At 43.4% G+C, this 121,896-nt stretch overlaps 6 protein-coding genes across 19 annotated transcripts; 2 read left to right on the top strand and 4 right to left on the bottom strand.

Moving 5' to 3' along the window:
- Nucleotides 1–5,996: 5,996 nt before the first annotated feature.
- cfap221 (cilia and flagella associated protein 221) lies at nt 5,997–27,029 on the bottom strand. The gene is made up of 25 exons (XM_045698885.1): nt 26,753–27,029; nt 26,190–26,344; nt 25,696–25,796; nt 25,448–25,534; nt 25,242–25,337; nt 24,795–24,895; nt 23,737–23,840; nt 22,794–22,953; nt 20,495–20,627; nt 20,139–20,271; nt 19,751–19,862; nt 17,697–17,784; nt 16,814–16,903; nt 16,570–16,665; nt 15,880–15,967; nt 15,593–15,690; nt 15,355–15,435; nt 15,068–15,175; nt 14,069–14,230; nt 11,738–11,896; nt 11,420–11,520; nt 7,486–7,581; nt 7,277–7,396; nt 6,717–6,776; nt 5,997–6,437 (listed from the first exon to the last, which is right to left on the bottom strand). The coding sequence occupies exons 2-25, from the start codon at nt 26,320–26,322 to the stop codon at nt 6,302–6,304; spliced, it is 2,643 nt and encodes an 880-aa protein (XP_045554841.1). The 5' UTR covers nt 26,323–26,344; nt 26,753–27,029; the 3' UTR covers nt 5,997–6,301.
- A 139-nt stretch (nt 27,030–27,168) lies between these two features.
- LOC106575268 (secretin receptor) lies at nt 27,169–40,997 on the top strand. Of its 3 annotated transcripts, none has more exons than XM_045698889.1 (13): nt 27,169–27,477; nt 28,499–28,598; nt 29,379–29,474; nt 31,498–31,595; nt 31,790–31,899; nt 32,095–32,227; nt 33,518–33,671; nt 33,846–33,906; nt 34,007–34,076; nt 39,695–39,786; nt 40,043–40,181; nt 40,268–40,309; nt 40,451–40,997. In XM_045698889.1, the coding sequence occupies exons 1-13, from the start codon at nt 27,412–27,414 to the stop codon at nt 40,601–40,603; spliced, it is 1,314 nt and encodes a 437-aa protein (XP_045554845.1). In that variant the 5' UTR covers nt 27,169–27,411; the 3' UTR covers nt 40,604–40,997. The 3 variants fall into 3 exon arrangements, with proteins under 3 accessions (XP_045554845.1, XP_045554844.1, XP_045554843.1); XM_045698888.1 differs by having other exon boundaries at nt 31,772–31,899; nt 40,043–40,083; nt 40,226–40,309; XM_045698887.1 differs by having other exon boundaries at nt 31,772–31,899.
- On the bottom strand, nt 40,882–63,307 carry LOC106575269 (acyl-CoA-binding protein). Its single transcript, XM_014151689.2, has 4 exons — nt 63,207–63,307; nt 62,440–62,557; nt 41,586–41,648; nt 40,882–41,483 (listed from the first exon to the last, which is right to left on the bottom strand). Exons 1-4 carry the CDS (start codon nt 63,249–63,251, stop codon nt 41,410–41,412), a joined length of 300 nt encoding a protein of 99 aa, XP_014007164.1. The 5' UTR covers nt 63,252–63,307; the 3' UTR covers nt 40,882–41,409.
- A 369-nt stretch (nt 63,308–63,676) lies between these two features.
- LOC106575265 (metalloreductase STEAP3) lies at nt 63,677–72,083 on the bottom strand. Of its 5 annotated transcripts, XM_014151684.2 has the most exons (6): nt 71,976–72,083; nt 70,964–71,458; nt 67,158–67,685; nt 66,782–66,946; nt 65,590–65,640; nt 64,700–64,983 (listed from the first exon to the last, which is right to left on the bottom strand). In XM_014151684.2, the coding sequence occupies exons 2-5, from the start codon at nt 71,450–71,452 to the stop codon at nt 65,635–65,637; spliced, it is 1,188 nt and encodes a 395-aa protein (XP_014007159.2). In that variant the 5' UTR covers nt 71,453–71,458; nt 71,976–72,083; the 3' UTR covers nt 64,700–64,983; nt 65,590–65,634. The 5 variants fall into 5 exon arrangements, with proteins under 5 accessions (XP_014007156.2, XP_014007157.2, XP_014007158.2 ...); XM_014151681.2 differs by lacking the exon at nt 65,590–65,640 and having other exon boundaries at nt 63,677–64,983; XM_014151682.2 differs by lacking the exon at nt 65,590–65,640 and having other exon boundaries at nt 63,677–64,983; nt 70,964–71,453; nt 71,976–72,080.
- A 3,272-nt stretch (nt 72,084–75,355) lies between these two features.
- On the bottom strand, nt 75,356–95,761 carry LOC106575330 (mucin-2). Of its 8 annotated transcripts, none has more exons than XM_045698877.1 (27): nt 95,595–95,761; nt 94,330–94,402; nt 93,985–94,228; nt 93,606–93,720; nt 92,290–93,423; nt 91,506–92,009; nt 90,245–91,216; nt 89,452–89,946; nt 88,542–89,162; nt 86,410–87,381; nt 85,500–86,111; nt 84,824–85,201; nt 83,764–84,540; nt 82,708–83,465; nt 82,329–82,443; nt 81,481–82,146; nt 80,697–81,200; nt 79,670–80,407; nt 78,458–79,371; nt 78,079–78,193; nt 77,659–77,895; nt 77,075–77,410; nt 76,474–76,809; nt 76,141–76,363; nt 75,920–76,045; nt 75,625–75,724; nt 75,356–75,461 (listed from the first exon to the last, which is right to left on the bottom strand). In XM_045698877.1, exons 1-26 carry the CDS (start codon nt 95,622–95,624, stop codon nt 75,657–75,659), a joined length of 12,063 nt encoding a protein of 4,020 aa, XP_045554833.1. In that variant the 5' UTR covers nt 95,625–95,761; the 3' UTR covers nt 75,356–75,461; nt 75,625–75,656. The 8 variants fall into 8 exon arrangements, with proteins under 8 accessions (XP_045554833.1, XP_045554834.1, XP_045554835.1 ...); XM_045698878.1 differs by having other exon boundaries at nt 75,920–76,039; XM_045698879.1 differs by having other exon boundaries at nt 82,708–83,459.
- Nucleotides 95,762–96,947: 1,186 nt separating this feature from the next.
- Nucleotides 96,948–98,959, top strand: LOC106575339 (complement C1q-like protein 2). The gene is made up of 2 exons (XM_014151822.2): nt 96,948–97,811; nt 98,379–98,959. The coding sequence occupies exons 1-2, from the start codon at nt 97,221–97,223 to the stop codon at nt 98,565–98,567; spliced, it is 780 nt and encodes a 259-aa protein (XP_014007297.2). The 5' UTR covers nt 96,948–97,220; the 3' UTR covers nt 98,568–98,959.
- The last annotated feature ends 22,937 nt before the right edge of the window (nt 98,960–121,896 follow it).

The following is a 121,896-nucleotide window of genomic DNA, read 5'->3' as shown; positions in this document are numbered from 1 at the left end:
AACGTAAGGATTGTGGGTTCAATTCCCGCTGGGGCCCCTCCATACAAAAATGTATGCATGAATTGCTTAGGATGAAAGTGTCTGTGAAATGGCATATATTATTAATATATATATATATATATATATCATATTGTTGATTTTAGTGGGAGAGGTGAGACATCATGGAAAATACAGTCTAAAAAAAGATAAGTGATATTGACCCTCCCCCAGAGTTAATTATGATTTTGGCCCTCCTCCAGTGTTAAATCATATGATATTGGCCCTCCTCCAGAGTTAAATGATATGATTTTGGCCCTCCTCCAGAGTTAAATGATATGATATTGGCCCTCCTCCAGAATAAAATCATATGATATTGGCCCTCCTCCAGAGTTAAATGATATGATATCGGCCCTCCTCCAGAGTTAAATGATATGATATCGGCCCTCCTCCAGAATAAAATGATATGATATTGGCCCTCCTCCAGAATAAAATCATATGATATTGGCCCTCCTCCAGAGTTAAATGATATGATATCGGCCGTCCTCCAGAGTTAAATGACATGATATTGGCCCTCCTCCAGAATAAAATCATATGATATTGGCCCCCTCCAGTGTTAAATGATATGATATTGGCCCTCCTCCAGAGTTAAATGATATGATATCGGCCCTCCTCCAGAGTTAAATGATATGATATCGGCCCTCCTCCATAATTAAATGATATGATATTGGCCCTCCTCCAGAATTAAATGACATGATAGTGGCCCTCCTCCAGAGTTAAATAACATGATATTGGCCCTCCTCCAGAGTTAAATGAGTGAGGGACTTTGAGACTCATAAAAGCCTAAACGTTTTTAACTGCACTGCAACAAGAAGTACAAATAGACGAGTGGTGCTGACAACAGCACTGCTAGTCATAACATGCCGTATACCGGAATTTAGACATTCCTGACAATTTAATGACTGATTCTACCATCAAAATTAACAAGATTAGATGACTCTACTATTTGGAAGAAAGCGGGAGTGCAACAAAATGTGTGAACATGACTGTGACAATAGTAAGCCTGCATTCTAATCAAAGTTTGTTTGGGTTGCATAATGTGTAGGCCTACAACATAGTAGACCTAATGTCACATTAATGGTGTTAATAGTCATATTTGGCAGGGTAGATACCGTACAGTATATGGCTTTTTCTTGCCAATAAGAAAATGTGATTTTTCAGATGTATGTACTGCATGTTAGCTGAAGGTAAAGTATGCCTGGGCCTGTATTCATAAAGCCTCTCAGAGTGCTGATCTAGGATCAGTTTAGACTTTTAGATCATAATGAATAATATCACATGGACAGGGGAGGAACTTATCCTAGATCTGTTCTACAGTCAGGAATCAAGGTAGTCTCTCAGAGCTGAGGATTGACCTCCTGGGGAGCCGCCACTCTGGGAAGAGATCAACAGGAAACACCATCCTAGGCCAAGAGGAGTTCGCTGTCAGAGCCCAAACTGAGGAGTGTGTGAGGCGAGAAGCGGAAGTATTCGGGAGAAGGGTCACTGTGATGGACATCCCCGCCTAGAGGGGGCACTATTTCCCCCTGGACTCCCTGGAGAGCGCCTAGCAAAGGTTGGCGTACAACGTGTTCATGAGTCCTCCAGGGGACCACACATTTTCCTGCTAGTCATGGACACACGTTCAGGGGGAAGGAGTGGATGGTGGAAGAGCAGCTGGAGTTTCCCATCGAAAGTTTCTGGCGATACACCATCGTGCTGTTCACTGGGGGTGACGCTCTGAGGGAGGACTTGAGGATAGAGCAGCTCTTGGAGAGAGAAGTCAGCTGGAAGCAGCTGGTGGAGAAATGCAATAACAGGTACCGTGTATTTGACAATGTGAGCGGGGACGATGATGGCACACAGGTCAGAAGACTGCTGGAGAGGATCGAGGTGGTGTCGGGAAACAACGGCAGAGGCTTTGAAATCAATGACAGTCTGTGAAAATATTGAACACGAGGAGGGAGATTGAAAAAAAGGCAGATGACAGACTGAAGAGGGCCTAAAGAGAGACATTGAGCTCTTCTTCACTCAGGTGAGAAACTGTCATTTCAACCAAACATACAGTACAGCACATATTCATATTTGATCCATAACAAACCACTGTATTTTGGTTCGTTTTGGATGAGATCTTGTGTCTCTCTGTCTCACTCATAGAAGCAACCCACAGACTGACAGAGGTAAGGATTTTGCTACGTCGGTTCCAGCGATGTTAGGATGAAACAGTCAGAGGTCACCAAGCGCAACATAACTTCAGCGTGTAACTTAGCTAGAAAGATGTGTTGGCATCGAGTAATTGTCTCTGACCCCTCCCAGTTAGGGTGAGTGATGAGCTCTACAGCAGACTCACACAACTCAATCGCTGGTTGAAAACTGTTTTCTGCCCTCCCAAAAGATAGAATTTGTAGATAACTGGCGCTCTTTCTGGGACTCACCCACAAACAGGGCCAAGCCTGGCCTGCTGAGGAGTGATGGACTCCATCCAAGCTGGAGGGGTGCTCTCATTTTATCTATCAACATAGACAGGGTTCCTCTAGCTCCCCAATGAGATAGCCAGCCAGCCAGCTTAGTGGAGTCTGCCACTAGCACAGTCAGTGTAGTCAGCTCAGCTTTCCCGATTGAGACTCGATCTAGGTCGGGAAAAACAAAACATGGCGGTGTTCTCTTTAGCGATCTCACTGGAATAAAGACCTCCTCCATTCCTGTCATTATTGAAAGAGATTGTGATATCTCACATCTCAAAACAGGACTACTTAATGTTTGATCCCTCACTTCCATGGCAGTCATAGTCAATGAACTAATCACTGATCATAATTCATAACCTTAATGTGATTGGCCTGACTGAAACATAGCTCAAGCCTGATGAATGTACTGTGTTAAATGAGGCCTCTTCTCCTGGTTACACTAGTGACCATATCCCCCATGCATCCCACAAAGGTGGAGGTGTTGCTAACATTTACGAAAGCAAATTTCAATTTACAAAGAAACAAAATGACTGAGATGCTAGTCATGAAATATATGCAGCCTACTCAATCATTTTTTAAAGCTACTGTTTACAGGCCTCCTGGGCCGTATATGGCGTTCCTCACTGAGTTCACTGAATTCTTATCGGACCTCGTAGTCATGGCAGATAATATTCACATTTTTTGGTGACTTGAATATTCACGTGGATAAATCCACAGAGCCAGTCCAAAAAGCTTTCAGAGCCATCATCAACTCAGTGGGTTTTGTCCAACATGTCTCTGGACCTACGCATTGCCACAGTCATACCCTGGATCTAGTTTTGTCCCGTGGAATAAATATTGTGGATCTAAATGTTTTTCCTCATAATCCTGGAATATCGGACCACCATTTTAGTACATTTGAAATCACAACAAATAATCTGCTCAGACTCCAACCAAGGATTATCAAAAGATGCGCTATAAATTCTCAGACAACCCAAAGATTCCTAGATGCCCTTCACCTACCAAAGGACATTGGAGTACAAAAATCAGTTAACCACCTAAACGAGGATCTAAATTTAACCTTGCATAATACCCTAGACGCAGTCACACCTCTAAAAACAAAAAACATTTATCTCAAGAAAGTAGCTCCCTGGTATACAGAAAATACCTGAGCCCTGAAGCAAGCTTCCAGAAAATTGGAACGGAAATGTCACTCCATCAAACTGGAAGTCTTCCAACTAGCTTGGAAAGGCAGTACCGTGCAATATCAAAGAGCCCTCACTGCTGCTCGATCAGCCTACTTTTCCAACCTGATTGAGGAGAATAAGAATAATCCAACATTTATTTTTTATACTGTCGAAAAGAAGCATTCCCCAAGTGAGGATGAACAAATACATTAACTTCTTCGACAAAAAGATAATGATCATTAGAAAGCAAATTACAGTCTCCTCTTGAATCTGCTTATTTTTCAAAAACTCAGTTTTCCTGAGTCTGCACAGAACTGCCAGGACCTAGGATCAATGGAGACACTAATGTTTTTTTTATCCTGTATCCCTCGACACATTCACGAAAATGGTCATCATGGCCTCTAAACCTTCCACCTGCCTACTGGACCCTATTCCAACTAAACGACTAAAAGAGCAACTTCCTGTGTTTGGCCCTCTTATGTTGAACATAATAAACAGCTCCCATATCCTCTGAATGTGTTCCAAACTCACTACAAGTGGCGGTAATAAAGCCTCTACTGAAAAAGCCAAACCTTGACCCAGAAAATGTAAAAAAAAACTATTGGCCTATATCAAATCTCCCATTCCTCTCAACAAAATGTTTTTAAAAGCTTCTGAAGGTGGTACCTTTTAATGGCATCAGACCTTAGTGCCGCTTTTGACACCATCGATCACTATATTCTTTTGGAGAGATTGGAAACCCTAATTTGGTCTACACAGAAAGGTTCTTACCTGGTTTAGATCTTATCTGTCGGAAAGATATCAATTTGCCTATGGATGGTTTTTCCTCTGACAAATTAATGGTAAGTTTCGGTGTTCCTCAAGGTTCTGTTTTAGGACCACTATTGTTTTCTCTACAGTATATATTCTACCTGTTGGTGATGTCAGCCTCCAGTTTCTATGCTGCAATAGTCTATGTGCTGGGGGGCTAGGGCCAGTCTGTCCTATCTGGTAAAATTCTCATGTCTTATCTGGTGTCAAATCAAATGTTATGAGTTACATGCGCCGAATACAACAGGTGTAGACCTTACAGTGAAATGCTTACTTACAAGCCCCTAACCAACAGTGCAGTTTCAAAAAATACGGATAAGAATAAGAGATAAAAGTAACAAGTAATTAAAGAGCAGCAGTAAAAAAATAACATATACAGGGGGGTGCCAGTACAGAGTCAATGTGCGGGGGCACCGGTTAGTTGAGGTAGTATGTACATGTAGGTAGAGTTAATTAAAGTGACTATGCAGAGATGACAACAGAGAGTGGCAGTGGTGGGGCAATGCAAATAGTCTGGGAAGCCATTTGACTAGATGTTCAGGAGTCTTATGGCTTGGGGGTAGAAGCTGTTTAGAAGCCTCTTGGACCGAGACTTGGCGCTCTGGTACCGCTTGCCATGTGGTAGCAGAGAGAACATTCTATGACTAGAGTGGCTGGAGTCTTTGACAATTTTTAGGGCCTTCCTCTGACACCGCCTGGTATAGAGGTTCTGGATGGCAGGAAGCTTGGCCCCAGTGATGTACCCTCTGTAAGCACCTTACAAGTCAGATGCCAAGCAGTTGCCATAATAAGCGGTGATGCAGCTAGTCAAGATGCTCTCAACGGTGCAACTGTATAACTTTGTGCCAAATCTTTTCAGCCTCCTGAGGGGGAAGGGGAGTAGTTGTGCCCTCTTCACGACTGTGTTGGTGTGTTTGGACTATGATGTGTGAACACCAAGGAACTTGAATCGCTCGACCCGCTCCACTACAGCCCCGTCGATGTGAATAGGGGCGTGCTCAGCCCTCCATTTCCTGTAGTTCACGATCAGCTCCTTTGTCTTACTGACATTGAAGGAGAGGTTATGGTCCTGGCACCACACTGCCAGGTCTCTGACCTCCTCCCTGTAGGCTGTCTCATCGTCATCAGTGATCAGGCCTACCACGGTCCGTTGTGTCATCGGCTAACTTAATGAAGATGTTTGAGTCGTGCGTGGCCACGCAGTTCTGGGTGAACAGGGAGTGCAGGAGACTCAGCAGGCACGCCTGATGGGCCCGTGTTGAGGATCAGCTTGGCGTTTGTGTTGTTGCCTACCCTCACCACCTGGGGGCGGCCCATCAGAAAGTCCAGGGTCCAGTTGCAGAGGGAGGTGTTTAATCACAGGGTCCTTAGCTTAGTGATGAGCTGGGAGTGCACTATGGTGTTGAACACTGAGCTGTAGTCAATGAATAGCATCCTCACGTCGGTATTCCTTTTGGCCAGGTGAGAAAGAGCAGTGTGGAGTGCAATAGAGATTGCTTTAACTGTGGATCCATGACATACAGGTATTCATTTGGAATCATTCCTTTATCAATTATTTTATTTGCCAGAAAGGCCTGTCATTAATTAAATAAAACAAGAAGCCAAACTTTAAAGTACATAAAGACTGTTTTAAATGAAAATGTCCTTGGATGAATTGGCCAGTGTAAATGCAAGACAATGGGCACAGCATCAGTGGTGTGGTAACTATACAATAGCACTTAGCAACTACAGTAATTATATATTTTACAGTGAAATGTATTATATGACATATATCAGTCAATGTATGTTGGTACTGTAATCTAATATTTCCTGCATCAACCTTAGTGCCTCATAACAAATATAGCACTATTTATTCTCTGGTGTAGAGGGTGAATTAGCTTTGCCCACATTATTCAGGTGGTTGAGTCGCGCCATCACCTTGGCACCAAGTCTATTGGTCTGAGACTTCAGAAACATCTCCAGCTGCTGCTCTCTTGATTCCCTGTAGAAGTTATGAGTAAAAGTTATACAAATATGAATAATCATACCTATTGTACTTGTACTTGAAATCTTCCATTACATAAAACAGAGATATGTCTTAGATTAGAAAGAAAGAGTGTGAAAGAGAGAGAGAGAGAGAGAGAAATAAATGTGTGTGTGTGTGTGTGTGTGTGTGTGTGTGTGTGTGTGTGTGTTTGTGTGTGTGTGTGTTTGTGTGTGTTAGTAGTTGATGCTGACACCAGATGCTGAGTGGAAGGGATAGGAACAGTGTTGTGTTCACCTGGAGATGTTTGCTGTACTGAGAGGCATCATCTGGGGAGTTTTACAGGGACTCAGGGAACTAGTGGAGGAGAAGCACAATGAGCTGTTGTTATCTCCGCCTTTATCTTACCTTTATCTAACATCCTCTTTTACAATCCCAACCTGGCCACAAGGGAACAGTAGTACAGCAACAGCATTCTAATTCTGTGTCTCTTGACTATCTCTGCGTCCTGCTGATGTAACGTCATTACTTTAGCCAAATAAAAAGAGATCATTTGAATATATGATTTTTGACAAATCGAATTACAAACAATTAGCGTGCCACACTGTCAATAGATGTACAGAGATAATGACAAACCAAACATGAAGGAAGAAACAGGAAATGGAGTGCGTGACAAAAATGCTAATTCAAGTTATTGATTGATGACAATTGGCAAGGACTCAAGGGAAGACACAATAATTGAGTTGTAGGCTAATTGAAATGCCAGTATTCCTCATAGGGATTAGAGGTTAATTTAGTGGAAACACAGATGCATGATGCTCCTAGTTCTGCAGTGTGTGTGTGTGTGAACAGTATACCTGTTGTCATCTTTAAAGCTGTCGTCTTTCAGCTGTCTGGGTGTGGAAGGTACATTCTCTGGCAGGGGAAACTCAGCTCGGATAATCTCAGGTGTGAGAAATACTCCCGTGCTTTCAGATCTGGTAAAACACATCAGTCACACAAACCCTCTGAAATGGATTCCTGTTACTTTCAGTCCGTCTGTCTGTCGGCGTGTGTTAGTGCTTACTGTCCATCCAGTAGCTCCACTGTCATATCTTCTGGAAGGCCATTCAGAGCTGTGGGCGCCATGGAGGGCAGAATGTCACTGTTGAAGGGGTCAGACCTGGTGGAACACACGGTCAGGTGATAGAGACTCAGAGACCATTAAAGGACTGGTACACAGAGTTGAGTCATTGAGTCAGTCAATTATCTCAACTTTATGTATACAGGTAACACAATTTCAGCCCATGTTGTACAGCTGAGTATAAACATACAGGCTAACATTCTGTTGATGTTTGCAATATCTTCACGTCAGATGACGAGGCAGCCCTATGGTTTGTTGTAGAGGACTACCTTAACTGTATAGGCAACATTTCACTTGGACTTGTTTGGACACTACTTCAACAAAGCAGAGGATAGAGCGCTGGCTCTTAGTAACCCTGGTGTTGGAATGAATTCCAGAAAGGAGTCTGCACCATGATCATAGATCTTCCACAAGGGAACAGAGTACCGGTCCCCCCTCACCCTGTAAATATTAAGTAAATCACTGTGTTTCCATTCATAAGTCTGTCTGTGAGACTTGCACTGGTCTGGATCTGTAGTTAATTTGCTACAGTTTAGGATTAGCCATTCAAATGATCTGGAGGCAGAGATGAAGCCAGCAAGAACATCATTGGAAGAAGTGGACACACACAAACACACTGAGCCAGCTGGAGGAAGTTAGTGGATGACCTTAACTCAGCAAAAAAAGAAATGTCCCTTTTTACAGATCTTCATTGTAAAGGGTTTAAACACTGTTTCCTATGCTTGTTCAATGACCCATATACAATTAATGAACATGCACCTGTGGAACGATCGTTAAGACACGAACAGCTTACAGACGGTAGGCAATTAAGGTCACAGTTATGAAAACTTAGGACGCTAAAGAGGCCTTTCTACTGACTCTGAAAAACACCAAAAGAAAGATGCCCAGGGTCCCTGCTCATCTGCGTGAACGTGCCTTAGGCATGCTGCAAGGAGGCATGAGGACTGCAGATGTGGCCAGGGCAATAAATTGCAATGTCTGTACTGTGAGAAGCCTAAGACAGCACTACAGGGAGAGGACAGACAGCTGATCGTCCTCGCAGTGGCAAACCACAATCGGTACATCCGAACATCACACCTGTGGGAAATGTACAGGATGGCAACAACAACAGCCCGAGTTACACTAGGAATGCACAATCCCTCCATCAGTGCTCAGACTGTCTGCAATAGGCTGAGAGAGGCTGGACTGAGGGCTTGTAGGCCTGCTGTAAGGCAGATCCTCACCAGACATCACTGGCAACAACGTTCCTATGGGCACAAACCCACCGTCGCTGGACCAGACAGGACTGGCAAAAAGTGCTCTTCACTGACGAGTCGCGGTTTTGTCTCACCAGGGGTGATGGTTGGATTTGCATTTATCGTCAAAGGAATGAGCGTTACACCGAGGCCGGTACTCTGGAGTGGGATCGATTTGGAGGTGGAGGGTCTGTCATGGTCTGGGGCGGTGTGTCACAGCATCATCGGACTGAGCTTGTTGTAATTGCAGGCAATCTCAACGCTGTGCATTATAGGGAAGACATCCTCCTCCCTCATGTGGTACCCTTCCTGCAGGCTCATCCTGACATGACCCTCCAGCATGACAATGTCACCAGCCATACTGCTCGTTCTGTGCATGATTTCCTGCAAGACAGGAATGTCAGTGTTCTGCCATGGCCAGCGAAGAGCCCGGATCTCAATCCCATTGAGCATGTCTGGGACCTGTTGAATCGGAGGGTGAGGGCTAGGGCCATTCACCCCAGAAATGTCAGGGAACTTGCAGGTGCCTTGGTGGAAGAGTGCGGTAACATCTCACAGAAAGAACTGGCAAATCTGGTGCAGTCCATGAGGAGGAGATGCACTGCAGTACTTAAAACCTCTTACATCTAGACGTTTCGCTAGCGGAACACCTGCTCCAATATCCAATGATAGGCGTGGCGCGAATTACAAATTCCTCAAAAATCCAAAAACTTCCATTTTTCAAACATATGACTATTTTACACCATTTTAAAAGACAAGACTCTCCTTTATCTAACCACACTGTCCGATTTCAAAAAGGCTTTACAGCGAAAGCAAAACATTAGATTATGTCAGCAGAGTACCCAGCCAGTAATAATCAGACACCCATTTTTCAAGCTAGCATATAATGTCACAAAAAACAAAACCACAGCTAAATGCAGCACTAACCTTTGATGATCTTCATCAGATGACACTCCTAGGACATTATGTTATACAATACATGCATGTTTTGTTCAATCAAGTTCATATTTATATCAAAAACCAGCTTTTTACATTAGCATGTGACGTTCAGAACTAGCATTCCCACCGAACACTTCCGGTGAATTTACTAAATTACTCACGATAAACGTTCACAAAAAACAGAATTATTTTAAGAATTATAGATACAGAACTCCTTTATGCAATCGCGGTGTCCGAAACGCCCGGCGCGTTTCGTGACAAAAAATGTCAAAATATTCCATTACCGTACTTCGAAGCATGTCAAACGCTGTTTAAAATCAATTTTTATGCGATTTTTCTCGTAAAAAAGCGATAATATTCCGTCCGGGAAACCCTGTTTTCGTTCAAAGACGAAAAAATTAAAACATGGAGTCGTCTCATGCACGCGCCCCCAGTCTCATTGTTCTCAGATCGACCACTATCCAAATGCGCTACTGTTTTTCAGCCATGGCCTGCAAAGTCATCATTCAACGTTCTGGCGCCTTCTGAGAGCCTATGGGAGCGTTAGAAAATGTCACGTTACAGCAGAGATCCCCTGTTTTGGATAGAGATGATCAAGAAGGCGAAGAAATAGTCAGAGAGGGCGCTTCCTGTTTGGAATCTTCTCAGGTTTTGGCCTGCCAAATGAGTTCTGTTATACTCACAGACACCATTCAAACAGTTTTAGGAACTTTGGAGTGTTTTCTATCCAAAGCTAATAATTATATGCATATTCCAGTTTCTGGGCAGGAGTAATAATCAGATTAAATCGGGTATGTTTTTTATCCAGCCGTGAAAATACTGCCCCCTATCCATAACAAGTTAATGCAGCTGGTGGCCGTTACTTTTGATTTTGACCCCCCTTTGTTCAGGGACACATTATTCCATTTCTGTTAGTCACATGTCTGTGGAACTTGTTCAGTTTATGTCTCAGTTGTTGAATCTTGTTATTTTCATACAAATATTTACACATGTCAAGTTTGCTTAAAATAAACACAGTTGACAGTGAGAGGACGTTTCTTTTTTTGCTGAGTTTATAACCTACAGTGTACTTCCTAAGGAGCAAAAGCGTTTTCCATGTTTGTCAAGTCAAATGCTCTGAGGAAGGGTAAGAGGTTTTTTAAGTGCTATGTTGCTACAAGAACTTACTGGTTGCGTGCGGCGCCTTCATTGAAGTTATCTGCAATCAATGGTCAATCTGAATACAATAGCAAAACAATCCTAACTAACTATCTCCCCCAGAAGGCTGCTGAGGGGAGAACGGCTCATAATAATGGCAGGAACGGAGCAAATGAAATGGCATCAAACGCCTGGAAACCATTTGTTTGATGTATTTGATACCATTCCACTTACTCTGCTCCAGTCATTACCACGAGCCCGTTCTCCCCAATTAAGGTGCCACCAACCTCCTGTGCTATCTACCTAACCGTAGCATCCCAGTACCATGACACCTCGGCTGTGAGCTGGTCAAACAAGATGATCAAACAAGATAAGCTAATAAGAAAAGTGTTCAGTTGTGTGTGAAGAACAACAGCCTGTACTGTGTACTGTTTGCTCAAGAACACAGAGTATAGATGAGTTAGTACATCATGCTCCGTTAAGTCACTTTAGCGGTCGCTCTACACAGCTGTATGTGTGGTGTGAATGGTAGACAGCCCTGTAAAGCTGTGTTACTGGATCCTTACATGCGCGGGGCCCAGCTACTGGTGAGTGTGGGAGTGTTGGACAGAGCGGCCAGGGCAGCCGATGGGAACTTCTTCCAGGTCATCACACCTCGGATCACATCCTGCAATTTGATCAGGATAAAGAACACAGTGTAATTGTCGTAAAAACGGCTTTGGCTTTAGTTTCAATCACTACAAATGTCCATATTGTGGGAACATTCAAGGTATTCTATTCTATTAATTTTTATTATATTTAAATTATATGAAAATGCAATGCTAGTACACAAAAATGTATGATTTTTTTTATTAATAACTCCTGTTGATATGAAAGAGACTTACCGTTCGGTCCAAAAATTTCTTCTGAGTGCTGGGGGTGTGCATTCCAAACACAGAGGGCTTTGGGATGGTGTACCGGGGCAGTGGACACAGGTGGAACTCCAGGTCACACTCTAGGTAGAGGGGGTCTGCTTTGAAGGCATGGAGACCGGGGGCTGGGTTCTACAGAGCAGAACAAAGTCCAACATGGAACATGAACAGTGTAAAATGATTCACAATTATCGATATTCTCAGGCCCAGTGAATGATTCCACTATTGAGAAGAGGAACAGCTGTTGTGGGAATCATCAGGACAGAGATTCCAACAAAACATTTCCAACACTATGCATAATAGTAACACCAATCATTACCACTACATCTACTGTATACAGCCTTATAATGGACAGCCTGGAGATATTTACTAGAGACATGACATAGATGTGGTCCATACTGTAGATATGTAAAATAGAAGACCTTTATATATATATATATATATATAAGCAGTGGAGGCTGGTGGGAGGAGCTATAGGAGAACTGTTTTGTTGTAATGGCTGGAATGGAATAAAATAATTGGAACGGACTCAAACATGTGGTTTCCATATGTTTGATGTGTTTCATACCATTCCATATACAGTGGGGGGGGGAGTATTTGATCCCCTGCTGATTTTGTACGTTTGCCCACTGACAAAGAAATGATCAGTCTATAATTTTAATGGTAGGTTTATTTGAACAGTGAGAGACAGAATAACAACAAAAATATCCAGAAAAACACATGTCAAAAATGTTATAAATTGATTTGCATTTTAATGAGGGAAATAAGTATTTGACCCCCTCTCAATCAGAAAGATTTCTGGCTCCCAGGTGTCTTTTATATGGGTAACGAGCTGAGATTAGGAGCACACTCTTAAAGGGAGTGCTCCTAACCACAGCTTGTTACCTGTATAAAAGACACCTGTCCACAGAAGCAATCAATCAGATTCCAAACTCTCCACCATGGCCAAGACCAAAGAGCTCTCCAAGGATGCCAGGGACAAGATTGTAGACCTACACAAGGCTGGAATGGGCTACAAGACCATCGCCAAGCAGCTTGGTGAGAAGGTGACAACATTTGGTGCGATTATTCGCAAATGGAAGAAACACAAAAGAACTGTCAATATCCCTTCGGCCTGGGGCTCCATGCAAGATCTCACCTCGTGGAGTTGCAATGATCATGAGAACGGTGAGGAATCAGCCCAGAACTACACGTGAGGATCTTGTCAATGATCTCAAGGCAGCTGGGACCATAGTCACCAAGAAAACAATTGGTAACACACTATGCCGTGAAGGACTGAAATCCTGCAGCGCCCGCAAGGTCCCCCTGCTCAAAAGTACATATACATGCCCATCTGAAGTTTGCCAATGAACATCTGAATGATTCAGAGGACAACTGGTGAAAGTGTTGTGGTCAGATGAGACCAAAATGGAGCTATTTGGCATCAACTCAACTCGCCGTGTTTGGAGGAGGAGGAATGCTGCCTATGACCCCAAGAACACCATCTCCACCGTCAAACATGGAGGTGGAAACATTAGGTTTTGGGGGTGTTTTTCTGCTAAGGGGACAGGACAACTTCACCGCATCAAAGGGACGATGGACGGGGCCATGTACCGTCAAATCTTGGGTGAAAACCTCCTTCCCTCAGCCAGGGCATTGAAAATGGGTCGTGGATGGGTATTCCAGCATGACAATGACCCAAAACACACGGCCAAGGCAACAAAGGAGTGGCTCAAGAAGAAGCACATTAAGGTCCTGGAGTGGCCTAGCCAGTCTCCAGACCTTAATCCCATACAAAATCTGTGGAGGGAGCTGAAGGTTCGAGTTGCCAAACGTCAGCCTCAAAACCTTAATGACTTGGAGAAGATCTGCAAAGAGTGGGACAAAATCCCTCCTGAGATGTGTACAAATCCCTCCTGAAATGTGTGCCAACTACAAGAAACGTCTGACCTCTGTGATTGCCAACAAGGGTTTTGCCACCAAGTACTAAGTCATGTTTTGCAGAGGGGTCAAATACTTATTTCCCTCATTAAAATGCAAATCATTTTATAACATTTTTGACATGCGTTTTTCTGGATTTGTTGTTGTTGTTATTCTGTCTCTCACTGTTCAAATAAACCTCCCATTAAAACTGATCATTTCTTTGTAAGTGGGCAAACGTACAAAATCAGCAGGGGATCAAATACTTTTTCCCCCCACTGTATTCCATTCCAGGCATTACAATGAGCCTGTCCTCCTATAGTGCCTCCCACCAGCCTCCACTGATATACTGTAAATAAATAAATAAATAAATGTGTTCTATCATATTCGGTGATATTGCCTTACAAAGATTCTGAGGGGGTGTGCGTAGGGAGGCTTCAGCAGGGCGGTGGGGGCCGTGAAGCTCAGACTGGGACACACGTCCTCCTGCTCCACATCCTCCTCGCCCTCTGGCTTGGCCACTGCACACCCCGAGGGAGAACCGATCACTCTGGGCAACAATTCATCCTGAAAGACAGGGACACAACCATACAAGCAACCAGTGCATTAGGAAACCAAACGAAAGACTGAACCAGGAGAGACGACCTGAACTTGTTCAATACCAAACACACATTTTTGTTTTCCGTTACAAAATGTTTTCCTACAGTGTTTCCTAATGAATATGACCCAGCAGAGAATTACAAAAAAGGATGTATCAGTCTTGCATAACAGCCATGCTGGCAAGAGCAGAGATATACTATCAAAATCATATCAATGAGATGGGGCCAATCAGTTAGAAGCTCTAGTTATGCAATTGCAAAAATCCTACTTGATCAATCCTAAAAATCAGATCTGACAGTTGTAGGATGTTTCTATAATAAGTAATGTTGTGGTAAAGAGTTTGTTATGGAGAGCTGCCCATAAATGACTAAGTGCTTGTATGATGGGAGCTAAGTGGGGAACATGAGCTCTGGAGAAGGGTGGTCAATGTTCGTCCTGTCACAGTCTTGTCAACCATGGGAAACTATAGGAACATTTAAAAAAAGAATGGTTTGATTACATAAACAATGAGGTTATTGCTGTATCAGTTTGAGCAAATACAAACACGCTATTGGATGTCAGAGAAGCAGAGTAGATCCTAGTCTCTGACAGTGACACCATTAAGTAATCAATCAAACCATTCAGAATTCTCAGGGTTATTGCTGTTCTATTACATTGTTTATGTTATATCACTTGTATATCATCTCATAAAAGGCTTAAAAGATTGACTTTGATTTATTTGCTTTTGTATAAATGGATCTGTGTATTACACACCACCTATGTAAGTGTCCCACAGTGTTGCTGGTGAGTTGTCTCTTGGCTCACCTGTGCCCCAGTCAATAGCTTCCTGGGCTGGGTTGGGGGAATGTAGCTAGCTGCAGCCTCAAAGGCCGAAACAGGCTGGTACCCCATTAACTTGTAGTGCTGGGGAACCTTGAAAAACAACACAAGTAATGGGACAGAAGTGAGCATGTTACTGTACAATTTCCAAGCAGAATCCCTGTCATCATCAGCAGTGACAGAAAGGCAAAAATAGCTAGTTGTTAGTGCTACAATGTACAAGCAACATCAATGATTCTTTATTCAGGCAAAGACCTCTCATGTAAACGTACCTTCAGATTGAAGAATGGAGTGTGTCGTTTGACCAGGACCTCAATAGGCCTAACAGGGACGGCACCCAATGCATTGGGAGCCTGGGCATACAGTACAAGGCCAACACTACGTTATGGTCATTTTCACTAAATCATTTCAATGAATACAAGTTACTGGGCAAATCAAATCAGTGTTCCTTCTTTGCAAGTAGTCCACGCAAGAATAAGATTGCTTTTTATCAAAGTACACTGCACTTACCAGTTCATCAGACTGGTTAGGAAGAGAGAAGATAGGGAATGTGAACGGAATCACGTTGTCTGGTGATATCGTCGGGCGATGAAAGGTCTCCTCCTCAACTGAAAACAGAAAAATGCATGCATCTTGCTTGCTTCCAACACCACAATGACTTGGGGGTAAAATAACTTTAAGCTAGATTTTTATTTTGGCACAACAAATGTGTGGGCTGCATCGTTCAGATATGTATTTTCATCATATGCCCGTGTCAAATAGAGAACACGCCCTTTGGGGTCTCAACAGTGCAATACCTCTTACTCCTTTGGAAAGGCGCTTCAAGCTTTGAGTCAGCTGCCTCAACGAGACAAGTCTGTTGTTCATACGACATTGAATCACCACCTGAAACACATGGTGCACTCACTTAGAAGTCGTGCTGTTTCGAAAGGTTACGCATGTTTATAAGTAAACCCTCTTCGCGCTGTATGAAATCTGTTACAGCACATCTTTCTTGCTCAAATAGAGAATGATATCAATACAAAAAAATTAAAAATATTTTCAAGTATGCACTGGGAGAAGTACGATATTAAAGAGAACCAGGACTTGGACATTGTCAGCTTTCCAACTGCCTGTGAGGTATTGTATAACATACTGGTTTTACAGTTTGGCATTTGGTTGAATCTATTCAAATGTACGCTACATCATTAAATATAACTGACCTTAGGAATTCCCATCCCAGACATACTACAGGGAATGTCAATTCTTAGCTTCTTACTACTTTCATTAGACTGGACTGTGCCCCACTACAGAACTACTACTACACCATCTTATGACATGGCTTAAGATCGTTATCATAGAGAGTATGCACACTGTCTCACAGAGTTTTGGCTTGTGGTTTGTGAGTGAAAAACCATTGTGTTGAGTGGGCTGGGATGAGGCACTCTATGCCTACAGGGCCTAACCTAAGGCCAATAGAGTGAAAGAGAGAGGGCTAAGTACTGTACCTTGCGGGCTGCCTGCTGGAAGAGCCTCAGAGCTCTCTGCCTGATCGCCAGATGACTGCTGGAGTACATGCGAAAGGAAGGCGTGCCCACCGGTGCCTGGAAGGTACAAACAGAACAGACGTTTTGATTGTGAAAAAGAAAATGGATACAAGCAGCTCTCATACCTGGGGGGAAAAAGCTATATGCATTCCATTTGATGCCATTTTAAAGGCAAACAGGTCCATTTTGACTTCGACATGCTTACCTGGCCTGTATTACGCAGGACTCGTCTGGTAGAGAGCTTAGATTGGCCACTAGCAAAGTCCCTCTCCTTCCTCACCTCTCCTTTTCTAACCTAGAATTAAGACGGACGTTCAATTAAGACGGGGGTTCGTTATGTTTAGAATACGAGCAAGTGTGACTAACAGGGATCAATCCCGGGAGAATGCATTAGCCCACTAAGCCAAAGCCTAGACATTTGCTCTGGGAGCCAATGCAACTCTTCAAGTCTCAGGTAAGGTTATTGATCATCACACTAGAAAGGTCACTAAACTACCTCTGTTACACAAACGTATGAAACACAGATCAGCAGAAGGCATAGGGAAGAGGTGTAAAGGCTATTTTGGTTTCTGGCCTGAGCTCCAGATTCCAGAGAAAACACATGAAAGGAGTTTATCCAATCCTCCCAAGTGGATTGGTTGGCCTCTCTAAAAACAATGGTGGCCTGTAAAGAACACACTAAATACAGCCAATAAACAGAGAGAGGGGGGAGGAAGTGCTGTTAAGTGTCCTGAGAGAGATCTGTCATCTGTTCCCCTTTAGAAGAAACAGCAATAGCAGCAGCTCTCTCTGACATTACAGCGTCATGTTGTATATCTAAGGAAAAGTTACTACTTATACATTTACTGGCTGTTCTCAATAAAACTCAAATATAGTTTGTGTCCACATACTTTTGGTAATGTTGTGTATATAAAACATAGTAACAATATGGTATGCAAACCAGAGAAAAACTGGTTGCCCAGATAGCTGCACAAGTGATGAGAAAACATAGCCAGAGCAGAGGAAAACATGAAACATGTTGGATATACAACATATAGCAACAGTGTTTTATGATTATTATGACTATCATGATAAGTTACAAATCTTACCATATATTGATAATCTGCAACATCTCTCTCCTCCAAAACCTGCATTTTGGTCTGTGTCGAGACAGGGTCCTTCCCAAGGTGAACTTGCCTTAATCAAAAATACATTTATCTACAGTACAGTTTGAGTGACCTATGACATTTAGTACATAATCATAGATATGGTCATCTGAAGTGCATTCGGAAAGTATTCAGACCCCTTGACTTTTTCCACATTTTGTTACGTTACAGCCTTATTCTAAAATTGATTAATGCATTTTCCCTCATCAATCTACACACAATACATGATAATGACAAATCGAAAACAGGTTTTTAGAAAAGTTTGCAAATTTATGATTAAAAAATACCGTATTTACATAAGTATTCAGACCCTTTGCTATGAGACTCGAAATTGAGCTCAGGTGCATCCTGTTTCCATTGATCATCCTTGATATGTTTCTTGATTGGACTGGAGTCCACCTGTGGCAAATTCAATTGATTGGACATGATTTGGAAAGGCACACACCTGTCTATATAAGGCCCCACAGTTGACAGTGCATGTCAGAGCAAAAACCAAGCTATGAGGTCGAAGGAATTGTCTGTAAAGCTCCGAGACAGGATTGTGTCGAGCCACAGATCTGGAGAAGGGTACCAAAAAATGTCTGCAGCATTGAAGGTCCCCAAGAACACAGTGGCCTCCATCATTCTTAAATTGAAGAAGTTGGAACCACCAAGACTCTTCCTAGAGCTGGCTTCCCGGCCAAACTGAGCAATCGTGGAAGAAGGGTCTTGGTCAGGGAGGTGACCAAGAACCCGATTGTCAATCTGAAAGAGCTCCAGAATTCCTCTGTGGAGATGGGAGAACCTTCCAGAAGGACAACCATCTCCTGCAGCACTCCACCAATCAGGCCTTTATGATAAAGTGGCCAGACTGAAGCCACTCCTCAGTAGAAGGCACATGACAGCCCACTTGGAGTTTGCCAAAAGGCACCTACAGGACTTAGACCATGAGAAACAACATTCTCTGGTCTGATGAAACTAAGATTGAACTCTTCGGCCTGAATACCAAGCGTCACGTCTGGAAGAAATCTGGCACCATCCCTACGTTGGGACATAGTGGTGGCAGCATCATGCTGTAGGGATGTTTTACAATATTGCGCTGATGCGTGTAATGATGGTGACAGGTGTGCGTAATGATGGGCCATCTGGCGTCCTCGATCGCCAGAGAGGGGGAGTGAGAGCAGGTGTGACAGTACACCCCCCCCCCCAGCGGCGCCACCCGGCGAGCCGGCTGAGGCATGACGTGGGATGGGAGCCTGCCGAGCTAACCAAGGCATGGAAACCTCTCGAGCCAGCTAAGGCGTGGAAGCCCGACAAGCCAACTGAGCCACCCCAGGCTCCTTCAGCAGCGGCACCCGGACCTGACGTCACCAACAAAAACAAAACTCCCTGATGCTTCAAATTTTGGTGTCAGCCTTCTGTGAGGTCAGACGCTTGGAGATGGGAAGCATGTACAGGGAGTGAACATTTAATTAATAAACAGACATGAAACAAGACAAGACAGCGTCTGGACATTAAAAACATAACATTAATGCTGACACGGGGAACAAACTGAAGAACAGACAGATATAGAGGGGCAATCAACAAAGTGAAGGAGTCCAGGTGAGTCCAATATTGCGTTGATGCGCGTAATGATGGTGACAGGTGTGCGTAATGATGGGCCACCTGACGCCCTCGAGCGCCAGACAGGGGGAGCACGCATAACAGAACCTCTCCAAATACAGGTGTGCCAAGCTTGTAGCATCATACCCGAGAAAAATCGAGGCTGTAATCATTGCCAAAGTACTGAATACTTATGTAAATGTGATATTTTTAATACATTTGCACAAAAAAAATCAAACCTGTTTTTGCTTTGTCATTATGGGGTATTGTGTGTAGATTGATTAAGAAAAAAAACAATTTAATCAATTTTAGAATAAGGCTGTAATGTAACAAAATGTGGAAAAAGTCAAGGGGTTTGAATACTTTCCGAATGCACTGTTTATGATCATTAACGTGAATAAATGATGGTTCCTCACCATCTGAGATGATTGGCTCTCTCCTCCTGGATGTCCTGTCGAACCCTGGTCTCAAAGAACGCCTCCTTCATCTGTCTTGTCTGGAGGCCCAGCTTAGGTTGGGACATCATGGCTGAATTGTAAAAATATATATATATATATCTGTAACATAGTAACAGCAAATACAGTCTGCAGCAGACCCAAATGGCAATGAATTAAGCATTCCAAAATTTGAATAATCTGAGAGCTTTCAGTCATACTAGCAAACAAGCCATCCAACAAACCGGGTTTCTCCCCTCTATAGGTTAAGTGAATATTGAATGACACTCCCTTATCTCTTAGAGAAAATATAATGTATGTTGATCACTGGTGTGAAAGTTGATTACTGGTGTAAAACTTGTCCAGGTACCTTCCCTCAGGTCTTTAGAGCTCAGTTTATCAGTCTGTTGTATCAGTATCTTGACCACTCCAGCTGGGGCGGACACATCAACTGCAGTCTTCAGGCTCAGCTTCATATCACTCTCTCTTTTCTCCCTTACAGTCTATTGAAATCATACAATACCAATCACACACCAGATATGTACATATTCATATGATTACCTCATTATCTACATCGTAGCATAGTCTGCTAAATGAACTGGAGCGAGTTTCTCAAAAGACCTGGAGCTACCAGCTGGGTTGTCAAGATAAATAAGGTGTGGTGTCAGCTAGAATGCTTTCTGGAAACGCACCCTTGGTACAGCTGGAGTTAAATGCATGTGGTACCTTTGACTTTTCAGGTGTCCGCATTGACCTCTGCTTGGTTTTGGTCAGAGGCTGTATCAAGGAGACAGGTGGAGGCCCTTGACTGTCAACAAACAAAACTTCTCTTGCGTGTCCCATGTCTTTCTCCTGTTGACTGGGTCAGAAACAACACCAATAAATGTATGTAGCACGTTTCCTGCAGTATAATGACCAAATTGCCCTCTAGTGGCCTCATCTGTGGAATGTTATTTAATAATTTCATAATTAATCAACATTATTTTTAAAAACCTGTTGAAAATCCGGTGTTTCTATGTCAAACGGTTTTGTTATATTTCAGTCTTCTGTGATGTATATAAACTGTAATATTGGGATGCAAACTCAAAATGTAATACATTTCAACTTTATATCTGACATGGTACAGGTGTCTTCTTTTATTAAGCCCATAACCACATGTGTGAGGTGTAAACTTTTGTTTCACAGTAGATTTGTTTAAGACTACCAAGAAACACTCTGTGTGACTCTGATTTAGCCCACTGCAGTAAAAGGTCAATAATAGTTTGTTTCCATCACTCTAGGCCTAGGGCCCAAACCTAATGCTAATGGTGTAAAAGAGAGAGGGCTAAGTACTGTACCTTGGGGACTTCCTGCTGGAAGACCTCCAGAGCTCAACATAGCCATAGTTGACTAATAACTTACCAGGCTTTATATGCCATTAATAACTTAATTGTGTACTTAGCTAATAATTGGACTTTGATACTGTACTTGGGGCTGTTGGCATTATAAGAGTAGATATATCCTATCAATATTTGCTGAACAAAATAAACAATACTCTTCCCATGGTATCAGTGTAGATGAAGGGGAGGAGACAGGTTAAAGAAGGATTTTGAAGCTTTGAGACAATTTAGACATGGATTGTGTATGTGTGCCATTCGGAGGATGAATGGGCAAGACAAAAGATGTAAGTGCCTTTGAACGGGGTATGGTAGTAGGTGCCAGGCGCAGTTTGAGGGTGACAAGAACTACAACGATGCTGGGCGCGGTTTGAGGTGCCAGGTGCAGTTTGAGGGTGTCAAGAACTACAACGATGCTGGGTTTTTCAAGCTCAACAGTTTCCCGTGTATATCAAGAATGGTCCACCACCCAACTTAAAATCAAATCAAATTGACACAACTGTGGGAAGCATTGGAGTCAACATGGGCCAGCATCCCTGTGGAACGCTTTCGACACCTTGTAGTCCATGCCACAACGAATTGAGGCTTTCTGAGGATAGAAAAAGGGGGTCCAACTCAATATTAGGAAGGTGTTCCTTCTAAATCTACAATCTGCCGATTCTTCCATTAACTCATTCAAATCTTATCTTCATATCTTTTATTGCGGGTCCAGGGAGAAGTAAACATGGGAATATTTGATCCAAAGCACACACTGAATGGATTGGATACCAATGCATTTTGATATGACTGCAGTTCCCTTGCTTGATAAATCATTAACTTCTCTTAGTCATAACACAGGGGAATAAAACTCATCCACTGTCAGTGATGGAGTACACTCATTTTCTCATGGGAACTGAATCAAAAATGATATTTTATATACAGACTCGAAAACAAGAACAACCTGTTTATCAGTATAAGTGACTGTGCGTGGTTTTGAGTCTGTGGCCCATAAAACAAATAATTTAGCCATGAACAGAAATCAATGGAACAAATGGACATCATCGTAACTAGAATCGTGCAGAAGAACCATATATGCATTTTCAATAAATGCAGATAAACATGATACATCATTATACATTATTCAAGTATCTATCAACCGGAAAATTCCTAATGTGGTATATACACACTTAGAAACAGAGAAATATTTGGTTACAGGTATATGAAAATGGAACAGTTTGCACTTGTATGGTTCTTCTCTGCAAGGGTTCATTTTTCATCTCTCTAAATGTTTGTACAATTTCTATTTTCAAAGTTTGCAGACAGAGAGTTTCAATACAGTACATGTGCAGCACTTGGGTCTCTCTCACAATAGCCCTCGCTCTATGAAATGTGCGTAAGCATTGTTTACAGAAGGATATTGTAACCACTTAACAATCACGGTTTCCATTCTTATCAGTAAAGAAATATATTTGGCTCAGTGCATCAATTGATGGAACTCACAATGACAGAAAATAACAAGCAATAACGTAATACAAACCAAGAAAACAGGAACATTGCGGACCATATATCAAATATGCATATAATTGTAACTAGGACCTGGTAAAAATGGCATAATTCAATATAGTGTTTGATGAATTAACCTTTAACATTTAAGAATGGTTCTGGGATACCTGAGTGCCAGGTGGGGCGAGGACGACCCGCTGAGGGTGCAGACGTAGGGTTTGGAGTTGAACTGGGAGATGACCACCTGTAGAGTGACCTGGGACGTGTCGTACTTGAACGGCCTGAATGTGACGGTCACCTCCACCTTCCCATTGGCTGGAATCACTCCTAGAATCAAACACAAACAAAGGATTATACTGGTCTTGACAAACTCAGAATTTTGCATGTTACCAATAATGCATTTTTGAAAGGAAAACAATACGTAAGCCTACCTAAACTCAACACTTGATACCCTCAAACCATGGGAAACATAGAGAGATACTTTTTCAGATCTCTCCACTCAGTCTGAGTACTAGGCTATTTGCATAACCCCGGAAATCCAGCATCACTCATTGTCTGGAAAGCATCACCATCAATGCCAGAGACAACACAGCACAGTTCCCCCCTGACTGCTTTGTGTCAAGGTGGCTCTGTTGTAGACTATGACAGTAATTCAAACACAAGACATGGTGGTGGTGTTAAGGAATCACAAGTCAGGGCTAGGTATTGAGCTAATAATATTACTTGAGTTCATAGAGAGGAGTCTGGGTGTCTGGGAGCCAGCAATTTTTTTTTTACGTGGTTCAAAGCTTAAACTAATCACCTCAAGGAACTAACACAAAAACATAGCCGGAACCTTATTATAAAACCAGAAATTATTCTACCGTCAAACTACTACAAAATAAATTGATACATATCTGGCATTGAGACTTATGGGCTTAATACATTAATTACAGAATATATTCCAACTTCAGATAGAATAATACAGGGGTTATCCTCACTGTCTGTCTGACTGAGCTGTTAGGATGTTGTTGCTATCTTGTTCGATCATCTGTCATCAGAACTCTAACATAATGGTGTTATTACTACTTTATTCAGTGGCCTAATGTAAAGTCTGTTGATTGGAGTTACCTGACAGGGGCTGGACAGAAAAGGCCTTGTGGGGCTGGATGATGTACACCTGGAACTCAAAGTCAATGGGACAGCTGCAGCTCAGAGGGATCACATGGCTGACACTGGAAGGTCAAAGACAGGTCAAAGGTCAAAGATAACAAGCATAGATATCGCACAGTCCCAGAGAGAAAGGACAACAGCCTACATGTTCATTGAGACCTACAATGTAAAGCTAAATCAAATTCAGCATGCCACTCAGTTCAAAAGACAATCATTTTCAACAAGAGATAAAAATGCCCTCCTAAAAAAAAATCTTGGAAAGTAGATTGCGTCACAATCGGTAAAATGTAAACAATTATTATATCTCTATGGCCCTACAAATGTTTATATTTTGATATTTGAAGTATTCTCTTTCCAAGCGTATTGTTTTAACTGCAGATTGTTGAATATGCAAGACAAATACTACTGACCCTAGCATATACCCCAGCATGCGGCTTAGAGAACTACGATTAGCTATCTACCTGTGCAAATGGACTCTAATATATTGACTGCTCACCGCATCATTAGTGTCAACAGAGATTATTAAAAACAAACGTTTGTGATGCGTTACATGACCATAATAACACAATGAGTTTATTCCTCAAACAGGTCTTTGTTGCCACTCATCATGTTTATCTGGCAGGCTAATTCGGAAACTGGTGCACTTAGCAAACACTTAGGCAACAGCTACAGCCTAGTCTGCTATCCCTTACAGAAAAAATACATGAATTTCACATGAACACGTGAAGTGTTCCAAAAACACACGTTTTCATGTGATCTTATGTGAAGTTAATGTAATAACATGTGACAACATTTAGAGCAACATGTGATTACATGAAACTACATATGTGGAAACGTGATCATATGTGAATTGTTCTAAAAACACATGATTTCACAAATTATGTGTTTTTTCTGTAAGGGATATGAGTGGCCATGCAACTCATGTACAATCCCCTTAGAAAGTTGAATTGATGGGTTGAAAGACTATTCAAAAGGCAAGGATGCACAGAGAGACACGAATGTCCACCTCACCTCACCTTTGGCCCAGTGGGACAGCTGGTATGGTGATGTGTGTTGGGATGTGCAAGTCATCGATGATGGGGTAGGCATGGACCGGAACCAGTAAGTTCTCTTCCCCCTGGAGAGAGATTGAGAGAGAATAACAATGCTCCCTGATGCATTCATTTCCTGGAGTTCTAAGCAGGAGGGAACCTTCTAGCAGTACCCTGGTCCCAGATCAGTTTGCCACGGAGTGACAATGACCTTAGAAGTTTGCATGACAGCACAAACAGATCTGGGACCAGACTTACCTTGCAGCAACTATGGAGAGAAATGTTGACAACAAACAACATGTGATGAATAAACTCAGCAAATCCCTATTTAAGTGACAGTTGAATAGATTAGAAGTAGAAGTTGAAGAGATCCCTGTCAGATATGACAGCAAGCGAACTTGCTTAGAAACTAACATAGCACTGGATTCCAACCTTGCAATGAACCCGAATACAGTCGTAGAAGTAGCGCCATTCGTCAGGACAGAAGTGTACTTTCACTGTGTAGGACAGTCCAGGGACAAGACGATGCTGCACAGAATATCAAAAGGGAGGAATTAAGCATCAACACTGACACGCAAACGAATCAAAGATTATAGACGGAGTGCACAACTTGACATCAAATAGTAATAAACAAATACCTTTTTTAAATATTTTGTTTTGAAATGCTTTGTTTGGGTGGGGATAATGTGAATGTTGATCACTTCAGATGATATGTTGATAAATTTCTGAGGAAGATTAAAACAAAGATGAATTACATGACGCCGTGCATAAGAATGTACTGGTAAATGAAGTACATATAACTGCACAATGTAATCTGAAGTCAGTGCTTTGTCTTCTGTTCTCTTGGAACAGTCAACACACTGCTGAAGCTCATCGCTTCACTCACCAAGCTCCTCTGATAATCCTTCCCCAGTTTAAACCCACTGAAGTGAAGTGCTGAGGGTTCTGCTTGGATTGCACTGTTGCTCTTGAGTTTGGTATAGGTTTCTGGAAGGTATAACAGAAACGAGATATATGTATTCACCATCTGCTTAGTCCCATGTGGCTCAATTGGTAGAGCATGGCGCTTGCAATGCCAGGGTTGTGGGTATGATTCCCATGGGGGACCAGTACAAAGAAAATGTATGCACTCACTACTGTAAGTCACTCTGGATAAGAACATCTGCTAAATGACTAAAATGTGAATATAAGAAACCAAAACACCTGAGGAGCTACACACTGTATAATGTAGTCTACGGTAACTCAGACAGCATCATGAGCATGCATATTATAGGACTAGCCCAAGTGCTCTACTACGCTAAACATATTCTTCTTGACTGAATATAGCCTGTTAAATATATGACTGAGATGTATCAAATCGTTGAAGTGTAAGGGTCCTACGGTTCTCTAGTAGGTGATGAGGGACATTGGAGGCACTTCTTTTTCTGTCCTCCACCAGTTGGCACAGTGGAAGAGGGGTTTTCTTCCTTTGACTGCCTGTGAATGTCTCTGATGCAGAGTGTGCCACTTCCATCACTTCTCCATTAAAAACAGGGCTGAAGAAGACAGCAAACAATATCACGATTCATATCACATCAGATACGTAAATGCTTGCATTTCAAAGATGCAATGTTGTCCATATGATAATGAGAAGAAACAAATGACACAAAGCTAGCAAGCCAACTTTTTGCATGTGCAGCTACAGTGGTTGACACTGGAAAATAAGCAAACTACCTATGGACGGGTTAGCAAGAGACAGTGGAAGCTAGCACAGCAGAGAGGAGCAGCTAGCAAAGAGGAACAGCTAGCTAGCTTGTTGTAAAACTTCATGACAACCGTGCGACTTTCAGGAGATATTAGTGTGTAAACTATTTTTTTAGGTTCGATTTGGTAGCTCATAAACAACACAAGTTTGTATTCGTTGCATGATGTCGGTGCTTTTCAAGGTTGAAAACGGCACGTACCTGTTGTTTCAACTACAGAACATCCACCAAACACTATCGTCACCATAGTAATGCCTCGGTGGGAAGCGGTTTGTACTCGCAAAGAGTTTCCAAAACCCAGAGGCGCAATATCGCCAGACCTATGGGAACGCTAGCAAAACAGACAAAGCAGACAAGACCGGGGTTTGAGAAGTCAATGACAGAAGTGAAAAATTATTCTTTAGTAATTAATTGATCTAAAAGCACAACCTAGTGTGAACCAATCTATTAAGTAGTTGATCATTGTATTACTACAACCTCGTGAATGTGAAAACAACTTTATATCGAAGGAGCGCCTTTGATAGGACGGCATGCACATGCGCAATTCAGCGTAAAACGACCATTAGACCCGATGACGTATTTCTGCGCATGAGTTTAAGCGAGCTAACATCGCCATGACTTCGCCTAAAAGCGTTATCGGGGATTTCTATTGGAGAAGCAGTTTCTGCCTATCTTTATACAATATTGTCTTTGGTACTAGTCTATTATAAAAAGGTCAGGTGTAAGAACTGCACAAACAAAACACATGCAGTTGGCTTGGACAAAGCCAGCGGATGCTGATTGATGGCTTGCTGCTTTTTAGTACCGAAAGTTAGCTTACCGTTAATTCAAGTCTATAATTAGGTTACGTTTTCTGGTAAATGATGCTTGTGACTGACAAAATGCATATTGGAATTATTGGAATCCTACTGGGCATGTACAAGAAGGTAAGAAAACACGCGCGTGTTTGAAACAGATGGGCATGTTTGGCAGAGGTACATACTTATACACTGAGTGTACGAAACATTAGGAACACCTTCATAATACTGAGTTGCACCCCCTTTTGCCCTCAGAACAGCCTCAGTTCGTCGGGACATTGACTACAAGATGTCGAAAGCGTTCCACAGGGATGCTGGCCCATGTTGAATCCAATGCTTCCCACAGTTGTGTCAAGTTAGCTGGATGTCTGGTCTGGACCATTAATAATACATATGGGAAACTGTTGCGCGTGGAAAACCCCAGCAGTGTTGCAATTCTTGACACACTCAAACTGGTGCACCTGGCACCTACTACCATACCCTGTTCAAAGGCATTTACATCTTTTGTCTTGCCCATTCATCCTCCGAATGGCACACATATACAATTCATGTCTAAATTGAGTGGTTTCCTTCCTCTCCAGCAACTGAGTTAGGAAGGACGCCTGTATCTTTGTAGTCACTGGGTGTATTGATACACAATCCAAAGTGTAATTAATAACTTCACCATGCTCAAAAGGATATTCAATATCTGCTTTTTAACATTTTTACCCATCTACCAATAGGTGCCCTTCTTTGCGAGGCATTGGAAAACCTCCATGGTTTTGTGGTTGAATCTGTGTTTGAAATTGACTGCTCGACTGAGGGACCTTACAGATAATTGTATGTGTGGGTTACAGAGATGAGGTAGTCATAAAAAAAAACATTTAAAAAAACATGCGACTTGTTAACAAATGTTTACTCTTGAACTTATTTAGGCTTGCCATAACAAAGGGTTTGAATACTTATTGACTCAAGACATTTCAGCTTGTTATTAATTAGTAAAATTTAAAAAACAAATATAATTCCAGTGACAAAAAAACCTCAATTTAATCCATTCTAAATTCAGTGTAACAACAAAATGTGGAAAAAGTCAAGGGGTGTGAATACCTTCTGAAGGCACTGTAGGCTATGGGGAGATGAAACATGCACACTTTCTTTTTAACTATGAAAGGTTCAAGCAGACTGTGAGCCGTACATCATTCTTATTAGAGAGGAGGAGAGGTGCCTTCATGAGTTGCGACGGCATAATGTGTCCAAAACTCCCCAACCAGGTGAGATGAGACCGTTTTGTATTTTTTCCCCTTAGAAATTCATACCCAGCATGGTTTGTCATGTTTTCCTAAGCTAAACAAATATAGGTTAACATGTTCCTTCTCTATTCCATAATAGTCAATGTTCTTAGACATTTGTTTTTATGGCATTATATGATATGCATACAACATAAGAGTAAAATCATTTCCGGTCCCACAGGTATCAAAATCTGAAACAGCACCACACATCATCAGCACATTACTGGGAACCAGGCCAGTTTGACAGTGGACTAGGTTTCCCTCTAGTGGCAGTAGAGTAGGTTACATCTCAACATACAATATTATCGTTGTAGTTACTTACCCACTTTGAGTTCAACGTTACTGTCATGTTGGCGAAAACAGCTCATTATCAGAGATGTTTGTCTTGCTCCTCTTGTTATTACTGTACTATGGTCGGCAGGTAGCCTAAGAGTGTTGGGCAAGTAACTGAAAAGTCGCTGGTTCGAATCCCCGAACCGACTAGGTGAAAGATCTGTTGATGTGCCCTTGAGCAAGGCACTTAACCCCAATTACTCTTGTAAGTCACTCTGGATAAGAGCATCTGCTAAATGACTAAAATGTAAATTATTCACAACGATCAAACAAGGACTGCCGTTGTACTGTTTGCCTTATAATGCATGACAACAAACCACCAAACACATGTATAGCCCCCCCCCCCCAAAAAACAACATTTTACACACTTTGATAATTAGAATTTGAGAGAAAAAAGAAAACAGTACCTGATTTGTTTTTCTTATTCAGACTGCCAGGGTATGTGGGACCACTTGAATTGCTGGTCTCCTGCTTTTGTAGGGGAAACGGCATCACACAACTGTCCCAATTTCTTCAAATCAGAAGGTGAGAGACCCCCACCCCACCCCTGGCTGTTACAGTGTGTTAGACCCCCACCCTTGGCTGTTAGTGTGTTAGACCCCCACCCCTGGCTGTTATGTGTTAGACCCCCACCCCTGGCTGTTATGTGTGTTAGACCCCCACCCCTGGCTGTTAGTGTGTTAGACCCTCACCCCTGGCTGTTATGTGTTAGACCACCACCCCTGGCTGTTAGTGTGTTAGACCCTCACCCCTGGCTGTTAGTGTGTTAGACCCTCACCCCTGGCTGTTAGTGTGTTAGACCCTCACACCCTGGCTGTTAGTGTGTTAGACCCCCACCCCTGGCTGTTAGTGTGTTAGACCCTCACACCCTGGCTGTTAGTGTGTTAGACCCCCACCCCTGGCTGTTAGTGTGTTAGACCCTCACCCCTGGCTGTTAGTGTGTTAGACCCTCACCCCTTGCTGTTACAGTGTGTTAGACCCCCACCCTTGGCTGTTAGTGTGTTAGACCCTCTCCCCTGGCTGTTAGTGTGTTAGACCCTCACCCCTGGCTGTTATGTGTTAGACCCTCACCCCTGGCTGTTATGTGTGTTAGACCACCACCCCTGGCTGTTATGTGTTAGACCACCACCCCTGGCTGTTATGTGTTAGACCCCCACCCCTGGCTGTTATGTGTGTTAGACCCCCACCCCTGGCTGTTATGTGTGTTAGACCACCACCCCTGGCTGTTATGTGTTAGACCACCACCCCTGGCTGTTATGTGTTAGACCACCACCCCTGGCTGTTATGTGTGTTAGACCACCACCCCTGGCTGTTATGTGTTAGACCACCACCCCTGGCTGTTATGTGTGTTAGAACCCCACCCCTGGCTGTTATGTGTGTTAGACCCCCACCCCTGGCTGTTATGTGTGTTAGACCCCCACCCCTGGCTGTTATGTGTGTTAGACCCCCACCCCTGGCTGTTATGTGTGTTAGACCCCACCCCTGGCTGTTATGTGTTAGACCCCCACCCCTGGCTGTTATGTGTGTTAGACCCCCACCCCTGGCTGTTATGTGTGTTAGACCACCACCCCTGGCTGTTATGTGTTAGACCACCACCCCTGGCTGTTATGTGTGTTAGACCCCCACCCCTGGCTGTTATGTGTGTTAGACCACCACCCCTGGCTGTTATGATGTGTTAGACCACCACCCCTGGCTGTTATGTGTGTTAGACCCCCACCCCTGGCTGTTATGTGTGTTAGACCCCCACCCCTGGCTGTTATGTGTGTTAGACCCCCACCCCTGGCTGTTATGTGTTAGACCACCACCCCTGGCTGTTATGTGTGTTAGACCACCACCCCTGGCTGTTATGTGTTAGACCACCACCCCTGGCTGTTATGTGTTAGACCCCCACCCCTGGCTGTTATGTGTGTTAGACCACCACCCCTGGCTGTTATGTGTGTTAGACCCCCACCCCTGGCTGTTATGATGTGTTAGACCCCCACCCCTGGCTGTTAGGTGTGTTAGACCCCCACCCCTGGCTGTTAGGTGTGTTAGACCCCCACCCCTGGCTGTTATGTGTGTTAGACCCCCACCCCTGGCTGTTATGTGTGTTAGACTCCCACCCCTGGCTGTTATGTGTGTTAGACCCCCACCCCTGGCTGTTATGTGTGTTAGTTAATGATCCACCACCAAGATCATTTGTTTCCATTCAATACAAAAATGTTTGTCTTTCTACCATAAACTGTTGATGGATGCTCATACAGGCAATAGACTAAAAGGACAGAGGAGTGGTATAGAGTTCATAAAAGGTCTGCAAGTGGAAACAACAGCGGCATCATGAAGTGATTTTATGACAACCTTACGTAACACAAATGAAGCCTGCAATAACTACTGCCTGCACTAAAATACCTGAGAGATTGAACCTGCGTACTGCGTAGGTCTTAGAAAATCTTAGGTCTGTTGTATGGTCAATGTTTTTTACTCTGATGCCGACTATTTTCATGGCCATAATTAGTTTATTTGAACAGTACAGTAAGTAAGTATTGATGAGGCTGTATGATTTTTCCAGGTAAAGTGTACCGGAACTGCACAGACACGGGCTGGACGGACCCATTCCCTCCTTACGAGCGTGCATGTTTCAACGAAACCTTACACTTACCTGGAGAGGTGGGTACATGTGTACTTTTAGTATGTTACATCAATGGTTTTGTATTTGATTCAGGACAAGTACTTAAAAATAAGAGAAAGCCATTTAGGTGTTGAGCATTGATTTAAAAATACGGACAATATGAGCCATTATTTAAAAACGCGGACAATTTATGTAAAACAATTCTTACCCCCAGGTCTCTTTTTCCTCCCAGTCACATGACTCCCACATGTACTTCCCCTACGTGAAGACCATGTACACTGCAGGCTACGCTCTCTCTCTAATCTCTCTCACCATCGCCGTCGCCATCCTCTGTCTCTTTAGGTGAGAAACAGAGAATCAAGTCTAAGAAACTGTTATGATAAAAATGTGATAATCCATTTGGGTACCCAATAAACTACGCTGTAACCAACATGCGTATCTTCATATTGGGTCTCAGTGGGGGATTAAACATATTACAAAAGCATGTTGGTCAGGGAGGACATTTCAAACTGCTTTTACACTTCTCCTGTTGTCTAGGAAACTGCACTGCACCAGAAACTACATCCACATCCAACTCTTCGTTTCCTTCATCCTGCGTGCTACCTTCATCTTCATCAAAGACTCTGTGCTCTTCACCGATGAAGACTTCTACCACTGTGACGACTACCCAGTACGCATCTACTGTACTTTGTAGTGACTGTCAATGCATGTGTGAATGGATGAACACATTGATAGAGAAATTAGTCATTTAGTATGTGAAAGTGGAATAACTCACTTTTGTAACTCTTGAAAAGATTCCTTGTTTTGATAAAAGTTATTAATCTTTCAACATGATATGAACATACTAAAATACCGCTCCTATATACACACAAAAGTATGTGGACAACCCTTCAAATGAGTGGATTCGGCTATTTCAGCCACACCCGTTGCTTATAGGTGTATTAAATCGAGCACACAGTCATGGAATCTCCATAGACCAACATTGGCAGTAGAATGGCCTTACTGATGAGCTCTGTGACTTTCAACGAGGCACTGTCCGTCATAGGATGCCACCTTTCCAACAAGTCAGTTCGTCAAATTTCCGCCCTGCTAGAGCTGCCCCGGTCAACTGTAAAAATTCTGTCCTCGGTTGCAACACTCACTACTGAGTTCCAAACTGCCTCTGGAAGCAACATCAGCACAATAACTGTTTGTCGGGAGCTTCATGAAATGGGTTTGCCATGTGCAATGCCAAGCGTTGACTGGAGTGGTGTAAAGACCACCGCCATTAGACTCTGGAGCAGTGGAAATGCGTTCTCTGGAGTGATGAATCACACTTCACCATCTGGCAGTCCGACGGATTAATCTAGGTTTGGCAGATGCCAGGAGAACGCTACCTGCCCCAATGCATAGTGCCAACTGTAAAGTTTGGTAGAGGAGGAATAGTGGTTTGGGGCTGTTTTTCATGGTTCGGGCCCCTTAGTTCCAGTGAAGGGAAATCTTAACGCTACAGCATACAATGACATTCTAGATGATTCTGTACTTCCAACTTTGTGGCAACAGTTTGGGGAAGGCCCTTTCTTGTTTCAGCATGACAATGCCCTCATGCACAAGCGAGGTCCATACAGAAATGGTTTGTCGAGATCGGTGTGGAAGAACTTGATTGGCCTGCACAGATCTGACCTCAACCCCATCGAACACCTTTGGGATGAATTGGAACGCTGACTGTGAGCCAGGCCTAATCACCCAAAATCAGTGCCCGACCTCACTAATGCTTGTGGCTGAATGGAAGCAAGTCCCCACAGCAATGTTCCAACATCTAGTGGAAAGCCTTCCCAGAAGAGTGCAGGCTGTTATAGCAGCAATAGGGGGGGACCAACTCCACATGAATGCCCATGATTTTGGAATGAGGTGTTTGACTAGCAGTTGTCCACATACTTTTGATCATGTAGTGTATATCTTTTCTCATCATATCCTGTAGGTGGTGTGTAAGTTAGTGGTGACGTTCTCCAACTACTGCATCATGGCTAACTACAGCTGGCTGCTGGTGGAGGGACACTACCTCCACACCCTGGTCAGCATCTCCTTCTTCTCCAAGAAGAAACACATTTGGTGGTACATCATCATGGGTTGGGGTACGGACACCTGTCCCCTCTACATTACAACAACACTACTTGATACCATGTCATTGTCATCTAGCAATGTCATGTCATTTTGATCTGTTAAAAGACAGACTTGATAGTGAACTATTAACTGAAATGAGAGGGTTGGATTTAACTAAACCGTTTTTGTTTTGTTTTTCTACATAGGTTTGCCAATTATTGTCATTGTATCCTGGGGCTTGGCAAAATACTTCTATGAGGATGAAGGGTAAGATACAGATGAATGGGATGTCATAGATTATTATAAACAGATGACAATTGTATCATCATAGTTCACATACATGCATATGTTTCCATTTCTCCTCAAGCTGCTGGGAGACAAGGGTACATGACTGGGTTTGGTGGATTCTCCGATTACCAGTCCTACTCTTCATAATTGTAAGTGCAACAATCGCTGGTGATAACTAATGATTAGGCCTATGCATTGTTTGAGATGGAATACCAGGGCGTGTTCTCAGAGCATGCGCAGACCAGCTGGCAAGTGTCTTCACGGACATTTTCAACCTCTCCTTGTCCTGGATTGTAATCCTAACATGTTTCAAGCTGACCACCATTGTACCTGTTCACAGGAACTCCAAGGTAAACTGCCTAAATGACTATCACCCTGTAGCACATCACATCTGTAATTATGAAGTGCGTTGGAAGGCTGGTCTTGTCACACATCAACACCATCATCCCAGACACACTGAAACTACTCCAATTAGCATACTGCCCCAACAGATCCACAGATGATGCTATCGCAATTGCATTTCACACTGCCCTTTCCCACCTGGACAAGAGAGGAAATAACTATGTGAGATTGCTGTTCATAAACTACAGCTCAGCGTTCAACACCATATTCCCCTCCAAGCTCGGGACCCTGGGACTGAACCTCTGCATCTGGATCCTGGACTTCCTGACAGGCCGGCCCCAGATGGTGAGGGTAGGCAACAACACCTTCGCCATCCTGACCCTCACCACGGGGGCCCCACAGGGGTGTGTGCTTAGTCCCCTCCTGTACTCCCTGTTCACCCACAACTCCAACACCATCAAGATTGCTGATGACAACAGTGGTAGGCCTGAACACCGATGGTGATGAGACAGCCTACAAGGAGGAGGTAAGAGACTTGGCAGTGTGGTGCCAGGACAACAGCCTCTCCCTCAATGTCAGTAAGACCAAGGAGCTGAGCGTGGACTGCAGGAGAGAGGGGAGAGAATATCCCAATCCACATTGACAGGGCTGTAGTGGAGCAGGTCGAGTGCTTCAAGTTCCTTGGCGTTCACATCACTAAGGTCTTAACATAGTGTAAACACACACCCACACAGTCATGAAGAGGGCACAACAACGTCTCTTCCCCCTTGGGCCAAAAAGATTTGGCATGGGCCCTCGGATCGTCCAAAAAGTTATACAGCTGCACCAGAGAGCATTTTGACTGGGTGCATGACCGCTTGGTATGGAAAATGCAACGCCCTCGACCGCAAAGCACTACAGCGGGTGTTGCGGAAGGCCCAGTATAATACTGGGGCCGAGCTCCCTACCATCCAGGGGCCGGATTCACAAAACCTTAAGAAGAAATGTATTCTGCCATTTTTTTCCCTTAACTGTAGACTTATGAAGAAAGTTCATTTGTTTTTCTTTCCCTAGTCTTGTGACTTTATGCCTTAAATACGACTTGATGTCGGACCACTATTTTTTACGGCGGAGTCACTGACCCTTTCCATACCCCCAACGTCATAGACAGACTCGGCCACTCTCACCCATCCTCTCTTTTTGGTCTCTGCAGTGACTCCGCCGTTTGAGTGTACCCAACTGCAACCTTTTCCTGGCTGCTATTTCCTCCATCACGTCAAGCTCTTTTTTGCTTAAGATTTTATTTAGCTTTTTATTGAACCACCAAACCTTGAGGTTATCCATTTTTGTTTTTGATATAGCTAGTCTGATGGCTATAATGTGTGAAAAAAAAATGTTTGTGCATAAAGGGATCACGAGACAACAAAAAGACATAACAGAGATAAATAAATGTAAATATCAAAACTATTATAGTGGGCCAAATCCTATCATCCCTGTCACATGTGCTTGAAACCAGTAAATAAGCCTGTCACTAATGTCAATGCAACATAAGATATTTACGAAGTTCTTAGGAACTTCTTTCCTAAGAAATATCTTTCCTAAGAAAACTATGAATTCCAAAGAACATTTTGAGGAATTGCACTTATGAACTTCTTGTTTTTTACCCTTAAGAAACGTACGTTTTTTTCGTAAGTAATGTTTTGTGAATCCGGCCCCAGGACCTCTATATCAGGCAGTGTTCACTCTGCTACAGTCTGGCAAATGGTACTGGAGCATCAGCTCTCGGACCAACAGGCTCCGAGACAGCTTCTACCCCCAAGCCATAAGACTGCTAAATAGCCATAAATAGTCTGGGTAACCATTTAATTAACTATATGCATTAATTAACCCTATCTTTCACTGACTCATTCAGTTTTGTTTTATTTTTACTATTTCCTGTATTGTTGACAAAAAGACAAACTATGAAAATACACATGGAATCATGTAGCAACCAAAAAAGTGTTAAACAAATCAAAATATATTTTAGATTCTTCAAATTAGCCACCCTTTGCCTTGATGACAGATTTGCACACTCTTGGCATTCTCTCATCCAGCTTCACCTGGAATGCTTTTCCAACAGTCTAGGAGTTCCCACATATGCTGAGCATTTCCAACAGTCTAGGAGTTCGCACATATGCTGGGCACTTGTTGGCTGCTTTTCCTTTACTCTGTTGTCCAACTCATCCCAAACCATCTCAATTGGGTTGAGGTTGGGTGATTGTGGAGGCCAAGTCATCTGATGCAGCACTCCATCACTCTCCTTCATGGTCAAATAGCCCTTACACAGCTTGGAGGTGTGTTGGGTTATTGTCCTGTTGAAAAGCAAATGACAGTCCCACTAAGTGCAAACAAGATGGGAGGCGTATCGCTGCAGAATGCTGTGGTAGCCATGCTGGTTAAGTGTGCCTTGAATTCTAAATAAATCACTGACAGTGTCACCAGCAGAGCACCATCACCTCCATGCTTCACGGTGGGAACCACACACGCAGAGATAATCTGTTCACCTACTGTGCATCTCACAAAGACACAACAGTTAGAACCAAAAATCTCAAATGTGGACTCATCAGATCAAAGGACATATTTCCACCGGTCTAATGTCCATTTCTCGTGTTTCTTGGCCCAAGCAAGTCTCTTCTTATTGGTGTCCTTTAGTAGTGGTTTCTTTGCAGCAATTCAACCATGAAGGCCTGATTCAAGCGGTCTCGTCTGAACAATTGATGTTGAGATGTATCTGTTACTTGAACTCTATGAAGCATTTATTTGGGCTGCAATCTGAGGTGAAGATAACTCTACTGAATTTATCCTCTGCAGCAGATGTAACTCTGGGGCTTCCTTTCCTGTGGCGGTCCTCATGAGAGCCAGTTTCATCATAGAGCTTGATGGTTTTCGTGACTGCACTTGAAGAAACATTCAAAGTTCTTGAAATGTTCTGCATTGACTGGCCTTCATGTCTTAAAGTAATGATGTATGTCGTTTGTCTTTGCTTATTTGAGCTGCTCTTGCCATAACATGGACTTGGTCTTTTACCAAATAGGGCTATCTTCTGTATACCACCCCTAACATGTCACAATACAACTGATTGGCTCAAACGTTAAGTAAAGAAATTCCACAAATTAACTTTTAACAAGGCACACCTGTTAATTGAAATGCATTCAAGGTGACTACCTCATGAAGCTGGTTGAGAGAATGCCAAGAGTGTGCAAAGATGTCATCAAGGCAAAGGGTGGCTACTTTGAAGAATCTCACATTTGTATTTGTTTAACATGATTCCATGTATTATTTCATAGTTTTGATGTCATCACTATTATTCTACAATGTAGAAAACAGTAAAAAATTCAATAAAAAACTCTTGAATGAGTAGGTGTCCAAACTTTTGACTGGTACTGTATATACACATACCGAGTGCACAAAACATTAGGAACACTTTCCTAATATTGAGTTACACCTCCTTTTTTGCCCTCAGAACAGCCTCAATTTGTCAGGGCATGGACTCTACAAGGTATCAAAAGCGTTCCACAAGGATGCTGGCCCACGTTCACTCCAATGATTCCCACAGTTGTGTCAAGTTGGCTGGATGTCCTTTGAGTGGTGGAGCATTCTTGATACAGAAAGGAAACTGTTTAGCATGAAAAACCCAGCAGTGTTGCATTTCTTGACACACTCAAACCGGTGCACCTGGCACCTACTACCATTCCCCATTCAAAGGCACCTAAATCCTTTGTCTTTCCCGTTCACCCTCTGAATGACACACATACACAATCTATTGTCTCCTCCCCTTCCTCTACACTGATTTGGAGTGGATGTAACAAGTGACATCAACAAGGGATCCTAGCTTTCAGTCTGTGTCATGGAAAGAGCAGCTGTTCTTAAAGTGTTGTACACAAGAAAAACCACACACACTAAACAACACATACTCATATGCTGCTACTCTGTGCTTTATTTGACTTCTATTATTATCTATCCTGATGCCTAATCACTTTACCCTGCCTTCATGTATATATCTACCTCAAATACTGTACCTCATACCCTTGCACATTGATCTGGTACTCCCTGCTACAGTGCATTCAGAAATTCAGACACCTTGACTTTTTCCACATTGTTATGTTACAGCCTTAGGCACACACCTGTCTATATAAGGTCCCAGAATGGACAGTGCATGTCAGAGCAAAAACCAAGCTATGAGGTCGAAGGAATTGTCCGTAAAGCTCAGAGTCAGGATTGTGTCGAGCCACAGATTTGTGGAAGGGCACCAAAAAATGTCTGCAGCATTGAAGGTCCCCAAGAACACATTGGCCTCCATCATTCTTAACTGGAAGAAGTTTGGAACCACCAAGACTCTTCCTAGAGCTGGCTTCCCGGCCAAACTGAGCAATTGGGAAGAAGGGCCTTGGTCAGGGAGGTGACCAAGAACCCGATTGTCACTGACAGAGCTCTAGAGTTCCTCTGTGGAGATGGGAGAAACTTCCAGAAGGACAACCATCTCTGCAACACTCCACCAATCAGGCCTTTATGGTATAGTGGCCAGGCGGAAGCCACTCCTAAGTATAAAGCACATGACAGCCCACTTGGAGTTTTCCAAAAGGCACCTAAAGGACTCAGACCATGAGAAACAAGATTCTCTGTTCTGATGAAACCAAGATTGACCTCCTTGGCCTGAATGCCAATCGTCACGTCTGGAGGAAACCTGGCAACATCTCTACGGTGAACCATGGTGGTGGCAGCATCATGCTGTGGGGATGTTCTTCAGCGTTAGGGACTGGGAGACTAGTCAGGATCGAGGGAAAGATGAACGAAGCAAAGTACAGAGATCCTTTATGACAACCTGCTCCAGAGAGCTCAGGACCTCAGACATTGTCCTGTTGGAAGGTGAACCTTCGCCAATGACCCTAAGCACACAGCCAAGACAACGCAGGGGTATCTGCAGAGAAGAATGGGAGAAACTCCCCAAATATAGATGTGCCAAGCTTGTAGCGTCATACCTTAGAAGACTTGAGGATGTAATTTCTGCCAAAAGGTGCTTCAACACAGTACTGAGTAAAGGGTCTGAATACTTATGTAAATGTGATATTGTATTTTTTTTATAATTTCTAAAAACCTGTTTTTGCTTTGTCATTATGGGGTGTAGATTAATGAGGGGGAACGAAATACAAGTAATCAATTTGAGTAAGGCTGTAACAAACAAAATGTGGAAAAAGTCCAGGGTTCTGAATACTTTCTGAATGCACTTTAGCTTCCTTCCTGTATTTTTTTCTGCATTGTTGGAAAGGGCTCGTAAGCAAGCATTTTCACTGTTAGTCTCCACCATTGTATCTGGCGTATGTGCCATATAAAAAACAAATTGTATAACTAGGAATGTAAATATTAGTTTTACTCCCTACGTTAATCATTTGTTGCCATTTCATTGCAGATTAATTTGGTATTTTTTCTGAGCATCTTAAGAATTCTGGTGGGGAAACTGCGGATGCCAGACATGCATGGAAATGAATTCAGCCAATACAAGTGAGTTGTCAACATGACCATACTGTACCATTACCAAAGCATTTCAAGGATGTTTATTTTGTAGGCTAAAATAATATTACTTAATTGCTTACAACAGTGTTACAGTACCTGTGCTAACTTTCTGTAAGCGTTGCCCAGTCAAACCTGAAAGACCAGCACAACGGCAAACTAATGGAATCTCTCAAAACATGTGTACAGTATTGATTCGTGTCTTTTGTATATTGTAAAATTGCATATTTTCTTTGGATATTTTCAGGAGACTTACCAAATCAACTTTTCTTTTGGTGACCCTCTTTGGTGTGTACTACATCCTCTTTGCCTTCTTACCCATCAAAGTCAGTGGTTTAACTTACAAAATATGGACCTTTGCTGAGCTGGCTCTTGCATCAACACAGGTAATTTTGACTGACTTTTATTTTATTTATTTTTTACTTTGCAGGAATACTATATGATGTCCAAATTCCCCTTTCTTCCTTTCCAGGGCTTTGGAGTCGCTGTTCTTTACTGTTTTCTAAATGGGGAGGTAGGTTTTTTGCCCATTTCTCAAAACTATTATGCAAGTTGAAATAAGTGGTATAAATGTGCAATTGCTAATATTAGGCAGCAGCCCTGATTAACTAGTGCTCGATGATACACTCTCAATCCTCATCCCCTCCAAACACAGGTACAGTACGAGGTACAGAGGAGATGGCGCAGGTGGAGGCTGAAGCAGCATCTACACAAGGAGCCCAGACAGCATGGTTCCATGAGCCAAAGCATCTCTCCCCTTACCCAGGTCTCCTTGCTTCCCTGTTCTGGACCGGCCAGCCTGGCATGATCTTTGACCCACCCCCCAGTCACTGGAGATCTCCTAGACATGCCAAGGGAACTTAAGTTCTAGAACTTTCTTGAACTTGAGGAGTGGTCCACAGAATCACTTGGACATGGCATGGGAAACAGCACTGTACTGTGCTTTTTGCCATTCCCTCAAGCAACATTTCTTGGGGTCAGTGGAAATCCTAAGAAACATATTCAAAAAGGTGAAGTAGGACTCAGCTCTTCATCATCATCATGTGAAAGAGAAATCCTGGAAAGAGGGCATGTTTATCGACATGATTGAAAATTCTCACTTTTTATTATACTTTGAAGAAACATAATTTAATGTTCTTTTGCACCAATGTACTGTGTTTTCTAAAAAATTTGACATTTTCTGAAATAAATACCCAGATCAAGGGCTGCACATTTTCAACAGTATAAACAACAAATTGAGAGTTTGTTAGACCAGTCATCTTGGTTGTCTCTAAACACTTTACCCATGCAAAATCTCAGATTTGGTCCCTTTTCTTGTTCATTGTAACTTATTATAAACTGTGGCTCGAGTCCTGATCGGCTGACAGCCATGGTATATCAGATCTTATACCACGGATATGACATTTTTACTGTAATGTTTACATTGGTAACCAGTTTATAATAGCAATAAGGCACCTCTGGGATTTGTGGTATATGACCAATATACCATGGCTAAGAGCTGTTCTTAGGCACGACGCAAAGCGGAGGCCATAATACCACACCCCCTCGGGCCTTATTGCTTAATTATAAAATGGTTCTAAGAAAGAATGTGCGCTAATGTCATAAAGATAACCTCTACATTGGATACTTTGCTTTCATTTCTTCCACAAAGGCAATATATTCTTTTATGGCATCTTCTTTGGACTTTCCTATTGGATTGAAAATAGAAATAGGACACATTGAAGATTTGTGTTACATTCAAAACAGAGAGAGTGGAAAAGCAGAATAATACATTGTCCAAAAATACTTACCTTCCTGTGCTTTCCAACCATCCCATTTAGATTTTCCTTGGAAGTCAAATATTCCTGGACGCTCTGTGGACACAATGCATACATCTTAAAAGTTCTCTTACAACAACAACAAAAAAATATTGCTTTAACTGGCAGGTATTGGCAGTCTGAAAGACACTTGCCAATCGGACAAGTCAGGAGTATTTTTTGGTTACCCGAAGATTATGATCACTTGACTGTTAATGTAAAAATAAGCTACACTGAATAAAAATGTAAAAAGCAACAATTTCTACAGTTCAGTTCATATAAAAAAAGGAAATCAGTCAATAGAAAATAAATTCATTCGGCCCTAATCTATGGATTTCACATGACTGGGAATACAGATATACATCTGTTGGTTACAGATACCTTAAAAAAATAAAAGTAGGGGCATGGATCAGAAAACCAGTCAGTATCTGGGGTGACCATTTTCCTCATGCAGCCTGACATCTCCTTCCCATAGAGTTGATCAGGCAGTTGATTGTGCGACTTGTCTTCAATGGCTGTGCGAAGTTGCTGTATTATGGCGGGAACTGGAACACGCCGTTGTACATGTCGATCCAGAGCATCCCAAACATGCTCAATGGGTGACATGTCTGGTGAGTATGCAGGCCATGGAAGAACTGCGACATTTTCAGCTTCCAGGAATTGTGTACAGATCCTTGCAACATGGGGCCATGCATTATCATGCTGAAACATGAGGTAATGACGGAGGACAAATGGCACGACAATGGGCCTCAGGATATCGTCACGGTATCACTGCATTGAAATTGCCATAGATAAAATGCAATTGTGTTCGTTGTCCATAGCTTATGCCTGCCCATACCATAATCCCACAATGGGGCACTCTACTCAACATTGACATCAGCAAACTGCTCACCCACACATGCTCTCTGCTCGGTACAGATGAAACTCAGGATTCATATGGCAAGAGCACACTTCTCCAGTGTCCATCGAAGGTGAGCATTTGCCTACTGAAGTCGGTTACGCGCCAAACTACAGTTAGGTCAAGACCCTGGTGAGAACGACTGGCACACAGATGAGCTTCCCTGGGAAGGTTTCTGACAGTTTGTGCAGAAATTCTTCGGTTGTGCAAACCCAGTTTCATCAGCTGTCCAGGTGGCTCGTCTCGGACCATCCAGCTTGTGAAGAAGCCAGATGTGGAATTCCTGGGCTGGCGTGGTTACACGTGGTCTGCGATTGTGAGGCCAGTTGGACGTACTGCTAAATTCCCTAAAACGACATTGGAGACGGCTTATGGTAGAGAAATGAAGATTAAATTCTCTGGCAACAGCTCTGGTGTACATTTCTGCAGTCCTCATGCCAATTGCACATTCAGTAAAAACCTGGAGGAACAAAACTGCACATTTTAGTGGCCTTTTGTCCCCAAGCACAAGGTGCACCTATGTAATGATCATGTAGTTTGCTCAGCTTCTTGATATGCCACACCTGTCAGGTGGATGGATTATCTTGGCAAAGGAGAAATGCTCACTAACAGGGATATAAACACATTTGGGAGAAATACACTGTTTGTGCATTTGGAACATTTCTCTGATCTTTTATTTCAGCTCATGAAGCCAACACTTTACATGTTGTGTTTATACTTTTAGTTCTGTATATTTACATGCAGAAGTGCCACATATTGCCTGCCTTTCACATACAGGGGAGGAATTTGAAAAACAAATCCTGGAAATCCTTTGTATTTCGGTTATCAGTAAATAAATTCTCAGAGCAGGCTCAACTTGCCCGACTGCCATACGTTGTCTATCTTTCACAAAGATCAGGTTCAGGCTTACTGGAATTATTTGCAATTAGTTTGTTTTCACTTTTTAAAAATCACCTGCCCAAAGGGGCAACCTCAGAGCATGCTCAACTGGTGCAACTGTTCAGGTCACTTGCCGCAGGCAATAGGGCAACCCTTAATGTCAATCCCTGAATGGTTTTAAACGGTTTACTTACAGACAAAAGGCAGCTAAGCAAATGATAAGTCAATACATTTTGTAACTCTTGAGAAATGCATAGAGGCAAAATTATACGCCTTGTAATAAGACACTAAAGGTTGAAACCTGCTTAAAAGTAGGGTCAGAAGTTAGGGCACTGATGCTTTTATTTTTATTTCCTGCATCATCCACTAGCTCTGCTGTAGGTAAGAAATCCTAGGAAATGTTCTGTAACTGACACAAGCTGTCTCCAACTATCCCTATCCAGTTGTGCGTGCGTGTTTCGCATGGGGATTGCCTAAGTCAGGGGATGCGTAACTCTGCCAATCTTAAAATCGCACACAATCTATTATTTGGCAGGGAATACTGTTTGTAGATCAGTGATTCTAAACCTCACTTTGCTCAAACTGATCCTCCCCAACGGACTCCAAAGTTGTCAATTAGGGGCAGTTTAATGGGAGAGTCAATGAAACCAACCATGGAAGTACTATAGGTTGTAGCAAACTTCAGGGGTAGCCCCAACCAAGACTTGAAGCTGTGATTGTCAAGCCAACACATGAACCGTTACGCCAAGAATTCCAAACCTCTTGGTGTACAGTTAAGGTGTTGGCTTGACAGTCGACGGATCCGGGTTCGAGTCCTGGTCGGGGCTACTTCCCGAATTCACTTCAATATACTTTCATGGTTCGTTTCATTGACTGTCCCCTTTAACTGCCCTTAATTAATTTTTTTGCTACAACTTCTGAGTGCGTTGGAGAGGATCAGTTTGAGAAAAGTGAGGTGTACAAATAGTACTCCCTGCCAAATAATAGGCTTTGTGTGATTAAGAGTCAGAGCTACGCCTCCCCTAGCTTAAGCGATCCCCGCGCCAACCAGACATGGATTGATTAAGTGGAGAACGCTTGTGTCAATTACAGAACATTTCCTACCTGCAGCAGCACTAGTGAACAATGCTTTAAATATTGGTAAAAGCACAGTGCCTCAAAGTGCAACAAGATTCCTGGCCCTACTCATAAGAAGTTGTAAGTACAATGCATTCAGAAAGCATTCAGACCCCTTGACATTGTTACATTACAGCCTTATCCTAAAATGGATTCAATTGTTGCTTTTCCTCAATCTACACACAGTACCCCATAATGACGAAGCAAAAACTGTTTAAAAAAAAAAAAAAAAAAGGAAATTAAACATTTACATAGGTATTCAGACTCTTTACTCAGTACTTTGTTGAAGCACCTTTGGCAGTGATTACAGCCTCAAGTCTTCTTGGGTATGACGTTACAAGCTTGGCACACCCATATTTTTGCCCTTTGGCAAACTCCAAGCGGGCTGTCATGTGCCTTTTACTGAGGAGTGGCTTCAGTCTGGCCACTACCATGAGTGCTGCAGAGATGGTTGTCCTTCTGGAAGGTTATCCAATCGTCACAGAGGAACTCTAGAGCTCATTCAGTGACCATCGAGTTCTTGGTCACCTCCCTGACCAAGGCCCTTCTCCCCCGATTGATCAGTTTGGCTGGGCAGCCACTAGGAAGAGTCTTGGTAGTTCCAAACAACTTCCATTTAAGAATGATGGAGGCCACTGTGTTCTTGGGGACCTTCAATGCTGCATAGTTTTTTTGGTACCCTTCCCCAGACCTGTGCTTCGTCACTATCCTGTCTCAGAGCGCTACGGACAATTCCTTCGACCTCATGGCTTAGTTTTTGCTCTGACATGCACTGTCAACTGTGGGACTTTATATAGACAGTTGTGTGCCTTTCCAAATCATGTTGAATTTACCACCGGTGGGACCCCAACCCGGTTGTAGAATCATCAAGGATGATCAATGGAAACAGGATACACCTGAGCTCAATTTCCAGTCTCATAGCAATCAAATGTAATTATAAAGCCCTTTTTACATCAGCAGATGTCACAAAGTGCTATACAGAACCCCAGCCTAAAACCCCAAACAATGCAGAAGCACAGTGGCAAGGAAAAACTCCCTAGAAAGTAGTAACCTAGGAAGAAACCTAGTCTCTGAGGGGTGGCCAGTCCTCTTCTGGCTGTGCCGGGTGGAGAGGCCATTTAGTTCTTCAAGATGTTTAAACGTTCATAGATGACCAGCAGGGTTAAATAATAATCACATTGGTTGCAGGTTAGTACCTCAGGAGTAAATGTCAGTTGGCTTTTCATAGCCGAGCATTCAGAGGTCGAGACAGCAGGTGCGGTAGAGAAAGAGTCGAAAACAGCAGGTCCGGGACAAGGTAGCACGTCTGGTGAACAAGTCAGGGTTCCCTAGCCGTGGGCAGAATAGTTAAAACTGGAGCAGCAGCACGACCAGGTGGACTGGGAACAGCCAGGAGTCATCAGGCCAGGTAGTCCTGAGGCATGACCCTAGGGCTCAGGTCCTCCACGGAGGGGATAGAGGGTGAGAGAGAGAATTAGAGGGAGCATACTTATAATTCTCCTGTCTTATCTGGTGACCTGTGTGAATTTAACAGACTGACCCTAGCCCTCTGGCACATAGACTATTGCAGCATAGATAATGAAGACAGACAGGGGTGAGTCGGGGGACACTGTTGCCCTGTCCGACGATACACGGGGGACAGGGTCAACAAGGCAGGATATAACCCCCTTCACTTTGCCAAAGCACAGCCCCCACACCACTAGAGGGATATCAACAGACCAACTTATTACCCTGAGACAAGGCTGAGTATAGCACACAAAGATCTCATCCACCACACGAGCCAGAGGGGGCGCAAAACCAGACAGGAAGATCACGTCAGTGAGTCAACCCACTCAAGTGACGCACCCCTCCTAGGGATGGCATGGAAGAGCACTAGTAAGCCAGTGACTCAGCCCCCGTAATAGGGTCAGAGGCAGAGAATCCCAGTGGAGAGAGGGGAGCCGGCCAGGCAGACACAGAAAGAGCAGTTTGTCGATCCAGTGCCTTGCCAGTCACCTTCACACCCCTGGGCCAAGCTACACTCAATCTTAGGACCTACTGAAGAGATGAGTCTTCAGTAAGGACTTAAAGACCGAGTATGCGTATCTCACGTTGAGAAGCAGATCATTCCATAAAAATGGAGCGCTATAGGAGAAAGCCCTGCCTCCAGCTGTTTGCTTAGAAATTATAGGGACAATAAGGAGGCCTGCATCTTGTGACCGTACATATGTACAGTCGGACCAAATCGGAGAGATAGGTAGGAGCAAGCCCATGTAATGCTTTGTAGGTTAGCAGCAAAACCTTGAAATCAGCCCTAACCTTAACAGGAAGCCAATGTAGAGAGGCTAGCACTGGAGTAATATGAGCACATTTTTTGTTTCTAGTCACGATTCTAGCAGCCGTGTTTAGCACTAACTGAAGTTTATTTTGTGCTTTATCCAGGTAGCCGGAGAGTAGAGCATTGCAGTAGTCTAACCTAGAAGTGACAAAAGCATGGATTAGTTTTTCTGCATAATTTGGACAAAAAGTAAAATTTTTGCAATGTTACAAAGATGGAAAAAAGCGGTCCTTGAAATATTCTTTATATATTCGTCAAAAGAGAGATCCAGAGTAACACCAAGGTCCTTCACAGTTTAATTTGAGACGACTGTACAACCATCAAGATTAATCGTCAGATCTCTTCGTTTCTTGGAACCTAGGACTAGCATCTGTTTTATCTGAGTTTAAAAGTAAAAAAAAGAACCCGCCCTCCACTTCCTTATGTCTGAAACAGGCTTCCAGGGTAGGACATTTTGGGGATTCACCATGTTTCATCGAAATGTACAGCTGTGTGTCGTCCGCATAGTAGTGAAAGTTGACAACGTTTCCGAAAGACATCACCAAGGGGTAGAATATATAGTGAAAACAATAGTGGTTCTAAAATAGAACCATACAATTGATTTGTCAGAGGACAAACCATCCACAGAGACGAACTGATATATTTCCAACAGATAAGATCCAAACCAGGCAAGAACTTGTCAGTGTAGACCAATTAGGGTTTCTAATCTCTCCAAAAGAATGTGGTGATCAATGGTGTCAAAAGCAGCACTAACATTTAGGAGCATAAGGACCGATGCAGAGCTTTGGTCTGATGCCATTTAAAAAAGGTAATTAAACATCTTCACGAGTGCAGTCTCAGTGCTATGATGGGGTCTAAAACCAGACTGAAGCATTTCGTATACATTATTTGTCTTCAGGAAGGCAGTGAGTTGCTGTGCAACAGCTTTTTCAAAAAAAATTGAGAGGAATGGGAGATTCGATATAGGCCAATAGTCATTTACTTTTTCTGGGTCAAGGTTTGGCTTTTTCAAGAGAAGCTTTATTACTGCCACTTTTAGTGAGTTTGGAACACATCCAGAGGATAGGGAGCCATTTCTTATGTTCAACATAGGAGGGTCAAGCACAGGAAGTAGCTCTTTCAGTAGTTTAGTTGGAATAGGGTCCAGAATGCAGCTTGACAGTTTAGAGACCATAACTATTGTCTCCATTGATCCTAGGTCCTGCCAGTTCTGTGCAGACTCAGGACAACTGAGCTTTGGAGAAATACTCTGATTCAAAGTGGAGTCTGTAATTTGCTTTCTAATGCTTTCTAATGATCATGAACTTTTCATCGAAGTCCATGAATTTATCACTGCTAAAGTGAAAGCTATCCTCTCTTGTTGAATGCTGCTTTTTAGCTTTGCGACAGTATAACATTTTTTCTGGGGGTTTGGGGGGGATTGTTCTTATTCTCCTCAATTAAGTTGGCAAAATAGGATGATTGAGCAGCAGTGAGGGCTCTTTGATATTGCACGGTACTGCCTTTCCAAGCTAGTTGGAAGACTTCCAGTTTGGTGGAGTGACATTTCCGTTCCAATTTTCTAGAAGCTTGCTTCAGGGCTCAGGTATTTTCTGTATACCAGGGAGCAAATTTCTTGTGACAAATGTTTTTGGGATGAGCGGGGAATATGGTCACTAGTGTAACCAGGAGGAGAGGCCTCATTTAACACAGTAAATTAAAATCAGGCTTTAGCCATGTTTTAGTCAGGCCAATCACAACAAGATTATGATCAGTGATTAGTTCATTGACTATGACTGCCTTGGAAGTGTGGTGTCTAACATTAAGTAGTCCTGTTTTGAGATGTGAGATATCACAATCTCTTTCAATAATGACAGGAATGGAGGAGGTCTTTATTCCAGTGAGATTGTTAAGGCGAACACCGCCGTGTTTTGTTCAACCTAGATCGAGGCACAGACACGGGCTCAGTGGGGATAGCTGAGCTGACTACACTGACTGTGCTAGTGGCAGACTCCACTAAGCTGCCTGGCCGGCCTGCATGCACCCTGGCCTGCACGCTCTCTCATTGTGGAGCTAGAGGAGTTAGAGTCCTGTCTAAATTGAGGGATAAGATGAGAGCACCCCTCCAGCTTGGATGGAGTCCGTCACTCCTCAGCAGGCCAATTATCTACAAATTATATATTTTGGGAGGGGCAGAAAACTGTTTTCAACCAGCGATTGAGTTGTGAGACTCTGCTGTAGAGCTCAACACTCCCGCTAAATGGGAAGGGGCCAGAGATAATTACTCGATGCTGACATCTTTCTTGCTGATTTACACACTGAAGCTATGTTGCTAACCTCTGACTGTTTCATCATCTTTGGTGTCGACGTGGATAACAATATCCCCAAAATCTCTACACTTGCCAGTTTTAGCCTTAGCCAGCACCATCTTCATATTAGCCTTTATGTCGGTATCCCTGCCCCCTGGTAAACAGTGTATGATCGCTGGATGATTCTTTTTAAGTCTAATATTGCAGGTAATGTGGTCGCCAATGACCCGGGTTTTCAATTTGTCAGAGCTAATGTTTGGAGGCATCGGCGGCTCAGACTCCGTAACGGGTAGAGGAGAGACCTGAGAAGGCTCGGCCTCAGACTCCAACTCGTTGCTTAAAAAAAATGGGGACAACCGGTTGAAAGTTTCTGTTGGCTGAATGAGCGATACCGGTTGAGCATGCCGACAGCATTTCTTTCCAGAAGCCTTCAGAAAATTGTCTGGCTGCGGGTGTAACAGGGTTATATTGGTGATCCCCTAGCCACTTTATTGTTAAGCCAATGGGTTTTTAGTTTTCCATCTCAGAACTTCGCCGTGGTTGCCGTTGAAGAATCAGCTAAGACGTTGCTGGTGCAGTTTATGGCAATATCGCATTTCGCCACAAGAGGGCGCTGCTGCAACGTTTTACTATCAAAAGGGATGATTTCTCTGGGTGAGACTTGTCACGGATAAACGATATAACTTTTGTGTTACTTGTTTATTTGCAATTCTAACATATCTAATATAAGTAGGGTGAGTTACCAGTGTACTAGATATAGGTGAGATTTTGACGTGAGGTAAAAAGATATATATATATATATATATATATATATGTTATTTACATTTTTATTAGTGTGTTGATTTCACATTGTTAAGCTGGAAGGTGTTGGGAGAGGTAGGGGTTTCCTGACTGACATTTCATTTGTCACCATCTGTTGGTAGGGGTTCAGCCAAAATTCCAGTTGCTTCTACACCTATGCCTAAACTGGAGGGTTCTGATGATAGTTTACCCATGGAAATGCCCAAGGATGTGTATGAAAGAGTTTTGCCAAATACAGGGAGTGGGGAGGTCTCCATGGATTTCATAGCAGACATAGTACAGCAGATTGGTCATTCCATTGGGGAGAACATTGCCTCCTGTTTGTAGTCAAAGGCAATTGTTGGACATGTTGGGGACAATGTTATGGGGAATGCATGCAGCTCTAGGTGTATGGATGTGTCAGGCCTGAACCTGGTATTGAAGTGTGATATCAGGGAACCGGTGTACTTTCGGGGGGGGATGGCTCTGAAAAGTGCACAGTGCATGAGTGGGAGGATATGGTCATGGTTTACATGCGTAAGATGGGCGTATCTGTGATGGACCAAGCAGATGAGGTTATGGGTAGGCTTATGGGAAGGGCCCGTGATGATGTTAAAGTGGGCATACGCAGCAATCCCTCCGTTGATTTATCTAAAGGCCCGAGTCCCATCTTTTACATATTGAAACAACATTTTAGTGACACTGCTTTTTCAAGCATGCCCCTCGCTGACTTTTATGCCACATTACCTCTGGCTGATGAACAACCATTCGACTATTGGCTCAGACTGAACAGGGCTACGGAGGTTGCTGAATGTCTAAAGAGACAGAAAAAAAAGTGTTGAAGACCCATCTCGTGAGCTCACAGTCATGTTCATCAGACATTGCCCTAACGCTGAACTGTCGCTTATCTTTAAGTGCAAGCCATTACAGCAGTGGACCGCTGCAGATGTTCATGAGAGGTTGGATGAATACAGGAGGGAGCAGAGGTACTCACTGATCTAAGGTGACCCCAGCCATCGCAACAATGAAGCAGGAAGTTGGTGCTGTCATGCCAATCACCATGCCTGCTGTGAGGTCCCACATGGAAGTACCTAATCTGTTGCCTTCCCCAGTCCAGAGTATTCAGGGCTCAGCTGAGCCGATGGAACGTATCCTTGCAATGCTGGAGCGTGTGCTGGAGCAGAGGCCACAACAGTCTGACCGTAAGTTCCAAAAAGGGAATAGGAGCAAATTTAAGTCTAATGGGCCATGTGACGTGTGCGGGGATGCTGGACATGATACTTACTTTCACTGCAGGACCAATCACCTCTGCTTTCTTTGTCATGTAGCTGGCCACGCACGCTCTCAGTGCCCCAAGGCCGCAGCTCTGAGCACAGCTGGTGGAGTCCCTACAGTAATCACTGCTCAGCTCCCGGGAAACTAGTAGGCCTACATGTAGAAGGGGAGAGTGTTGGGCCTTTTGTAGAGTCCCCATCGGTGAGAGCTGTTGATTTGGAGTCTGTATATAAAAGTGTTTGTGACGTAATGGAGACTGAGAAGAGTATCATAATGCAGAACACACAGAGACTTTCCCCATATGATGATTTATTCTATGCCAATGTGTTAATTGGAGGAGAAGTAGAAGTGAGAGCTATGCTTGACCGTGGGTCCATGGCTTGTACCTTGAGCTCTAGGGTCTTACCTGAACTGTTGCATGCAGGAGTGTTGAAAAGTCCATCATTGAGTCCTACAGAGGTAGTCTTGGTTGGTTGAAGACGAGGCCTTTGGGAGTATGTGAGCTGGAGGTGTACGGCTGTAGAGTTGCCGTGCCGACACTGGTGGTTGAAGGCCAGAGTGATGACCTCATCTTGGGCAGCCAAATCTCCTAAAGCACTTGATTCGCCACCTGAAGACTAATGGAGATCTCTGGAAGAGGGTTTACACTCATGTGTGTGACGGGGGTGAGGAGAGCAAGCTAATCAACATGATGGCTAATGTGGAGAGATGGAGAGAGTGAAGTACCTGACAAAGTTGGAACTGTGAGACTAAAAGGGGCTGTGACTCTAGAGCCTATGCAGGAGCACTTAGTCTGGGGCAGACTACGAAACACTCAGAATCTATCAGCGGGCAGTGCTGTTCTCATTGAGCCCAGCAGTTCAAGGTCAACACCAAAGTCAATCCTGGTAGGGAGGACAGTAGCTCTATTGCGGGGGGGATGGGTGGCTCCCTGTTAGAGTGATAAACCCTTCTCAGAAGACAATGACATTGAGACAAAATGCCACTCTAGCCGATGTCTTTCCTTGCATGGCTCTAGAGGACTTTGACTCTTCGTGTGTGAATGATGATTCATCAGCAGCAAGTGCAGAGAACGGCTGATATACTCACTGACTGCCAAGATGACTTGACACTGACTGATGACGGTTCCAGCCAACTTCACGATACTGACGGACCTGACAGTTCAAGCAGTCCTGAGGTTTTATGTGACTTAGGTTTGACTGATATTGATGTCGACTCCTGTCAAGTGTCTCCTGCTGGTAAGAAGAAACTCATCCAGCTCATAGCTGAGTACCAGTCCATTTTTTCAAGGTACAAGTTGGATTGTGGAAAAGCTTCTGGATGTCTTCACCGCATTCAACTGAGTGATGAGAAACCCTTTCGGATGCCCTACCGACGCCTTTCACCAAATCATTATGAGAAGCTCAAGCAAGCGTTGAATGAGATGGAAGAACGTGAAATCATAAGGAAGTCTAGTAGTGAGTTCGCCTCTCCCCTTGTATGGAAGAAGTCAGGAGACCTGAGACTCTGTACTGATTTTCGTTTGCTCAATGCTCGCACCATCAAAGACACACACCCAATCCCTCACCAGGCTGACGCGCTGGCTGCTTTAGCTGGAAATGCCTTTTTCTCGACAATGGACCTTACCTCTGGCTACTACAATGTGGAAGTGCATGAGGATGACCGGAGATTCACAGCTTTTACGTCGCCATTTGGATTGTACGAATACCATTGTATGCCACAGGGGTTATGTAATAGTCCTGCAACCTTTATGAGGATGATGCTAAACATCTTTGGGAATCAGAACTTTTTTAGCCTGCTGTGTTACCTTGACGATGTTTTGGTCTATGCGCCCACTGAAGATCTGGCTATACAGCGCCTGGAAATGGTTTCTGAGCGTCTCAAGACTCACAACCTGAAGTTGGCGCCAAAAAAGTAACTTTCTGCAGAGGTCTGAAGTTTCTGGGCCATATAATTAGTGCGGATGGTGTAGCTACAGACCCTGAGAAGGTGAGGGCCATTACAGGAGTTACAGAATCTGATCTGATGGAAGATGGCACTGACATTCCATCTCAGAAGAAATTGAGGTCATTCCTTGGGATGGTGTGTATTATCAACAGTTCATTGAAGGTTGCTCGACCATCGCAAAGCCTCTCTTTGGATTGACTACTGGACACAAGGCTCCACGCTGGAAAAAGAAGCGACGCTCACCTGTCAGGAAGTTGGCGGCTGCCGACTGGACAACAGAATGCAGACAGGCCTTATTCCAGCTAAAGCAAGCCTTACTGGACCAGGTTTTGTTGGCCCACCCCAACTTCGACAAACCCTTTCTACTCTCGGTGGATGCGTCCAGCAACGGCTTAGGTGCTGTGCTGTCCCAGGTGCAGGAACAGGGAGCTATAGCGAGACCTATAGCCTTCACGAGCAAGTCCCTCAGTTATGCGCAGTCGAGGTATCCTGCGCACAGGCTTGAGTTCTTTGCCATGAAATGGGCTCTGTGACAAGTTCCACCACTGGCTATGGGAACAGCAGTTCATGGTATGGACAGATAATAATCCCTTGACATGCATCAAGCTTTGCTTTGGTCAGAATGTTTGTGAACAGAGATGGGTCGCCAAGCTGGCACCGTACAAGTTTGACATCAAGTACATCCCTGGAAAAATAAATGTTGTTGCAGATGCTTTGAGCAGAGAGCCCTTCATACGATCCAGTGCACTCCATCGCCTGACAAGGGTCCTGTACGAGACCTTACTAGCTGAAGCTAACGCTGTACGCACGGACAGAGTGCAAGATGTGTTTCGCTGGTCCAGCCACCCCTTTGACAAAGCCTCTGACTCCAACGAAGTGTTCATTAGCTGTCAGGCTACTGTTCCTATCTGGTGCTTTATCGAGACATGAAGTTGCAGCTGTTCTTCATTCAAACAGGTGCTGGGTGGGTGAAGTGGGCTCACATGCACTGCTGTTGCCACAGCTTCCACAGGCTGTTATGCCATCAGAGCAGACCGATGTCGATGTTCTGCCACACGACCTACTGATGAGTAAGCAGCGTAATCTTCTTTGTGGAGAGGGGGAGAAGACCATCCCGGAGAGCGTGCCCATGAGAGTTCTGAGGTTTTGTGTCTTCTCAGAAGTTGGGACAAGTTGACCATGGAGATGGGTGTACTGTATCGTGTTTCGAAGAATGTGGTTACAAAGAGGAAAACGTATTTGTATGTGGTTCCAGCCTCCATGAAAGCAATGGTGTTGAATGGTGTCCATGATGAAGCTGGCCACCAGGGCCAACAGAGAACAGTCTACCTGACAAGACAGAGGTTCTTCTGGTATGGCCTGGAGAGGGAGGTTAAAGCATATGTGAAGTGCTGCAGGAGATGCATCGTGAGCAAGGCTCCTGATCTGGAAGCTAGAGCTCCTATTGAGAGCATAATAACATCTGAGCCTCTTGAACTAGTGTGCATAGACTTTTGGTCTGCAGAAGATTCTTCAAACAAGTCCTTGGATGTGCTCGTTGTTACTGACCACTTTACCAAATTGGCTCATGCCTTCTTGTGTCTGAACCAGTCTGCTAAGTCAGTAGCTCATCAGTTGTGGAACAACCATTTCTGTGTCTACGGGATGCCTTGCCGTATACACTCAGACCAGGGAGCCAACTTTGAGAGCGCTTTAATAGCCGAACTGTTGAGTGTTGCAGGTGTTCAGAAGTCTCACACCACGCCGTACCATCCAATGGGGAACGGGTCCTGCGAAAGGATGAATAGGACGTTGGGAAACATGATCCGGGCCCTGCCGACGAGAGCAAAGCACAGATGGCCTCAGGCTCTGAAGTCCCTCACGTTTGCGTACAATTGTACCATCCACGAGACCACAGGCTTTGCCCCTTTCCTGCTAATGTTTGGGAGGACGCCAAGACTGTCTGACATAGTCTTTGGCTCTGTCAATGAGAACCCAGAAGTTGTCGACTATGACCAGTTTGTTCAGTCTTTGAGGAGAGATCTGAAAGAAGCCATGAATACAGCACAGGCATCTGCAGCGAAGCAGTTGAAGAGGCATGCTGACCTTTATGACAGAAGAGTCAGAGGAGCACCAGTGGAGATTGGGGATCAAGTGTTGCTGGCTAACAAGGGGGACCGAGGAAAGCAGAAGCTCGCAGACCGTTGGGAGGATACTGTCTACCTTGTCACTGGATTGAATGCTGACAGTCACACTTTTAAGATACAGAACAGCTCCACTGGACAGGAGAAGACGGTACATCGCAACCTGATAATGCCAGTCAACTTTCTTCCTCTTCCCCATGCTGCCGTTGATGAGGGAACAGACATGTCTGGATTAACAGAGTCTGAGGACATGAATGACAGCCTTGTGGTCTCAGCTGCCATGGACACTGCAGTGGATGATGATTCTGAGTACAGAACAAGAGTGTGGGTGTCAGAGTTGCTTTCTGAAGGAACAGGTGACACCAGCCTGGAGGGTGATGTGCGATCCTTGGATGCTCAGGATATTCCACCTTTGGATTCTGTGGAAGACATATGTTGAGTGTCTCTGTACCTGGTAATGTTTGCACAGTGTGGTTTGTATTTTTATTATTTTTCTTTGCAAGTGGAATTCAGTAGGGGGGAGTGTAACAGTGATTCCCCTTGCCACTTTATTGTTAAGCCAATGGGTTTATAGTTTTATTTTGTCTTGCCTTCACCTACTCAACATGGCATCTTATTGGCTGGTTTGCGTAGCTTGCTTACGAGGGAGGATGTTTCAGTTACAATCGTCCCAGTGAACAAGCACCAAACCAGCGGTAAGTTGTTGGTTGCAAAGCACTGTACGTCAAAAGTGATTTTTATAATCCCAAGTGATGATTTAAAACGTACAATTTATATCAATTTGTTTGTAAATGTTATGCGAACATCACACATAAGATGCAGCGGTTTTTGGTGAATATTTGTTGTGCATTTTGTTGTAGAGAATTCCAGCTAATACTAGCTAGTAACTTACTGTGTCTGGTGGGGGGGTTGTATATTTTGTAGTGCGTGAGTGCAGAGTTGGATGGTGAGCCGTGCATTGCATGACGTGCAATTGTGTGCTGTTCCTATCAGAATAAAGCTCCATGACTGGTGTTACAAGTTGGAGTTCGTGTCGATGATTGATTGTACACAACGCAAGAAGAGTACTGTTACACGGGGACTGTGCGGGGGTATTTATACTACGATCTGTACTTAACTGGTGGCACAGATGCTGTTTCATCCTTTCCTACACCTAAAATTGCCCTTGCCTAACAGTTGCACCTGAAGCTGTACTTGCAACACGGTTATCCTCACCATAAGGCGATAGTTCTTCTGTATATTATGAGTACAGCGACTGCAACACAGGTTGAATCAACATTGTTTCCATGTTATTATACACTTCCTGTTTCCGGTCACAACTTGCAGACTTGTTTACGCTGCTGTGCGTTTTTGTTGCCGATCTTACTTTGATACCTGACGGTTTTTTACTTTTTCATTACCGTATATTTTTACTTTTTCCCTCACTCAACTTTTTTCCTCACTCAACTTTTTTCATTCATCCCCGGAGGTTTTATCTGGACATGGTTCGTCAGGACTTCAAACAGCCGAAGCTAAGTAACATTAACATGATGCCTTCTAATTGCAGTCGTTGTACTTATAATATACAGGAGAACGATCGCCTTACGGCAAGGATAGCTGTGCTGCAAGCCCAGCTTCAGACGCGATCGTTAGGCAAGGGTAATTTCAGTGTAGGAAAGGATGAAACAGCGTCTGTGCCACCAGTAAGTACAGATGGTAACGTTAGTATAAACCCCCTCGCACGGTCCCCGCAGCCGGACATCTTTCTCATGGCTTCTGGAGGGAAACGCTGTAGGAATGCTCAACCGGTGTCGCTTATTCAGCCGACAGAAACTTTCAACCGGTTCTCCCCATTAAGCGAGTCGGAGTCGGAGGCCGAGACTTCTCTGGTCTCTACTCCTCCCGTTGTGGGGTCTGAGACGCACGACGGCTCCCACCATTAGCTCTGACAAATTGAAAACCCTAGTCATTGGCGACTCCATTACCCGCAGTATTAGACTTAAAACTAATCATCCAGCGATCATACACTGTTTACCAGGGGGCAGGGCTACCGACGTTAAGGCTAATCTAAAGACGGTGCTGGCTAAAGCTAAAACTGGCGAGTGTAGAGAGTATAGAGATATTGTTATCCACGTCGGCACCAACGATGTTAGGATGAAACAGTCAGAGGTCACCAAGCGCAACATAGCTTCAGCGTGTAAATCAGCTAGAAAGATGTGTCGGCATCGATTAATTGTCTCTGGCCCCCTCCCAGTTAGGGGGAGTGATGAGCTCTACAGCAGAGTCTCACAACTCAATCGCTGGTTGAAAACTGTTTTCTGCCCCTCCCAAAAGATAGAATTTGTAGATAATTGGCCCTCTTTCTGGGACTCACCCACAAACAGGACCAAGCCTGGCCTGTTGAGGAGTGACGGACTCCATCCTAGCTGGAGGGGTGCTCTCATCTTATCTACGAACATAGACAGGGCTCTAACTCCTCTAGCTCCACAATGAAATAGGGTGCAGGCCAGGCAGCAGGCTGTTAGCCAGCCTGCCAGCTTAGTGGAGTCTGCCACTAGCACAGTCAGTGTAGTCAGCCCATTGAGACCGTGTCTGTGCCTCGATCTAGGTTGGGCAAAATTAAAAATGGCGGTGTTCGCTTTAGCAATCTCACTAGTATAAAGACCTCCTCCATTCCTGCCATTATTGAAAGAGATTGTGATACCTCACATCTCAAAATTGGGTTACTTAATGTTAGATCCCTCACTTCCAAGGCAGTTATAGTCAATGAACTAATCACTGATAATAATCTTGATGTGATTGGCCTGACTGAAACATGGCTTAAGCCTGATGAATTTACTGTGTTAAATGAGGCCTCACCCCCAGGTTACATTAGTGACCATACCCCCCGTGCATCCGGCAAAGGCGGAGGTGTTGCTAACATTTACGATAGCAAATTTCAATTTACAAAAAAAAACAACAATGACGTTTTCGTCTTTTGAGCTTCTAGTCATGAAATCTATGCAGCCTACTCACTCACTTTTTATAGCTACTGTTTATAGGCCTCCTGGGCCATATGCAGTGTTCCTCACTGAGTTCCCTGAATTCCTATCGGATCTTGTAGTCATAGCAGATAATATTCTAATTTTTGGTGACTTTAACATTCATATGGAAAAGTCCACAGACCCACTCCAAAAGGCTTTCGGAGCCATCATCGACTCAGTGGGTTTTGTCCAACATGTCTCTGGACCTACTCACTGCCACAGTCATACTCTGGACCTAGTTTTGTCCCATGGAATAAATGTTGTGGATCTAAATGTTTTTCCTCATAATCCTGGACTATCGGACCACCATTTTATTACGTTTGCAATTGCAACAAATAATCTGCTCAGACCCCAACCAAGGAGCATTAAAAGTCGTGCTATAAATTCTCAGACAACCCAAAGATTCCTTGATGCCCTTCCAGACTGCCTCTGCCTACCCAAGGACGTCAGAGGACAAAAATCAGTTAACCACCTAACCGAGGAACTCAATTTAACCTTGCGCAATACCCTAGATGCAGTTGCACCCCTAAAAACTAAAAACATCTGTCATAAGAAACTAGCTCCCTGGTATACAGAAAATACACGAGCTCTGAAGCAAGCTTCCAGAAAATTGGAACGGAAATGGCGCCACACCAAACTGGAAGTCTTCCGACTAGCTTGGAAAGACAGTACCGTGCAGTATCGAAGAGCCCTTACTGCTGCTCGATCATCCTATTTTTCCAACTTAATTGAGGAAAATAAGAACAATCCGAAATTTCTTTTTGATACTGTCGCAAAGCTAACTAAAAAGCAGCCTTCGCAAATGGAGGATGGCTTTCACTTCAGCAGTAATACATTTATGAACTTCTTTGAGGAAAAGATCATGATCATTAGAAAGCAAATTACAGACTCCTCTTTAAATCTGGGTATTCCTCCAAAGCTCCATTGTCCTGAGTCTGCACAACTCTGCCAGGACCTAGGATCAAGGGAGATACTAAAGTGTTTTAGTACTATATCTCTTGACGCAATGATGAAAATAATCATGGCCTCCAAACCCTCAAGCTGCATACTGGACCCTATTCCAACTAAACTACTGAAAGAGCTGCTTCCTGTGCTTGGCCCTCCTATGTTGAACATAATAAACGGCTCTCTATCCACCGGATGTGTACCAAGCTCACTAAAAGTGGCAGTAATAAAGCCTCTCTTGAAAAAGCCGAATCTTGATCCAGAAATTATAAAAACTATCGGCCTATATCGAATCTTCCATTCCTCTCCAAAATTTTAGAAAAAGCTGTTGCACAGCAACTGACTGCCTTCCTGAAGACAAACAATGTATACGAAACGCTTCAGTCTGGTTTTAGACCCCATCATAGCACTGAGACTGCACTTGTGAAGGTGGTAAATGACCTTTTAATGACGTCAGACCGAGGCTCTGCATCTGTCCTCGTGCTCCTAGATCTTAGTGCCGCTTTTGATACCATCGATCACCACATTCTTTTGGAGAGATTGGAAACCCAAATTGGTCTACATGGACAAGTTCTGGCCTGGTTTAGATCTTATCTGTCGGAAAGATATCAGTTTGTCTCTGTGAATGGTTTGTCCTCTGACAAATCAATTGTAAATTTCGGTGTTCCTCAAGGTTCCGTTTTAGGACCACTATTGTTTTCACTATATATTTTACCTCTTGGGGATGTCATTCGAAAACATAATGTTAAATTTCACTGCTATGCAGACGACACACAGCTGTACATTTCAATGAAACATGGTGAAGCCCCAAAATTGCCCTCGCTAGAAGCCTGTGTTTCAGACATAAAGAAGTGGATGGCTGCAAACTTTCTACTTTTAAACTCGGACAAAACAGAGATGCTTGTTCTAGGTCCCAAGAAACAAAGAGATCTTCTGTTGAATCTGACAATTAATCTGGATGGTTGTACAGTCGTCTCAAATAAAACTGTGAAGGACCTCGGCGTTACTCTGGACCCTGATCTCTCTTTTGAAGAACATATCAAGACTGTTTCAAGGACAGCTTTTTTCCATCTACGTAACATTGCAAAAATCAGAAATTTTCTGTCCAAAAATGACGCCGAAAAATTAATCCATGCTTTTGTTACTTCTAGGCTGGACTACTGCAATGCTCTACTTTCCGGCTACCCGGATAAAGCACTAAATAAACTTCAGTTAGTGCTAAATACGGCTGCTAGAATCCTGACTAGAACCAAAAAATTTGATCATATTACTCCAGTGTTAGCCTCCCTACACTGGCTTCCTGTTAAGGCAAGGGCTGATTTCAAGGTTTTACTGCTAACCTACAAAGCATTACATGGGCTTGCTCCTACCTATCTTTCCGATTTGGTCCTGCCGTACATACCTACACGTACGCTACGGTCACAAGACGCAGGCCTCCTAATTGTCCCTAGAATTTCTAAGCAAACGGCTGGAGGTAGGGCTTTCTCCTATAGAGCTCCATTTTTATGGAATGGTCTGCCTACCAATGTGAGAGACGCAGACTCAGTCTCAACCTTTAAGTCTTTACTGAAGACTTATCTCTTCAGTAGGTCCTATGATTAAGTATAGTCTGGCCCAGGAGTGTGAAGGTGAACGGAAAGGCTGGAGCAACGAACCGCCCTTGCTGTCTCTGCCTTGCCGGTTCCCCTCTTTCCACTGGGATTCTCTGCCTCTAACCCTTTTACAGAGGCTGAGTCACTGGCCTACTGGTGTTCTTCCATGCCGTCCATGGGAGGGGTGCGTCACTTGAGTGGGTTGAGTCACTGACGTGGTCTTCCTGTCTGGGTTGGCGCCCCCTTGGGTTGTGCCATGGCGGAGATCGTTGTGGGCTATACTCGGCCTTGTCTTAGGACGGTAAGTTGGTGGTTGGAGACATCCCTCTAGTGGTGTGGGGGCTGTGCTTTGGCAAAGTGGGTGGGGTTATATCCTGCCTGTTTGGCCCTGTCCGGGGTATCATCGGATGGGGCCACAGTGTCTTCTGATCCCTCCTGTCTCAGCCTCCAGTATTTATGCTGCAGTAGTTTATGTGTCGGGGGCTAGGGTCAGTCTGTTACATCTGGAGTATTTCTCTTGTCTTATCCGGTTGTCCTGTGTGTATTTAAATATGCTCTCTCTAATTCTCTCTTTCTCTCTTTCTGTCTTTCTCTCGGAGGACCTGAGCCCTAGGACCATGCCTCAGGACTACCTGGTATGATGACTCCTTGCTGTCCCCAGTCCACCTGGCCGTGCTGCTGCTCCAGTTTCAACTGTTCTGCCTGCGGCTATGGAACCCTGACCTGTTCACCGGACGTGCTTGTTGCACCCTCGACAACTACTATGATTATTATTATTTGACCATGCTGGTCATTTATGAACATTTTAACATTTTAACATTTTGACCATGTTCTGTTTTAATATCCACCCTGCACAGCCAGAAGAGGACTGGCCACCCCTCATAGCCTGGTTCCTCTCTAGGTTTCTTCCTAGGTTTTTGGCCTTTCTAGGGAGTTTTTCCTAGGGAGTTTTTCCTAGCCACCGTGCTTCTTTCACATGCTTTGCTTGCTGTTTGGGGTTTTAGGCTGGGTTTCTGTACAGCACTTTGAGAATATCAGCTGATGTACGAAGGGCTATATAAAAATAAATTTGATTTGATTTGAATTAGATGGCAGTGTTAATGTAACTACTTAGCATTTTCGGCTGGTGGAGGTCCTGTAGAACCATGTCCAGATAAAGCGTCCGGGGTGAAAAAGTTGAATGAAAAAAAACAAAGACATTGGTAAATGTATTAAAAGTTAAAACCTTCAAGTGTGGCAGATAGCAAAGTAGCAACAAACAGCACGGAGACAAGTCCGGAAGTTGAGGGCGGAGCGATTGATTCGTGTTGGTCCCCACAGAGGATGAAAGGATCTGAATACTTATGTCAATAAGGTATTCCTTATATATAAATATACACACACATATATACACACACACATACAGACACACACATGCAACAATTTCTAAAAACCTGTTTTTGCTTTGTCATTATGTGTTATTGTGTGTAGATTGATGAGGAAAATGTTTTTCTTTTAAACCATTTTAGAATAAGGCTGTAAAGTAAGAAAATGTGGAAAAGGTCAAGGGCTCTGAACACTTTCCGAATGCACTGTGTCATTATATCTTGACGCTTAAAGTGGTACCAGAAAGATTAGGCAATAATCAGGGATTTGGCTTTATAAATGAGGTGCAGCCTGTAGGACAGGTTGAACAGAATGACTCACCCGTGTTGACGTTGCCAAGTGTCGCCTGCTTGTACAAACCATATATTACTGCTAGTTCAGCGTAGCTAGGTTGTACCGTCAGCCTCCTCACCTCATCCGCAGCCTTTTCAAATTCAGCCTTGGAAAAAAAATAAAAATGAAATATTGTATTGCTATCCTTGTGGGGACCAAATAATTGATATCCATCCAAAATGTATTTCCCTAACCTTAATTAACCTAACCCTTAACCCCCAACACTACACCTAACATAGCATTTAAAAAAAATAAAGTTATTGTGGGGACCGAAAAGATTTCCCCACTTGTTCAATTTTTTTCTTGTTTTACAATCCTTGTGGAGGACTTCTGATACCCACAAGGATAGTTTAAAAAAAGAGATGTATATCCCTATATACTGACAATATGTATATTATAACAATGACAACTTAGCTGATGCCAAAGAAAAGACATCCCACATCACATTGTGCCATGTATTATTAAAAACATTTGTAACTGACTGAAAATAGGATGAATACCTTAACACCAAAAATAATCTCACTATGACAAAGTCAATCCTATGTGCCACACACATCAGTGAAAATTCACGTCTACACTAAGCTACATGCAGTGGCTTCATAACAGAAACTGCTAAAAAAAAATATATATTTTTCAAAAAGAACTGAATAATAGATTCAGGTATTAACACCTGGAAGGTATCAGAAACATTTTGACATTTGACTTTGGGTTAGTTACTGCACATAATAATAATAATAAAATACGTTTCTGCTTACCATCGACATGTTGTTCCACAGAAAAAGCCCTACTACTCCTTGCATGTGGATATGCTCACTTCCGTGATTCCGTCTTACCTTTAACCTTTGAGTAGGTTGCGACGTCTCAAATCCCATTGGAAATGCGGAAGAAATTGGAGGTGACAAATGCAATAGCCTATAGCTACCACAAGAGGACAGCATGTGTCCACAGTCAATCTCCAGGTCAGTAAGGATAGTGAGAGGCAATTAAATACATTCATGAAATTCTGCATAACAGAATGAGTAAGTTGTGGAAAATAGTATGTTTATTCTGCCGATAAGCACTATCAAAATACACGTCTTGGATTTCATTTTGTGAATAACCTATGGAACTTATTGAATTTAACAGAACCATACAAGTGATACATTTTTTTTCTTGTAAGTCAGAGAATATAAAATAGCTCTTACAATTTCACATGTACCGTTGAGTCACCATGACAACAGGATAGTTTGATTGTATAAAATGTACTAATTTTATTGAACAATGTCATATTTAAATTATACCTACATAACAGTGTAACTTCAACACAAACACAACATGAACCATCCTCGACTGGGTTTGGTGCTAGTAACAATATGGGGCTTGATAGTACATTTCTACAATTTTTGACAATATATTTTCACAATCTTTGGCACACATTTGATCTTTGAAAGACTCTGACCAGGTAAAGTCTAAACATTATAGTGCATTCAGACACATAAAAACAATGCAACAATAGTCTAAGGCAAAAAATAGAAAGGTCTATTTTCTTAACACACCTCCGAGTAGTAAGAAGTGATTACACAGCAGAAGCAGGCATGACACCCCCAAACAACCGATGACATTGCTGTGAGGTGCAACATTTTGGCTCTGACTGACCTTAGCGTCAGGGCAGGCAAATCAGACAGCTGAGCCAGATTCAGCCGCGAGCAGGGCAGACAGAGCTGAGGCATCTAACAGCACTACAAGTAGTGTCGGATGCCCAGGCTTTGCTCACGTTGAAGTGAAAGCCTGACAGTACAAATGTTGTATTTATTTTTTTAAACATGATAGCATTGGAGGCCCAGTATCTGACTGGCTAAGAAACAAATAGGAAGACAATGAATGTCTGGTTTTCAATTTAGTTAAAGGGAGTAGTGGCAGCAAATTTAAAGCAGCACTATAATAGTCATCTCCAAAATGCATCACTCTACATGTGCCGGAGGCTTAGTGAGCAATAGAACCATAGTTCATTTCTCTTGATAAATATACCATAGTAAATGGTAGTGCTATAGATGACATGTCATCCAAACAAGTAGCATGTTCACTAGTAAAACAAAGGCCATTGAAATCCCTATATTGCTTGATGCATAAGGCTACCGTTGGTGATATTACATCCCTTAATATGACAGTCAGTACTTCTCTCCCATCTCTACTTGCCTGTGTGTGTGTCTTCCATGCTTCCTTCATTCAATCCTGCATGTAAGACTAAACCAAACATCTCTCTCAAACATTACTGATGTCCTCCTGTGATGGCCCGTTACACTCGTCTTCAGGCAGTGTGAACCGTATGGCTCGGCTCTTCTCCCAACCCCTCCTGATACGACTCAGCCGGAGAGCCACGCACGGCAGGGACAGAGCCAGCCTCCCCAGCAGCACAGCCAGCGGCAGGACCAGCACCAGCAGGAAGGTGGGAGGGAGGTAGAAGCGATACTGCTCCAGGTCCAAGCCCCGGTCCCAGCCGTAGGTCAGCGTGTGGAGGGTGGCCATCAACAGGGCCATGTAGCCCAGTCTGGACTGAAGGGGAGAGAGACAGAGGACCATGATAATTAACTTATTGGAATTTAACTGAATCTGGGTGATAGCCGGCTTCAGATGTACTCACTATAAGTTAATTTGGTTTGAAATCCAGCTTTTTTTATTCAATACAATGTCAGGTTGTGAGATCTGGTGGTGAGGGCCCATTTTACATTAAAAAAATACACTTAAACTCCTGAACTTCTTATCAACACCCCAATACTCCATACATACCCAATCAAACCCCTTTATGAAAGACTACATGCAAATGAAGTTGGTCTACCCAGATGTACAGAACACCTGGGAGCTGATTGTTGACCTTTGAACCTTCTACATAACCTTTTAATAACTCAACATCTTAGTGAGGTGAAAGGAAGTGGTGATTTGAGTGGTATATTATATGTGCAGCATATTAGCTCATCGTGGAAGCACGAGTGTAGTAAAGAGGCCCAAGGGAACAGTATGACCTACAAGCTCAACATTTGTCCTTAATGAGCCCCTGTAGTCAGCGCGTGTGTGTTTGTCTGTGTCCGTGTGTGTGTGTGTGTTACCTCTAATTATTAGCACAGTGCAGGGCACTACAGAGAGCAGCTGAATTATAATTACCCTTGACAGGTGGGAAGGTTCAGTCGTGACTCACCCATTTTATCCTCATCCCTAAATATACACAGAACAAAAATATAAAACGCAACATGTAAAGTGTTGGTCCTGAGCTGAAATAAAAAAATCCATACACAAAAAAACTGTATTTCTCTCAAATGTTGTGCACAAATTTGTTTACATCCCTGTTAGTGAGCATTTCTCCTTTGCCAAGACAATCCATCCACCTGACAGGTATGGAAAATCAAGAAGCTGATTAAACAGCATGATCATCACACAGGTTCACCTTGTGCTGGGAACAATAAAAGGCCACTTTAAAACGTGCAGGTTTGTCACACAACACAGAGAGGTGCTGAGGAGTGTACATGTCTGTAATAAAGCCCTTTTGTGGAGAAAGATTCATTCTGATTGGCTGGGCCTGGCTCCCCAGTGGGTGGGCCTGGCTGCTAAGTGGGTGGGCCTATGCCCTCAAAGGCCCAGACTGCACCGCTGCCCAGTCAAATGAAATCCATAGATTAGGGCCTAATGAATTTATTTCAATTGACTGATTTCCTTATAAGAACTAACTCTGTAAAATCTTTTGAAATTGTTGCGTTTATATTTTTGTTCAGTATACATGTTTATTACTTAAAATACTAAAATGTATAATTACTGGTAAAATGAGATACAAGGCTCTGTTAAGAGTCAGTTCGAGTTAACAGTTCCTAATACCAGCCTAACTCACTTAAAGCAATGTCCGTCTGTCGTCCGCACTACGAATCAGCCGGACTGAACTCGCTACACTATGTAGCGAGTTCTGGCTGCAAGCTTAAGGGACTGCAGGACTGTAATCTTGATGGAGAATAATGCTCAAATGTTTTACTGCGGCTCCAGGCTGTAGGCAGACAGGCCAAGCAGAACCCAGGCCTTTTATCACAGGGACTAGCAGCATGTGACTAATCTGGCGCCGACTGGATCAGCTTAGCATACATATGAAGGGAAAGTTCTAAACGCTCCAAAGAAGGACAAATCCCTGGGAAATGGAACCATCCCCCTTTATGAATTCCGCGGCATGCGAGGAGAAGAGTTGACACACACACAGCTCAGAGGTTGTCTTTCTACAGTAGGCTACAATGTTAATGTGTTTTGCCAGTCTTTGACTGCTTCATTGAACTACTGCTCATGTACACAGAAAAAGTGTCTGTGCAAATGTGCTGACCTGTACGAAGCTGAACTCCCTCCAGTTGAGCGAGTTGCCCACGGTGGGCAGTGAGGAGATAGCCAGCAGAGAGAGCAGGCCCAGGGCCAGGATGCCTATAGACAGATAGAGCTCCATCCTCCACACCTCCTCCTCTACCCACGAGTCCTCCTGGCCTACCTTCACCTGCACAGTAAACACACATTGTTGCTTACTGTGATGTCAGGTGGTTACACTATTAATGGCTTATTCAATGTTTTACCATATTGAAAACGTTCTAAATGCTGATGAGTTGTAATGTTAATGCTTTAGACCTATACATTTATAATTCAATACTAATTCATTAATAGTATGTAGGCTAAACTATTTATAAATAGTTGACTGATGCTTTTCTCACCTGTTTGAAGGCAGCGTTGAGCAGATTGTAGCGAGCAGACCTGCGCATGGGCAAACACAGGCTATAGACGGCGTGCAGCGCTGCGCAGAGAAAAGCACAGAGGCCAAACTGCTTCCGCTGCTGCAGCCAGCGATCCAACCAGTTGGGGAAACGCCTGTACTTGGTGCCCCACGACAGCTGCAGGAAGGCAGCCACGAGACCGGGCAGGTAGACCAGAGCCAGGGTCACCAAGGCCACAGAGGGGAGTGTCACGTTTACCACCTCCACCGGAATTTTGTAGAATGTGCTCTTCCCCGCCATGGCATATGGGTGGACGACGTCACGAAGGAAGTTGTAGGCGTAGAAGAGGAGGAAGAGGCCGAGGGTGGAGAGACATGGGACGCGCCACAAGGGGAAGAGGTACAGGGGGGTGTTCTCTATCTCCTGGGCAGAGGAGAGGCGGCCCATGTCAACAGGGATGAAGCCAAGATTGCGGCAGATCTGGAGTACAGCGCTCTTGGCCCTACTGCTGTCACTGCAAATCGGCACCTGGATAGTAAAGAGGCGAGTGTCACAGAAGAGTGTCAGGGAAGGGAATCTTCACCAAGGAGAACCCAACTGAAGAGACACGATACTTTACCAATAGCCTACATCACATAGTTTAGCTACATTAACACCGTATGACCAACACCTGTGATAATATGGTTGCAACTCAAGAATGTGTGAAACATGTAACATTACATAAAACTGCGGACATTGTCCGGTTTAGAGCAAAAAACGATAAAACAGTAGGGCTAGGCGATATGGCCAAAATATTCTATCACAGTATTTTTAAAAAATTTGACGGTATGACGGTATTTTTAGTTTTTGAATAATAAACGTTCTACATTTGCTTTATGAGTAGTGAGTGATCCTAGTGTGGCAACATGCATTCTAAGTGACTTCTGATTGTTTTATACTGTTCAAGTCAACTTCAACCAAAACACATTTCAGCATTTATCATTTCTGCATTTCCTGCACTCAATTACAGTGGTGGAAAAAGTACCCAATTGTCATACTTGAGTAAAAGTAAAGATACGTTAATAGAAAATAGCTCAAGTAAAAGTGAAAGTCACCCTGTGAAATACTACTTGAGTAAAAGTCTAAAAGTATTTGGTTTTAAATATTTAAGTATCAAAGTAAATGTAATTGATAAAAATGTACTTACTGTTGAAGTCGGAAGTTTACATACACTTAGGTTTGAGTCATTAAAACTCGTTTTTCAACCACTCCACACATTTCTTGTTAAAAAACTATAGCTTTGGCAAGTCGGTTAGGACATCTACTTTGCGCATGACACAAGTCATTTTTCCAACAATTGTTTACAGACAGATTATTTCACTTATAATTCACTGTATCACAATTTTACTGGGTCAGAAGTTTACATACACTAAATTGACTGTGCCTTTAAACAGCTTGGAAAATTCCAGAAAATGATCATGGCTTTAGAAGCTTCTGATAGGCTAATTGACATCATTTGAGTCAATTGGAGGTGTACAGGTGGATGTATTTCAAGGCCTACCATCACACTCTGCGCCTCTTTGCTTGACATCATGGGAAAATCAAAATAAATCATCCAAGACATCAGAAAAACAATTGTAGACCTCCACAAGTCTGGTTCATCCTTGGGAGAAATTTCCAAATGCCTTAAGGTACCCTCTTCACCTGTACAAACAATAGTCTGGTCTGATGAAATAAAAATATAACTGTTTGGCCATAATGACCATTGTTATGTTCGGAGGAAAAAGGGGGAGGCTTGCAAGCCGAAGAACACCATCCAAACCGTGAAGCACGGGGGTGGCAGCATCATGTTGTGGGGGTACTTTGCTGCTTGAGGGTCTGGTACACTTCACAAAAATGGCATCATGAGGCAGGAAAATTACGTGGATATATTGAAGCAACATCAAGACATCAGTCAGGAAATTAAAACTTGGTCACAAATGGGTCTTCCAAATGGACAATGACCCCAAGCATACTTCCAAAGTTGTGGCAAAATGGCTTAAGGACAACAAAGTCAAGGTATTGGAGTGGCCATCACAAAGCCCTGACCTCAATCCTATAGAAAACTTGTGGGCAGAACTGAAAAATCGTGTGCGAGCAAGGAAACCTACAAACCTGACTCAGTTACACCAGCTCTGTCAGGAGGAATGGGCCAAATTTCACCCAATTTATTGTGGGAAGCTTGTGGAAGGTTACCCGAAACGTTTGACCCAAGTTAAACAATTTAAAGGCAATGCTACCAAATAATAGAGTGTATGTAAACTTCTGACCCACTGGGAATGTGATGAAATAAATAAAAGCTGAAATAAATAATTCTCTATTATTCTGACATTTCACCTTAAAATAAAGTGGTGATCTAACTGACCTAAGACAGGTAACTTTTACTCGGATTAAATGTCAGGAATTGTGAAAAACTGAGTTGAAATGTATTTGGCTAAGGTGTATGTAAACTTCTGACTCCAACTGTATGTATCAAAAGTATAAATAATTTCAAATTCCTTATATTAAGCAAACCAGATGGCACCATTTCTTTTAAATATTTTTTTAATTTTATTTACAGATAGCCAGGGGCACACTCCAAGAGACCTAATTTACCAACAAAGCATTTGTTTAGTGAGTCCTCCAGATCAGAGGCAGTAGATGACTCTTGACAAGTGTGTGAATTGGACCATTTTCCTGTCCTGCTAAGCATTCAAAATGTAACAAGTACTTTTGGGTGTCAGGGAAAATGTATGGAGCAAAAAGTAAAGTATTTTCTTTAGGAATGTATCTAACTAAAAGTTGTCAAAAATAAAAGTACATATACCAACAACAACAAAACAACACTTAAGAATTATTTTTACACCATTTCTCAATTGAGAATGTCCACACCGCCATGTAGGGCTGCATGATATGGGCAAATCATCTTGGGACTTATTTTTATCCAAAGCAAATTAGAGCAAAACTGTTGGAATCATGGCAATAGAATGACTATTCTAATTCTATAGTTAGAATATAATAGTGGGCACTTGAATACAGTGTTGTTTGAGGTGACAACGAATTAAAATGCCAGGGAGGAGTTATTGTGACAGGGTAGGAACAAAAGTGTTAAGCGTTTCCTAGGGGACCCTATAAGCTTTGGCTACGTTGCATGTTCTCTCTTAAGCTACTTCATGTAGCTAACATATTCTTGCTTTGCATATTCCTCTTTGATTTAGAAGATACTATTGCACAAACAACATGCTGGTGTTGGTCTACACCATCACTGGTATTATCGGGCTGTATTAGCTAACTACGTTTGCTCTTACTCAGTACATGTATTAGCGGCTAACAATTAGCGTCTCACAAGATTCAGGGCAACTTCCTAAGAAGACAAACTAGCTGTTTGCTGATGTAAGAAACAAACTAATAGTGTCATGATATTACACTAGTGGATTTATATTAAGAAACAAAGTGAAAACAGCATTGTAGTCATCAACATTGTTGCATGTGCTGCATTTGACCATGCAGACTGAACGCAAGTGTCTCGTGGTTGACGAACATCAAATGCGCGTATTGCGTGGCTAGCGCTGTGTGGAAAGTGGCATGGAGAGAGATGGCTCAAGTAGCATAGTAAACTAATCAAAATTAACATTACACATGGCGGATCACATTTAACAAACCAAACATTCAAATACCGGTATAGAAGGTAAAGTAAAAACCCAAACCGGTCCCTGCATCAATACCGGTATATCAAAATGTCATTCAGAGTAGTAATGTCTGTCTGTCTTCTCTGGCACTGTTGTGTGTGCAGAGGACCTAGGCTTTACCTGTCTGCTGCCGTCCCTTGGCCCCTTCTGCAGGCTCCAGGCCGAGATCACATTGAAGCCCTTCACCACACTGCTCTCTGGGAAAATATTGGCCAGCTGCTCCGCTTTTGACTGCTTATCACTGTCGATCTTAGTACCAGAACTAACATCCACCAGAGTCTTCCCCATTAGCGGCTCCTTCAGCCCAGCTAGGGTGGAGTAGTGCTCGGGGAAGAGGGCCACGAATACCAGGTCGGCCTGGGTGGCAGCCTGGTGCTGGGTGGTCACTTCAACCTCCCCGGGAAAGAGGGAGGCACAGCGCTTGGGGTTGCGGCTGCCCACCACCACCCGGTACCCGGAGGCTACCAGCCTGGTGGCTAAGGAGCGGGAGAAGTCACCTGTGCCCAGGATGCCAACCAAGGGGGTACCTGGATCGGAAATTGAGGTTTTGAGGTGTCTGGGGCTGGCACCACCAAGTATAAGAGGTTTCTCCATCTCCTCCTGGGGCATCCTGTTCTGAAAAAAACCGAAAAGTCGCTAACATTGTAAAGTGTCTATCAATAGACAATTATGTCTGTACAGCATTCAATGTAAAGAAGATTTTGTTATTGACACTGATGTACTACTTGATTCAACTTGCTAGCGAACCTACTACATGTTACTAAAGTTACTAGCTAGACATCCTTCATTTGCGCACACCTCTTGTAGGTGTACTGGCTTTAATACTTAGACATTGAGGTATTGAAGCCAGGGCTGCGCATATTGATACTCTGGCTAGCTAACGTTACTCATACTCAAAGGAGAGTTAACGTTAGCTAGCTAACAGTTAGCTAGCTGAGCAGGCTACCCACCTGTCCTTGCTTGCTTGAACGCCTAGCTAACTTTTTGCCCGAAAATACAGAACATGGAAGTACCAACTCTTTTCGACAAAATTGCCCAACTTCTTAAAAATGTCTTATGTATACTTTAACTAACCAACTACACCAAAACACTAGAAACAAATTAATTTTTGAATTCATGTTGTTTGGCTCACCTCCTTTCTTGACGTCTGTGTATTTTTGTCTTGTGCTCATAACTTCCGTCCCCGCCTCCTCTGTGTGAAGAAGATACGTTCTTCCCCAAACTGACATGAGAGTTGGCCTACAGTAGGCTAGGACTGGCCATTAAGTTAACAGTAGCTACAGTATACATTATTCCTATCAAGAAGACAGTAGTCAACCCATAATTAACATGGTTCGAAAAGCTCTGACTCGTATGTAAATGGATTGCAGTGTCTATGGGTATTTATGATTTTTCTTTCAAGATGTTCTCTGTGGTGCGTTCATTTTACATTGGATGTTTGGCTTGCTGTATCACACGTTTATTTTCCGTGGGGATCTTAAACGCTGTTGTTAAAAGTCAGCCCTGGGATTTACTGTAAATTAAAAACATTGGCCCACTAAAAGTAAACTTCGCCAGCAGTAGAAGGTTAAATGTTTCTTTCAGGCTTACATGGGTTCATCTGTCTCTCTCTCTACTCACATAACCTACATTTGTCCATTTTCTATCCATTTGTAAATGATGGTTATTGATGATAATTGATGAACACATTTGACCTATGACTATGACCTATGATGGAGATATTGTAATCTAATTTTGGAAAGTCATGTGACATTAATTTTACAATATGTTTTGACATGAGTAGGCTACATCTAAATGTCATGTGACTCCATTGCCATGCCACTCCTATGAAATGATAAGCAATCTAGTGAGAGTGAGATATGACAAGGTTTTGTCTCTATCCAGATTTAGGAGATTCAAGGCTACTTGATTAAAGGCTACAGTACAAAGGCCTACATAATGTAAGTAGACTAAAGGCAATTAACCAACGACTGTAGCGGTCCGCTCCATTTCATAAGATGGTTATGAAGACATTTCTGTCAGCCATCGCCATATATTGCTGCAGCATTTAAGGCCACTTTAAACTCTGACTTTACACTCCGAGATCCGTTATGGCATCAGTGTTCGTGGTTAACTTTCATCTCAGCCGACAGCTCTATCTGGGCTCATGTTGGATGCCAGGCATGTCCGAACCATTTCCCCGCCTGACTTGCTCCCAAGCCCTGGCTGCTCTGCCGCATTACTGTAACCTTCCCGGCTCCATCGGTCAAGATGAGCACGTAAAGCTGGGATTTCTGTGGAAAGCCTCAGCCTTGATCACAGAATCACACAAATATATGACCATCGGCAGCCTTTGACTCATCCGACTGATTCAGAGTGTAATATCACACTAATCCATCTTGTAATCTATAAATCACAGAGCATTTAATGTGATTTATTGGAAATAAATGACTGTCTTTGATACAGGACCAATGTTTTTTCATGAAGATTGTATACATATTTCATATACATTAGCCTATGTTTCAGTCTATTTTAACATGTAAGATTTCCCTTCATGCCAACAACTGTAAGAATGCATTTACCTACCAGCAGCAGAGAAACATTGCCACATTCAGTATACTTACAGTGAGGGGATAAATAATTTATCTTCTACAACATGTTGTAAGTTTATAATGTAAAGACTTGATTTGTAACAGAACAAGGGACTACCGGTCACTCTGTGACCTTTAGGGTCAAAGGTTAACAGAGATCCAGCCAAGTCTAAAAACCTTCCTCCACGTCATCCACTGGCACCAAGTCATCCACTGGCACCATGACAACTACTGCCCAAATCTGTCTCCCAAACTGAGGACGTGTTGTCATTATGAGCTGGGCAGTGGGCACTAATGCAGCCCAGGGGACCATGACCCTGTGAGTCAGTCTCACTGCATCAGATAACGCAGACTTGGCTGGAGAACTGGGTCAGGCTAGAGTTGGAGCCTGGGAGCAGACATGTATAGCCAGCAGTAGCAACTCATGGTCAACATATTGACAATGGAACACTTTGGTGCTTCAAAATTGGACACATACACAGAGAGCGGCGCAGATCAACGTCAAATTCTGTGTTTAGCTGGGATTTTGCTGATGATATTTCAATGGGCATTGCTCATTTGAATCACATGATTTCAAAAAAATCTACTGCATTGTACCCTATATCAGTCTGCATGTTCCTAACTATGGTTGGATATACTGTACTGGGCTATGGGACATTTGATTGAGTCCTCTTCCTCCATTGGCCTCTGAAAACATAGCATCCTCCTAACAAGTTGTGTGATTAGGGAAATTGTACCCTATGACTCTACCACAGGGCAGCGGTCGTTCATTGCAATGACCTCCATAGCATGGATAGTGGTGCGCCCTGCCTCCCTCTTTCCCTTGTTTTGTTATCTCCTGAAGGTGTATTGTTCAAATCCCTGGGAAAGGTCACATCAGCAGCCATGTGAGTAATGAGGCAGTAAGCATTTATCCTTTGTTGATGGAAACAAATGTGTTTATACTGAACTGGATGGAGCACAGAGAGAGTTCGATTTCACTTGTGCTATATGAAACAGGTCCAACTTAATATAAAATTGATCCTCACATTCGTTTTTCTTCAAGATCTCCACAATCAGATAAAAGTTCATAGATTTGACTTGTATTCTTTTGTGAGTGGTGTATTTCTTTGATTGGTTGAAATGTAATGGATGCTAGATATAGAAAACAGAGGGGAGTTTTGAGATCCATTATACACATTGTGGATCATATAAGAACCAGTGTACCGGAGTTTCCTTTTCGAACACAACAGCTTGCCTTTTCTTTGGCCACTCAGAAACTTAGTTATGCAGTTACTCAGATGTGGGTAAACCATGTCATGTTGTCCTTCTCTTTGAAGAACTGTTTCATCTTGACTTGAAATGACTAATACAAACCTACATACTTCGATGACCACTAATCTCTTTGTGTGTATGTTCTCAGTGACTTGCTACTATATCATTTTGGATTATCGAGATTATAGAGATAATCAAACAGCTAAAGTAATAACATGAGATTGAATCTGTCTTTGAGATAGCCAGGCCTGTTGCTGATGAAATTATAGCTCAAGTCCACCCTCATCCTAAGGGATATGTCTGGATCTGACAGTGTGCCAGCAGCCAGCATCAGTTCATGTCCTCCACGTGTTAGTCAATCAGCAATGGGACTCTGAGATTGTTGGGTTGAATCATTCTATTCGTGTCTGATAGAGATAATTTTTTCACTTGCAATGGTGGGAAAAGCAGGACATCAACTATGTGGGCAATGTAATCTTGATTACATAGCCCACATGTCCATCACTTTATTTGTGTGGGTTTATTCCTCTTAGAAAAACCTACCAATGTCACAGCAATACATACATCTAAACTGGCTACTGTTTCACACATCATTTTGGTATATTTGGTATCCAATGGACTGATAGTGTGGGATTGCTAGGTTAAAATTTACTGTAGTTACAATGAATAAATAACAGGAATAACCAAACTTGGTCTCATTGGATTTTATTATAAGTATTTTAAGACCATGCTTGAGTTTATTTTTAAAAGAAAAATGCTATGCTCCACTGTGTCCTTTTCTTCGGGCAAAATAGCTTATGGGAGAAAGAGAAAGTTTGTAACATCCCTTACCACAAACATACTTTACTGTTGAAAAGGTGCACTTACAGTATATCAACCTCTGGAATTACATTTACTGAAATAGATTCATTTGGATTGTTGTGTCAAAAAGGTGAGCTGGATTAAGTCATGTAGTACCTTTAAAGGGCTTCAAAGGTCCAGCGGAAGAGTCAACCCATGTAGAAGGGAGTCCCAGGGGTGAACATGTGATCCCCAGCAGAATCCCATCCACCATCATCTGAACACAGTTCAGGAAAGCCTTAATCAATTGTTAAACTAAACGTAAACCATGTGCTACCAAAAAATGTTTTGATTGAAGCCTGAACCCAGGTAGGATTTAGAATAGTCAATGGTGAACATTATTTTGCTCACCAGCCCAATCAGGCTTGTTACAAGAGTAGAGTGGATATTTACTGTCCAAAAGGGCACTTACCTTCCAGCGCCAACATCGGTGAGAGAGGTCTGAGCATGTGAGCCAGGGCAGCGTCTGATATTCCAGGCCCAGCTTTGGTAGTTGTACATGGATAACCTGGATATTTGCTCATTGGAGCACCTGTTACTAATGGAAATCAGCGTTATATAAGGTAAATGACTAGCTGAAATCTCTCTCTCTCTATTTCTCTGTGAAATGTGAGCTAGCTAAAGCATAATCACCTGCTCTCATTGAACATGGGTTAACTCCATTTTGGGCCCTTTGGCAACCCTGTAGTGGAGGTGAATTGAAGAAATCCTGTGCCCCTTGACATCCCTGTGGTGGAGGGAAAAAATCCGAAAGGCAGGGAGGAGGTGGAGTAGTTCTGCCCTTTGGAACTGGCATTTCCATGTTTTTTAGTATTTTTTTATGTCGCTGTGTCAGACCCTTCAGCATCTTCTTTTTCTGCGGTGGTGGTGAAAACAATTAATATAAACATGAGAATTGCTGATTGCAGTTAAAATTGGACTTTGATTTACATATTAAAAGGGGACAGTTTGGAGTGAGTAGCCTACCTCAAATCTCTGAAGAGACTCAGCTTCCACTGAACAGATGTGCAAATCAAACACGATGGGCTTCACTGGTGGAGAGATGGGCAGCTCCATCACGATGGGATTTGCTGGTGGAGAGATGGGCTCCTCTACCAAGATGGGCCCAACTGGGGGTGGAGGGGAAAAATTCTGGGCCCTTTGACATCTCTGAGTTGTAGGTGGAGGGAAATAATCCAATAGGGAGGGAGGAGGCAGGGTAGTTCTGGCCTGTGGAACTGAAGTTTCCATGTCTTTCTTTCTTTTTTTATGCTGCTGTGTCAGACCCTTCCGTGGCTTATTTTCCCGCGGTTGTAGGGCATACTGGGAAAGGACATAAACAAATCAAAATAAATCAAATTGTATTCGTCACATGCGCTGAATACAACAAGTGTAGACCTTATCGGGAAATGCATACTCACAAGCCCTTAACCAACAATTACGTTTTTAGAAATGAAGAGTTAAGAAAATATTTACTAAATAAGTTAAAGTTAAAAAAAAGCCTATATAAATGTGTGAATTTCTGATTGCAGTTAAACTAGGACTATGATTTACAAATAAAATGGAGAGTTTGGAGTGAGTAGCCTACCTCAAATCTCTGAAGCGACTCAGCTTCCACTGGAGCGATCGGCAGCTCAACCATGACGTGCTTCACTGGTGGAGAGATGGGCAGCTCAACCATGATGGGTTTCCCTGGTGGAGAGATGGGCTCCTCAACCACGATGGACTCCACTGGAGGTGGAGGGAAGAAATCCTGGGCCCTTTGGCATCTCTGTGGTGTAGGTGGAGGGAAATAATCTGATAGGCATGGAGGAGCCAGACTAGTTCTGGCCTGTAGAACTGAAGTTTCCATGTCTTTCTGTCTTTTTTTCTGTCGTTGTGTCAGACCGTTCCGTGGCTTATTTTTCAACTGTGGTGGGGCAAACTGGGAAAGGACATTAACAAATCAAATGAAATTGTATTTTTCACATGCACCGAATACAACAAGTGTAGACCTTACCGTGAAATGCTTACTCATAATGAAGTTTTAAGAAAATAAGAGTTAAGAAAAGATTTACTAAATAAGCTAAAGTAAAAAAAAAAAGCTTACATAAATGTGTGAATTGCTGATTGCAGTTAAACTAGGACCATGATTTACAAGTTAAAAGGGACAGTTTGGAGTGAGTAGCCTACCTCAAATCTCTGAAGTGACTCAGCTTCCACTGGAGCGATCGGCGGCTCAAACATGACGTGCTTCACTGGTGGAGAGATGGGCAGCTCAACCATGATGGGTTTCACTGGTGGAGAGATGGGCAGCTCAACGACAACATGCTTCACTGGTGGAAAGATGGGGAGTTCAACCACGATGGGCTCCACTGGTGGAGAGATGGGACGCTCGACCACAATTGGTTTCACTGGAGGAAAGATGGGCTATATATAGCAATATAAAAACAGAAGGTTAGTCCAGAAACAATGCAAATCAATTACAATGTAATTGACGCACGGCCTAAAACAGACCTGTTTGCTTACTTATGAAAATGCAAACCATAATAATCATCCTCTCCCTCATCATCCATCCTGACTCATGCTCTCTCATCTAAAGAAGAAACGTACCTGTGCCCTACTCTGTGTGCACAAAAGGGTAAACAAGTACCACATGAAGAACTTAGATTGGTACTCCTGACACTTCTGCCATGCAACCTCAATCATCTCCTCAAGAGTCCCAATGCTACAGGAGAGGAAACACACCAGGTTGTTTAGAATGGGTGGAAGGAGGCTTCACACCGTGGATACGAAAAAGTCTTTCGATTTCAGACCTGAACTCAATCTAGGTACTCTGGGTAATAGAGGTAATCTGAAACTCCATTACATTGGTCCAATATCTCAATCAACTTTACTGTAATTATAGCACTCCAAATACCAACATGAATGTATCTGGTGGACAGTGTAGCTGTGCAGATGTCATTGCTGTACTAATAAACAAAGTACTTACTTTGCAAGAGGACCAGGGAATGCTGTGAGGACTCCAGGCTGCTCCTGTGGGATCTGCTGAGGGAGATCAGAGGAAGCAGGGAAGAGGAGATGGACAGGAGCATCGACAATCTGAGAAGAACCAGCCTCTATTTCCCAGTTGGCCCCTTGACCAGGTTGATCCTGTTGGTTCACTGGTGGAGAGATGGGATGGTCGACCAAGATAGGCTTCACTGGTGGAGAGATGGGCCGTTCAACCACGACGGGTTTCACTGGTGGAGAGGTGGGCAGCTCAACCATGATGGGCTTCACAGGTGGAGAAATGGGCAGCTCAACAAAAATGGGATTCACTGGTGGAGAGATGGGCAGCTCAACCACAATGGGCTCCACTGGTGGAGAGATGGGCAGCTCAACCACAATGGGCTTCACTGGTGGAGAGTTGGGCAGCTCAACCACAATGGGCTTCACTGGTGGAGAAATGGGCAGCTCAACAAAAATGGGATTCACTGGTGGAGAGATGGGCAGCTCAACCACAATGGGCTCCACTGGTGGAGAGATGGGCAGCTCAACCACAATGGGCTTCACAAGTGGAGAAATGGGCAGCTCAACAAAAATGGGATTCACTGGTGGAGAGATGGGCAGCTCAACCACAATGGGCTCCACTGGTGGAGAGTTGGGCAGCTCAACCACAATGGACTTCACTGGTGGAGAGTTGGGCAGCTCCATCACGATGAGATTAACTGGTGGAGAGATGTGCTCCTCAACCCCGATGGGCTCCACTGGAGGTGGAGGGAAGAAATTCTGGGCCCTTTGACATCTCTGAGTTGTAGGTGGTGGGGAATAATCTGATAGGGAGGGAGGAGGAAGAGTAGTTCTGGCCTGTGGAACTGAAGTTTCCATGTCTTTCTTTCTTTTTTTATGTCGCTGTGTCTGACCCTTCAGTGGAATAAGTTTCGGCGGTGGTTGGGCAAATTGGGAAAGGACATAAACAAATCAAAATGCATTCGAGACATACTATATGCCGAATATAACAAGTGTAGACCTTTCCATGAAATGCATACTCACAAGCCCTTAACCAACAATGAAGTTTTAAGAAATTAAGAGTCAAGAAAATATTTACTAAATAAGCTAAAGTTTTCTAAGAAGCATATGTAAACGTGTGAATTTCTGATTGCAGTTAAACTAGGACCACGATTTACAAACTAAAAGGGACAGTTTGGAATGAGTAGCTTACCTCAAAACTCTGAAGCGACTCAGTTTCCACTGGAGCAATCGACAATTCAAACATGACGTGCTTCACTGGTGGAGAGATGGGCAGCTCAACCATGATGGGTTTCACTGGTGGAGAGATGGGCAGCTCAACCACAACAGGCTTCACTGGTGGAGAGATGGGCAGCTCAACAGCGATGGGCTCCACTGGTGGAGAGATAGGCAGCTCAACCACGATGGGCTTCACTGGTGGAGAGAAGGGCAGCTCAACCATGATGGGTTTCACTGGTGGAGAGATGGGCAGCTCAACCATGATGGGTTTCACTGGTGGAGAGATGGGCAGATCAACCTTGATGGGTTTCACTGGTGTAGAGTTGGGCAGCTCCATCACGATGGGCTTCACTGGTGGAGAGATGGGCAGCTCAACCACAATGGGCTCCACTGGTGGAGAGATGGGCCGTTCAATCACAATGGGATTAGGTGGTGGGGAGATGGGCAGCTCAACCACAATGGGCTCCACTGGTGGAGAGATGGGCAGCTCCACCACGATTGGCTTCACTGGTCGAGAGATGGGCTCCTCAACCACGATGGACTCCACTGGAGGTGGAGGGAAGAAATCCTGGGCCCTTTGACATCTCTGAGTTGTAGGTGGAGTGAAATAATCCAATAGGGAGGGAGGAGGAAGAGTAGTTCTTGCCTGTGGAACTGAAGTTTCCATGTCTTTCTTTCTTTTTTTATGTCGCTGTGTCAGACCCTTCATTGGCTTATGTTTTGTCAGTGGTTGGTCAAATTGGGAAAGGACATAAACAAATCAAATTGTATTCGTCACATACTGTATACCGAATACAACAAGTGTAGACCTTACCATGAAATGCATACTCACAAGCCCTTGGCCAACAATGAAGTTTTAAGAAATTAAGAGTCAAGAAAATATTTACTAAATAAGCTAAAATGTTCTAAGAAGCATATGTAAACGTTTGGATTTCTGATTGCAGTTAAACTAGGACCACGATTTACAAATTAAAAGGGACAGTTTGTAGTGAGTAGCCTACCTTAAATCTCTGAAGCGACTCAGCTTCCACTGGAGCGATCGGCAGCTCAAACATGACGTGCTTCACTGGTGGAGAGATGGGCAGCTCAACCACAACAGGCTTCACTGGTGGAAAGATGGGCAGCTCAACCACTGTGAGCTTCACTGGTGGAGAGATTGGCAGCTCAACCATTATGGGCTTCACTAGTGGAGATATGGGATGGTCGACCACGATGGGCTTCACTGGTGGAGAGATGGTCCGTTCAACCACAATGGGATTAGGTGGTGGAGAGATGGGCAGCTCAACCACAATGGGCTTCACTGGTCGAGAGATGGGCTCCTCAACCACGATGTACTCCACTGGAGGTGGAGGGAATAAATCCTGGGCCCTTTGACATCTCTGAGTTGTAGGTGGTGGGGAATAATCCGATAGGGAGGGAGGAGGAAGAGTAGTTCTGGCCTGTGGAACTGAAGTTTCCATGTCTTTCTTTCTTTTTTTATGACGCTGTGTCAGAGCCTTCAGTGGCTTATGTTTTGTCAGTGGTTGGTCAAATTGGAAAAGGACATAAACAAATCAAATTGTATTCGTCACATACGCCGAATACAAGTGTAGACCTTACCATGAAATGCATACTCACAAGCCCTTAACCAACAATGAAGTTTTAAGAAATTAGGAATCAAGAAAATATTTACTAAATAAGCTAAAGTTTTCTACGAAGCATATGTAAACGTGTGAATTGCTGATTGTAGTTAAACTAGGACAATGATTTACATTTTAAAGGGACAGTTTGGAGTGAGTCGCCTACCTCAAATCTCTGAAGAGACTCAGCTTCCACTGGAGCGATCGGCAGCTCAAACATGATGGGTTTCACTGGTGGAGAGATGGGCAGCTCAACCACAACAGGCTTCACTGGTGGAGAGATGGGCAGCTCAACCATGATGGGCTCCACTGGTGGAGAGAAGGGCCGTTCAACCACGACAGGCTTCACTGGTGGAGAGGTAGGCGGCTCAACCATGATGGGTTTCACTGGTGGAGAGATGGGCAGCTCAACCATGATGGGCTTCAATGGTGGATAAATGGGCAGCTCAACCACGAAGGGTTTCACTGCTGGAGAGTTGGACAGCTCCACCACGATGGGCTTCACTGGTCGAGAGATGGGCTCCTCAACCAAGATTGGCTTCACTGGAGGAGAGATCGTTGGCTCAACAACGATGGGCTTCACTGGTGGAGAGATGGGAAGCTCGACCACGATGGGCTTCACGGGTGGAGAGACGGGCTGCTCAACCATGATAGGTTTCACTGGTGGAGAGATGGGCAGCTCAACCACAATGGGCTTCACTGGTGGAGAAATGGGCAGCTCAACCACAACGGGCTTCAGTGGTGGAGGGATCGGCGACTCAACCACGATGGGCTTCGCTGGTGGAGAGATGGGAAGCTCGACCATGATGGGCTTCGCTGGTGGAGAGATGGGCTATATATAGTGGTATAGAACAGAAGGTTAGTTAAAAAACAACACAAATCAATTACAATGTAATTGACGCATGGCCTAAAATATACCTGTTTGCTTACTTATGAAAATGCAAACCATAATAATCATCCTCTCCCTCATCATCCATCCTGACTCATGCTCTCTCATCTAAAGAAGAAACGTACCTGTGCCCTACTCTGTGTGCACAAAAGGGTAACAAAGTACCACATGAAGAACTTAGATTGGTACTCCTGACACTTCTGCCATGCAACCTCAATCATCTCCTCAAGAGTCCCAATGCTACAGGAGAGGAAACACACCAGGTTGTTTAGAATGGGTGGAAGGAGCCTTCACACCGTGCATACGAAAAAGTATTTCGATTTCAGACCTGAACTCAATCTAGGTACTCTGGGTAATAGAGGTAATCTGAAACTCCATTACATTGGTCCAATATCTCAATCAACTTCACTGTAATTATAGCACTCCAAATACCAACATGAATGTATCTGGTGGACAGTGTAGCTGTGCAGATGTCAATGCTGTACTAATAAACAAAGTACTTACTTTGCAAGAGGACCAGGGAATGCTGTGAGGACTCCAGGCTGCTCCTGTGGGATCTGCTGAGGGAGATCAGAGGAAGCAGGGAAGAGGAGATGGACAGGAGCATCGACAATCTGAGAAGAACCAGCCTCTATTTCCCAGTTGGCCCCTTGACCAGGTTGATCCTGTTGGTTCACTGGTGGAGAGATGGGATGGTCGACCAAGATAGGCTTCACTGGTGGAGAGATGGGCCGTTCAACCACGACGGGTTTCACTGGTGGAGAGGTGGGCAGCTCAACCATGATGGGCTTCACAGGTGGAGAAATGGGCAGCTCAACAAAAATGGGATTCACAGGTGGAGAGATGGGCAGCTCAACCACAATGGGCTCCACTGGTGGAGATATGGGCAGCTCAACCACAATGGGCTTCACTGGTGGAGAGTTGGGCAGCTCAACCACAATGGGCTTCACAAGTGGAGAAATGGGCAGCTCAACAAAAATGGGATTCACTGGTGGAGAGATGGGCAGCTCAACCACAATGGACTTCACTGGTGGAGAGTTGGGCAGCTCCATCACGATGATATTAACTGGTGGAGAGATGTGCTCCTCAACCCCGATGGGCTCCACTGGAGGTGTAGGGAAGACATTCTGGGCCCTTTGACATCTCTGAGTTGTAGGTGGAGGGAAATAATCCGATAGGGAGGGAGGAGGCAGGGTAGTTCTGGCCTGTGGAACTGAAGTTTCCATGTCTTTCTTTCTTTTTTTATGTCGCTGTGTCTGACCCTTCAGTGAAATAAGTTTCGGCGGTGGTTGGACAAATTGGGAAAGGACATAAACAAATCAAAATGCATTCGAGACATACTATATGCCGAATATAACAAGTGTAGACCTTTCCATGAAATGCATACTCACAAGCCCTTAACCAACAATGAAGTTTTAAGAAATTAAGAGTCAAGAAAATATTTACTAAATAAGCTAAAGTTTTCTAAGAAGCATATGTAAACGTGTGAATTTCTGATTGCAGTTAAACTAGGACCACGATTTACAAACTAAAAGGGACAGTTTGGAATGAGTAGCCTACCTCAAAACTCTGAAGCGACTCAGTTTCCACTGGAGCAATCGACAACTCAAACATGACGTGCTTCACTGGTGGAGAGATGGGCAGCTCAACCATGATGGGTTTCACTGGTGGAGAGATGGGCAGCTCAACCACAACAGGCTTCACTGGTGGAGAGATAGGCAGCTCAACAGCGATGGGCTCCACTGGTGGAGAGATAGGCAGCTCAACCACGATGGGCTTCACTGGTGGAGAGAAGGGCAGCTCAACCATGATAGGTTTCACTGGTGGAGAGATGGGCAGCTCAACCATGATGGGTTTCACTGGTGGAGAGATGGGCAGATCAACCTTGATGGGTTTCACTGTTGTAGAGTTGGGCAGCTCCATCACGATGGGCTTCACTGGTGGAGAGATGGGCAGCTCAACCATGATGGGTTTCACTGGTTTAGAGATGGGCCGTTCAACCACGACGGGTTTCAATGGTGGAGAGGTGGGCAGTTCAACAACGATGGGCTCCACTGGTGGAGAGATGGGCAGCTCAACCACATTGGGCTTCACTTGTGGAGAGTTGGGCAGCTCCACCACGATTAGCTTCACTGGTCGAGAGATGGGCCCCTCAACCAAGAATGGCTCCACTGGAGGTCGATGGAAGAAATCCTGGGCCCTTTGACATCTCTGAGTTGTAGGTGGAGCGAAATAATCCAAAAGGGAGGGAGGAGGAAGAGTAGTTCTGGCCTGTGGAACTGAAGTTTCCATGTCTGTCTTTCTTTTTTTATGTCGCTGTGTCAGACCCTTCATTGGCTTATGTTTTGTCAGTGGTTGGTCAAATTGGGAAAGGACATAAACAAATCAAATTGTATTCGTCACATATGCCGAATACAACAAGTGTAGACCTTACCGTGAAATGCATACTCACAAACCCTTAACCAACAATGAAATTTGAAGGAATTAAGAGTCAACAAAATATTTACTAAATAAGCTAAAGTTTTTTAAAAAGCACATGTAAACTTGTGAATTTCTGATTGCAGTTAAACTAAACCAATGATTTACATTTTAAAGGGGCAGTTTGGAGTGTGTAGCCTACCTCAAATCTCTGAAGCAACTCAGCTTCCACTGGAGCAATCGGCAGCTCAAACATGACGTGCTTCACTGGTGGAGAGATGGGCAGCTCAACCATGATGGGTTTCACTGGTGGAGAGATGGGAAGCTCAACCACAATGGGCTCCACTGGTGGAGAAATGGGCAGCTCAACCACAATGGGCTTCACTGGTGGAGAGATGGGCTCCTCTACCACGATGGGCTCCACTGGAGGTGGAGGGAAGAAATCCTGGGCCCTTTGACATCTCTGAGTTGTAAGTGGAGCGAAATAATCCAATAGGGAGGGAGGAGGAAGAGTAGTTCTGGTCTGTGGAACTGAAGTTTCCACGTCTTTCTTTATTTTTTTATGTCGCTGTGTCAGACCCTTCAGTGGAATATTTTTTGGCGGTGGTTGGGCAAATTGGGAAAGGAAATAAACAAATCAAATTGTATTCGTCACATACTGTATAACGAATACAACAAGTGTATACCTTACCGTGAAATGCATACTCACAAGCCCTTAACCAACAATGAAGTTTTAAGAAATTAAGAGTCAAGAAAATATTTACTAAATAAGCTAAAGTTTTCTAAAAAGCATATGTAAACGTGTGAATTTCTGATTGCAGTTAAACTAGGACCACGATTTACAAACTAAAAGGGACAGTTTGGAATGAGTAGCCTACCTCAAAACTCTGAAGCGACTCAGTTTCCACTGGAGCAATCGACAATTCAAACATGACGTGCTTCACTGGTGGAGAGATGGGCAGCTCAACCATGACGGGTTTCACTGGTGGAGAGATGGGCAGCTCAACCACAACAGGCTTCACTGGTGGAGAGATGGGCAGCTCAACAGCGATGGGCTCCACTGGTGGAGAGATAGGCAGCTCAACCACGATGGGCTTCACTGGTGGAGAGAAGGGCAGCTCAACCATGATGGGTTTCACTGGTGGAGAGATGGGCAGCTCAACCACAATGGGCTCCACTGGTGGAGAGATGGGCCGTTCAATCACAATGGGATTAGGTGGTGGGGAGATGGGCAGCTCAACCACAATGGGCTCCACTGGTGGAGAGATGGGCAGCTCCACCACGATTGGCTTCACTGGTCGAGAGATGGGCTCCTCAACCACGATGGGCTCCACTGGAGGTGGAGGGAAGAAATCCTGGGGCCTTTGACATCTCTGAGTTGTAGGTGGAGCGAAATAATCCAATAGGGAGGGAGGAGGCAGAGTAGTTCTGGTCTGTGGAACTGAAGTTTCCACGTCTTTCTTTATTTTTTTATGTCGCTGTGTCAGACCCTTCAGTGGAATATTTTTCGGCGGTGGTTGGGCAAATTGGGAAAGGAAATAAACAAATCAAATTGTATTCGTCACATACTGTATACCGAATATAACAAGTGTATACCTTACCGTGAAATGCATACTCACAAGCCCTTAACCAACAATGAAGTTTTAAGAAATTAAGAGTCAAGAAAATATTTACTAAATAAGCTAAAGTTTTCTAAGAAGCATATGTAAACGTGTGAATTTCTGATTGCAGTTAAACTAGGACCACGATTTACAAACTAAAAGGGACAGTTTGGAATGAGTAGCCTACCTCAAAACTCTGAAGCGACTCAGTTTCCACTGGAGCAATCGACAATTCAAACATGACGTGCTTCACTGGTGGAGAAATGGGCAGCTCAACCATGATGGGTTTCACTGGTGGAGAGATGGGCAGCTCAACCACAACAGGCTTCACTGGTGGAGAGATGGGCAGCTCAACCACAACAGGCTTCACTGGTGGAGAGATGGGCAGCTCAACAGCGATGGGCTCCACTGGTGGAGAGATAGGCAGCTCAACCACGATGGGCTTCACTGGTGAAGAGAAGGGCAGCTCAACCATGATGGGTTTCACTGGTGGAGAGATGACCAGCTCAACCATGATTGGTTTCACTGGTGGAGAGAAGGGCAGCTCAACCATGATGGGTTTCACTGGTGGAGAGATGGGCAGCTCAACCATGATGGGTTTCACTGGTGGAGAGAAGGGCAGCTCAACCATGATGGGTTTCACTGGTGGAGAGATGGGCTGATCAACCTTGATGGGTTTCACTGGTGTAGATTTGGGCAGCTCCATCACGATGGGCTCCACTGGTGGAGAGATGGGCAGCTCAACCATGATGGGTTTCACTGGTGGAGAGATGGGCAGCTCAACCACAATGGGCTCCACTGGTGGAGAGATGGGCCGTTCAATCACAATGGGATTAGGTGGTGGGGAGATGGGCAGCTCAAACACAATGGGCTTCACTGGTGGGGAGATGGGCAGCTCAACCACAATGGGCTCCACTGGTGGAGAGATGGGCAGCTCCACCACGATTGGCTTCACTGGTCGAGAGATGGGCTCCTCAACCACGATGGACTCCACTGGAGGTGGAGGGAAGAAATCCTGGGCCCTTTGACATCTCTGAGTTGTAGGTGGAGCGAAATAATCCAATAGGGAGGGAGGAGGAAGAGTAGTTCTGGCCTGTGGAACTGAAGTTTCCATGTCTGTCTTTCTTTTTTTATATCGCTGTGTCAGACCCTTCATTGGCTTATGTTTTGTCAGTGGTTGGTCAAATTGGGAAAGGACATAAACAAATCAAATTGTATTCGTCACATACTGTATACCGAATACAACAAGTGTAGACCTTACCATGAAATGCATACTCACAAGCCCTTAGCCAACAATGAAGTTTTAAGAAATTAAGAGTCAAGAAAATATTTACTAAATAAGCTAAAGTTTTCTAAGAAGCATATGTAAACGTTTGAATTTCTGATTGCAGTTAAACTAGGACCACGATTTACAAACTAAAAGGGACAGTTTGGAATGAGTAGCCTACCTCAAAACTCTGAAGCGACTCAGCTTCCACTGGAGCGATCGGCAACTCAAACATGACGTGCTTCACTGGTGGAGAGATGGGCAGCTCAACCATGACGGGTTTCACTGGTGGAGAGATGGGCAGCTCAACCACAACAGGCTTCACTGGTGGAGAGATGGGCAGCTCAACAGCGATGGGCTCCACTGGTGGAGAGATAGGCAGCTCAACCACGATGGGCTTCACTGGTGGAGAGATGGGCAGCTCAACCATGATGGGTTTCACTGGTGGAGAGATGGGCAGCTCAACCACAATGGGCTCCACTGGTGGAGAGATGGGCCGTTCAATCACAATGGGATTAGGTGGTGGAGAGATGGGCAGCTCAACCACAATGGGCTTCACTGGTCGAGAGATGGGCTCCTCAACCACGATGGGCTCCACTGGAGGTGGAGGGAAGAAATCCTGGGGCCTTTGACATCTCTGAGTTGTAGGTGGAGCGAAATAATCCGATAGGGAGGGAGGAGGAAGAGTAGTTCTGGCCTGTGGAACTGAAGTTTCCACGTCTTTCTTTATTTTTTTATGTCGCTGTGTCAGACCCTTCAGTGGAATATTTTTCGTCAGTGGTTGGGCAAATTGGGAAAGGAAATAAACAAATCAAATTGTATTCGTCACATACTGTATACCGAATACAACAAGTGTATACCTTACCGTGAAATGCATACTCACAAGCCCTTAACCAACAATGAAGTTTTAAGAAATTAAGAGTCAAGAAAATATTTACTAAATAAGCTAAAGTTTTCTAAGAAGCATATGTAAACGTGTGAATTTCTGATTGCAGTTAAACTAGGACCACGATTTACAAACTAAAAGGGACAGTTTGGAATGAGTAGCCTACCTCAAAACTCTGAAGCGACTCAGTTTCCACTGGAGCAATCGACAATTCAAACATGACGTGCTTCACTGGTGGAGAAATGGGCAGCTCAACCATGATGGGTTTCACTGGTGGAGAGATGGGCTGATCAACCTTGATGGGTTTCACTGGTGTAGATTTGGGCAGCTCCATCACGATGGGCTTCACTGGAGGAGAGATGGGCAGCTCAACCATGATGGGTTTCACTGGTGGAGAGATGGGCAGCTCAACCACAATGGGCTCCACTGGTGGAGAGATGGGCCGTTCAATCACAATGGGATTAGGTGGTGGGGAGATGGGCAGCTCAAACACAATGGGCTTCACTGGTGGGGAGATGGGCAGCTCAACCACAATGGGCTCCACTGGTGGAGAGATGGGCAGCTCCACCACGATTGGCTTCACTGGTCGAGAGATGGGCTCCTCAACCACGATGGACTCCACTGGAGGTGGAGGGAAGAAATCCTGGGCCCTTTGACATCTCTGAGTTGTAGGTGGAGCGAAATAATCCAATAGGGAGGGAGGAGGAAGAGTAGTTCTTGCCTGTGGAACTGAAGTTTCCATGTCTGTCTTTCTTTTTTTATATCGCTGTGTCAGACCCTTCATTGGCTTATGTTTTGTCAGTGGTTGGTCAAATTGGGAAAGGACATAAACAAATCAAATTGTATTCGTCACATACTGTATAACGAATACAACAAGTGTAGACCTTACCATGAAATGCATACTCACAAGCCCTTAACCAACAATGAAGTTTTAAGAAATTAAGAGTCAAGAAAATATTTACTAAATAAGCTAAAGTTTTCTAAAAAGCATATGTAAACGTGTGAATTTCTGATTGCAGTTAAACTAGGACCACGATTTACAAACTAAAAGGGACAGTTTGGAATGAGTAGCCTACCTCAAAACTCTGAAGCGACTCAGTTTCCACTGGAGCAATCGACAATTCAAACATGACGTGCTTCACTGGTGGAGAGATGGGCAGCTCAACCATGACGGGTTTCACTGGTGGAGAGATGGGCAGCTCAACCACAACAGGCTTCACTGGTGGAGAGATGGGCAGCTCAACAGCGATGGGCTCCACTGGTGGAGAGATAGGCAGCTCAACCACGATGGGCTTCACTGGTGGAGAGAAGGGCAGCTCAACCATGATGGGTTTCACTGGTGGAGAGATGGGCAGCTCCACCACGATTGGCTTCACTGGTCGAGAGATGGGCTCCTCAACCACGATGGGCTCCACTGGAGGTGGAGGGAAGAAATCCTGGGGCCTTTGACATCTCTGAGTTGTAGGTGGAGCGAAATAATCCGATAGGGAGGGAGGAGGAAGAATAGTTCTGGTCTGTGGAACTGAAGTTTCCACGTCTTTCTTTATTTTTTTATGTCGCTGTGTCAGACCCTTCAGTGGAATATTTTTCGGCGGTGGTTGGGCAAATTGGGAAAGGAAATAAACAAATCAAATTGTATTCGTCACATACTGTATACCGAATACAACAAGTGTATACCTTACCGTGAAATGCATACTCACAAGCCCTTAACCAACAATGAAGTTTTAAGAAATTAAGAGTCAAGAAAATATTTACTAAATAAGCTAAAGTTTTCTAAGAAGCATATGTAAACGTGTGAATTTCTGATTGCAGTTAAACTAGGACCACGATTTACAAACTAAAAGGGACAGTTTGGAATGAGTAGCCTACCTCAAAACTCTGAAGCGACTCAGTTTCCACTGGAGCAATCGACAATTCAAACATGACGTGCTTCACTGGTGGAGAAATGGGCAGCTCAACCATGATGGGTTTCACTGGTGGAGAGATGGGCAGCACAACCACAACAGGCTTCACTGGTGGAGAGATGGGCAGCTCAACCACAACAGGCTTCACTGGTGGAGAGATGGGCAGCTCAACAGCGATGGGCTCCACTGGTGGAGAGATAGGCAGCTCAACCACGATGGGCTTCACTGGTGAAGAGAAGGGCAGCTCAACCATGATGGGTTTCACTGGTGGAGAGATGGGCAGCTCAACCATGATGGGTTTCACTGGTGGAGAGAAGGGCAGCTCAACCATGATGGGTTTCACTGGTGGAGAGATGGGCAGCTCAACCATGATGGGTTTCACTGGTGGAGAGAAGGGCAGCTCAACCATGATGGGTTTCACTGGTGGAGAGATGGGCTGATCAACCTTGATGGGTTTCACTGGTGTAGATTTGGGCAGCTCCATCACGATGGGCTCCACTGGTGGAGAGATGGGCAGCTCAACCATGATGGGTTTCACTGGTGGAGAGATGGGCAGCTCAACCACAATGGGCTCCACTGGTGGAGAGATGGGCCGTTCAATCACAATGGGATTAGGTGGTGGGGAGATGGGCAGCTCAAACACAATGGGCTTCACTGGTGGGGAGATGGGCAGCTCAACCACAATGGGCTCCACTGGTGGAGAGATGGGCAGCTCCACCACGATTGGCTTCACTGGTCGAGAGATGGGCTCCTCAACCACGATGGACTCCACTGGAGGTGGAGGGAAGAAATCCTGGGCCCTTTGACATCTCTGAGTTGTAGGTGGAGTGAAATAATCCGATAGGGAGGGAGGAGGAAGAGTAGTTCTGGCCTGTGGAACTGAAGTTTCCATGTCTGTCTTTCTTTTTTTATATCGCTGTGTCAGACCCTTCATTGGCTTATGTTTTGTCAGTGGTTGGTCAAATTGGGAAAGGACATAAACAAATCAAATTGTATTCGTCACATACTGTATACCGAATACAACAAGTGTAGACCTTACCATGAAATGCATACTCACAAGCCCTTAGCCAACAATGAAGTTTTAAGAAATTAAGAGTCAAGAAAATATTTACTAAATAAGCTAAAATGTTCTAAGAAGCATATGTAAACGTTTGAATTTCTGATTGCAGTTAAACTAGGACCACGATTTACAAATTAAAAGGGACAGTTTCTAGTGAGTAGCCTACCTTAAATCTCTGAAGCGACTCAGCTTCCACTGGAGCGATCGGCAGCTCAAACATGACGTGCTTCACTGGTGGAGAGATGGGCAGCTCAACCACAACAGGCTTCACTGGTGGAGAGATGGGCAGCTCAACCACTGTGAGCTTCACTGGTGGAGAGATTGGCAGCTCAACCATTATGGGCTTCACTAGTGGGGAGATGGGATGGTCGACCACGATGGGCTTCACTGGTGGAGAGATGGGCCGTTCAACCACAATGGGATTAGGTGGTGGAGAGATGGGCAGCTCAACCACAATGGGCTTCACTGGTCGAGAGAGGGGCTCCTCAACCACGATGGAATCCACTGGAGGTGGAGGGAAGAAATCCTGGGCCCTTTGACATCTCTGAGTTGTAGGTGGTGGGGAATAATCCGATAGGGAGGGAGGAGGAAGAGTAGTTCTTGCCTGTGGAACTGAAGTTTCCATGTCTTTCTTTCTTTTTTTATGACGCTGTGTCAGAGCCTTCAGTGGCTTATGTTTTGTCAGTGGTTGGTCAAATTGGAAAAGGACATAAACAAATCAAATTGTATTCGTCACATACGCCGAATACAAGTGTAGACCTTACCATGAAATGCATACTCACAAGCCCTTAACCAACAATGAAGTTTTAAGAAATTATGAATCAAGAAAATATTTACTAAATAAGCTAAAGTTTTCTACAAAGCATATGTAAACGTGTGAATTGCTGATTGTAGTTAAACTAGGACAATGATTTACATTTTAAAGGGACAGTTTGGAGTGAGTCGCCTACCTCAAATCTCTGAAGAGACTCAGCTTCCACTGGAGCGATCGGCAGCTCAAACATGATGGGTTTCACTGGTGGAGAGATGGGCAGCTCAACCATGATGGGCTCCACTGGTGGAGAGAAGGGCCGTTCAACCACGACAGGCTTCACTGGTGGAGAGGTAGGCGGCTCAACCATGATGGGTTTCACTGGTGGAGAGATGGGCAGCTCAACCATGATGGGCTTCAATGGTGGATAAATGGGCAGCTCAACCACGAAGGGTTTCACTGCTGGAGAGTTGGACAGCTCCACCACGATGGGCTTCACTGGTCGAGAGATGGGCTCCTCAACCAAGATTGGCTTCACTAGAGGAGAGATCGTTGGCTCAACAACGATGGGCTTCACTGGTGGAGAGATGGGAAGCTCGACCACGATGGGCTTCACGGGTGGAGAGACGGGCTGCTCAACCATGATAGGTTTCACTGGTGGAGAGATGGGCAGCTCAACCACAATGGGCTTCACTGGTGGAGAAATGGGCAGCTCAACCACAACGGGCTTCAGTGGTGGAGGGATCGGCGACTCAACCACAACAGGCTTCACTGGTGGAGAGATGGGCAGCTCAACCACAACAGGCTTCACTGGTGGAGAGATGGGCAGCTCAACCATGATGGGCTCCACTGGTGGAGAGAAGGGCCGTTCAACCACGACAGGCTTCACTGGTGGAGAGGTAGGCGGCTCAACCATGATGGGTTTCACTGGTGGAGAGATGGGCAGCTCAACCATGATGGGCTTCACTGGTGGATAAATGGGCAGCTCAACCACGAAGGGTTTCACTGGTGGAGAGTTGGACAGCTCCACCACGATGGGCTTCACTGGTCGAGAGATGGGCTCCTCAACCAAGATTGGCTTCAATGGAGGAGAGATCGGTGGCTCAACCACGATGGGCTTCACTGGTGGAGAGATGGGAAACTCGACCACGATGGGCTTCACGGGTGGAGAGACGGGCTGCTCAACCACGATAGGTTTCACTGGTGGAGAGATGGGCAGCTCAACCACAACGGGCTTCAGTGGTGGAGGGATCGGCGACTCAACCACGATGGGCTTCGCTGGTGGAGAGATGGGAAGCTCGACCACGATGGGCTTCGCTGGTGGAGAGATGGGCTATATATAGTGGTATAGAACAGAAGGTTAGTTAAAAAACAACACAAATCAATTACAATGTAATTGACGCATGGCCTAAAATATACCTGTTTGCTTACTTATGAAAATGCAAACCATAATAATCATCCTCTCCCTCATCATCCATCCTGACTCATGCTCTCTCATCTAAAGAAGAAACGTACCTGTGCCCTACTCTGTGTGCACAAAAGGGTAACACAGTACCACATGAAGAACATAGATTGGTACTCCTGACACTTCTGCCATGCAACCTCAATCATCTCCTCAAGAGTCCCAATGCTACAGGAGAGGAAACACACCAGGTTGTTTAGAATGGGTGGAAGGAGGCTTCACACCGTGGATACGAAACAGTCTTTCGATTTCAGAACTGAACTCAATCTAGGTACTCTGGGTAATACAGGTAATCTGAAACTCCATTGCATTGGTCCAATATCTCAATCAACTTCACTGTAATTATAGCACTCCAAATCCCAACATGAATGTATCTGGTTGACAGTGTAGCTGTGCAGATGCCATTGCTGTACTAATAAACCAAGTACTTACTTTGACAGGGGACCAGGGAATGCTGTGAGGACTCCAGGCTGCTCTGGTTGGATCTGCTGAGGGAGATCAGAGGAAGTAGGGAAGGGGTGATGGGCAGGAGCATCGACAATCTGAGAAGAACCAGCCTCTATTTCCCAGTTGGCCCCTTGACCAGGTTGATGCTGGTGGTTGTAACAGTCCTTCCCGTTCTCATACTTGTACGCATACTCATATTTGTACTCATTGTTGTTTAGGGACCACCTCTCTGTAAAAAGAATAAGAGCAGAAGCTTGATCCTCTCATTTCCATAAAGGAATGGTAATAAAATGATTCAACCAAGTCCTAACAGAGGTGTGAAATGCTTACCCCAATGGCCATGTTTTTCATTCCAGTGGAAATATCCATAATCGTCGGCCTTGTAAAACCCGTCCGCATCCGCCTTAGCAACATAATCAACATGGAGACAGTCAAATGAGAACAACTTTAAAGAGTAAAACCTGTTATCAATGCAAAATAGCTCTAAGGTACAGTTTAAATTGAATCCCTTTTAATGTTCTCAGAATGTATTGGGGAAAACATTATACTGAGACCTTTTAAAGCTAGAATCCTTAATTGAAACAATAACAAAGTGGAGATGCCGCCCTCTATTTTAGCAAAAAACTGAGGGATGGGCCTGGAGAAATGTACCACTCACAAATTCAGACAGAGCTGGCCATCCACGATATCAAAATTACAGTTTTAACCATGTTTTAAGGTTATACAGAGTTTTTTTTCATTACATTTACATTGTTTACACACATTGGATTAAAACAAACTTATATTTTGGGTTCTGATGGGGTATATATGACAATTGAATTAAGATCATGAGGCATGTATAAGTTATAATACATGTGAATCAAATGGGTTTATATCATGAATTAATCAATAACTAAGGGTTCTAGCTTTAAGGAACCAACCAGCTGATGTTGAGAATATTTTGAGAAACTCCTGATCCCAATGTTTGGTTACTCACAACCAAACAGGGACCAAACTGGAACATTTCCAGGCCTAGGCCTATGTCCCTGGAATGTTCTGACTGTAACATCATACTACTGACATTCCATGGACCTAAAGGAAACGTTTTGAATGTTGCCATAACTTTAGAGCCCTGAATGCTGATTGGCTGACAGCCGTGGTATATCAGACCATATACTGCAGGTATGACAAATCGTGTATTTTACTGCTCTAATTACATTGGTAACCAGTTTATAATATCAATAAGGCACCTCAGGGGTTTGTGTTATATGGCCAATATACCACGGCCTGTATCCAGGCACTCCATGTTGCATCATGTTAAGAGCAGCCTTTAGCCGTGGTATATTGGCAATATACCACACCCCCACGGGGCTTATTGCTTAATAAGTAACCCAGTGGGCACAGACATCATTTCAACATCTAGTTTTGAATTAATGTTGGTTAAGTTGTCAACTAAGGTGAATTCAACGTGAACTCAACAACAGCAAAAATCACTGGGTACTTGCTAACTCTGGTCTATGGTGATAGTGTGGAGGTACGCACACTACCGCCCTGGACTAGAGCTAATAGGCTACTTGCTACCGCCCTGATCCAGACTGAAGTGTTTGATTACTCACGTTATATGGATCCATAGTTGCTGGATCCATGGTTAGTCAATCTTCAACACAGAAGCACCGCACCAGCCAACATCTCCGGTACAATTTCCGGTAAGGTCTCCAACATTCGGAACAACACACCTTAACGGTTTCAGAGAGTGATCCAAGTAGTAGTCTCTAGAAACAAGTCGTTGCTACAAATGAACGAACATTGATTGCTCGGGATAATTTACAGGGTAGAAAACGTCACAATGCTCATCGTCAGATTGGAACTCACAGAGATTCTTGGAACTCATTACGTAAATGTAGTAACACAACTTTGAGTCATAATGCAAGTATTCACACTGCAGACCACTATTGACATGGGACGGGTTGTTCATTTGAGTCAAATATTTGGCCACTTCCTTGTTTTTGTTTATAATTGAAAATCAATAAACAATTTTATAGTAAAGTTTTGGTCACTCACATTTGTCTCGATGGATTGTTTCTAAATATTTCCCGCAAATGTTCCACTAGTAGCCTAGGCCTAGCCAACAAGACAAAAAAGGGTTCAAGGGAACACTCACAGCAACACATTCATTTACTATTCTGTTATATTTATGTATATGGGAACGTGCATAGAAAATATTTCGTCTGTCTGCATTACCAGTATCTATTGGTGGCCAATAATGACAGACTCAATAACAAGGAATGACCGGGAATAAATGTTAGCTTTGCTGTTAGCTGACTGTTTAGCTGCTGAGACAGGGTGTGAGATGTTAAACCCCAGCTCTGGAACAAAAGGATTAACAGATTTGTTTCAGACATGAAACCGTCACTTTGTTAGAGATTGAAGACAGAAATACAAGAATGTGTGAATGTAAATGTATGTTGACATGGATGGTGTGGGGTATGCCATTTGTTACAAAGGGGAGGTGACGAACTAATATTTAATAAAACAAATATTAGAGAGGCCTACAGCAAAATTACTAAGTTGTTAAGTTCTTTTAAATGCGCATTGATACATATGCTAAATATTTTGATTCATGTTGATTTTCAGCGTCGCAATGATCTGGAGTGGTTCTGAAAGGACAGCTCCTGCACAGCACACAGAGCTTTTCGTTTCAGCAAAATATTGGCTGTTCTGTTCTATTTCATTACATGGGGACATGTTCTGTACAACCACATGGTTTGCGTGTTTCAAAATATAAATGGTGGGATCAAAGTGTTTAATGCTTTCTAATTCCATATCCTCATTGCTGTAATATGAGGATTTGTAATTCATACATAAAGATTGCCCGATTATTGTTTCGATCTTAATCCAAATTGCAAAAGGCTTTACTCCGCATGTGTTACGTCAGCACCCCGGTAGGACTGGAATAGAATAGGAGCGCTCCAAATCAGTGCTGAGAACCAGCGAGCGCCCATCCATGCCAAGATTCATAACCTTCGTCTGTCTGCTCTGGCACGACTGCCTAAAGCTTATGGACAAAACAAAATAGAATAGTTGCATTGAGGAAGAAAATATATTTGGTGTCAGTTTTTTTTCCTTCTAATTACGCACGCAAACATTCCACTATTACTCCTCCAAGCTCAGCAGACTTTCTATCGCTTGCTTCTCGGATATTCCACAGGAAGCGACTTGTGGCCGCTGTGATTGGCATCGTCATGGTGTTGGCCCTTATCATAGCAATACCGCTGCTTGTGCAAAGTACCAAGACTTCGGCTCACTATGAGATGATGGGCACCTGCCGAATGATCTGTGATCCATACAGTTCCAAACCCGCCAGCGCCACGGCCATGGAGCTCATGCAGGACATGAATGCCATCCCGCCGCCGCCAATGGCGCAAGGCTCCAAAGGTGAATTAGGGCGACCTGGGAAACCGGGACCAAGAGGTCCACCGGGAGAACCAGGACCTCCCGGCCCAAGAGGACCACCCGGAGACAGGGGTGATTCCGGGAAAGCTGTTTACCCCGCGGTAACGTCAGGGACTGCAAAGACCGAAACGGACACGGACGAGGTTAACGCTGCACTCAGTGAAACAAAGATTGCGTTCTATGTCGGGTTGAAGAACCCACACGAAGGATATGAGGTGCTTAAATTCGACGATGTTGTCACAAACTTGGGAAATCAATACGACCCAACCAATGGCAAGTTCACTTGCCAAGTGTCCGGAATTTATTTTTTCACATACCACGTGTTAATGCGAGGAGGCGACGGGACAAGCATGTGGGCAGACTTGTGCAAAAACGGACAGGTAAACATTATTTCATTCGATTAGCAGATACGAAAATATTGTATTCTCATTCACGAATTCATTTGAAAACAATTCATGTCTATAACATACTATAAATGCATGCAAAAACCCAAAGGGTATGGAGAAAAACGTATACTACACGCCCAAATTTTACGCACTCACTTTATATAATTTTGGCTAGTGCACTTTTCGGCTTTATAGTAGGACATTTAGGTCCCTTGGCATATGCTTAGCAATGGTAAACTCAGTTAAATCGGGTAGGCTATACATTAGATTACCACAGTAAAGAAATGCTTGAACGTTTAGCTGCTTAAGCCCTCGTCCCCCCCTCTGTGGTGTCCAAAGTGACATAATATAACCTATTCTACAAAGTGGTAGTGGAGGAATTAGTCTGACCATAACTGACGAAATGTCCAAAGTGGTGTCCAAAGTGACATAATATGATGTAATCAACAAAGTGGTAGTGGAGGAATTTGTCTTGTTTTTGACCATAAGAGACGAAATCAAATAAACAGAAAATATCACGTTAATGAGGATTATACTTATTTTGTGTATCCCATTACACAGGTTCGGGCAAGTGCTATTGCACAGGACGCAGACCAGAACTACGATTACGCAGGTAACAGCGTGGTACTACACCTGGACTCCGGAGATGAGATTTATGTCAAACTGGACGGTGGCAAAGCACACGGAGGCAACAACAACAAGTACAGCACCTTCTCTGGATTCATTTTGTATCCCGATGAAATAGCCTGACAAGATTTAGGCTACCCATGACTCTACCTCCGAATGAGGTCCAAACAGAACTTCATCTTTCATTTCGCTCTCTCATTTCCTTTGAAGAGCAGGGTGCTTGTAATGGTCTTCTAACTACCAATAATATATAGGATAAATAGGCTATATAGCAGTTGAGGTTGTTTGATTGAATGTGTTAAGATTACTTGATTCAGCAGTTTGTTTTACTCAATAGAAACATCTTATGTGGAGAAATAGCCTATATGTAGCTAAGGTCAAATGCACAGAGATAGAATCATGTAACCCTTGTGTTCGGTACATTCAGAGTCCAGAGTTGTGTTTTATTTTATGTCACTAGGCCAACAGTGCATTCTATTTTTTCCTGATGTACCAATAAATGTTATTTTACAGTATGTCTCATTGGATGTTTAAAAAAAAAATATTACATTACAGTGCGAGTTACAGTAAGTAGGGACTGCATACATTTTCATACTGGTCCGCCGTGGAAAATGAACCCACAACCATGGCCTTACAAGCACTATGTTCTACCTACTGAACAACACCGGACCACACCATGGCTGAGTCTTATGGAGCAACGCTGCAGGTTAAAGTGACAACCTGCCATCCAATACTAGCACTAGTGAAGGTGCTCCTCACTTATACGTACTATCATCAGTCAAGACTGAAATGTGTGATTTTCCTTCAAACATTTCATGTTTTCCTTATGCTTCATTTCAAAAGTGCACAGCTTTAGGGTTAGTTTATGGTGAGGATCTTTTTTGCTCAATCTCCACAAGGTTAGTGGCTATTTGACAAAGAAGGCAGTGGTGTAAAGTACTTAAGTAAAAATACTTTAAAGTAATACTTAAGTAGTTTTGGGGGTATCTGTACTTTACTATTTACATTTTGGCCAACTTTTACTTCATTACATTCCTAAAGAAAATAAGGTCGTTTTTACTCCCTACATTTTCCATGACATCCAAAAGTACTCATTACGTTTTGAAAGGAAAATTGTCCAACTCACACACTTATCAAGACAACATCCCTGGTCATCCCTACTGCCTCTGATCTGGCGGACTTACTAAACACAAATGCTTCTTTTGTAAATTATGTCTGAGTGTTGGGGTGTGCCCCTGGCTATCCTTACATTTTAAAAACCAGAAAATGGTGTCGTCTGCTTTGTTTAATATACTGTTGTAGTCGGAAGTTTACATACACCTTAGCCGCATTCATTTAAACTCCGTTTTTCACAATTCCTGACATTTAGTCCTAGTAAAAATTCCCTGTTTTAGGTCAATTAGGATCACCACTTTATTTTAAGAATGGGAAATGTCAGAATAATAGTAGAGAGAATGATTTATTTCAGCTTTTATTTCGTTCATCACATTCCCAGTGGGTCAGAATGTTGTAGAATACTGTAGAATACTATAGCAAATACTACAGCATTATCCACAAAAAAAACGCTGTAGTAAATACTACAGTAATGATGTCAGCAAAAACACTACAGTCCGCAAAAACACAACAGTTTTTTAAACTATAGTAAATACTACAGTATTTAATTAGCATTTACCCTGCCCATTCCCCTCACCCATTATTCAATTTGTGCAAGTAAGAAACCTACATGCCAAGTAAAGACCATATATGATGGGACTCCTACCTAGTTAACTGTAAATAGTACAGTATACTACCGTATACTACAGTAAATATTAAAGTAAGTACTACAGTAAATACTACAGTATGTTTTTACAGACTTGAGTGAATACTACAGTAACGTCTGCAAAAACACTAAAGTGAATACTATAGTATTTATACCATAACAACTGTAGTATATTCTCTATATGGGGGCATAGGGGCTTTTTTCACACATAAATTCAAACATTACAAACCCGTGAGTCACATATGCCTGTTTTCTCTCATCTGATGTTTTTCTCTGTTCTGATGTGGCCTCCCTACTGGTCCAAGTGAGGGAGTTACAGTACAATATACATGATACAGTCTACACTGAGTGTACAAAACATTAAGAACACCTGCTATTTCCATGACATAGACTGACTAGTTGAATCCAGGTGAAAGCTATGATCCTTTATTGATGTCACTTGTTAAATTCACTTCAATCAGTGTAGATGAAGGGAAGGAGATGAAAGCCTTGAGACAATTGAAACTTGGATTGTGTATGTGTGCCATTCAGAGGGTGAATGGGAAAAACAAAAGATTTTAGTGGTTTGAACTGGGTATGGTAGTAGATGCCAGGCACACCGGTTTGAGTGTGTCAAGAACTGCAATGCTGCTGGGTTTATCACGCTCAACATTTTCCTGTGTGTATCAACAATGGTCCACCACTCGAAGGACATCCAGCCAAGTTGACACAACTGGGGGAAGCGTAGGAAGCATTGGAGTCAACAAGGGCCATCATCCCATGTTTTACCTTGCTTTATCTTGGAAATGAGAACTTGTTCTCAACTAGCCTACCTGGTTAAATAAAGGTGAAATAAAACAAATGTAAAAAATCCTTGTGGAACGCTTTCAATACCTTGTAGAGTCCATGCCCAGACGAATTGAGGCTGTTGTTCTGAGGGCAAAACAGTGTGCAACTCAATATTAGGAAGGTGTTCCTAATGTTTTGTACACTCAGTGTACATGAGATTGTCACTAGGGTTTTGCTGGTGCTGTGAAAACGTGTACATGGAAGTAATGAACACACTTCAGCTGAAGCTCTTAACTTCTCAGATATATGTTGTCATCTGTAGGAACTGAATAAGATTACGGTGCTCATTAGACCTCTACTGAGGGGCTTATTACTTTTAAGTGACTGCTGTGGTCCATCTATATTCCCAGACGCTGTTGCAGTACTGTCCTCTCATTCCCTTTCTACAACGGCCCCCATATGTCTCAGGGGCTGTCAGTGGCTAAAGAGGATGATAGATGGATGTGTGTTTAAAGAGGAGGAAAGAGAGAGAGAGAGAAAGAGAGAGAGAGGGGAGAGAGAGAGAGAACGAGAGAGAGAGAAAGAGAGAGAGAACAAGAGAGAGAGAGAGAGAGAGAGAGAGAGAGAGAGAGAGAGAGAGAGAAAGAAAGAAAGAGAGAAAGAGAGAGAGAGAAAGAGAAAGAGAGAGAGAGAGAGAAAGAAAGAAAGAAAGAAAGAAAGAAAGAAAGAAAGAAAGAAAGAGAAAGAGAGAGAGAGAGAGAGAAAGAGAGAGAGAGAGAGAGAGAAAGAAAGAAAGAGAGAGAGACTAATGAAGGTACATTTGCACCGAACAAGGTCTGTCTTTTAAATTTAATACGATGAGTTCATTGTGACGTATCATCAAATCAAACCAAGTTTATTGGTCGCATACACAGTTAAGCAGATGGTATTTCTATTTTTTATTTTATTTTTATTTCACCTTTATTTAACCAGGTAGGCAAGTTGAGAACAAATTCTCATTTACAACTGCGACCTGGCCAAGATAAAGCAAAGCAGTTCGACACATATAACAACACAGAGTTACACATGGAGTAAAACAAACATACAGTCAATAATACAGTAGAAAAATAAGTCTGTATACAATGTGAGCAAATGAGGTGAGATAAGGGAGGTAAAGGCAATAAATAGGCCATGGTGGCGAAGTAAATACAATATAGCAATTAAAACACTGGAATGGTAGATTTGACAGTAGATGAGTGTGCAAAGTAGAAATACTGGGGTGCAAAGGAGCAAAATAAATAAATACAGTAGGGGAAGAGGTAGTTGTTTGGGCTATTTATAGATGGGCTATGTACAGGTGCAGTGATCTGTGAGCTGCTCTGACAGCTGGTGCTTAAAGCTAGTGAGGGAGATAAGTGTTTCCAGTTTCAGAGATTTTTGTAGTTCGTTCCAGTCATTGGCAGCAGAGAACTGGAAGGAGAGGCGTCCAAAGGAGGAATTGGCTTTGCGGGTGACAAGTGAGATATACCTGCTGGAACGTGTGCTACTGGTGTGTATTGCGGGTGCAGCGATATGCTTACTAGCTTACTATGCTTACCAGCTCCTAACAGTGCAGTAAAATGTCAAACAAGCACACAAATAATCAAAAGACTTCAAACAAGAAATCAATAAATGTCCGAAAACCCAAATAACTCTGTATCAGTCATCCAAATGCAATCTATCATGGGAGTTGAATGATGGTGGATGTGTGTAGACCTGGGTTGTGTTCAGTAGGGCACACCATCGCAAAACAAAAAGGAGAATTTCTTATTGGTCAAGTTCAGATGGTACCATAACATTTTCTTCCAGCTGAACATACCCATGCATAGGAATTGACTGAAAAGTCATTAAGAGTCCATGTCTAGCCAACAGCATACTTCATTCCTAAGAGGTTGACTGTGTTGTGTCTCTAAGTGATGATTTCACCAGCTTTCCACCTGGAGGCAGGCAGATTGAACAGCTGTCTATCAATTAAACAGCAATCATGCAAAGCAAATATTAGCCGGTCTGGTTCAACATGGCTCTGGCTAAGTTGTTGACTTATTCCTCTGTGTTCAAGATGACTAAATTCATACCCTACTATTATCCCCAAAATAACCACCCTGATAAAAGCCATTCTGGAAATGGTTTCATCAAATACACTCAATAGTCGATATTGAAAACGTTTGCCCATTTCCTTTTTACATGTAGACTATAATGTATCCACCTTTCATGTATCCTACTCATTAGAAATGGCGTCAAAGTGCTACCAACACATATTACACACAGAACATCCCCTGGAGAGTGTTGTGGTGTGTGGTGATGATACCTCTCATCACCCCGCCTCATCACTTCTTAATTAAGGGAGGAAGTGGAGCTGCCTGCATCGACTCACCCGAAGACATCACCATGCACGTTTCAAGACTCAATCGAATCTAATAGGTGCGTAGTATGTAGCTATACAGACCCCTTCCGGGAGAGCTGTGGGCTAGACATTCCTATGTAAACGTCCTGGTGTAATGTCATGGACAGAGATACACTGAGAGCCTGACGGTTTGCAGAAACACTCATAAGTATGGCGGAAGCCAGGGGGCAGGCAGCTGACAAGGTGACAAAGAAATGCTAATGACACAAGTGACCACAGGGAGTTCTATTTCGGAACTCTTCAGAAAGTGCTGATGTTGATTCATAATTTGCCACAGGGCTGGTGTCCTCATTTTGCATATCAATAAGGTTTTCAAGAGGAAAAACACAAACGGCCTGACAGATTTGAGATCAGTGATACTGAGCTGTCTGTCTTCTGTTGTTAAAGCATAAACAGTTAGAGGCATGAGATTGAGGGAAAAACAAGTCTGGAGAGAATATTAGGTTCAGGGGTTGTTTGATGATAATGTGGAAGATCTCCAGACCAAAAGAGTTTGATGTCAGTAAAGATTCAGGTAACAGATGAATTACTTAAGTGTTGTAAGTATGCTAAACTGGGTCAAAGGTCAAAGGCATTTTTTCAAGGCCACGTTAGCTCACTGAGCCGATAGGCCTAAGCCCAGCCTATAGGCACTAGATCAACTTACCATATACTCAAACAAACTGGCCAAGAGAGAGGTAACCCACTGGGCACAGACGTTAATGCAACGTCTATTCCACGTTGGTTCAACATAATTTTGTTGAAATGACATGGAAACAACGTTGATTCAACCAGTATGTGCCCAGTGGGAATTGACTTGGCCAGAACCCTACACCTTGATATCGCGGGGAAAATGCAGCTGAAAAGCCACCTATGCTGTGAACACTCATATACATTCCCTCTATAAAACCTTGCGATGACCTCGTCTCAACTGCAGTCGCACACTAAAAACAAAACATTAGGGAGAAATGTTCTCCCTCACTCCAATTGAGACATCAACAACAGCATGTAGGTGTCACTTGCCACAAGATGGAGGGCCAGAATGAGCCCTCCTGGATGAGGGTGAAAGATTGGAGGGTGACAGGCAGACTGGTAAAGCTCCTTGATAGATGAAAGGACGAGTCTGGCTCTTTGCTCTGATGTGATTCGGTCTGACAGGCTTGATTTGCAGGCAGTGTTGTCCTGTCCCGGGAATGATCGCTTCTGCCCCTAGCCCACTGCACTGCTTCGTGAGTGGTCTTCTCTTGCTTTGAAAATTGAGAAATGCATTTTGAATCATGTAAATACAGTACTAGGTATCACGTACATACACACAATACAGCAAAGTACTTAAAGGAAAATACTGCTCAAAAACTTTTGGTTTTTGTTTCATTAGTCCGCTGTTGTTTGCATGTCAGCAGTCAAGACTTCAACATGTTCAACTTTCGAAATACAGAAAGTGTCACAGAACGATGATCATGTTGATGATGATACTGTGACACTTTATGTATTTTGAAAGTTCTATATCTTGAAAACTTGATTGCTGACATGAAAAACATTGCGGGACCATATACCAAAATGTTTTTGGTATATGTATGGTCCCAAATACTAAAATATATTTTTTGAGTGGTATTTTCCTCTAACATCTGTTTGAAGAAGCTACTAAGAGGAAAGCTCAATTTCCCATTTATCAGTCTGTCATTGTTTTCAGATAAGTGTCAGTGTCAGTTTCACTGAACGCCTCTCAGTTTGAGTCAATGCGTAGTAGGATGGCAGGGTGACATCCAGAAGGGTCAACTCCAGACGGGTGACCTCCAAACGGGTGACATCCAGACGGGTCACATCCAGACGGGTGACCTCCAGACGGGTCACATCCAGACGGGTGACATCCCGACGGGTGACCTCCATTCGGGTGACCTCCAGGCGGGTGACCTCCAGGCGGGTGACCTCCAGACGGGTGACATCCAGAAGGGTCACCTCCAGACGGGTGACCTCCAGACGGGTGACCTCCAGACGGGTCACATCCAGACGGGTGATCTCCAGACGGGTGACATCCAGATGGGTGACATCCAGACGGGTCACCTCCAGACGGGTGACATCCCGACGGGTGACCTCCCGACGGGTGACCTCCAGACGGGTGACCTCCAGACGGGTGACCTCCAGACGGGTGACCTCCAGACGGGTGACCTCCAGACGGGTGACCTCCAACGGGTGACATCCAGACGGGTCACATCCAGACGGGTCACATCCAGACGGGTGAGCTCCAGGCGGGTGACCTCCAGACGGGTGACATCCAGAAGGGTCACCTCCAGACGGGTGACCTCCAACGGGTGACATCCAGACGGGTCACATCCAGACGGGTGATCCTCCAGACGGGTGACCTCCAGACGGGTCACATCCAGACGGGTGACCTCCAGATGGGTGACATCCAGATGGGTGACATCCAGACGGGTCACCTCCAGACGGGTGACATCCCGACGGGTGACCTCCAGACGGGTGACATCCCGACGGGTGACCTCCAGACGGGTGACCTCCAGACGGGTGACATCCAGAAGGGTCACCTCCAGACGGGTGACATCCAGACGGGTCACATCCAGACGGGTGACCTCCAGACGGGTGACCTCCAGACGGGTCACATCCAGACGGGTGACCTCCAGACGGGTGACATCCAGACGGGTCACATCCAGACGGGTGACCTCCAGACGGGTCACCTCCAGACGGGTCACATCCAGACGGGTGACCTCCAGACGGGTCACCTCCAGACGGGTCACATCCAGACGGGTGACCTCCAGACGGGTGACATCCAGACGGGTGACATCCAGACGGGTCACCTCCAGACGGGTCACATGAGGTGCCTGTGGAAATTATAGACATACCCATGACATATGGTGTTGGCTTATTAAAAGCGGATCATTATACCTTCTACAGAACATCTCATATTAAACTATGCTGCATGAACGCAAGGGTTGATTTAATCAAGGGACACAGACACACCGAGGCAGAGAATATTTTTCCAATTTTCACCTAAGGGGAAAGGTGAAAACAAATGCATCACCTACACCAAGATCAAGCTTGGGATTATTTCTGATTGAGGGATTCAAATAAAGTCTGTTTTGTTTAGTCTCTGGGCAGAAATCATTCAGATTCACTGTCACATATCTCTACAATAAATTCTACAAATCCAAGACATCAGTTTGTCTCTCCTTCTGACTTTTATTTCCTTTTCAAAGTCAATGGAGGGAAATTTTGATAGAAAAATAAAGGACAGGCAATCACTAGGGAGTTTAGTGTCTGTCTTAATCTGTCATTTTAGAATTGTTTAATCGTACATCCAAAAATATAGTGTGACCTCTACTGGTTCCAATGGGAGGACTCAGATCTTAACAGTAGCCAGGGTAGTTGCAATCCAAAATCATTACGATGCATACTCTCATTGCTCTGTGGTTTCCAAGTCTCACTAGGACTTGTGTTCTGTTTGAGAGACTTAAAAGGACGGGACCCCAAAGACAGTGCTACTGGTTGCAAATTATGACTCGGAAGGCAGACCTGGGATCCCATGCATTGCACACTAATGAAAGACCTGTTTCGTTGCTACAACGCAATACAGATGCCGTAACAAGTTGCTGTGCAGTCCTTTCGACTCAACATGGCAAAACGATGTGCCATGACATCACAGAGTCTTCAAATGCCTATCAACGCTGAGAGCTTGTTGAATTTAACACTTTTCAGTGGTTATATCGTCCTCACTTGCAACTGTTAAATTAACACTTTTCACAGTTTCCCGGTTCTCTCTACAGGGTTACATTTAAAGCTTGGAATCAAATGATCTGTCCCCAGATGAAGTTCTATTCACTTTCTGTAAATCCAGAACAATCGCATACCCCCTTTAGCATTCTGGACACTTATCAGCCACCACTGTCACACCTTGTCCCGGCACCTCATTTTCTCCTAACAGGGTCTGACTCTGGAGATCCAAAGCCTCCGGCTGAATTATGTCCCGCAATCTGCATTGTGCTGCCTGTTGGAGCAAGGTGGAGCAAGAGATAGGATGATTCATCGGGTAGGGAATGGGCCACATGGCGTATAGATGTCTTAAACACATCTCTGTTAGGTTGGACCCTGTGCATGATGAGGAGCTTAGAGGGATGCGGTGATCCATCATGACACCCCATCCCCTCCCGTCCCTTCACCCCTCCATCCATCAGCCCCCCCCCCCTCAGAACTGGGAGTTCCCATCACTCATTCTGCACTTTCCACCACCTCTACACGCCTCCCTCTCTCATCCCTTTCTCTTTATCCCCCTTCATCCCTCCTCTATCCCTCTTTTCCTCCCCCCGGTTACCAATGGGGGGCTCTCGCTCACTCCTCTCAGAATCTCAGTTCAGGTGGTTGTCATCATGCCTTCTGCATTGCCTTCAACCACCTCTACACACCTCCCTCTCTCATCCTTTTCTCTTCCTCCTCAGGCACTCTGATCATCATCACTTGTGTATGACACAATCGTTGAGCTTCTGCTAGAGTCTTCAACTTTTTGACGTTGAGTTTTCCGGCTTTTGAGATGTGGCCCATTCGTCATTCTATTGTATTTGTATCTCACATTTTTACTCCTGATTAAGGTGAAACAATTTATTCTGATAATCAAACAGGGGTTTGAGTAAAAATGCATCAAACGTTTGGTAAAAGGAGAAAAGGATGATAAAACTAGAAGACATTAGCTAAAACCCCAAAGCAAACACTGAACTCTTACAACACCATCAACTCAATCAGATCAGGGTTAGGGTTGCAAAAATGTCTGTTTTCCCCAAAACCCTGGATGGAAGATTCCTGATTTCCTGTGGTAATCTTCCAAACCGGATTTCTGGAAAACCTTGGAATCTTGGGAAAGTTAACAGAATTGTGCAACCCTAATCAGGATACAATATGCCCATCAGAAAAACAAGTAAAACAAATCCCAAACACTTATCAGGGAAACTAAGACAAAGACACTTCCACTTCCTTTGTTTTAAAGCTCACCTCAACACAAATTGCATTTAGCCGCCCTTTAACATTGAAATTGACGTGGCTTGTATACAAATGAGATAGTTGCTACTCGAGGGGCATTGAGAAAGGTTAGTGGCTCCACAATGCTGAATGGGAGATGAGGTCCCACATCCACAGGCTACTAATGAGCCTCAACAGCTGAAGAACAAAATATGTTTGATTGGTAAGAGCAAATTAAACCTCCCTAACGGGGATTTGCCATTCAAATCGTGACTTCACCAACACAAAGGACTATCTGGAGGGGAATACTTCCTGTCGATCAGTACATTCAATGTTGAAATTGCAGCGTGTGCTTTTAGCGTTGATGAATGAAGAAAAGGACGCAGAAAAGAACAATGTTTGGTCAAATTACTGCAATATTGGTCTGTGCAGGACTCCTCACTATGATGATGTGGGCATTCTTTATTTGAGGGCATTGTGTTTGAAGAGGGTACAGTTCCTTAACCAATCTAAGTATGGCAACTAATGCAACTACTGCTGATGAGGCACACACTGTATTTTCTTCTTCCGTGGTCAAAAACGAGTCAAAACAGTGTGCTGTCCCTCATTTTGACTACTCATAATTATGGCTTTCGACTGTAATCACTTCTTGCTTGTGTTTTGCTGTGGGTTGAGGGGACGGAGGGCCACAGTGTCACATCTATGACTTCTCTCTAAAGTTCACCAATCCTTACTGTCAGCAAAGTGTTTAAATTGTTAGAATAAAGAACACGTGGAAGAAATGAAGAAAGAGGAGAGGAGTTGAAGAGGGTATAGTAGAGACTTGGATCATTTCCTAACGCTACTTCACAGGTCTGCCAGCTGTGCCCCCCTCTCCCCCCTCCTCCTTTGGGCCCTGAGACGTTTGCCAACCCCATCTCACACCCCTCATCCCCCACTCATCCCCCCATCTTTCTAGACAGCCCTTATATAAATCCATTGATATTCTCCGGTTTACAGAAAACCCTATTTCTGTTTGTTTGTTTGTTTGTTTCAGGGCCAGGTCAAAGGGGTTGACAGCTCATTCTAATCAAAATAACATTTTTATCTCAATATCAAATAATTACTGGGTACCTTACTGTGATTGTTTTCAATTAAAAACAACCAAAAATAGCTTCTTAGCAAAAAGCCATTTCTCAAGCAAGAATTTAGCTAAGACTGTCTGGGAGTGATTTGAGTGGGGAGGGGAACGCAGAAAGTTATCTGTTATTGGCAGAGAGGTTTGGAACTTACTTTCTTATTGGTCTATTAATTACACTGAACAAAAATATGAACACAACATGCATCAATTTCAAAGATTTTACTGAGGTACAGCTCATATAAGGAAATCAGTCAATTGAAATAAATTCATTAATCCCTAATATATGGATTTAACATGACCGGGAATACAGATATTCATCTGTTGATCACAGATACTGTCACGTCCTGACCAGTAAAGGGGTTATTTGTTCTTATAATTTGGTCAGGACGTGGCAGGGGGTATTTGTTTTATGTGGTTCAGGGTGTGTTTGTGTATGTGTTCATGTAGAGGGGGTATTTGGTTTATATGGTTCGGGGTGGTTGTGTATTTAGAGGGGTATTTGATTTATTAGTCCAGGGTTTTGGTTATTGTTCTATGTTAGTTTATTTCTATGTTCAGTCTAGTCGTTTGTATTTCTATGTTTAGCTAATTGGTGTTGGGGCCTTCAGTTGGAGGCAGCTGTCTATCGTTGCCTCTGATTGAAGGTCCTATAAATAGGAATGTGTTTGTCATGGGATTTGTGGGAGATTGTTTCTTGTTTTTCTGTATGCCTGATGAGACTGTCTAGTTCGTTCGTTCGTTTGTTCGTTTGTTCGTTCGTTCGTTTGTTCGTTTGTTCGTTCGTTCGTTCGTTCGTTCGTTTGTTCGTTCGTTCGTTCGTTCGTTTTTTCTGTATACGTTGTTGTGTTTTTCCTTCTTCACAAATAAAAAGAAGATGAGTATGCATTTTCCCGCTGCATTTTGGTCTACACCCTACGACACCCGTGACAGATACCTTAAAAAAAGGTAGGGCCTAGATCAGAAAACCAGACAGTATCTGGTGTGACCACCATTTTCCTCATGCAGCGCAACAGATCTCCTAAAATCTAATCAAATTTTATTGGTCATATACACATATTTAGCAGATGTTATTGCAGGTGTAGCAAAATGCTTGTGTTCCTAGCTCTAACAGTGCAGTAGTATCTGACAGTGCAGTAGTATCTAAAAACGATTCACAACAATACACACAAATCTAAAAGTAAAAGAAGAAATATATACATATTAGATTGGGCAATGTCGGAGTGTCATTGACTAAAATAGTGGCATTGACTAAAATAGATTTGATCAGGGTGTTGATTGTGGCCTGTGGATCGTTGTCCCACTCCTCTTCAATGGCTATGTGAAGTTTCTGGATATTGGAGGGAACTGGAACAAGCTGTCATATACGTTGATCCAGAACATCCCAAACATGCTCAATTGGTAACATGTCTGGTGAGTATGCAGGCCATTGAAGAACTGGGACATTTTTAATGTGGGCCGTGCATTATCATGCTGAAACATGAGGTGATGGCGGGTGGATGAATGGCACGACAGTGGGCCTCAGGATCTCATCACAGTATCTCTGTGCATTCAAATTGCAATCGACAAAATGCAAGTGTGTTCGTTGTTCGTAGCTTATGCCTGCCCATACCATAACAACACCACCATGGAGCTCTCTGTTCACAATGTTAACATCAGAAAACCACTCGCCCACACGACAACATACCCGCTGTCTGTCGTCTGCCTGGTACAGTTGAAATCGAGATTAATCCGTGAAGAGCACACTTCTCCAGTGTGTCAGTGGCCATCAAAGGTGAGCATTTGCCCACTGAAGTTGGTTACGACGCTGAACTGCAGTCAGGTCAAGACCCTGGTGAGGACAATGAGCACACAGATCAGCTTCCCTGAGATGGTGTCTGACCGTTTGTGCAGAAATTCTTCGGTTTCACAAACCCACAGTTTCATCAGCTGTCCGGGTGGCTGGTCTCAGATGATTCTGCAGCAGAAGAAGCCAGATGTGGAGGTCCTGGGCTGGCGTGGTTACACATGGTCTGCACTTTTGAGGCCGGTTGGACGTACTGCCAAATTCTCTAAAGCAGTGGTTCCCAAACTTTTTATAGTCCTGTACCCCTTCAAACATTCAACCTCCAGTTGCGTACCCCCTCTAGCACCAGGGTCAGCGCACTCTCAAATGTAATTTTTTTGCCATCATTGTAAACCTGCTACACACACTATATGATACATTTATTAAACATAAGAATGAGTGTGAGTTTTAGTCACAACCCGGCTCGTGGGAAGTGACAAAGAGCTCTTATAGGACCAGGGCACAAATAATAATATAATAATAATCTATCATTTTTCTCTTTATTTACATACATATAAAACCTTATTTGTTCATCAAAAATTGTGAATAACTCACCACAGGTTAATGAGACGGGTGTGCTTGAAAGGATGCACATAACTCAGCAATGTTGGGTTGTATTGGAGAGAGTTTCAGTCTTAAATCATTTTCCACACACAGTCTGTATTTAGTTTTCATGCTAGTGAGGGCCGAGAATCCACTCTCACATCGGTACATGGTTGCAAAGGGCATCAGTGTCTTAACAGCGCGATTTGCAAAGGCAGGATACTCTGAGCGCAGCCCAATGCAGAAATCTGGCAGTGGCTTCTGATTAAATTCAATTTTCACAGAACCGCTTGTTGAAATTTCGATGTGGCTCTCTTGTTGAGATAACAGTAAGTGGACTGGAGGCAGGGCATGAAAGGGATAACAAATCCAGTCGTTTGTGTCATCCGTTTCGGGAAAGTACCTGCGTAATTGCGTAACCAACTCACTCAGGTGCTTCACTATATCACATTTGACATTGTCCGTAAGCTTGAGTTCATTTGCACACAAAAAATCATACAATGATGGAAAGACATATGTGTTGTCCTTGTTAAAACCTCTTACAGCTCCTTAAGTATAGGGGGCAGTATTGACAATTTCGGGAAAAATATGTGCCCATATTAAACTGCCTCCTACTCAAACTCAGAAGCTAGGATATGTATATTATTAGTAGATTTGGATAGAAAACACTCTGAAGTTTCTAAAACCGTTTGAATGGTGTCTGTGAGTATAACAGAACTCATATGGCAAGCAAAAACCTGAGAGAAATCCTACCAGGAAGTGGAAATCTGGATGCATGGGCTCTCTTCAAGTCATTTCCTATTGAATACACAGTGACGTAGTAATAATTGTGCACTTCCTACGGCTTCCATTAGATGTCGACAGTCTTTACTAAGTTGTTTGAAGCTTCTACGATGAACAGAGCCCGAATGACAAAGAGGGGAAGTTGTTGAGGCAGGGGGTGACATCACTTCTTGGAGCACGTTCATGAGGATGGATCCCTCCCGTTCCAAAACCTTTTTCAAGACACAGGAACCGTCCGGTTGAAATATTATTAAATCTTCACGGTCTGAAGGCCCTAAAGATTGATGTTTTACAACGTTTGACATGTTTGAACGAACGTAAATACAACTTTTTTTTACTTTTCGTCGCGACATCGTCCACGCGCTTTCGACACTTGGAGTAGCTTACTGGACGCACGAACAACAAGGAGTTAATGCAGACAGAGAAGAGCTCCAACTTCTTAGTCATAGCCTCAATTTTGTCAAGCACATTGAATATAGTTGTGGAGAGTCCCTGTAATCCTAGATTCAGATCATTCAGGCGAGAAAAAAACACCCAGATAGGCCAGTCGTGTGAGAAATTTGTCATCATGCAAGCGGTCAGACAAGTGAAAATTATGGCCAGTAAGAAAACTTTAAGCTCGTCTCTCAGTTCAAAAAAACGATAACCAGCGCACTTCTGTATGTTGTAAAAGCGTTACACGGAACCCAAACCGGCTGCGCGCGTGCACCATCGTGCGCTATCGTGCATAAATTGATTTTGTCCTTCAACACCAAACGCGATCACGACACGCAGGTTAAAATATCAAAACAAACTCTGAACCAATGACATTAATTTGGGGGACAGGTCGAAAAGCATTAAACATGTATGGCAATTTAGCTAGTTAGCTTGCACTTGCTAGCTAATTTGTCCTATTTAGCTCACTTGCTGTTGCTAGATAATTTGTCCTGGGATATAAACATTGAGTTGTTATTTTACCTGAAATGCGCAAGGTCCTCTACTCCGACAATCCACACATAAAACGGCCAAACGAATCGTTTCTAGTCATCTCTCCTCCCAGGCATTTTCATCTTTGAACTTATATGGTGATCGGCATCTAAACTTTCATAGTATTACCACGACGACCGGCAAAACAGTTCGTCTTTCAATCACCCGCGTGGGTATAACCAATGAGGAGATGGCGATGGGTACCTGCTTCTATAAACCAATGAGGAGATGGGAGAGGCAGGACTTGCAGCGTGATCTGTGTCAGAAATAGAAAGGAGTTCTATTTTAGCCCTTGGCATCGCAGACACTCGTTGACGTGCACGAGAAGTGTGGGTGCAATAATTGAATAACATGGATTTTTAAATGTATTTTGTGACGCTGGCGCACGCAAAGTGTCTGGTCTGGTCAGCATGTTACATGGTCGATGCCCATATTATTGCATAGTGCAGAAAATACGCGAGAGTTCAGGGGCCTTGCCTTAACAAAGTTAACCATTTTCACTGTAGTGTCCAAAACGTCTTTCAAGCTGTCAGGCATTCTCTTGGCAACAAGAGCCTCTTGGTGGATGCTGCAGTGTACCCAAGTGGCGTCGGGAGCAACTGCTTGCATGTGTGTTACCACTCCACTATGTCTCCCTGTCATGGCTTTTGCACCATCAGTACAGATACCAACATGAGCAGCAGCTACGTTTGGCTACATACGGACCGTTAGTGGAATTCCCGCAAGAGAGTAACGGTTAATGTGATTGGATGTTAATTATTTGACTAGGCTACCTGTATTTGACATTGTGTTGTTATTTCGCTGAACACTAGATGGTTACATTTTATTTTTGGCAGTAAAACGACGCTACTCAGGCGAGGGAAAAAAGTAAATGGACTGTTTGAAAATGTGAAGAATTTTTTTTTTTCAATATTTGTTTTTTAATTTTAATTTGTACAGTTTTTTACAATCACTAACACTAACATCCTTTTGTCCAATCTGTAGTCACATTTTCAAAACTCTAAACACAATTAGTACAACATTCGTCTCTTGTGGACCATACCATTAACACAATTCATGTTGTTTTCACAGAATATGCAGTCAATTAACACGTTTCTAAAATGCTTAAACTTTCTTTACATACAAGCTTACCCAATACCAAAATCATAGATCTTTCTTGTCTTATTTACAAATGCTTGCACACAGCATGCCAGAAATGAAGACCTGATGTTCAAATCCTTACATATAGTATAAAACCTCTACCTTTGCAACAACAACAGCTCAAAAGCTATATTGAAACAGCTGATAAGTATTTTTGAATGAGTAAGCGAGTAGCTGGACAGGCAGAGGAGTAGTTGGACCAGGGAGAGGAATAGCTGGACCAGGCAGAGGAGTAGTTGGACCAGGGAGAGGAATAGCTGGACCAGGCAGAGGAGTAGTTGGACCAGGGAGAGGAATAGCTGGACCAGGCAGAGGAGTAGTTGGACCAGGGAGAGGAATAGCTGGACCAGGCAGAGAAGTAGTTGGACCAGGGAGAGGAATAGCTGGACCAGGGAGAGGAGTAGAGTAGTTGGACCAGGCAGAGGAGTAGCTGGACCAGGGAGAGGAGTAGTTGGACCAGGGAGAGGAATAGCTGGACCAGGGAGAGGAGTAGTTGGACCAGGACAAGGGAGAAGGAGAGGTAGGGGGAGGGGAGTAAGAATGAGTGGTGGTGTTCAAAGGAGAGTAAGAGGTGTTGCCACTGATGAAATAAGAGCCACCATCATAGACCATGTGATAAACCATGGAATATCGCTGAGAAAGAGTCCAGCCTAATCTCAGACGGTTAACCGTGGCTACCATTATCCGGAGTTTTCCACAAACCAACAGGTAAGTAATGCATTTCACAAGGGCTTCTTCTATCATTACTGTTGTCCCACAGTAACTGTAGGCCACCAGTCCCAATGCAAATACTGTACATATGTTGTATTTTTGTTCCTCTAAAGGACGCAACGTCTTCCTGCCTCTGGGGGAAGAGAAAAGCTCAGTGAAGACCAAGAGCATGCCATTGTAAGATTGGACATTGCTGACATGCAAAATTGTAGAGGACAACCTGGTGTTTCACAACGTGGAAAGCATCAGCCTGACTACAGTCGCTCAGACTCTGTCCAAACACGGAGTTGGAATGAAACAATTGTACACAGTTCCTTTTGAAAGGGGCAGTGAGCGGGTAAAGGAACTCCGGCACCAATACGTCCAGGTATGGTGTCTATCCAATATATCTTGTTCTACAGTGAGTTTTACACTATGCTACTCTACATGTAAACATGAGTTACAGTACATACAGTAGGACACTATGCTACTCTACATGTTAACATGGGTTACAGTAGGACACTATGCTACTCTACATGTTAACATGGGTTACAGTACATACAGTAGGACACTATGCTACTCTACATGTTAACATGGGTTACAGTACATACAGTAGGACACTATGCTACTCTACATGTAAACATGGGTTACAGTACATACAGTAGGACACTATGCTACTCTACATGTAAACATGGGTTACAGTACATACAGTAGGACACTATGCTACTCTACATGTTAACATGGGTTACAGTACATACAGTAGGACACTATGCTACTCTACATGTAAACATGGGTTACAGTACATACAGTAGGACACTATGCTACTCTACATGTAAACATGGGTTACAGTACATACAGTAGGACACTATTCTACTCTACATGTAAACATGGGTTACAGTACATACAGTAGGACACTATGCTACTCTACATGTTAACATGGGTTACAGTACATACAGTAGGACACTATGCTACTCTACATTTTAACATGGGTTACAGTACATACAGTAGGACACTATGCTACTCTACATGTTAACATGGGTTACAGTACATACAATAGGAGACTATGCTACTCTACATGTTAACATGGGTTACAGTACATACAGTAGGACACTATGCTACTCTACATGTTAACATGGGTTACAGTACATACAGTAGGACACTATCCTACTCTACATGTAAACATGAGTTACAGTACATACAGTAGGACACTATGCTACTCTACATGTTAACATGGGTTACAGTAGGACACTATGCTACTCTACATGTTAACATGGGTTACAGTACATACAGTGGGACACTATGCTACTCTACATGTTAACATGGGTTACAGTACATACAGTAGGACACTATGCTACTCTACATGTTAACATGGGTTACAGTACATACAGTAGGACAATATGCTACTCTACATGTAAACATGGGTTACAGTACATACAGTAGGACACTATGCTACTCTACATGTAAACATGGGTTACAGTACATACAGTAGGACACTATGCTACTCTACATGTTAACATGGGTTACAGTACATACAGTAGGACACTATGCTACTCTACATGTTAACATGGGTTACAGTACATACAGTAGGACACTATGCTACTCTACATGTAAACATGAGTTACAGTACATACAGTAGGACACTATGCTACTCTACATGTTAACATGGGTTACAGTAGGACACTATGCTACTCTACATGTTAACATGGGTTACAGTACATACAGTAGGACACTATGCTACTCTACATGTTAACATGGGTTACAGTACATACAGTAGGACAATATGCTACTCTACATGTTAACATGGGTTACAGTAGGACACTATGCTACTCTACATGTTAACATGGGTTACAGTACATACAGTGGGACACTATGCTACTCTACATGTTAACATGGGTTACAGTACATACAGTAGGACACTATGCTACTCTACATGTTAACATGGGTTACAGTACATACAGTAGGACACTATGCTACTCTACATGTTAACATGGGTTACAGTACATACAGTGGGACACTATGCTACTCTACATGTTAACATGGGTTACAGTACATACAGTAGGACACTATGCTACTCTACATGTTAACATGGGTTACAGTACATACAGTAGGACACTATGCTACTCTACATGTTAACATGGGTTACAGTACATACAGTAGGACACTATGCTACTCTACATGTTAACATGGGTTACAGTACATACAGTAGGACACTATGCTACTCTACATGTAAACATGAGTTACAGTACATACAGTAGGACACTATGCTACTCTACATGTTAACATGGGTTACAGTAGGACACTATGCTACTCTACATGTTAACATGGGTTACAGTACATACAGTAGGACACTATGCTACTCTACATGTTAACATGGGTTACAGTACATACAGTAGGACACTATGCTACTCTACATGTAAACATGGGTTACAGTACATACAGTAGGACACTATGCTACTCTACATGTTAACATGGGTTACAGTACATACAGTGGGACACTATGCTACTCTACATGTTAACATGGGTTACAGTACATACAGTAGGACACTATGCTACTCTACATGTTAACATGGGTTACAGTACATACAGTAGGACACTATGCTACTCTACATGTTAACATGGGTTACAGTACATACAGTAGGACACTATGCTACTCTACATGTTAACATGGGTTACAGTACATACAGTAGGACACTATGCTACTCTACATGTAAACATGAGTTACAGTACATACAGTAGGACACTATGCTACTCTACATGTTAACATGGGTTACAGTAGGACACTATGCTACTCTACATGTTAACATGGGTTACAGTACATACAGTAGGACACTATGCTACTCTACATGTTAACATGGGTTACAGTACATTCAGTAGGACACTATGCTACTCTACATGTAAACATGGGTTACAGTACATACAGTAGGACACTATGCTACTCTACATGTTAACATGGGTTACAGTACATACAGTGGGACACTATGCTACTCTACATGTTAACATGGGTTACAGTACATACAGTAGGACACTATGCTACTCTACATGTTAACATGGGTTACAGTACATACAGTAGGACACTATGCTACTCTACATGTAAACATGGGTTACAGTACATACAGTAGGACACTATGCTACTCTACATGTAAACATGGGTTACAGTACATACAGTAGGACAATATGCTACTCTACATGTTAACATGGGTTACAGTACATACAGTAGGACACTATGCTACTCTACATGTTAACATGGGTTACAGTACATTCAGTAGGACACTATGCTACTCTACATTTTAACATGGGTTACAGTACATACAGTAGGACACTATGCTACTCTACATGTTAACATGGGTTACAGTACATACAGTAGGACAATATCCTACTCTACATGTAAACATGGGTTACAGTACATACAGTAGGACACTATGCTACTCTACATGTTAACATGGGTTACAGTACATACAGTAGGACACTATGCTACTCTACATGTTAACATGGGTTACAGTACATACAGTAGGACACTATGCTACTCTACATGTAAACATGGGTTACAGTACACACAGTAGGACACTATGCTACTCTACATGTTAACATGGGTTACAGTACATACAGTAGGACACTATGCTACTCTACATGTAAACATGGGTTACAGTACATACAGTAGGTCACTATGCTACTCTACATGTAAACATGGGTTTCAGTACATACAGTAGGACACTATGCTACTCTACATGTTAACATGGGTTACAGTACATACAGTAGGACACTATGCTACTCTACATGTTAACAAGGGTTACAGTACATACAGTTGGACACTATGCTACTCTACATGTAAACATGAGTTACAGTACATACAGTAGGACACTATGCTACTCTACATGTTAACATGGGTTACAGAAGGACACTATGCTACTCTACATGTTAACATGGGTTACAGTACATACAGTGGGACACTATGCTACTCTACATGTTAACATGGGTTACAGTACATACAGTAGGACACTATGCTACTCTACATGTTAACATGGGTTACAGTACATACAGTAGGACACTATGCTACTCTACATGTAAACATGGGTTACAGTACATACAGTAGGACACTATGCTACTCTACATGTTAACATGGGTTACAGTACATACAGTAGAACACTATGCTACTCTACATGTTAACATGGGTTACAGTACATACAGTAGGACACTATGCTACTCTACATGTAAACATGAGTTACAGTACATACAGTAGGACAATATCCTACTCTACATGTAAACATGGGTTACAGTACATACAGTAGGACACTATGCTACTCTACATGTTAACATGGGTTACAGTACATACAGTAGGACACTATGCTACTCTACATGTTAACATGGGTTACAGTACATACAGTAGGACACTATGCTACTGTACATGTAAACATGGGTTACAGTACACACAGTAGGGCACTATGCTACTCTACATGTTAACATGGGTTACAGTACATACAGTAGGACACTATTCTACTCTACATGTAAACATGGGTTACAGTACATACAGTAGGACACTATGCTACTCTACATGTAAACATGGGTTACAGTACATACAGTAGGACACTATGCTACTCTACATGTTAACATGGGTTACAGTACATACAGTAGGACACTATGCTGCTCTACATGTTAACATGGGTTACAGTACATACAGTAGGACACTATGCTACTCTACATGTAAACATGAGTTACAGTACATACAGTAGGACACTATGCTACTCTACATGTTAACATGGGTTACAGTAGGACACTATGCTACTCTACATGTTAACATGGGTTACAGTACATACAGTAGGACACTATGCTACTCTACATGTTAACATGGGTTACAGTACATACAGTAGGACAATATGCTACTCTACATGTTAACATGGGTTACAGTAGGACACTATGCTACTCTACATGTTAACATGGGTTACAGTACATACAGTGGGACACTATGCTACTCTACATGTTAACATGGGTTACAGTACATACAGTAGGACACTATGCTACTCTACATGTTAACATGGGTTACAGTACATACAGTAGGACACTATGCTACTCTACATGTTAACATGGGTTACAGTACATACAGTAGGACACTATGCTACTCTACATGTTAACATGGGTTACAGTACATACAGTAGGACACTATGCTACTCTACATGTTAACATGGGTTACAGTAGGACAGTATGCTACTCTACATGTTAACATGGGTTACAGTACATACAGTAGGACACTATGCTACTCTACATGTTAACATGGGTTACAGTACATACAGTAGGACACTATGCTACTCTACATGTTAACATGGGTTACAGTACATACAGTGGGACACTATGCTACTCTACATGTTAACATGGGTTACAGTACATACAGTAGGACACTATGCTACTCTACATGTTAACATGGGTTACAGTACATACAGTAGGACACTATGCTACTCTACATGTAAACATGGGTTACAGTACATACAGTAGGACACTATGCTACTCTACATGTTAACATGGGTTACAGTACATACAGTAGGACACTATGCTACTCTACATGTTAACATGGGTTACAGTACATACAGTAGGACACTATGCTACTCTACATGTTAACATGGGTTACAGTACATGCAGAGACATCTCAGCTGAAGACTGCCAGGGGTGGATAAGACACGCCAAGCGTTTCTATCCAAGGTGCATGGCGAGAGACGACATAAGATGTGATGTGGACGAGAACATATGGCCAAATGCTGAAAATCGTATAGATTAGAACAGGACTGTGCATTTTGTTTTTTTACTGTAATTGTGTTTAATTTTTACACATTTGGAACCAAGGGCAATGTATGTTGGATTTTTTGTTGATCAAAGGCAGCAATTTCATGTTGCTAATAAAGCTTTTACTGCAGCTATTCTGTCACTTACTATTTTTTCTACTGTACATTCTATAAAGTAAAGATGACTCATTCACTTTTATGTTGCCAAAAATGCACACATTCAACACTCAACCAAAAAATGTAAAGTGGTTTACAGTAAAAGGAAACTGAATTATAAAAAACAATGTATTTCATATTGTCTATTGTCTGCAGGTAGAACTGAAACATGAAAAGTAATGCAGTTTTTGTAAGGCCATCAACCGTTAGTATTTTGAAAGTCGTTGTGCTATGATTGACTATACGTTCCTCTTGGATAGAAAACGTGTTGGTGTTTTGACTGAATGATTAGATATTGAGTCAGGTTTGCTGTGTTTTGATAGAGTTAGAGTATGTAGAGAAAGTTTTTTATCATTTTGAAATGTAGAGTTGGTACTTAATGAACAAAATGTGGTTTTGAGCAGAAAATGTACTGTTTGGCTAATTGTGTGATGTAGGTGTGTTGCTGTGTTAAGAGTTTAGAAAAAGTATCTTAAGTATAGGTAAACACTTGTTAGCAATTGTAAAAAACTGTAAATGTGAATCACATTTTTATTTGGCGTACCCCCGGCGGCATTGCGCGTTACCCTGGGGGTAC

Source organism: Salmo salar, chromosome ssa17 (assembly GCF_905237065.1).
Source record: "Salmo salar chromosome ssa17, Ssal_v3.1, whole genome shotgun sequence".
Classification (NCBI taxonomy): Eukaryota; Metazoa; Chordata; class Actinopteri; order Salmoniformes; family Salmonidae; genus Salmo; species Salmo salar.
This window is presented reverse-complemented; position numbering and strand designations above follow the sequence as displayed.

What these genes read in the sequence shown, in the direction of transcription:
- cfap221 (XM_045698885.1), bottom strand. Translation starts at nt 26,322, where the DNA reads ATGGAAGTGGCACACTCTGCATCAGAGACATTCACAGGCAGTCAAAGG. An exon ending in TCCAGCAGGCAGCCCGCAAG is followed by an intron (nt 15,968 to 16,569) that starts GTACAGTACTTA and finishes CATGTGTTTCAG; the next exon opens with GTGGTGATTCAATGTCGTAT. An exon ending in AGCTTTAAAGATGACAACAG is followed by an intron (nt 6,777 to 7,276) that starts GTATACTGTTCA and finishes CTCCTCCACTAG; the next exon opens with TTCCCTGAGTCCCTGTAAAA.
- LOC106575268 (XM_045698888.1), top strand. Translation starts at nt 27,412, where the DNA reads ATGATGCTTGTGACTGACAAAATGCATATTGGAATTATTGGAATCCTA. An exon ending in CAATTTCTTCAAATCAGAAG is followed by an intron (nt 29,475 to 31,497) that starts GTGAGAGACCCC and finishes TGATTTTTCCAG; the next exon opens with GTAAAGTGTACCGGAACTGC. An exon ending in AATGAATTCAGCCAATACAA is followed by an intron (nt 39,787 to 40,042) that starts GTGAGTTGTCAA and finishes GGATATTTTCAG; the next exon opens with GAGACTTACCAAATCAACTT.
- LOC106575269 (XM_014151689.2), bottom strand. Translation starts at nt 63,251, where the DNA reads ATGCAAGGAGTAGTAGGGCTTTTTCTGTGGAACAACATGTCGATG. An exon ending in TGTGGAACAACATGTCGATG is followed by an intron (nt 62,558 to 63,206) that starts GTAAGCAGAAAC and finishes TTTTTTTCCAAG; the next exon opens with GCTGAATTTGAAAAGGCTGC. An exon ending in ACTTGGCAACGTCAACACGG is followed by an intron (nt 41,649 to 62,439) that starts GTGAGTCATTCT and finishes TTGTGTCCACAG; the next exon opens with AGCGTCCAGGAATATTTGAC.
- LOC106575265 (XM_014151681.2), bottom strand. Translation starts at nt 71,452, where the DNA reads ATGCCCCAGGAGGAGATGGAGAAACCTCTTATACTTGGTGGTGCCAGC. An exon ending in CAAGGGACGGCAGCAGACAG is followed by an intron (nt 67,686 to 70,963) that starts GTAAAGCCTAGG and finishes TTTACTATCCAG; the next exon opens with GTGCCGATTTGCAGTGACAG. An exon ending in TCAACGCTGCCTTCAAACAG is followed by an intron (nt 66,947 to 67,157) that starts GTGAGAAAAGCA and finishes TTTACTGTGCAG; the next exon opens with GTGAAGGTAGGCCAGGAGGA.
- LOC106575330 (XM_045698877.1), bottom strand. Translation starts at nt 95,624, where the DNA reads ATGGATCCAGCAACTATGGATCCATATAAC. An exon ending in AGTCGCTTCAGAGTTTTGAG is followed by an intron (nt 86,112 to 86,409) that starts GTAGGCTACTCA and finishes ATTCCACTGAAG; the next exon opens with GGTCTGACACAGCGACATAA. An exon ending in GCACACAGAGTAGGGCACAG is followed by an intron (nt 77,896 to 78,078) that starts GTACGTTTCTTC and finishes TGCTATATATAG; the next exon opens with CCCATCTTTCCTCCAGTGAA.
- LOC106575339 (XM_014151822.2), top strand. Translation starts at nt 97,221, where the DNA reads ATGGTGTTGGCCCTTATCATAGCAATACCGCTGCTTGTGCAAAGTACC. An exon ending in ACTTGTGCAAAAACGGACAG is followed by an intron (nt 97,812 to 98,378) that starts GTAAACATTATT and finishes CCCATTACACAG; the next exon opens with GTTCGGGCAAGTGCTATTGC.